We start from the raw sequence: 144,179 nt of genomic DNA on the forward strand, positions 1-144,179 counted from the left end.
CAACATTTTGGCTCCCTATCAGTTTCAATCCTCGTCTATACTAACACGCCTGAAGACACATGTCATGTGACCACTCACCTGGAAAAGGCGTGAAATTACCGGTTACAAATGTCCATCAGCAATAGTGAAAAATGAAGGGAGCAGGGATTTCTTTCTTTGGCGAGGCTAATGCCGGTTGTTTGGTCCTGGAAGGGGTTCATGTGATAGGAGCCTGACCAATCAGCGAAGGCGACATCATCAAGAACCAGTTAGCGATTGTTGTCTGCTTCATCGTTTCCAAAGAACTCTGTTTCTGCTCGTCCAGACTAAAATGAAGCCCCGGAGTTTACAAACTAAAGCCTACAGCAACTTCTCTGTTTCAGCATCTCTCAAACTCCGCAGTAACCTAAACACCAGGCATCTCTGTGGCAGAGCTGTGTGTTTTTCAAATTAAAAAGTTTGTATGGATGTTGCCTGACACTTACTTTCGATACATTTCTTGAAATCCCTGGTTTTAGATAGATAGATAGATAGATAGATAGATAGATAGATAGATAGATAGATAGATAGATAGATAGATAGATAGATAGATAGATAGATAGATAGATAGATAGATAGATAGATAGATAGATAGATAGATAGATAGATAGATAGATAGATAGATAGATAGATAGATAGATAGATAGATAGATAGATAGATAGATAGATAGATAGATAGATAGATAGATAGATAGATAGATAGATAGATAGATAGATAGATAGATAGATAGATAGATAGATAGATAGATAGATAGATAGATAGATAGATAGATAGATAGATAGATAGATAGATAGATAGATAGATAGATAGATAGATAGATAGATAGATAGATAGATAGATAGATAGATAGATAGATAGATAGATAGATAGATAGATAGATAGATAGATAGATAGATAGATAGATAGATTACTTTATTCATCCCCGAAGGGAAATTAAGTCATCATAGCAGCCGGTACATTTGAATACAATAAAATACAATACAATAGAATAAAATAAAAAATATTGAGGTACAAAGAATAAAAACAGAAACACAAGATAAATAGGTAGATAAGGTGCAGTGGCAAGATGATGGTAATAGTAATTTTAATATGCATCATTGCTCTCTCAGTTTTTTATCACTTTCTTGGCTGCAGAAAATACAACAATCTGCTTCTTTCTTTACCCTGACCCCTGCATGACCATAGTATGTAAAGGGGCCATGTGATCTGTGTTCCCAGGCATGTAAGAGGTGAAGCTAAATGCTTTTGTGGAAAGAGACCTGAGTGATATGTGTGGACGTAGACCTTAATATAACCTGTTACTCAACAAGCTATTTCAAATGAACACTAATCCGTACATTTGTTGGTTTTTCACAAGCTTCACCGCTAACAACATGTCTGTACCTGTTCTCAGTTTAAGGAATGTGCTGCATTTAGTGTTTTTTTTTACTGCATAACAAAACCAAAGAATGAGCCCGTTGGTTTTGTTTCCAGCTCCTTTTGTCCCACAAGAGGAGCCCATAGAAAGCTTCTGCAGTAAGATGCATTAACAAGCTGGTTTCCCATGTTCTCCTCTGCCACCCCCCCCCCAGCAGCCCGTTAGCAGGGACAAGCTGCACAGACGGAGGGAAACCAGGAATCCTCGGGTTTGTCCAGGTTGGGTTCATGCTGGAACCCCCTGTTTGCAGCTTGTGTGGCTCGATGGTGATCCATGTGGAGCGGTGACTGGCAGTGGGAGTGTGTGGTGTGATTGTTGTTGTAGGAGGAAGAAACTTCGGTGCGGTGCCCCATTCATCAACTGAAGCCTCTTTGATTTGTAGGTATAACGTCCAACTGATTTATCCATGTTTACTTGGCTAATGCTTTATTTTCAATTCCTCCTCAAGTTTTACTTATTGTGAAAATCCACATTCTTTCTTGTATTAGTCATTCAGAGGTTAAGAAGGACGTTCTAACGGCTTCACATTAGAGTTCTGCTATAGTTTAAGTCTGTATTTGTTTATGTTTATTAGCAGCATTACTATAAAATGCAGACTTTTCAAACCCAATCCAAGGACTGAACTCCTTAAGTTCTTACAGTTCAGGGGAAGATGAATGTTTGCACCAAAGTAAGGACGATCCATCCTATACATTTCACTCAAAACTATAAAAGTCAACCACATCTGGATTTTGTGAATATACAATACTAGCCAATCCATCTATAAGATGTAGATATATTTTACTGGATACGATGTTGAAGCGCTGGTTGGGGTGTATGAAAAAGGCAGAGGATGATCAAAGTCAGCAGGATCCTTCTCTGTGGATCATGAGCATCTTAATATCTCAGTTTTACGGCAACATAAAATCTGCTGAGCTATTTCCGTCTGGCAGCGATGAAGCAGATCCACATTGCTGGCAAGGGGTCAAAAAATGTGTAGTGTCTTTGGTTTGTGTTACCGTAGTGGTTTAACCAACACACTGACTCCACAAGAAGGTCAATGTTTGCTTGTGAGAAACTCTCAGATCTGAGACAGTAACTCATTCAGCAGCACAGACGCTCACCGGATCACAGTGTTAACACGGCGATGTTAGAAAAAGACTTTCCCAGAAATCCACTTCTCTTAACACCGTCCTGTTTCTGGCTCTTCGGAGGCAAACACCTGCTAATGTAAGTACATGCACACAGTCCAAAAATCCATTTACCCTGTGAGTCTGCATCTCCACCGGAAAATAAAACATCCCCATTGTGCTGAGCCATAGGATTCCGACTTTATACCCAGAACCAGACTTCTGGTGCAGGGCCAGATGGGCTCATTAGATCCCTCCTGACTGAACAAATAGGAGAACAGAGGTCGTAAATCCACTACATGCAATGTCAGCGTTGATGTAGTGGGAAATAAAAAGGTGAAAGGTAAAAATCTAACTTTTTTTTTTTTCCAGGGCTTTTAACTGCATCTCCGTCTTCCCTGGAAAATGGAGTTTGATCCGTCAATACGTGTGTTTATCCTGAGTGTTTGATTTAAATACAAAAAAGTCATTTCCAGTGGAGTTTCCAGTGGGAGAGTTCTCTAACCATCTTACCTTCTGTCTTCTGCAGCTCTCTAATAACCACAACTGATGGACCGGGTCCAGAAATGTTTAATATCCGCTCATACAGCAGATGTTTTTCCGTGTCAAGTATCAGAAATACGTATTGATACTGGTTTCAATGATGCAGTATCATCCATGAGTTAGACTTAACATCAAGAGCCTTAAAAGCCTTAAAAGCCTTAAAAGCCTCAAAACCAGGGCTGATTATTATTCCAGAATTTAGAACTGTGGAGGGAAATACATCATCTTCTGTTGGATCTCTGACTTAATAAGTGGGATTACTGCTCACGCTGCCCCAGGAGGGAGGTGTTGTGAGACGAGGACGGGGTCGGTTCGGGTCGTGGATTAAAGTGCCGGAGCTGCTGAGGCTGCACCTGTACTCATACACAGCCTCGGCGGTGCAGAGCGGACAGGCCCAAACTTGGCCCGGCGCTCTCAGGTGAAGCCGGTGTGAGACGTGGGAGCTGAAAGACGATCTCCCTGAGTGCTGCCATCCTTTCAGCCTGCATCGAGGAGAGAGGAGTGTCTGGTTTCCAGAGTTTCAGGCGGGACAGAACGTACAGAGGCCTCTCAGCTCCGAGCGTCTGTGGGAAAACAGGGAACAAAATGCAAACGCCCCCCCCCCCCAGCGGAGAGCGTAACCCGAGAGTTAACCACTTACAGCGCCGGCGAGCTCAGGTATTCCCCCGCCTTGTTAACGGGAATCCTCGGGGACAGTGGCTGAATGAGAGAGAATGACATGTGCCACTGTGCAGCTCAATGAGATGTTGACTCACGAGTCCAGAGGAGAGAAAAGGACGCGGCTCAGGTGCTGAGCTGCAAACCCGCTGCCTTTTATGACTCATTTACACACAACAACATGCAGAGGGACGTTAATTATGAAGCATGAGGAGCGTTATGAGCATTAATCATCACCATCATGGATGGATTACTGAACGGGCCAATCGAGTACAGGCTCCTGCGGTCTGAGTGGTCACATGGCTTAAAGCCTTCACCTGCTAAAGGTCCTGGAAAGAGACACAAAAAGAACGACAAAGGGATGATGAACAGCCACAAAGAGACACAAAAAGGCCACAAAGAGACACAAAGTGAATACAGAGAACTCAAAGAGACACAAAATGGAAACAAGCAGACGCAAAACAAAGCAAAATGACTGATTTCTCAGAGTCTTGATGAAAGATCTTAAACATATTTAGAGGGTTGGTATCGATAAGTGTGTAAAGTTGTTTGCAGATCAAAATAAAAATCTGTGTGGGTTTAAATATGGATTCATAGGTTTGGAGGCGTCTTTAAGCTGCTGTGTGGTGACATATAGGCCTAGAAAAATTCAACTATCACCAATGTGTAGCTATGAAACGTAAAGTGGCCTTTGCTATAAGGCTTATTTTAAGTTAAGGTTCCTGGAGGTTTGTGTTCTACTGAGTCACATTATAACTGCTCTGCTGCCTGGAAGCTTTCTGCTGTTTTCTGCTGTTTCGTTGTCACCTCTTATTAAATCTGGATAAATTTAGTCTTAAAAGAAAAGTTAACAACAAACTACATAATAGAGTTTTTCTATTTCGAGTGGTACAGCAGATCAAGCAGCTAAATCTGAACAAGAGATATTTTGGGCAGCGGAGGAAAATGCTTCACCAATATGAGCAGATATGGTTTATTTTTAGTCTTTTAATCTTTCGCTAATGAAATCGGAGACTTTAGATTTACACAGGCACCGACCCCTCTGTGAAACTCACACCTCACTGCAGAGCGCTTCCCCCTGAGCCCCCCCCCCCGGCCCCTCCGAACCCTGACCTCTGCACTCAACACGTTTCTCACACTGATCTCGTTTTACGGACGATCCCTCGGGTGAGAGGGGGGGGGGGGGGGTGATTCCTCCAGAGACAGACAGACATGTCCTCAGAGCTGCCTGTGCTGCACAGGGAGTGTTTTCTAAAGCCAGTGTCTCCTGTTGGGGGAAAAAAAACAAAGTAAACAAACACATTTGTCCAGTCTGGGCCTCAGGGTTCAGTCTGTACCTGTGGACATGCATCAGTGTGAAGACAGACAAACCTGTCTCCGACGTCCCTCAGCTGTCAGATCTGACACAGACGAGTTGATGGAGAAGGTTTTTGTTTCTCCAGCTCTTTGATAAACACTGTAAGGAACCTGATTTCAAAACCATATCATCATTAATACACTTGCTGACTGTTTTCCACTTTACAAAAGGCTGGTGTGAAAAACAGGTTTGTTGCCTATACACAGAATTAGCTCCAAAAGACAAGAAGGGAGGACTGCTTGAGAAATTGGACTTAATGCTTTTTAAATCCTCTGTAACTGCTCAAATCAGCAGTGGAGCAACGCGTTAAGCTGTGGATACACACAAACACGCGTGATGAAAAACACTGATATGCTTTCTGTTTTTCACGATTTAAACGAAACTCGCTGATGCCTGTGCTAAAGTATGGAGCTCAAGACACGAGTTGATTAGCCTAGCTTAGCATAAAGACTGGAAACAGTAGAAACAGGAAGTCTGGTCCGCTCCAGGGTTTAAATAAATTCAGTACACAAACAGAAAAGTGTGGTTTTAGGGGCAGGTCTATGCTGCTGTTTTATAGTATAACATCAAGTGCCTTGATAACCTATATGTATATAATATATATCAGACTCTTCCTGTGATCTCAAATGTTTTATAGCATTGATTACAGAGCTCTGACAAATCATTTCTACTCGGTGCAGGTGATGAAATGAAATGACAGTGTTATCCTGGGATAAAAATAGGAGGAATAACTGTTTCAGCCCATCAGGTCGCTGCTGTCTCAGCTCTCTGATATGGTTCTTTGGTCGTTGATGTTTTCCTGCAGCGGCCGTGCAGACGTGCACTACCTCATCTCCTCAGACTGTCACCCACTCGACGAGACAGGACACATGTGCAGTTTATCATTGGACAAGAGGCCGGCCAGTCACAGAGAGATTTACTAGGTCTGGGTTTGAGTCATCGGGGATCTGTCAGGGGCCAGGATGTGCATGGAAACAGATTTAGAAAAGAGGCTGAGAGCTCTGTGGGGTAACTGATGGAAATATTCAGTGTTGGACGAGGGTCAGCGGATGTCAGAAAGAAGGAAATGATTATTGAGTGGCTCGTGATGTCTCTATTTTTCCATCTCCGTTGTGAATCATTCAAGAGCGAAACCCACCTCACCGGGATCGTACCAACTCTTCATAAATCCATCCAGTATCTTTAGTATCTTGCGTGGACCAGGCTACTATGTTTCTTGATTTATTATACGATCTATAAAATGTCAGGACATAAATAAAGGTAGAACGTCCAAGGTGACGTCTTCCAATGGCATGTTTTGAACGACTAGAAGTCCAAAATACAATTCATATTCAATACTCAATTTAATACCATGGAAAACTTGGGGTATTTATTTTTTATGTACATTTGAATAACGCCCTGATTATTAAAAAAATTATTGAATAATTGTTTGCTCATAAAAAAATGTTGCTACTTCTTGCATTTGTAAATAAAACAGGCTTGTTATATAGTTCTCAGTGAGAAGAAATTATGCTAACCTACGCTAATGTTAGCCTAAATTGGCCATTTCATTGCATATTTCCATATTGTATTATTTCAATGTCATATTTAAGCTATGTATGATATAATAATTTGAATCAACTGTCACATTAGTGATGTCAGATACCACCTTTCTTTACAATTCACACTAACGTTGGCTTCGTTGGCTAATATGTTAGCTAACGTACTTAACTGTCACAGTAATTACCAGTGGTGTATAAAGTACTTGAAAGCCATACTTGAGTAAAAGTACAGATATCTTACCTGAAAGTGAATTCGGTAAAAGTAGAAGTCACCCGTCAGAAAATGACTTGAGTAAAAGTCTTAAAGTAGCTCATATTAAAAGTACTTAAGTATCAAAAGTATCTGGTGTTGAAATGTACTTAAGTATCAAAAGTAAAAGTACAAGTACCAAAATTAAAAATGAAAAGTGCTTTTTATAGTAGGCCTATACAGACACAAAACAACCCAAAATGTTTCTCCTCAAGATTTATCTCAACTGATTCTAACAACAATATGAATATGAATAAAATGTATATAATGTATAATTTTACAAAGTTTGAACCCTAGATGAGAGAGAGAGAGAGAGAGAGAGAGAGAGAGAGAGAGAGAGAGAGAGAGAGAGAGAGAGAGAGCTGCGCCAACCTCCGCTGCTCAAGTAACGAGCCAGTTTGAGAATTTAAGAAGTAGAGAGTACACATTTATTTTTGTTCAAATGTAACGAGAAAGAAATACTCAAGTAAAGTACAGATATGTGAAAAATCTACTTAAGTACATTAACAAAGTATTTCTACTTCGTTACTTCCCACCACTGGTAATTACCAGGTATTAACTAACTAATCTTAAACTAAAACCTACTTCCTGTGGTACAACCAATTTTGATTTGATGATATGTAAATCTACTTAATCCGGTCATAATCAGATTTAGGTTTCAATGAGCAGAAATTAGCTCCTTGTAGTTAGCAGCCTACCGGTAATTTTTATTATTGATGAGAGGTGAACGCAGACAGAGGCTGAAGCTGTTGATTCACGTCATCTCATCGGTTTCTCCGGGCGCGGAGACGAGAGGCTGTTGACCGGTGAGACCCACACGGGCTCTTGTCATCACAGAGGCGGATCTCAGAGGATTAACTCAGCTCCCTGTTGTGTTTGGGTGAGAAAGACACAGTCAGAGGGAAAGATTAAGAGACGGAGAAAGACTGATAACAAAGACAGCAAATGACAGAGTGTGCGCACAGAAAAGAATCTGGGGTTTTAGAAGTTTAAGTCCTTGTGGTAGCTGCTGCTATTCAGCATCTTTGGCTTTGTCATGGTAGCTCAAGATGTGGTGATCAACAGACGTGGGTTTGTTCTATAAGTTTTCAACTTCAGTTCTGGCTAAAATCTCCCAACTAGCGGAGAAATTACCATTAAATTCTATGCTGACGTTCAGGATCCCCAGAGGATGAATCCTGATGACTTGGTTATACCTTTACTTTTCCTTTAGTGCCACCTTGAAGGTCACATTTGTTGTCTGGGTTTGATATCTAAAGCATTAAATCATGAATACAATGCACCTTTAAAACGTATATACAATTCAGTAAACACAATGTAAGGAAACAAAGCACAGGACCTCATCAGAAGGAATTCCTTGTCAGGAGGAATTCTGAAGCAGTGAAGGAGAAGATGTATTGATAAGGTTAAGCCCGGGTGGGACGGCGGAGGAGGGACAGGAAGCAGCCGTGGGTGCAGGACGCCGCCGTCTCCGTCTGACCTCAGCGTCTGTCTGTGGCTCCACCTGAAACAGCAACAGGCCGGCGACCATTAGCCCGAGGCCTGTCCAAACACGGACAGGGGTTCATCTCTGTCATCGGCCGGGCGTGTGTCACACATGTTGCCTCTATTAAAACGTTGTGAGTGACGTCTGTGATAAACAGCTTCAAGTGCAAACATTAACTTAACTTGTTACTTCCTCTCCATTAACAGCCCGGTGAGTTTTATGGTTTAATTTGATCTGTTTATTCTGTAGTTTTATTGTAAATGTATGAGTGCTAAATTAATAAAGTACCTGTGATCAAGACAGCAAATCTGTCGCAGTATCCAGAACTCTAAATGCAGAAACGATTTGTTTAATCTATATGATTGATTAATATAGAATTAAAGTTCCTCTTTGATCAAGTTCACTTTAAGTTCAAAAATACAATTTGCATGCACAACGTTAAAGTTTCTTATTTCCTGCGTGCTGATGTTTTTTGAGATTTCAATTGCTCAGACTTCTCAAGTCACTAAAAACAATACGACGCATGTGAGTAACAATTTTGTACGTGAAAAATGTTATGTAGAAATATGAGAGGATTTCTAGAAACAGTGCTCAGGTTATTTGTTTGTTTGAAGAAGGCTTGGTTTCCTTGGTTTCCTTGGTATCATCGTTTGTTTTATTTAGGGGGTTTTTAGTCACTTTGACAAGGAGTTAACTTCTTTGTGTTTACAGTTATTTATCAAAGTGTCTTTCCTGGTGATGAGACAAGGACTCATGCTGCAACACAACCTGAAGTCATTGCACACAGTGGGTAAGTTTTACTGGTGAAGAGAACATGATGAAACTTGTGGCAAAAACACATTTCACACAATTGCAAAAGCGAAAGAAAAAGAACGTTGACTTAAGTTTGTGAGGATTTAGTTTCCTTTTCTTTCACAGTAGTTTTGTTCCTGTAAATGAAGTCTTGTAATGTGAAGAAGTTTGACTGGAATACTGAGGCCGACTTCATTTGTTTTCCCGGTGATGTCTTGGCTTTCGTCACATGATCTTTCCCTCTTTTCCTTATTGATGTTTCAAACTGTAAATCACTAAAACGACACCATGACACGACTTCATATGCATTTTTTTATTTAATGTGATTGCCGTTACTGTGATGACAACATCTGTTTTGGCCTGAGAGCTTTGAGTCTGGAGGAAGAGTTGTGTGTGTCTGTGTGTGTGTGTGTGTGTGTGGGTGTGAGGAGAATTTAAATGAATTCGCACACTAGTGTTAAAATACACTCACACACTAACAATGTTTACTTTGACAAAAGCCCGTTAATGACTGGTTAATGAACTTTCCTCTTTCGGCAAACAATTCAATTCTGAGGACGACGCTCAGGAATTTAAAAAAAGACCAAAACAGAGGGACTGCATAGATACATAAAATAAAACAAAATTATGTTTCTTCTGGATGATGCCATTAGCATTGCAGAAGGGGCTGCAGCCCCCCCCCCCACACATACTTTTTTTTCACAAGTAGTAATTATTTTTATGATTTGCATTTCAAATTTTATTCCCTCCCGTGGAAGACAGATTACTTTCACTCTCTTTTCCTCGCACGGTGTAAATAATTTCATATTTTGTCTCTCGCAGACGGAAGGATAATGATATGCAAATGAGTTCAGCAGAGTGAGAGAGAGAGAGAAAAAAAAAAAGAAGTCGATGAGGAGCAGATAGCAGATTTGTTCTTCTGGGCGCCGCAGATAATTAGGAAAAACTGATGAGTTTATTCTGCTGTGATGGATCGAGACAAAAGAAGAGTTTCAATCCAAATTGTTCAATATCCACTTTGGGAATAAGTTTGTAAATAATAAAAAAAACGAAGCCAAAAAGTTTACTCTCCAGTGAATTTTTCCAAATTACATCCAGAAACAATTTGTCTGTACTGTGAGATAAAGTCTAATAATGGGCTTTTCTCCAAAAGCTTCTTCTTCTTCTGCTTCTGTAACAGCAGATTGATTATGATCATATTTATTGGATGGAGTCCTGGAGTGATTTCAGTTGCTTCAATGTGCTCATGTGTGTTTTGCATGCAGATGACATCGGCCTTGCAGATCCTGCATCTGTTTGTTTCCTCAGAAATTAAAGCTACAGGTCTGCAACATGCACGTCAGAGGCCTAGGGGCAGTGTGGAGTCAGAGGTCACACTTTTTGATACAATTTGTTTGTAGTTGTGTCCAAATATCGAGAGGAAATAAAATAAAGTGGTAAATGTTGATGTATCTTTCTCCGGGCTTCTTTAAACTTCCAATAATCCACTTCAAAGTATCTGTATCCAGCTGTGATGGACATGATGTGTTGCACATGTCCCTTAAGACCCTGCACTGAGCACACACACACACACACACACACACACACACAGACACACACACACATCGATGATCTCAGGAACACAGCTGCCTGCAGAGTCAGACAGGAACTGAACCACACTAATGATCGGCGTTAATTGAATGCTGATGAGAGCTGTGCTGGGGGGGGGGGGGCACGCTCAGGTTGGATGCTGAGTGACGTACGAGCACACGACCCAGTTTTTTTTTTTCAAACACAGTCACAATGCTCGTTGTGGCCTGAAATAGCTCAGGGCCGGCGGAGTGGTCGGGATAATTAGGTCTGTTTTTAATAAACAGACAGTGAGGATGTGACTGCTGCCTGGTCTGCTCCAATTGGATAAATGTCCCCTTCAATCCCCTGTGAGAGTCCAGGAACAGTATGTGCCCTTCAGATCCAAACCCACCCCCCCACCCCCCCACCCAGAGTTAAAACCACGCTCCCTGCCTCTCGTCACATCACCACCGGGCAACCGAGCGAGCCGGCGTATGTTTATCCAATCAGATTCCCCTGCCAGGACCACAGAGCTGGGCTTCCTCTCAGGGTCCAGTTTGATTCTTTCCATGGGCTCTGGCTGGTGAGAGCTCGGCTGTGGCTTGGTGTGCAGGAGCTGGGATGTGATGCCTGGCCGGGGAGAGGGTGGATCATTCTCTCAACGGGAGGGGGCGGGGGGGCAACGCAGGAAGGGAACCCTGTTATTATGGGCATCTGGGCAGGTAGTTACTGTATTAAACACGCCGCTGCTGCTGCTTGAATCTCGTGACTTCAGGGTTCGGGTCTTTGTGGCCACTTTTTCGTTTGTTTACAATGGTGGACAAGGGTCGGGTGGTTGTTTTCTCACTTGTTGTTGTGTTATTCCTGTGTCTTCTAATGTGAGTTAATACCACAAACATGTGCAAAAAAATAAATACGACTACTACTAAAATACTTTGACAACTTAATCACAAACAAAAACAATTCAGGAATCCTGGAATATGTGAACAACAGCAGAAATAAGTAAATAGACAAACATGGGGCAAACGGTTTATACCTTAGTTAACAACGTGACAAAAATCTCCCCCTGGTGGCTGGCTGCAGTACAGGTCATAAACCTCCTCTATGTTAGTGGATTGGACAAGGACCAAACTAAAAACACGTCGCTGCTGCTGCTTGAACCTCGTGACTTCAAGGTTTGGGTCTTTGTGGGCACTTGTTGTTTGTTTACAATGGACAAAGGTCGGAGGTTTGTTGTTTTCTCCCTTGTTGTTGTGTTATTTCTATGTCTTCTAATGTGAGTTAATACCACAAACATGTGCAAAAAACAAAATACGACTACTACTAGAATACTTTGACAACTTAGTCACATTTCGGGGAAATTTGTCAAACGAAATCAAAATAAGAAAAACAAACAGGAGACGTGAGGTCAGGCTGCAAAAACAAAAACAAATCAGAAATGCTGGAATATGCGAACAACAGCAGAAATAAGTAGACAAACATGGGGTAAACTGTTTATACCGTAGATTACAACGTGACAAAAATCACCCACTGGTGGCCGGCTGCAGTATAGGTCATAAACCCAGCCTCCTCTATGTTAGTGGATGGGACATGGACCAAACAGAAAGTGAAACTTCCCATTCAATCAAAGATGGTTTCTGTCATTTCAGGAAGTTCTTCTCACACCGGTGGATGTTCAAGTGCAATTGATTTCCAAGTTGTGTTTTGATTAGTTATTTGACTCGTCACAATCAACACTGGACAGCTTGATCCTCAGAAACACATCCAACATATTTAAAGTGGATTTGATGAATGAGTGTCCCGGCTCTGTAAGGTATCTATAGGGTCATAATACACTGGTTTTATTGTTCTTTATGTTTGTTGTATTAGTATTTATATGAAAATACCGAAAATGGGTGTAATTTGAAACCAACCCGACCCACTTTCATCAGCAGCGATGATGCACACGTTCTCCAGAACACCCCCCCAGCTTCCTTCTGGCAGCTGCTCCTGTGAATCCACATGTTTTTCCTCCTCTGGTAAACAGGACAGTTCTGTAACTCACGAGCTACTGAGCCGCTTCCTCCTGAACCGTGTCCCACCAGCTTGAGGTTCAAAGACCCAAACACTTCATATCTCAGAGCCTGACTCACTCTGGTCTGCCGTGACTCAGGCGAGGACCAAACCCACACTGAGTCAGTCTCTCTCCCCTCCCGCTGGCCTCCGTCCACATCAGCTCTTAAGTGTGGTGACCCCGGGATCAGCGCTGCATGCCTTCCCTTTGAGCTAAGCCCAGATCAAGAAAATACTCGGCATTATGGGTACTTTGGAGATGGGGCAACTCTGCTAAACATATCAGATGGTGGAGTGGGACGTTTTATCCAGAGGAATGTTTCTGTTCTCACACACACACACACACACACACACACACACACATATATATAAACACCACAACCCGGCCTCCAACCCTAGCCCACTGGTATGCTGAACCGGGTCCAAACGGGTCCACTGTGCCCAATGTGTGTTTCCAATACTCTCTGAGGGAGGATGTGGAAACGCAGTGCAGTGTTCCTCCTCGGCCTTTGTGTGTGATCCCTGAGGCGGAGGTACACACAGGCTCTCTCTGATGAAAGACTCCGAGGGTCCGTGAGTGGGGGGGGGCAGCCACCAGAGACGCAGGTGAGGCAGATGGAAGAAGCAGCCGTCCCTGCCAGGCCTCCCTTCCTCCTCATTTGAAGCTCCATCGCTGAACTGTGACCCATCAAGTTGCTCAGCCAGGATGCATAATGACCTGCACCTCAGCGCACACACACACACACACACACACACACACACACACACACACACACAAAGAGAGAGAGGGCAAAGTGAGGAGGGTTGAGCGGCATCTGTCGTATGCAACACCCGATCCCTCGTTAAATATTTGAAGGGAAATGCAGCAACAACAACAACAGAAACACACAAAGGACAAGTGAGAGTCTGACAACCACAAAGATCCTGTTCACCCGACAGTGAGACTGTGAGTCTGTGGAGTTTGGACACTGTCGAGCGTTCGAGAGCAGATAGCAGATGTTTTGTAAACACATGAAGGATTAAATGGGATTATCTGCCTCAGGTCAAAAAATCGGTTAATCTGCTTATCCTCTAAAATCACTCTAAAAATAGTATTTAGGAAATCGTTAAAGCCCTGATGTGGTGTGATAGCAAAGTTTTGTGTGTGATTCAAAGTCTTTGTATAAAACTGGATATTGACTCAACTCTGCTTTTAATAGAAGTCAATTTCTACAGAGGTCATTGAGAAAATAAACTTCTTATTCAATATACCCTGATGTTTTGTAAAGTAAATTCCCATTAAGAGTCAAATAGAAGCTTGACCACCGTATGCACTGGGACGTGGAAAACGTGATTGACAGCCAGTTCCTTCAAATGGGTGCAAGTGAAAGTTGGAGTTATTTGATGAAGGGTGAAATTTCAGGATTGACAGCTGAGACTGATTTTCCTCTCCTCTACTTTCAGTTCTGTTCATTTCCCATCCCTTGCTTTCCTTTCCTTCTCTTTCCTTTACTTTCAGGTCTGTTCCTTTCCCGTCCCTTGCTTTCCTTTCCTTTCCCTTAAAGGTTCAGTGTGTAGAATTTAGTGACATCTAGTGGTGAAGTTTCATGTTGCAGCTGACTACCCCTCACCTCACCCTGACAGAGAACCTGTGGCAGCCTAAAGTTGTGATAAAAACTCAAAAGGTGTTTAGTTTGTCCAGTCTGAGCTACTGTAAAAAACATGGCGTCCTCCGCAGAGAGCACCCGCTCCCGATGTAAATATAAAGTATTTAAATATAATGTATTTAGTGTAAAGGGCTCATTCTAAGGTAAAGAAAACATCAATTTAGATGATTACACACTAGTGAAATTATCACTAGGAGTTTTCTATATTCACTGGACCTTTAACAAGAGAGAATAGTGACACACAAGTGTAGTTTATATTCAGGTTTGTCTTTACATTACTGTAAACACATACTAACACTATGACTCTATGGAACGGACCAGCTGAGAACACTGAATCCAGATGTTTGTTGTTTGTGTTGTTGTAGCTCACACACCGACACACATCTCCGTCATCCTATCAACACACTTTGTTTCTTTCCATGTGTCATGAAATGCTCAGACTTCTTTTTATAGCACCAGGAGGACGTGACTGCCTAAAAATAGTTTCCAGCGTCTTTTTTATTTCTTGTTTTCCTGGTTTTTTACAACCTGAGCAGTGAGGAGACGATTTCCTATTTTGAGTTTTAACACTAATCACAGCTACTCATTTCGTCTGTGAAATGAAACCAGCGTCCCCTGAGTGTTTGTTGTTTGTCCTCACAGTGTTTCCAGGTTGCTGGCGATGCCCTGTAATTTTCAGCTGAGCGGCTGCAGCTCCGCACCCAGTGACATCAGCTCTGTGGGCAGGAAACGCAAATAAGAGCCGGCAGCAGCTGCTCATTTGGCAAAAACAGGCGAAGGAGTGAATGTAGAGTAAAGTGTTATCTTGTCTGACTCTGCAGGTGTTGGGTAATTCTGAGGTTCTCTGTGTTATGCAATGACGCTCGTATAGCGGCCTTATATGGAGTTAACGTCAGTGGGGATGACAACACCGGATAAATGAGGTTTATAGGTAACAAAGGAATCTAGTGTAGTGATTTTCTAACACTCACGTCTCGTAGAATCCAGGTAGAGGTGGAACTTGATCTGAGACGTGGGCACCTCACCCAGAAACGCCGATGATAACATCTCAGTGTTTGCCAGTAAAAACATTGTGGTTCCGTGGTTCATAAAATCCCAGAGTCCTCCTTCTGATCTCAGGTTTCCTTTTTGCCGAGATTAACGACGGCTTCTTGTGAATCGAGTCGGATCCTGGTGAGGTTTTGTTCTTTCTTTATTGAGACTTATAGCTGCCTGAGTGTCTCCGGACGTTTCTGACACATTTGCACATCTATTTATCACATCCACCATTTATCAGTGCCCACATCCACACTTTGCTCTCCGCTCTCCTGAAGTATCTTGAATAATTAATCGGGCCGATCTCCTTCTCTCCCGCCCGAGCGAATCCTCATCTCACCTGGAATTAGACGCTCCACCTGCCCCCCCCGGGCTCCGCTTCTGATTAAACTGTCCAGGCATGAAGGCGCTGATCGCAGGTCTGTAAAGGAAATTAAATCACTCAGAGGAATATTTCTCCACCAGCTGCCACACCGACTGTAAATACAAGACAATAGCTGTGAAATCCTGTGACTCAAGCTTCCTGTGATGATCTGAATGATAAGGAATCAAAGATGGTAAAAGAAGCAGGTGTTTAACTCATATTTTGATTCCTTATAGATATTTTTCGGGGTATTTCACCTTTTTTGACAGGACAGTTCAGGCGTGAAATTGAAATTGAAGAAGCACACGGTCACAAGGCCAAGTTGGAATCAAACCTGTGGATAAAGCAGGACGACTCAAGCCCCTTTATGTATCGTTTTATTGAGCTATTCCGTTGGTTTCTAAGACTGGATTGTTGCTGTTGGAGGGTGGAAGTTAAAAAAAATCGTCAACTATACGACTTTTGTATGAACTCTGAGTTTTACAGTCGTAAAAGGCAAGAAATGTTCATGTATGGAGCTGAATTTATCCACTTTTAGTGAGAAAGAGTGAAGCAGATCCTGGAAATAGTGATCACAGCGAAACACACGGATTCAGGCCTCGACCAATCAGACTGAATCTCTGGGAAGTTGTTGAGTCTCTCGCCGCTGCCGACCGTGAGTGAGTCATCCAGGGTTTTATATCTTGGAAAACGTATTACACAGCTGAGTGTTAACAGTAAACTGATTAACCCACCATAGGTCGAACGTGTGTCTGCAAGACCTGAAAACCCCGGCTCCAGGCGAATGACATCAAAAGCGCAAGATGGCCGCACCCGTCTATGGGATGTTTTGGTTTCATTTTCATAAAGCGGGAAGAAGTGGAGATGTGTCGTCCATCTTTATTCACAGTAAACGGCTGAGATGGATAAAGAGAATATTTGTAAGTTGCCCATGAACCTCAAAGGAGACTCGATCAAGACTTAAATTGTTTTGAACGACTGAAGAAGTTTGTGTTTCAAGGAGGAACAAAGGGAGGAACACTACCCTACACTATTACACTACACTACACTACACTCAATGCCCCAAGGTCTTTGTTTGTCTACTGTGTATTGAGTCTGTACTGTTGATAAGACTGTGACACATTCTGAGCTGGTGATACGGGCGCTCCTCTGGTATTTGTTCTCCTGCATCTCAACGACGTCTGCAGCAAAGACACGAGGGGCCCTTATCTCACCGGAGGTCTTAAACTGGTGATTCAAGAGCTCTCCGTCACAATAAACTGTGGATGTGTAAACGTAAATGCCTCAACGCGAGTCATCACTGCACTTCACGGCTTCAGAAGGAGACGGGACGGAGACATGTCGGTGTCCCTGCAGCCTGAGAGGGTCGTTGTGTCCTCTCTCCTGCAGCAGGACGTATAAAACCAGATCCCAGACGTTGATAGGTCTGCAGGGACCGGCTGCCTGGCTGACTCAAAACATGCCGGGAACATTTATGCTTCTGGAAACTTTGGTGTTGGGCCTGTCTGCATCACCCACATACCACTGGCATGTATTCCTTTTCCCCCCTTCTCTCTCCAGACGGGTTTTAGTGACTCTGGAATGGATACAGGCCTCTGGGGAGGAGTTTAAGTTAATGTAAGTGAAGTTTCAGATATTTGGCTGTTTCATTGTATGACTGCAGTTCACAGAGCAGAAACAGACCAAGCTGCCTTTGTTGTATTCCAGTTTTTTTTGCCATTGCTTTCCATGTATTGAGACATCTGTGGTTTTACTTTACATGTTCACAAGTTATCTCGTTTAAAACGGTCAGTTTTTTAGTTTCTTTCCAGTTTGTTTTAGCGGTTGTTAGTTACATTAGCGGCGTCGTTGGTTTGATTCAAAGACGATTTGTCCCAAGCTGAAATATCTCAAAAAACGATTACATTAATCACTATGAATTGTTTACAGGTTTCCCACTGAATTAAACAATTTCTAATATAGACGGGAACTTCCACTCACAACTTCTGGGTTGTGTAGGGGGCGCTCTTGAGGTAGTCCAGAATGAACGGAGAATAAAAACACAATAAAAAGCTATGAATGAAGTCTTTATCAACTCCCTGTTGTTGACATTGACCTAAAACTGAAATCTGTGCCCTGAGGGAAAGTTTCCTCATGGACAGATCAGGTCCTCCCACGTGCAGGAACATGAAGCGGCTCGTCCTCGCTGACTCACCCCCCCGCTCCAGCTCTGATGATTGGTTGTCTTTCATCAGAATTGCGTGGCCTCGAGCAATATGGATCCCAGTGCGGGTTTCCCACAGCGGCAGCGTTGGTCACTCAACACAGATTTTGATGTAAACCCTTCAAAGAGACGAGATCCCTCTAATCACATAAACCCTGACTTCTACCACTGGAACAAATTGCTTCTTTCAACAAGTGTCCGTTAATCATTTGTGTCATTTTGTCGTCTTTTACTTCAATGAAAAAAAGAAATAGAGCAGGGTATTTTCTAGGATAAGAACAAGACAAACACTAGAAGAGTTAGGGAGTTTTTCTTTGGGAAGATTAATGGCAGGAGGAAAGAAGCCAAGGGTCCCGAGGCCAGATGTCCTCACGTGCAGGTGTCGGCGTCGTGGTTGTGGTCAAACGCGAGGTCGCTCAGGTGCAGCTATTTTCATGTAGAGCCAAAGAAAGATCAAACCCTTCATTTGTTCCCCCCCCCCACTCGTTCCACTTCAAACGCAGTCGCTGTTCAAACTGAGATTGTGCACACCTGCCTTCAGAGAGTTATCACAGGTGAGCTATGATCCTGTGGGAGCGGCGTGTTCTCACTACAAAGGGAAACAGAGAACCGGCCCCGGTGAACCCGGCTTGACTTTTACATTTGTTTACCGACGCCAAACAAAAGGACCGAGTTCGATCGGGTTCTTCTGTCCGTCGCACAATTGCATTTTAAAAGTAAAGAGAACTTCTATCACGTGTTTTGTCGTCCCACATTTGCGATTCGTTTATTTTCCAACTTTTTAAACCAACATTTCAAATGTCTGAAAGTGAAGAAGTGACTCCAAAATCTGAATGTTCTCTTTATTTCATATTCTGACAAATAAACAACATTTTAGTTAGTTTTAGTTTAGTGGAGCATGATTCAAGATTCAATGTTGGTACAGATCTGGATCTTGTTATTTGTTTGTCAGCAAGATTATTTAAACAACTTCTGGATGACCCAGGGGTCAGAGAGGATCTCATTAAATTTCCAGATCATTGGTCAGATCCAGGATTTCTTTTCACTTTCTTTAAAGTTTTAAAGAGTCGATTTCTCAGAGAATAATTTATGGATCTCGTTGGAAAAAGGTCAGATACGTCTAGGGAAGTGAGTTTGTGCAAGTTGGTTCAAATCCAAATTAAAATCAGGATTTATTGAATTTAAATATGGTTTCATCAGGGAGCTGCTCGGGCCTTGGCAGAGCTATGAGCTCTTTATAGTGTGAGTGTTGTTGTGTTTGGGAATTTTATCGCCTCAATTTTCCTCCTGAAGGACTTATTAAGGAATTGAGTAAAAGTGGAATTGAACACATTGAATTGAACTAAAAAAAAGAGTCAAACAGAAACTGACAGAAGGAAACAAACAGCTGGAAGACGACTGCAGTTCCAATGGGACGGCAGCAGCACCTTGAGTCATCACACAGCCGGTCGGCTCCGGTTTTAACGTCGTCGCGGTGCCAGAGATGTTCACCAGATGAGGGGGGCTTAGCTGATGACTCACCTGAGAGAGGACCATCTGCCTGAGGGGCGGGGGGGGGCAAGACCAGAATAAAGACCACAGCACCCGCACATGAATGAGTTCAAGGGGGAAGACATCTCACATTTCAGTTTCAGTTACTGCCAAGGCAAGAAATGAACACAATAGGCCCAATGTACATGAGATCAAACCCTGGATAATAGGTCCAGAAAGCTGCAGGTTCATACAGAACCTCGGGCTGAGTCTGAGGGGGGGGGTTGGGGATGACAATGCCTGCTTGAATTCAGTGACGTCTCACGTTGCTCCTGAAATCCCCCATTTGAGACAGAAATCATTTGTTCAGGCCCCTCCTGGGTTTAATAAAGGGGGGATTCACGTTTCCTTTGATGGTTACACCTCATCTTCCCAAGCAGAGAGTGACAGCTCTAAAGCAGTGGGGGGGGAACTCTGCCTGGTGACACACACAGGGAGACAATGAGAGCAGCCGTGAGTCAAGAGTTAAATAACAGAACCATGTCTCCAAGGGCAGGCAAAGGTCAGAGACTGGCGTGAGACGACACTCTTACAATCGTCTCAGCCACTAACCTGTGAGCTGTTTTGTTTTTGCAGATTCCTGAACATGAATCATGTTGTTGTTGGAGAAGCAGAAAAAACCCAGCAGCTCTTTAAATAGAGCTACAGGCATGAGGGGAAAAGTGGAAGAAGGAATCCACCTGCTGGCCGACTGCAGGAATCACCGCTCGGAGCAAAGAGAGTCATTTTCCAGCTGGGATGATATTTCAAAGCAAGGAGACGTTTAACATGACATTTGAATCTGTGTGTCGCCCTATTAAACAGCCCCAATTAATTATGTTCCTGACCTAAATCCTGCCTGACCTTTATTCCATCAATCAGCCGCTGGTTCATTAAATCTACTGGAGCTCGGCTGCATTTGATATGTTAATAACGTGTTTGTTTTCCATGTGGTGGAGGAATAAAACCAACTCCTCCTTTAATAAACAAAGTTGTATTCTCTCTGGGATAAAGGGCGACGCAGATGAACCTCTCACCGCTTGGATCTGTGGTTATCGAACCAAAAGGAGAAGAGTTGTGGAGTAAATACATCTTTTTGTTCTCGGATCCGTGAGCGGAGAGGATTCAGATCGAGTCAAAGATTCAGCAAAACTGTGGGAGAGTCAAAGGATTCTTTCATCTCACTGCTGCGTCCATTGATGTGTTCGGCTTCTTCATCTCCTCCGCCCACGCAGCTCCACCTCCCTCCCTTCAGCCGGCTGACCAACCCCACAACCAAACAACTGCCTCTTCATTCAATCACAATGGAAACAATCGTTTGACCCCTTTGGTATAAATGCAACAATCATACGTAAAACATTAAAAACAAAGAGTTAGTGGTAAATATGAATATAACAGTTTTTCTAGGAGGACATGAACTTTGAACTTTGTTTAAAAACCTGAGGTCAACTTGTGATTTGTGACATACAGGCAACGCTGAATGGAGGACCATACATGACTTAAGTATAAATAAATAAATGTATAAATAAATACATAAATAAATAAATAAACAAATGTGGAAATATATTTAAGAATTTATTTTAGACATTTCTGATGTTATAAACGTATTTATTTATTTATTTCTGTATTAATTTCTGTGTTTTCTTTTTTATTTATTTCTGTATTTATTTAAACATTTATTTATTTATTTATTTATACTTAAGTCATGTATGGTCCTCCATTACTCTGGGCTGAAAAACAGATAAAAATACGCATCTTAAATAAAAATATGCATGACATTTTTAAATAGGTTATATGCAGGCTAAATCAAAAGCCAATATAACACATGAATAAGGGTAAACTATATTATAATCACATTATTTCTTTGGATTGCTTGATCTAATGATTTGAATCCAATTCTACGTAGTTATCAAATCTCTGTTGTCGGACACCTTGAGGAAGACTTGTTATTAAGGTCGTTACATGTTGATGAAGCTCAATACGATTTCTGCTTCACTCATTTCTTTCTTCAATTCAAGGATTTGGTTTGATTGCTTTAATATTTCTTATCAAATCCACAACAGAGAAGGTTGAAAAACAACATGGTGCTTCTCAAAAAGTAGAGAAAAACCTAGACCTTGGTTGTTTTCCCCTTTCTTCAATATCGTGTCTGAACCTTTTCAGTCTTGTTCAGTTCTTCAGGGCAGAGAGACACCGAGCACGTTACAGATATCTCCAAAACCCGACGGCTACAGGGCGAAAAGGAAAGTAAGAGTTCACCTGATGTCCTCAGGGATCCCCTGGGGGATGTGCTTAGTGCATTGTGCAGCTTTCTACTGTATTGTGTATTTTTCAGATTTCATATCCCATGAAAAATAAAGTGTCTGACTTGCAACAGTGAGAATCTGTGCTCACCGTGCAAAGATAGGGCAACACTACCTAGATAAGGAATATTTATATATACATTATATTTCAAATGGAAGAAAATGACTCTCTGGCATGTACTCAAAATACTTTAAGGAGCAAAACCTCACTGGTACCTGATACATTGATATAATATATATATTTCCTCATTATTCAGCAGCTTCTTGAATCCCACCCTGTTACCCTGAGGGAAAAAGTCTTTAGACTCAAAAGATGTCAAATGTCAGATGTTCCTCTCGCCCTCGTACGTCTGAACTGGGACGACTTCTTAAAATACCACGCTCCTCAGAGAAATGTTCCAGAACATTAACTGTCTGCATAACACTCAGGCTCCTCCTGCCGACACGCATTTAACTTTTAATACTCACTTTGGCTAAAATGGTCTTTGGTGAAATGAAGTTTTAATCCAGGTCCATTTTCAACATTTAGGCTATTAGACTACGATTCAAGACAGCATCTGCCTTTACAACCCTCTGTTCCTTTGTGTTCTTACATCCATCCCATCATATTAGTCATTATTACATCAGGTGTTTTTTATGGTGACTTAGCAGGAGCCAATCAGCATCCTCAGAGAGTTCCTACATCTGTCCGTCGTCCATGATGGCGTCCTCATATGTAGCTTTATTCAGGCCTAAACATAAAATTGAACATTACAACACAAATCATGACATTTTATTATGTTTATTCACGTTATATATACTGTTGTGGTTGTTATTTGTGTGTACTGCTCGTGCATATTTCAAATTGTAGCTAGTTAAACTGTATTTGAGTGTTAATGAAAGATAATTATCTGTACCTGTGTAAAAGTGCTCTTTTCTGTTGCCTAACAAACGTAATGTGTGACTGGGATGGAAGGGATAGAACAGAATTACATATTTCAAATTGAAGCTAGCTAAACTGTATTTGAGTGTTAATATAGATAAGTATCTGTACCAGTGTTGCCAGATGTTAGATAATAAACGTATTTGTACAATTATTTTTTGAGAATTAGTCTTATCAGTTGCAATAATCAAACGCAAAACATTAAAAACAAAGAGTCAGTGGTAAATATGAATATAACAGATTTTCTAGGAGAACATGAACTTTGAACTTTGTTTATAAACCTGAGGTGAACTCTTGATTTGTGACATACAGGCAACGCTGTATGGAAGACCATATATGACTTAAGTATAATAGATAAATGTATAAATAAATACAGAAATAAATAAATGTGGAAATATATTTAAGAATTTTTTTTAGACATTTCTGTTGTTATTAACATATTTATTTATTTATTTCTGTATTAATTTATGTATTTCCTTTTTTGTTTCTGTATTTATTTATTTCTGTATTTATTTATACATTTATTTATTTATATATTTATCAGTTGTTATTTGGAATCTGTGACCTAAATCACTTCGGGATCTTCTTCCCAAATTTCCTCTGGTTGATAATTTTCCCCTCATGAATATGATATTTCATATCTCCTGATATAAAACCTCCACGTTTCCCATGTGGCCCATCTGACCGGTGCACACGTGATCTCCATCCAATCCTGCTTCTGTGACGTGGTTACGCGCCACCCACGAGCTTTACGCACATTTCCTGCGTAAAAACGCCACCGCCTTCTTTTTCCTCTTCCCCATTCATGAAGCGGACGTAAAGCGTAACCCCCCCCCCCCCCCTTCCATCAGACAGAGAACCAGGCTGTGGCCCTTTAACGTGGCCGATGCAGGAGCACTTCATCCCCGCAGCAGGATGGAGCGACCCGCCGGCGACGTGAAGCCGAAGCAGAGGCACCGGTAGAGGCGAGGGAACAGCCGCCTCTCACACCCTCCCTCCCATCCACCCACCCACCATCCACCCCCCCCTCGATGCCACCCGGGTCTCCTCCATGCCTTCATCCAGAGCCCGGCACAGCGACCCGATAGAGAGGCGAGCCGGCCCGGGAGGAACCATGAGCTCCAGCCGGGACTATTCTGTGAATCTGTCGGTGCAGCAGGTGCTGAGCCTCTGGGTGCAAGGTGCGACTCTGCAGCACTTTGCAGGTATGCGTAATAATGGAAGGTGGTGTCATCCTCCACCCTCATCTTCATCATCATCCTCATCAGCATCCTCAACCTCCTCAGCTGCACATTACTACATGTGCGTAATGTGCGTAAATCTAAACAAACGTACGTTGTAATGTTTTCTGCTAGGGTGCTCAGTGTGCAAAAGGGGCTGAGGTGTTCCTAATAAAAGGAGCATTAGTACCACCTCCTCTTATAGGGGAATAAAAGATGTCTGTCCACTGTGCATGACATGGGAACCAGAAAAATAGAATAATCTGCAGTCTGGGAATCAAGGGGCGATGAGAGGCAGCAGCTCTGTGTGGAGCTCAGATCCACAGATATCATCTTTAATGTGTCATGTATTTCTGAAAGGACACTGGGTTATCATTTATTGGACTGATGGCTGAAGTGGGATGTTTTAAATGTGAGTTCCTGCTTCAGAAGTTGCTGTAAACAATCCCCAAAAGAGAACAGGGAGGTGTGGTAGTGTTTGTATGATTGTGAACAAGATTACACAAAAACTACTCGAAGGTTTTCTACGAAACTTTGTGGAAGGAAGAAATCCCTTTTTAAATTCTGGTGCAGATTCAGGGAATTTCATTCACCACTTTCTTTAAATCTAGTTTATATTATAACTACTCTGGAGACTTGGAGGTTGCTGGGATCTGTGGGTCCGCTTCATTTCCCTCTGTGACTGGTCAGGTTTCAGTTTCTCCACAGATTAGTATCTCCACCAAGGAAGTTATGTTCGTTTTTGTGATGGTTTGTATTTTTGTAAGCAAGATTACACAAAAACTAGGGGTCGGATTACCACGGAACTTTGTGGAAGGATGTGGAATGGAATAGATATTTCTGCGAGATAGGCAATTTTACATTTTCACTGATTTCCCAGTGAATGATGTGGTGCAGAGAAAAGAAGATCTGAAATGAAATCCATTCCACAATGTTATTATGTTGTTGCTTATTGTTATGACTCTGTCTGTCATATGATTGTCTGTCCTCATAATCTCTATTCTATTTTGTCCTTTCTATTCTGTTCTATATGTTGCTGGTTAGTTGTCGGGGATAAAGCTGAACACTAGATAGAGAATCCTGTCAATGTTTCTTTCCATTTCCGGCTGAACCCTAAACCGAATATGATGACTTATAGAACAAGTGCCTCATGTGTTAAGAAGCTTTGAGGAAGATGAGTTTGACCATTTCAAATTATTTAAAAAAAACAATTTATAGACAAAAAAGGAAATGTTGGGTTTCCTATCTCGTCTGCAGACGGTCCAAACTTCCTCAGAGAGAAATAGACACAAGAAAGCTGCTGTTCAAATATGGTGAAGTTAGATTTGTCTCAAGAAGCCACAGGATTGGTCGGTGCTGCTTGTTGTATAAATACAAGATTACAGAAATTCTCCAGTTCCTCCCTGCAGTGCGAGAGTTGGGCGGACGTGTGGTCATATGCGAGTTGGCACAGACCCAGGTTGTGAAGTGCAGCTGTTTCCCCGTGTGGAGAAACGCACATCGAGCAGAAGAACATAAAAAAGAGGCAGTGAGTGATGCTGACTCAGCAGGAAGCTGCAGCGCATGTAGAGTTTTGCGGAAGCAGATCTGCAGCCTGAACAAGAGGGACAGGCTCCATATGTAGATTTAGATCTTACGTTTTAAGATGCATAAAGACCTTAAACATTTCTCTGAGGCCCGGAGGAGTTCCTCAAACTGCTGAATTTCCTGTTTATGATTTGTGTGCCTGAGCAGAACATGCAGGTCATTTATTTTGTGGTTTGTAAAAGAGGTCATACTTGTATTTCACTGCGGTAAAAAGGCTTTTACTCTATTTTCAGACTGTTGTGTCAACCTAGTCTATTTATCATGGTTAGATAACCTGCAGAAATATGTTCCCAGTATCCATGTTTACATTTGTAGCTCCACCCAGGGCACATTGACAGGAAACTGTGTTTGTGCCTAAACCACTGACCCCAACTGTCCAACTTTGGATTCACTCGATCTGGATTTTTATGTGGATCTGCAGAACCGTCAGTCATCAAAAATCCCTGAGGAAATGGTGAAAATGTTAAAGAGAGTAAAAGATATTCCTGGATCCACCCCTGGTTGGATCTTCTTGGGTTCCTCCCTCATCCTTCCACTAAGTGTTGTGTTTATCCATCCAGTGGTTTTTGCACAGTCTTACTTATAAACCAACAAACAGCCGGGGCCCAAATGTTCCCTTAGATTTAATCAAGCTTCACCAAATTGCACATTCATAGATATCAGCCCCTTGAATAAGCCCGATGCACACGTTTGGTAATTTGTTAAACTCGGTTACTTGGTTAAGAACATGGACAGGATGCTGTGTTCATATCCCAGCTCTCCCTCTCCCTCTCTCTCTCTCAGGTCAGAACCATCATTCTTCCTCCTGACAGCCGAGCTCCAATCCCCTGCAGGGCTCCCGCTTTGTGAATCTGTGTTTTGTGTGCGTTCTGCATTTGGCCTGACATGCGTGCTCATGCAAAAATCTCTCACCTGACCTCTTATCGAGCGACCTGCTTTTTAAATGTGTCCCTGTTGACAGACGAGCTCTAAAGCTGCCGTGCTGACGGAGAGAGAGACCTCGGCCTCCTGGTTGCGGATTAGCAGAAGTTAATGCCGAGCTCGGACTGTGTGTTCGCTGTTAACATGACACAGCACATCTCTCTCTCTCTCTGAGCTGAGGCATGCACTGCCTCTGCCCTGGGATTTAACGTTCAGCTCACCTGCTAAACCGAAATAAATGACCTGCCGAGACCCATTTCCATCAGGCAGGGGAAATAACCAGCCGTGGATTTTCCTCTCCCAGCATCTCGCCCCACCAATCTTCCCCCTGTGCTTCTTCACTTAACACTTGATCACATTACATCAGGCTTGTGATTCATCAAGAAGTGCAGCAGAGATTCCTGCAAATGTAAATGTTGGTCTGACGGTTCCTGGACATGCAGCTCGGCGGGTGACTGGTCCCCATTTAGCCACAAAGACAGATTTTACTGGCATTAAGTTCTCTGCAGCTGCTCGTGTCAGACAGAGTCATTACTCATGTAGACGTGAGAGTGCAATGGTTTAGACATTCTCCTCTGTGATATGTAAAGCTCAGACAGTCAGAATCTCCAAAAACATGATCAGGAAAATGTAATAAATGTGCATATAAATGATCTGATTACCGATGCATCAGTTTAATTACTCGGGTCCCTAATTAACAAGGATTTGAATAATTGATTCCTAACCCGTTATTTTCTCGATTTATATTTAAATCTATCAAATCTGAATATTGTGAAGCGGAGCTGTTGCAGTTTCTACGTTTTGAATTAGTTTGGTCAAAGTCTAGGAAAGAAAAAGCTTTTAAAAACTGAGAAGTGTGAGGTTGAATAGTTTGTTTAATTGTCAGCAAGATTATTTAAAAACGACTGAACTGATATTCATGAAGCTTTGTGGAGGAAGGGAGCCTGATGATGTAACAGTCTGGCAAACAGCCTGGCTATTTAGGTTGTATTTGTCAGGCAAGAGTGTTTCATGGTTATCTTGTAGATCTCTGTTGTTTGTTTGAGTTGTTTTCATGTTTGCACTCTGTTTCTGTTTCCTGTTTTATTTTGTAGTCTGTTCCTTGTGTGTTGTTTCTGTCTTCACTTCCTGTCGGTGATTGTCTTCCTCTGCCCTCATGTGTTACACCTGTGTTCAATTGCCCCTGCCTTCTCTGTGTTTCCTGCGGTGTCTGTTCATCTTCCCTCCTGTCTTCCATGGTGCTGTCCTGATCTCCTGAGCTTTGTATCCCCGCGTAAGCCTCGTGTTTTGTTTGTTAGTTAAAGAACTTCTTATAATATTAATAAATTACCCTTTTATTTTATAATCTCTGCATTTGCGACCTGCTTTTAAATGCTATCCTGCTTGTGAATGTCTCCACGATGGCAAATCCTTTGAGGTGTTTTCTATTTAATTGATTATTTATTATGTATATATTAAGTTTAAACTGTAAAATATCGAGTCTCACATTTTTGTCGATCTAAGGAGCGTTGCCGGAATTTTTATATTTCAAAGTCTCCACCACGGTGAGATGAGGGATTAGCCTGAGTGGAGGTTTGCCCTCTTCTCTGAGCTTCTTGATTCACTGCCTCTCCTCTCGTCTCCTCCAAGACGCATCACGAGGATCTGAACGTCCTCGGGGGCGTCGGACCTCCATCAGTGTCGGGGTCAGGGCTCCGAGGACAGAGGGAAGCATAGTTAACAGAACTGAGAGACCCAGTGTCCTCCACCACTCTTGTGTCCCGTCGCGGACGTCTCCCTCCTCTTCCTCGGTGGACGGCCGGTGATGCGTGACCTGATTGTGTCCAGTGGTGCAGAACAGAAGCTTGTTGTGTCACCGCACTGTCACGTCTCTCCCGGCTCCACTGGCAGATCAATAAGTGGATGCAGGCGCTCGGTGGACTGTGGGACAACCAGGTTAAATGGATATGCTAAAATCCCTCTGGGCTCCATGAGAAATACTCTGTCGTAGAACTGGGTCTTTTGGATGTTTACACCACACAACAACGACCTGTTTCCGGCCTTTACACACATTCCCGTGCTTTGGATTGGTCCTCATCCTCGGCCGATCTCTTTTCTCCTTGAATAATCTCACGGCCAGCTGGCGGCTCCTCAGAGGTTCAGAAGTGCGGTGAAGCCAGAACTCTTTATGCAAAAACGACCCGTGAGACAGAGGAGGGTGAGGAGGGAGACACATTGAATGGCTTTGACCTCAGAGCTTCTGCAAAGCTTTTTACTTTAATTACTTTCTAATGGCATCATCTATTAAATCGGCTGAATCTTGACCCTGCAGGATGCAAGTATCTCACAGCAGCTCGGCTGAAATCTCACTTGCAGACAGTTTTTATATAAGTGTCTCACCTCGGATCCATTACCGTGGTCGGCTGCTTCCCTGATGAGCCCTGACTGAGATTGTGGCGTCTGCAGATTGAAACGTGCACCGCTCTGACAGCAGCTCTGCACCCGGATCTGTAAAGTGTAAATCTGTAAAAATGTATCAGGAAATCTGCCAGCGGACGATATTACATGATAATATTCTATCATCTCATTCTTTGAGTTACAGGGACATTTAATCTTTACTTATCCAGGGAATCATGTTTTCATATTCTCCACTGAGATGAGATTTCTAATCCTGTGTCAAATGTGATTTTATATATGTTCACATGTGTAGTTTACTGTGTGTATATACGTTTGAATAATTTACTGAACTCCTGACTGAGAAATCCTGACTTTTATAGTTATTGTTAGCATATAGCTGTAAAGTATAGTTTTTCTAGAAGCGCTACTGAAGCGTTCCTGAATAAAATCTCAAACTTCTGTCGTGGCAATTTCTATAATCCCACTACCAACGAAGAAACGAGTCTCAAAAACTCTTACAGTATCGTCACCTTTAATGCTCGAGCATGGTGCATACGACAGGGTTTAGTTGTAATATGCACCCAGATAGAAAACACTTCACTGTCTTTATACATTTGGCTAACCACTCCCATACTGGATGGGGTGTGTTAAACAGTCAAAGGTTGAGATCCTTTGATCACACGAATACAACAATGTCTAGTCGAGGGCAATCATGGCAATATGCATTTAGTGGCTACAGAGGAAATTTAGGTAACAGTGGCTATGGTAATCAGGTCAATACACATTCAATAGTTCAGGAGGCAGCATGATAAAGGTTACATTGTCATAGAGAAAATCAGGTTACTGTGTCTACAGATTCAATTATGATCAAACAGACGGGAAATACATGATTATTATGGTCAACTGCTATATTTCCCTTACACTTCCCTGTCAGAAAGTTGTGTTTCATGTTTTTCCAGCTGTATTTGTTGGTGCTCGTTTCCGGTCTGTATCTGATCCGTCCTCCTGTGTTCTCTCTCCCCTCCCTGGCAGAGATGTGGTACTGGGTGTTCCTGTGGTGTCTCTTCTCCTCGCTCTTCGTCCACGGGGCGCTGGGGCTGCTCATGTTGGTCATGCTGCAGCGCCACAAGAGGGGCCGCCTCATCACCCTGGTGCTGGTCAGCGTGGGCTTCCTGGCATCCCTCTCCGGAGGCGTCATCACCAGTAAGTTGCAGCAACTCCACTTCTTTTTTTTTTTGATATTCTATTATTCGTTCTTTTTTTAAGCCGACCTCAGCGTCACCCAAGAAGAAGAGGAAGGGCGATGACAGCGAAGGAGAGAGAGAGAGAGAACAGGAAGCTGAGAGTTAGTGTGTTCACTCCTGTCAACTAGAGAGAGACACGACCTGACAGACAGAGAGGGAAGGAGAGAGAGAGGAATAGAGAGAGAGAGGTTTTGTTTACATGTCATAGGAACCTTCGTCTCCGTCTGACAAAATTAAATATCACAATATTTTTGGCTTTAAACCTTGAAGAAGAAAATGGAAACAATATTTTACAGTTTTGCTTTCGAGGGACGAACCCCGAGCTGTGATTTGCAAAATGCTTAAGGCGGCTCGATCTTGAACCTGTAGGATGCTACTGATGTTTACTCAGAGGGATCAACTGTGTTTGATGGAGCTCGGTTCGTAATTAGTTTGGGAACCGAACAAATTTAGAAATCCGATTATTAGAGAAACGAGAATAGCAGGAAATAGAGCCCAACAGTCACCTTATGAAACCTCATTTAAATTCACTAGATCCAGGTTTTTATTAAGGAAATTCACCAAAACTTAATGTGTTCTTCCCACAATGCATCATTCCATTAGGTTTCATGTTAATCTGTCCAGTAGATAATCTTACTAAATAACAGACGGACAAACAAACGCAGACGACAACAGAATGTGGAGGTAAACTGTGGAGGTAATTGTGAATCTGTGAAAATGTCATCGTCTGCTCAGGCCAATTAGACTATAATCCCAGTTAGCTCCTGATGTAGCATTGTCCTTGTTGTGGGTAAAACCCTGGTGTTCGTCTGACCAGTCACATTGTGGCTGTGGTCGGATCAGTCGACCAATCAGAGAGTTGAACTGGAGACAACAGCCAAAGTGTGTCAGGATGTTCCCGGGTTGCACCAGATATTATTCAGACTTGTCGGAGCAGAGTGTAAACAAACCCAAATCTCCTGGAGCAGGAGCTGCAAGCTAGACACCCCCCCCTCCTCTAAAATAGCAAGACACTTTATTATTAATGTGAAGCGATCGGGGAGATGAGACTATTGACGTTGAGCACACACACACACACACACACACACACACACACTGATGTTTACACAAGACTGGATTCAAATAAGAGACGGTCTCAGCAGAGCAGGAGCAAAGAAAGGAACATGTCGTGAAGAAGAACCAAGATTTAAAACTTTTAAAGCCCCAAGAGTTTTTAATGTGAACAATAGTTTTGTCTTAATCCACGATTAAAAAAAGTTGTTATTTATTAGAACGTGAAGATTCTGCAGTTCTAAGGATTTATTGACATTAATATTCACTGTAAATAGGAGATAATCCCCAAGAACCACAAGTCGCACTGATCTTAAAACGTTTGTATCGTGTGTGTTTGTGATGATAAGAGGGAGAAGCGACAATATATAATGTTGTTTTTACAGCACTTTCTGAGATTGTGTTAACGCTGCTGTTGTGTGTTTCTTCTCCCGTCAGGCGCGGCGGTGGCCGGAGTTTACCGCGTGGCGGGGAAGGACATGGCGCCGCTGGAGGCTCTGGTGCTCGGCGTGGGTCAGACCTCCCTCTCCGTCGTCATCTCCTTCTCACGCATCCTGGCCACTCTGTGAAGGAAACCCCAAGATGAATCGAGCCAATCAGAGACCTAGAGCCACTCGTCCTGACCAGTGGGGGGGGGTGAAGCAGCGGAGGCAGAGATGCTCTGGACCTTTAGGACTCGATGCAGGACAGAGCGCCCCCTGGGTCCCGGCTATGTCTCTGCAACAATCCTGCAGTGATTCAGATGGAAGTTCATGTAAAAGAGCAGCGGTGGTGGAGATCAGGTGGAGAAGGCTCCATCCTCAGCCTCTGGAACGCCATGTCAAGTTCCTGGTGTTTCCCAGAGGTCCACCTCATTCTCGTGCCAACATCCAGATGCCTTCATGGCCCCTGACTCTCAAACTCATTCTGTTGCACTTGCTGGAGAGAAAACCTGTTTTTTAAAAAGTGAAGCAACAGTGACGAACTGAAATAAACGATTAGTGTGAGAAGAAGAGGAGTTAGCGTTCATCAGCGTAACTCGCTCTTCATCAGCTCGAGGCCTCCAGGTCGATCGCTCCTTCTCCTCAGTCGACTTCAAAGCTGCACCCCCCCCCCACTCACGAGCAACATGCAGCTTTGACTTCTGCTCTTTGTAAACGTTGGAGACGCTCTTTGCCTGAGACGAGTGAAATCAGTGGCTGTGGAGGAGAAAACCAGCATCAGTGCCACGCTCGCATCCTCCGGTTTGAGATATTGATTTGTCGTGTGCCAACCGCAGCTCGGAATGGAGACGTTCTGGAGAAACACAATTATTCACTTCTCTCCCTCTCGTGTCTGTGCAGAAAATATGAAGCGAGAGTCGGGATCTGAATCGACCTTCCCGATAATCACGGGAGAGTTATCGATCCAAGGTCGGCCTGAACAGATTATCAGCCACAATGATCCTGTAGTGGTTTAACAGACACAGAATCACAGTTTAAATTGAATATCATGTTTGATTTTGTTGTCATTGACAGAATATTGAGCAGAACATTGAGATAATTGGATTGTGTTTATTGCAGCACGGCTTCACTTCTCCTGCACAGACACGAGATTGAATCGTTCCTCTCGTCTTAACCCCCGACAGGAAAATTAAAATGTGTGTTTCCTGAGGTGTTGAAATGTTTCTTTAATGCAAACAGAGAGAAAGTTTTAAAGAAAGTGGTTTTGATATTTAAAAAAAACGATTTGTTTTGCTGCTTTGACGATTTTCCCATGAACACGATTCTGTGTCTGTGAGCTCGAGTGAGGATTTATTCCTCCTCGGACACACTCGGCTGCTCAGTGGCTTCCTCTTTCCTTTCTGTCGTTGCTTTTAACCCATGCTCCTTAAATTTAACTTTGCACATTGCACTGAATTTAATCTGCCTTGTTTTTTGACTCTGGTGTGACCCCGTCCACTTTTTCACACCATTAAACCCAGAAGAAACTCTGAGGTTCTTATTCTGTAAAGGATCAAATATGAAGAATGTGCTTGAAACTACTGTACGTACTCGTTTGAGTTCTTCACTGTTGTTACTGAAGAATCCTCCCCAGATTCCTTTGTACATAAACCCCGGGTGAGAGGAGTTATGCCAAAGTATTGCTCACATTTTACCTTTTTATTTATCATCTTTTTCCTTTTTAATTAACATCACAGCCCGGAGTGAATTTGTTTCTCTCAGTTTTAGAAACATTTGCACATTGGCTCGTTTATCAAAGAGCCTCCAGACCTTTGGTTAAAACGTATAAAACCCACAGTTGGTGTGAAGATGGGTGTGTTGTTAAAGTTATGTAAGTGACACAGCTCACCTTCAGTTCCCACTTGGCACACAAGAGGGCGCTAGGAGGTGGCAGCAGGAGCCTGAGGGAGGATTTCTGCTGCAGAAGTGTTTTCTAAGAACAAAACGTGTGAAATTCATATTCATCGCCGGCTCTTCACCCACTGAACGCTCTGCACATTGTCCGCACCCCCCCCGCTGTGAATGTTTTTCAATTTTCAGGGACCAAGTGTGAGCTGCTGCTGATGACTCATCTGCTGTCAGAGCGATGGAGTCTCTGTGAAGCTGTGTGTGGGGGGGCAGCTTCTGCAGGTTTCTACTGTGGATGTGCACATCACAGGAGGCGTGACACACTCTGCGTGGTCGTGCATGTGAGAATTAATTCTCTATCGCCTCACAGGGTCGTGCACGTTCGTTAGCGAAGCCCTGAAGGTGTGTAAAGAGGGTTTTGTCTTACATAAGGAAATGTGTTAATTTGCTGTGTCAATAAAAAACTCTTTTCTGCAGCTGAAGCTGTCAGAACTGTTCTGAGGTCGTGAGGTCATCCTGAGCTGTAAATAGCCCCAGTGTTCGATGTGCACAACAGAAGTGTCACCAACAGCTAATGTGAACGAGATGGATAACATGTTTATTTTCACACCCAGTGCCATGAACACTCATGAGGAATATCGTTTGTGTGTGTGTGTGTGCTGCAATATCTAAGGAGACACCCAGCAACTAATAATTCCCTCTGGACTTTTAGAAATGCCATCACACTGCAGCGAGAGGCCCAGCTCAATAACCCCAGCTCCTTTTGTTGGCTTCTCCCTGAAGCTGCCCCCCCCCCCCCCCCCTCAGACCACTGTTGTCTAAATGCCACATGTTCCCCTGGACTCCGACTCTGCACCCGCTGGGTTCACATGTGCAGCGATAACGTGTGAATGGACGAGTTCGGACGATCCACCCAGAGACGATGTACAGAACCCACACATGTAGATACTGTACGATATGTTCTTTTTTTAGTTTTGTACCAGCTGAGCAGCTGATATTTATAACTGTTGCCTATTTATGTACAAATTGTTCTCCTGTACAGACTCGACAGTCAGTTGAAATAAAAACTCTTTTGCAGTATAAACACTTCCTGGTCCTGCGACTGTTTTCTCACTTTCTGCTTCATCACTGCAGAAAACTTGAAAATGCTCGACTTGTGAAAATGATTTTGAAATAATTTCCTGCCTCATTCCCGTCTCCATCCATCTGCTGCCTCCTCTGTGCTCTTGAGCTCCAACATCCCTCTCCCTTCAGATTCATCCTTCCCTTCCAGTTTCCTGATCTTAGTCATTAAAGGTGAGAGAGTCTGGAAACACTTCATCAGGACAGAAGAAATTGTCGGTGTTAAAAGCCAGAGCCAAATCGTCCGAGTCCACATTCACTTAAAGTCCTTCAGATGATTTTTATTAAGACTTTTGGGGAAAATCTGCAGCTTAAAGTGGGTCCACTCCAATGATGAGAATCAGTCATGATGGCGTCTGTGACCTCGACGACCTTCAAGTTCTGTTGTTTAGGGATTATTTAAATTTAACTAGATCTGATATGGGAGATTAAGAGTTGATGATGGCTCTGAATTGCATCTTTAAAATGATCTAACAGCACAGGAATAGAATACATGACTTATTGTACTTATTATACAGTTGTGAGGTGCCTGTTGAGTATTTTTGTCACTTTGTACATTTATTTCTACAAGGGAAATATACATTTTACACACAACATTTTTCTGGTAGTTACAGGTACTCGTTACTTGGTGGAAGAAGATTTAGCATTTAAAGAAAATCTGCTTTCTTTGGTTTAATCTTTGACAACATGTTGTGTACTCTGAGCTTTTGACCTGTCTGGTCCAGATCATGTATAATATCTCACATCTTGACTGTGGATAATAAAGAATCATTAGTATTAGTGACTGTGGATGTAATCAGATGGAGCGTCAGGCTGGTAGAGCCCAGTTTGTGAATCCATTATCATTCCCTGTGTCTGCTTCTATTGTCCTCTGGTTCAGAGACGTCCCCTCTCCGCCCGGGTCTCGTCTCCTGGTGGCACCGGGACAGACGGCGCTCATCAGAGAGGACGCCATGTTGCCGCTGCTGAGCCACTCCGGCTCTCGGCTGTGCCGTACGTGCTTTCCTGCATCAACCACGTTCAGAGAAGCCGAAAGTTGTGTTATGTCTGCCCCCGGGGTCGTGAGGAAATTAGTTGTTTTCATTTGTTGGCCTGATACCCAAAGAAAGCGTTGAGTACGTGATGCCTCATCGTCATGGTGACAGGGGCAGGACCTCCCTGAGACATTTAGACTTTACCCACGACTCCACGACAACAACACACAATCCAGGGGCCAGACACAATCCTTCTCCTCCTATCTGATGTGACATTTGGTTGCTATTCCACCCGTGTGAGGGGCCTTCCCCCCCCGGGTCGAGAGGACTGACCCGCTCCAGTCAGTCAGCTGAGGGGGGGGGGGTTATGAATAACGTGGATGGAATTTAATCAGCGGGCTCATGGATTGAAAAGGACAAAGGTCCAGAGTTGTTATCACCTTGTTTTTTGTTATTTTATTCTTTTAATGGCGGCGCACAGAGGCGGTAACGGAGCCTTGTGGTTCCCATTCATCAGCCGCTGTGGACACTGGTGTTCCAACCGGTTCCAACCGGTCCGAGAGCAAAGCTGAGCCGAGCTGATAAGAGGTCAGCGGCTGCTCCATGAGGAAGTGTTTCAGAGCCGGACAGGAAGTGTGCCGTTTGGTATTTAGACGTGTTTGATGCGTGTTTGGGGTAAACTGGGAAGATTAATGGGTTTAGTTAATGGTTTATAGAAATAAAGTGAACTCCCTGCAAATGTGTGAATCCTGCAGATATGTGTCGATGCTGCTTTGTGTGACTGGTCGTTAAATTCTTCCACAAAAAAGTTGCAGGTGTTTTCATGCTAACTGCGTTTGCCATCTCCATAAGGATAAGTATGCAAACCTTCTAAAGATTTCAATGAAATGTTAATTTTGCATAAGTTATTGAAAAACACTTGTTGCTGAATCCAAACTAAAGTAAAGTAAACAAAGAAATGATCCCAACTCGTTTAGAAATATTTAAAAATAGCTTTGCTTTGTTGCCTCCACATAGACGTTCTAATATTTTGGTTTTTCGTTTACCTCTATTGAAGAGAATTCATAATATATTGTATTCATCTTTGCATTTCAAAACTGCTTGAATAAACCGTTTTTCTTGTTATTTAATAGTTTTTATTCTTGTGCAAATAATTCTTGCAGTGTTGCCTCATCACTGACATAATCATAACTCAAAATATTGTTATAGGTCTATATATGACTGGATCCCTGGTTTTCCTTGAGAGGTCAATGAAAGTCAGGCAAAACACTTTCTTTGGTCATTGTCTGAAAGTTTAAGTCTCTAATAACTTTCAGTTCATGAATCATCCAGAGATTTTCAGTTTCACGTTAGTTTTGTTTCTGCAGCTTAAAGCTCTTTGAGGATTAAAGCTCCTCTGGAACCTTTACAGTTAATCAAAACTTCCTGCAAAACCTCCTCTGTATTTTGGGCGCTGCATTGTTTACCGCTAGCCACAGCTTCTTTGCATATCATAATATTTGATGGTGCTCCTTTATGCAGACCAGCGAGCCACTCGCTGCTATTGTCTTATTGTTTCCTCCTCAGGAAATACTCAGGAGCTGAGCGTGAGTGCAGACAAGGGGATTGCATGCTCTCTTTGAAAGAAAAACACCCCTCCGACAATGGCTGGAACCAAACCAAGTCTTTTGACCCAGCAGATCACTTCACGTTATTGACCCGGGCCTTTGTGCTTCGGGGGACTTGACTCCGGTCGCTCAGTATATAAAGCAAAGCAGACAACAAATGGTCCAGGAGTCTCCATCACAGGCCCGACCCGCTGTCAGGGCAGCGCCAGCCATCTGTGATGTCTGCCCGTGTTGACTTAGAGACAGATCCTCCGTCCTGACCTGGTGCTGCAAGTGTCCTCAGCACAGAAGGTTCTCTGCTGCAGAGTCAACACGGGGAAGTGTGAGTCAGGACGGGGGGGGGGGGGGTGTTCGCAGAAATGTTCTCTATCTCTTTGTAGTTTTCCAGTCAATCCAAATATAGGTTTATTGATGCCAGAGACTATTCATAGTGTCAGATAATGATCCGCTTGATTGATTGTATCAGGAAAGACGTGTTGTGATCAGTGTGAAGTGCTGAAGGGACTTTGAGGTGTCAAAGTTCAAGTAATAAAACTCTAGATCATCACTGACATATTCATAACTCAAGATATTGTTATAGGTTTATATGTAACTGGATTTTTAGCCCTGGTTATCATTGAGAGGTCAATGGAAGTCAGGCAAAACACTTTCTTTGGTCATTGTCTGAAAGTTTTAGTCTCTAAATACTTTCATTACATTAATCTTCCAGGGATTTTCAGTTTCACGTTAGTTTTGTTTCTGCAGTAATAAAACTCTAGATTTAGTTTGAAGTCCTGGAACAAATTAGCTCCAGACTCATGTGATTTGAAGCGTTGAAGCTTGAGACTAAAAGCAGGTGAAGTGGATTCTGCAGAAGTAGAATAATTGTTCGTTTTTCTGAAGTCGCTCAGATGTGACACAGTGAAAAGGTTTTGAGGCAAACAGAAATAGTTTGAGCTGCGTCTCTTCATGTTTAAAACAATTGAAAGGAGTTGAAATGCCAGATACACAGGAAGATGTTTGGGAATCCTGGGATTTTTTGTCTAAATCTGAACCTGAGAGCTGAGAAGGTCTGAAGTCTTGGTCTGAAAGAGACAGTTTGATTTATTAATCCTTTTCTAATCATTCTCTGGCTTTTCATTTGTTCCTCTATGTCTTGCAGATGATAAATGATAAACCTTGTGCCTATAAACAAGAATGAATCAGACGATATGAGATGTCGTAATCAGATCACAATGACATGTTGGCATCGATGAAACTAAATCTGGGAATCACCTCATCCTGCCTCTGAGAGATGAGATGAAAACATTCCTCCATTGTTCTGCAGCGTCTCCTCCGCTCGCCCCTACGTCAACTCCTCGGTAGGAACAATGAGGACCCCCCCCCCCCCCCTGGGTCTGCCCTCCGTTGATGATTCGATTCTGACGATAATGGTGGTCGTGTGCGAGGGATAGGGCGACGACTCCCCTGGTCTTCTGGCATCGAACACAAAGGAAAACTTGTGGGTGAATGTGTAGGAATCGAGGAAATCCTAAATATAACTCACCGATATGCTCCTCAGACCCATTTCATTTACAACTCTGAGGACAAATCTCTTCCATCAGATCATAAATGGAATTATTAATGACAAAGTGAGATCTTGACAGCAAAATATAACTGATCACACATGTACAGTGATTTATTTCCACATGCATTTCCACCCTTTTATGCCATTTTTCAGTTTTTTCTCATGTGGCTTCCCCTGAATCCCTAAACCTTTGCTGCAAATGTGTGATGGCATCCATGCATAATACTACTGTATTATCCCACCTAGAGTGTATTCATATTTATATATATTCATATATTTATCCTGCTCATAGTGTATTCATCGTTCTTATATCATATATATTTCTTACTGTACAGATCTTATTTATTTACATTTTCACTTTTATATGCACAATACTCTGCACTTTTACTGCCTTTTTTTCACTTCTGGTTAGATGCAGAACTGCATTTCGTTGTATAAATACTTGTACTATGCAATGACAATAAATTTGAATCTAATCTAATCTAATCTAATCTAAATGCAGTACATGTCATTACCCCTGAAAGCCACTGGAGAGCAGCATCACACCCCTCTCTCCCTCTCTCTCTCTCTCTCTCTCTCCCTCTCTCTCTGTGCCTGCCAGCTGTCCAGCTCTGACTTGCATCACCCTGGGATCCCCTCAGTGATTCATCCTATGAGCCTCAGGGACTGACGCCTGAGTCAGAAAGCCCATCACTCATTTAGCCGGTCAATATCAGATCTGAGCAGTGATGATCTCCTGAAAACGGAGGCATTAGCCTGGTGTTCACCTGTGGGAGAGATGGCCTGTTCCTTACATCTGAGGCCGAGTCTGCAGGAAGAACTCACAATATGCTGTTTTCAATCAGAATTATTCCTCCAGAGAAAACTGAGCAACTGTCACAAGGAGCATTTGCACAGAAATGACTGATGCAGCATCCATGTAGTAGAGTAAATGTTGTCTTGGCCTCTGGTTGATAAATACATTACAATAGAGGCAATTAAATCAGTTAATTCAGTCTTCTGCAAATCAACAGTGCAATTGGGTTGAGTCCGCTGAAGCACAACTGGCTAAACTGCTCTGTGACAGAAGCTATAACTCAGCGTGCAGCCACAGCTCCATGTTATCACCCTGGTCACAGCTTAATCAGGTGATTTACGAGGAGGAGGAGGAGGAGGAGCGGAATAATAAAAGAGGAAGAGGAGACTTCTGTCCTCTTGGTGTTTTTATTTAAATCAGGCAATAATCTCTGCTGCTATAGAAAGTCACCAGACACAACATCCGACAGGTTGTTATCTGTCTGTTATCTGTCACTTCACTGAGCTGTCATTGGAAGAGAGGCTACAACTGGACAGGTCAAGGTCAGGCTGTCACACACACACACACACACACACACACACACACACACACACACACACACACACACACACACACACACACACACACACACACACACACACACACACGTCTCCATGACTTCAGCGGACATGATAATGACTTAAATTGATTTATTTGAACCCTAACCCTAACCATTACCATAACCTTAACATTAACCTAACCTTAACCCTAACCCTAACCTTAATCTTAATCTTAATCTTAATCTTAACCTAACCTATCCTACCTTAACCTAAACCTAAACCTACCCTTTACCTTAACCCAACCTTAACTTTACCCAAAGACTCTCGCTCTTGCATATCGATCACTTCACCATCAACCCCCTGTGTGTATATATTTATATATATTTATATTCAAACATCATTAAGGTTTCCTGAGTCTGTGGATCCATTAAAAAAACAAACACACACATTTAAACAGGTTAAGGTTTATCTATGTGAACCATGTCTGTCTGTTTATGAACTTTACTGGACTCTATATTAATCCTACTAGTGTGTCTGTGTGTGTTTTTAACTTCTTTGGCCTTGTAAAGCACTTTGTGACTCTCATCTTGTCCTCGTGCATCGTCTGTATCTGAGTTGTGTTCAGGACGTCACATTTACAAGCTCAGAAGGTGAGAATCTTTTCATTTTGATTTAAATGAAGTGTATTTCCAAAAAGTCACGTGTGTTTTTTACTTCTGCACAAATACGAGGACTCGGTGTGCTCAGGATCGTCTGAAAGCATCAGAGCAGCCGACAGAAACAGCAGCAGCTTCATCCAGGAGCAGCAGCATGAGAAAAATATTAAATTCATACAATTTAAGAAAGAACTTTGAAGTCTGACTTATGTTGTCAAAATCTCTGGAATCGAACCGACGTCTCCAACACTCGCATCTACAGAATCGTTGTCCATCTTTGGAATAGCTAATAATCTCTGAACAGCTTTTCTTTCTGGTTACATTTCTTCTTGTTTCAGACGGACAGAATCTGTGTCTGTGAGGACGTCAGGTTTTCCACAGTGTGAAGCACAAAGCAAATCAGGATGCTTTTCAGACACAAGGCTTGAGGATTTCCTCCTTCTTCTTCTTCTTCTTCTTCTCCTTCATCCCCTCCGTTATGTAACTGCAGAGCCACTGGTTCCTTCATCCAGATGAGTTGTGCTAAAAACAAGCTCCCTCCTCATCTATAATGGATTCTCACCGTAGAAACGTTTGTCGCTGCTGCTCTTCAGGACGACTCCGTCTAACCCAGAACAGTTATGTAACACCGGCTGGGTTCTGAAACTTTTTAATACGAGGTCTTCCAGATCGGGAGCTTCCGTCATAGGAGAAAGACTCAGAGACGCACATTTTGTGTATCTTTGTGGTTGTTTTGTGTATCTTTGGGATTGATTAGTATATTTTTAGAGCATCAAGACTGTTTAGTGGTTGATTTGTGTTTTTTTGAGATGTTATTGTGGATCACTGTGGTCGTTTTGTGTGTCCTTGTGTCTCTTTGGGATTGATTTGTGTATTTTGAGGGCATCAAGACTGTTTAGTGGGTGATTTGTGTCTTTTTGAGATGTTATTGTGGATTACTGTGGTCGTTTTGTGTGTCCTTGTGTCTCTTTGGGATTGTTTTGATTATGTGGTGGTTGTGTATTTCTCTGAGGTTGATTTTCATCTATTTGTGTCTCTTTTGAATCGTCTTTGTATCTTTGTGGTTCTTTTGTGTCTCTTCCAGATTAAATTGTCTATCTTTGTGGTCACTGGGGTTATTTTCCATTTATTTCACATAATTGTTGCATCTTTGTGATGGTTTTTGTATCTTTGTGGTGGTCTCTGGTCCCCATCCAACATGTATATAATACCACACACATGCAGGATGGAATTCTACATATGGAAGAACAGCTGATAGACTCCTGTTGTCCCGTCACTTCCTCCCAGGCCTCAGCCTCGGCTCGGACGCCGGCGTTTTGATTGAACACACCGGGTCGCTCGCGATAACAAGCCACCGCTGAGACGTCACTTCTGATTTGGTTCTTGCTCTGCCGTCCTGTGACTGTCGCTCAGTGAGAAGAGGACAGGGGCACTTTCATCCCGTCATTACTCTCAGTCTGCCGGCCGGGACGCTGACCTCTCTGCCCGCGTCGGCCTGGAAGTAAAGGCCGATTATCGCAGTCGCACTGAGCAGGAATGTGATGTTCTCTCAGGTGTGAGCTGAGCCTGCAGGTTCCCGGTGAAGGACTTTGAGGCAGGTGCAGCATTTAGAATAAAAGTTCATACTGGACATGTGCTGACGGCAGCCTCTTTAAAAGACTGACGGGTCAGATGTAGTCAGAGGAGAAAAGAGAAGAGTGAAAACAAAGATCTGTCGAGGCTAATTCACATAATACTTTGTTTACTGCATCAAAACCCATTTAGGTTAAAGGGAGGCTGCACCAATTTTACACCTCAAGCTGTTTATTCATCAAAACACACTAGAAAGTTTTGTCTCAATTATGTCGAGATGCAAGTGGTGAAAAACATGGTGATGAAGCGCTGTATGGTGCAAGAGCAGTTGGGGAAATGGGCAAATTCCAAAAACTAAAAAAATGCATGTACTTCAAATAACATATTGAGTTAGTTATGTTTCTGTAATTAGACATTTTTTCCAAATTTCCGTCAGGATCTATTGTGACAGAACTATTTCACCTCAGGCTCCGTCAGCAGCTGCTCTGGAGCTTTCGACCACATCACACGATTTCCTCATCAGATGAAGTGAAAGTTCAAAGTTCTATTTATCCATGAACTTCATGGAAGGGAAATTATCCTTTAATTTAATCAATTAAGCTTTTATTTCCTGCATTGAGTCATAAAAAGCAGACACATTAATTCCAGGCACATCAGATTATGCTGCTCTGGGTTGCTCTTGTAAAACCGAATCAACTAATGAAATGATTTGGCTCAGTGAACACTTAGTGAGTCAAAATGTTAAAAGTGGATAATTTGAACTTGTTCCCACATCTTCGGACCTGCTCACTTTTTAATGTTTACATGACCCCAATATACAGAGCAATAACTTCAGCTAAAGACGGATTTAAACTGAGGTTTTGAACAGTTTTTTGGATTTTGATATTTACACATCAGATCCTCTCATGCAGGAAACCAACACACGAAAAATAACTGCTCTTCAGTTGTATGTCTGTAACCACCAGCACCAGAATCATATGAGGTCACCGTGACCACCAAATTCTAATCAGCTCCTCCCCTAGGTATTGTGTTCACAAGGCTAGCGACCTTGACTTTTGAGCTTTAATAACCAAAATCTCATCAGTTCATCCTCGAGTTTAAATAAAAGTTTGTGTCAAATTTGGAGAAATTCCCTCAAGGTGTTTGTGAGATATTGTGTTCAGAGTGGGACGCCGAGGCATTAAAATGAAAGAACTCACCGAGAGGATCAAAAATTATGGAGACAGTGTCTGGACGCATCGTGTATACGTGACAAGTTTAACCTTATTATATTTATTTTTACACTATAATGGGAGAAAATGTCCCCGTTCTCGTTCAGATAAAAATATTATAACAATATTGCACAGCTGGGAAATGTCTAAACCAATGCACTTCTTTACTTCTTCTTCTTCTTTACTTCTTCTTCTGCTTCTTGTTCTTCTTCGTAGAAATAGGCGGTGGGTGGGTGGGCAGATCGTGGGGTAAAAATAAAGAGCAAAGAGAATGAGTCACTGTTCCCTCAATCCCAGTCTGGATATAAATACATCCACACAGACACACGTACATGCATACGCTCCTCCACGCGTGGCTGACATTACATAAGCTGGAGCGTGGGAGGTGTGATGCCAGGCATGTATAATTCATCAATGTGGGACTCGGCTGAGGGGTCGCCTCTTACACCCTTAGTGAAGCCCCCCCCCCCCTCTCCCCAAAACACTTCACCAGTGTGGTTCGAGTTTGATGCTCGGTTTTGCTCGTGGACGTGCCCGAGAATCGAACTGCGGTTTTAAATCAGTCGGTTGAGTTGCAGGATGAGTGAAAAACCAACAGACGGCCCAGAGGCTTCACGGGGAGGTTTCATCAAATGTGACAGAAAGTGAAGAGAGAGAAAGTGAAGAGAGAGAGAGAGAGAGAGATTTTTGTCGCAGGAGGATGAGAGAGAAAAAATACATCTCAGGAGCTGGAGGAGGATGAGGAGGAAGAGGAGGAGGAAGAGGAGGAGGAGGAAGAGGAGGAGAGGGTTACTTCAGTTTGAATAAACCAGATTCAATTTAAATGTTCAGGCCACAGAAACAAGGTGTTGACACATCATCACATTTTTATTTGATTAGTTAAAGTTAAAATAAAACTTTTCTGAATATCTCTCAAAACGCACTTTTACCAAATGTCTTTTACTCGATGTTGTATCTTATCATTGTTCATCTTTGATTTCAAATATTAAACTTCAACATCTGTTGAGGGAGATTTTAGATTTTCTATTATTTTGTTTGCTGTATTTGATTTTAAATAACACTAATAAATGTGTAAATTGTGTTTTATTATGTATTTATTTGTCCTCTTTGTGAAGCTCTTTGTAAAAAGTGGCTGTAGAGATAAAGTTATGATTAAAAGTATTGTTGTTAAACACCCAGCAAACATTTGGAGTCAACTCTGAAATATTAACTGTGCTTTTTGTCCACAGGGGGCGCAAGAGAGCTGAAAACCCAGTGGCTCTCCTCTGCAGATGACTGGTAAAATAAAGACCTCATACTTTATATTTACAGGATCTGAAATTCATCCTGTATTGAATCATACTCTAAAAGAATTTTCATTGAGAAGACGCTGTGTAATGCAGCCGACAGACTCGTCCACCAGAGGGAACAGAAAGCAGATGAAAGTCAGATGGTTCGGTACCAGAGAGACGAAGATGTGAGGCAGCAGCTCCGGGGGAAAGTCTGCACTTGATTCTCATCGCTGCTAATTTCCTCAAAACTACTTAAAATCCCCAGTTTCCAGATTGATCTATCAGCATTGAAGCTGAAGACTGGGAAATAAGTGATGCCTCAATTAAGAAAAGGCCGTAATTAGTTCATAAAAATGGATTGATGGATGGAGGGGGGGCCATCCCCGCCTAGATGACATCATCCTGAGGTATTTTAAGAGGCTTCACTGTTTTTAGTAGATTCAGCTTTTTGACAGTTTGTCCAACAGCTTGTTTTTCACGGGAGATTCATTCACAGATGTTTCCCTATCTGCAGATTTGTGTATTCAGTGTTTCCACAACCTGCACAAAAGACAGGAAAACTTTATTTTTCTTTTAATTCTACAAAGATCCTCCCTCAGTTGTGGAGAAACCTTTGCCCCAAATGTCAGATCTCCTCAAAGACAGAGGCCATCACAGATCTCAGAGGACAATTAAAGGATCGATAAATTGGATTCTGGAGGATTCCCCCGACACTTGGACCTCCTGGTCTCTTTGCTCTCGTGACTCTGATTCTCTCAGAGCCGGTGCTCACAGCGACACACGAGGGTTATTAAGTGCTGTGTGTGTAACCCATAAATCAGCTGATGTATGAATACATACACCAGGACGGCTGCAGCTGGCTCCTCCCCTGACTAATGCAACCTTTTTCCATCGTGTTTCTTTGTTTCCTGCCCTCTTTCTTTTCCACTGAAGGGTCTAAAAGTAGCAACAATACAGCTGACGTAAATTTTCTTTTTTCCTTCCCGGTTTTTCTTTTCTGCTTCCACCCACAAATGTTTTCCAGGCATTCAGAGTGCAAACAAGTGGAAAGTGCAGACATACTGTGAACGCTTTATATTTAGAGGACGGGGTCGGTCAAAAGACGTTTGGTTACAGACTTAGATATCTCGTGAAAAAATACTGGATTCAGGAGCAGAGCAAACACAAACTGCATTTTCTTTATCGTGCTTGGGCCTTAAAACGAGAATGGACTGAAAATAAAGATGTAGGATGCATCTCTTCATTTCTTCCAACTATCCAGAAATGAAACTAAATATCCGGGATACGAAAGTCGCCATCTTGAGCATTTGGAGCCAGACTCGGCTATGCAGCTGCTAATCAGGACATTTCATCACATTTTATCGCATCAAATAACTAATTACAATCAAACTTGCTTTAAAATGTATACTTCTTATTTTGCCCATGTCCCATCTGCTCACACGGAGGAGGTAGGATTTATGACACACACTTAAGCCAGCCACTCATGTATCTATTGGCCAATACAGGCTGTCAATCACATGTTATCCACGCCCCCAGTGGATACCGACCTTCAGAGTTTGTTTGTTTGTTTGCTTGTAACTAATGGGGTAATACGATATGATTGACAGCTGAGACTGATTGATCATTGGTGCAGAGCCCGTATGGGAGGGACCTCTACCGCTTTAAATCAACCAGTACAGACGGGCCGTGTGTTTTCAGCGTCTGTTTACGAGCGTTTCTATCAGCACTCAGTATTTTTTAGCTTCAGTAATCCAATTCCTCCGCAGTATTTCTTCTCTACTCCTCCCTGGAAAGTAATGATTGAATTTCTGCTCCTGCTCAGAGAGCCGTTTATTTACTGTCACATAAGCAGACACTGGGAGCATTTTCCCTTATTAGCGCCGCCTGGCCTTCCCAGCAGCGGCAGGGATTTTTCCCTCTGTGGTAGCGTCACTGGAAATGTTGACCCAACACCCGGCTCCTGCCTGAAACACTCCTCTTCTTCAGGCTCCAGGATTCCAGCCGAGGTGTCGTCACAGCTCCGGCTCGGTGTCCTGGTCCTCGCAGGGTCCGCAGGTCTCCCCGGCTGAATGGAAACTCTGCAGGACTGGAGTCACTTCCTGGCAGCGAGTCGGTGAAAGTGACTCAACGCAGGGCAACAAAACCCCAGAGAAGAAGAAGAAGAAGAAGGATGTTGGCGCCGCTTTAAAGAGTGGCTTAAAAGTACTTTAGATTTTTCCTTCTGGGCTATATGTGGGTCACGAGGGAAACGGCGAAGAAAGGGGAATTTATTTTCCTCATTTTGCAGGATGGGGTCACACAGGGCACAGAAACAGGGGTTTACCTCAGACGTACTTTTTCCAAGAAGCGCTGCTTTGGGAGCTGGCACCGGGCAAAGTGATTTTCTCACCAGGGATTAGTGTAGGGGCGTAAAATCTTTCACTGAACGCACTCAGCGCCGTCTTTTCCACTTTCTGCTCCACTGATTAAACATCAAATCCTCAGACACCGTGCAGCGCTCTAAGTCGGCCTTAAAAGATCCTTTAGCTCGAGTGGATTCCAGGAGATTTACACCAAATTAAAAAATCTCCACCTTCGCCCGTTTCACACATGCAACACGATTAGACACAGTTTGCGTAACTTTACTCTGCGATGCACATTTCTGGATGTGAAGCCCCTGAATCATTCTGAGGTTTGATCATGTATTCACTGCACAGCTCTGCACAGCCGTGATGGATGACATGGGGATACTGTCAGATGTCGTCCCTCTGAGGGGCCAACAATCATGTCTACACACACATGTACACACACACACACACACACACACACACACACACAATGTCCTTCACTTCTTTTTATTGATAATTATATCTGGATCCGTGCCCGGCTCCACACTCTCTCTGGGACACGTCGTTCAGTCGCCACATGCTGAAAGACGTCCTTGAGACTGTTTTTCTAATGTTATTTATATGTATATGAAGATGCTATTTCTGCACTAAAACATGCAAACCAGACATAAACACATTATGCACACATGCCTCTGTGATGTGAGGATCACTCTGAAGTTCAGCAGAGACGGCCTGACATCAACCTGCTTTGACTTTCTGTGAGAAAACTCTCAGGAACGAAAGGCGAGTTTATTTTCCACAGATTCAGATCTCTACTCCGAGAGGTTGTCTTTGCATAAGATGCAGGAAGATTTTTAGCATCGCTACGAATGTTAGCGTCGACAGGTTGGTCACGACGTTACAGACTGAATGATGATCCCCACACGGAGCAGGATCAGGGCCGGGCACGAAAAGAAATGAGACGGGAGAGAATTTCTTTTTCTTTTTTGAGAATAAAGTTAAAATGTCGAGGATTAAGTCGAACGTAATGAGAGAAAAATGTTTTGCATAGCGAGAATATAGTCACGTAATGTCTAAACTGGCCGTAGCTGTGAATGTGAGAATGGTTGTTCCACTGGTGACCTGTCGAGACTCTCGTCCAAAATCCAACGGTATGATGATAAGTATTATAGGACTTTGAAGAGATTGAGCCCAAAATTGCTTCTGTAACCACAAAAATCTGGAAGATTTGCAACCGGAGCTAACTGGGAATGGAATCATTCCAAAATACTGATGGTTTTACCAGATGAGTTGAAGTCTTGACATTTCCACCTTATTTCTAAATTATAAAATGGAAAAAGAAAATCTATTTGTTTCTCTTATTTCTGACCCAGATACTCGTACGTGTCACTATGAAGGTTTGGAGTAAAATATCTTAATAAACACTGGATTGTTTGTTTGTGTTTATTTCAGTTCAGTTCACGTCCTCCTCAGGCTGAACTGAAATAATCTCCTGACTTTTCAAACTTTCGGTTCATGAAAAAAAAAGCCAAGAACCAAGATAACCTCACTGATACAAACAAAATTTTGAGTCTTCCAGTCACAATAAGAGCGATAACACCATTCATCCATTCTCTATACCCTTATATATTGAGATGGAGCCAAATAAGACCAAATCTGTATAATAACATTATAGACAGAAAAATGGATCAGTTTGTGACAGATTCAGCGGTGGGGGTTTGAGTCCTCGGCCTGAAGCGTCCACTTCTGCCTCCTGGACCCTGAGGTGCAGCGTTGGAGTGTTTGATGGCGTGCGCCCGCAGCTTGGCGATGGCGTTGAGAGCTGAGCGAGTCCTCAGCGCCGTCCCCTCCAACACAAAGAGACAGCTCCTGTGCTGGGGACGCCCGGTGATGTTATTGTTGGGCTCAGGAAGGTCTCTCCCGTCTCTCTGACCTTGAATCCATCTCACGGAGCTGATTGCTCACATTAAGTAATGAAAAGTGACTCGCTCTTTAACCATCCAGCCGACGACAGCGTGTGCTCCTGTGACCTCACGACCTCAGCGGGCCTCACGCCGGCCTCACGTCTGTGCTGCCGAGGCTTTGACGGACAGCCATAAATTACAGATCGTTTGGCTGCAGGTAGTAAAATGTGGAGAATGTTTAATTTGCTCGTGAAACGACACCGGGGTGAGCCATCACAGCCGAGATGTTTCCCCCCCGGTGACGGTTAACTCTCTCTCAGGAGCATTTCCGGACGCCAGAGAGCGAGAGAGGCCATCTCGTTAACAGAGTGGATCAGCGGGCGGTAACTCGTCCTGTGGCCGGAGAACGTCCTGTTGCCTGAGCAGTGTGTGTGTCTGTGTGTGTGTTTCTACTGAATGAGTGTTTAAAAGGTGGTTCAGTGGGGCTAGTAGTGGGGGGGTGGGGTTTCTTGGCGTTGCCACAGCAACAGCCTCCGTTATGTAACATCATATGTTGCGGTGTAAACAAAGCAATGTGTACACGCTGCCTTTTCATCGCCGCTGTGGAGAACACACGGAAACAGACGAGTTGCTCAAGCCTGTTAAATTCAAATCTGCCTCTCCACATCCGCGTTTGATGAATAAAAACACACAACAAATACAAATTACAGGGACGTTACAGCCTCACAATCCACCTTCATACAACTGAGCGTGTCACCTCTCATTGACAGAATCCTGAAATATGGTTTGTTGGTCTGTTTGTGTCCCTGGACTGTCTGTGTGCCAAAATGATTGCAATATATTTATAAATGTTTATTTTATGGTTGGGTCCTTGCATATCAGCAGCAATTTAGAAAGAGGAGGACGGGGGGGAAGAAGCCACCCTATAAATACTTCAGCAACATCAGTCTTCATCCAAACGCCTTATTGTGAGCCAAGAGAAAGAGGACACTCCGGCGTTCCCTCGTGAATACTCTCTTTCTTCGGAGGGTCGGGTTCAATAAATATCTATTTTTGATACGAGGGGGAAACAAAGATGGAGAAACAGCACAAGAAACCCCCCCACACCCACCCCCCCGTGGACACTGGTTCCAGAGGGACACAGACAGCCGTGCCTTCCCTCAGCATAAGAGCCTATTGTTCAGGAGGACGGTTCTGCAGGGCAGCTGTGCTTCTCTTCTGGAGCAGCTCCAGGATATTATTAGCTCCGCTGCCATTTACTAACACTGCTGTGGGGGCAGTCGAGGAAGTCCCCTCTTCTTTATAACACCACCAAACTGTGGTTATACTGCGGCTGTGACAAAGGTTCAACTGGTTCAGGGGATCTGCAAGGGCCACTTTCCTTTTCAGGATAATTCAGGATATAGACAGAAAGAGAGAGAGAGAAAGAGAGAGAGAGAAAGAGAGAGAGAGAAAGAGAGAGAGAGAACATGTGACTCCTCAGACGTCTCAGGATCCTCATCATCTGTAAAAGAAACACGTTTTTCATGCCACGTTCCAGACAACTCGGATGTCTGAATTTTCCAACCTCAATGGAATGCCACTCAATGTCAGAGTTCCAACTTATACTGAGAGTTTATAACTTACAAAACTCAGGACAGATCCATCCACCCGACTTCATGGAGACGTAGACACTATAGAGCTGAGGCCTGTTGGACCCTCTTGAGTACGTGTCCTCTCCCGATTGTGTATTGGACGTCCAATTTGTCTGGAACAAACAACATTCGTATATAATTTCATTTATAATGCAGGAAATACAACAAGTGACTTCAAAGCTCAGTCCTGAGAAGATCTTGGTGTAATTTGGTCAGATTTCTTAGTTTGGGTTAAAAGTCAAGCTGCAGAATTTGGATATTTCAGATAAAAAACATTTGTTTTACAAAGAGAGGAAAGGGAAACACGTCATCCATCTTTATTTACAGTGTGTGGCTGATCCAATGAAACATATTTGATATCTAAATCATTTGATGGATGGTTTCTGTCTTTTCATTCATTTGTTTTCTAATTATTTTGCTTTTCAACTTCTGTTTATTTTGATAGAGTCTGGAGAGTGACGGGAAAGGAAGGGGAGAAGGTGAGAGAGAGAGAGAGAGAGAGAGAGAGATAGAGAGAGAGAGAGAGAGAGAGAGAGAGAGAGAGAGAGAGAGAGAGAGAGAGGGAAGGGATGACAAGCAGCGAATGATAAATGGTGGACATTTATACAGCTTTAGCTTTATATAGCTCTTATAGTCCCCTCCACTACTACAGGTCACATTCACCCATTCACACACACACACACACACACACACACAGACACACACACACACACACACACAGACACACACACACACACACACACACGTCCACACAGCACCTGTGCTTCACACACACTCACTCACACGTAGCGCTGCATGTGCCCGAGGATCTTCGAAGGTCGAGATCAAACCACGACCTTGTGATTAGTGGACGACCAAACCTCCTGAGACCCATACTCTTCCCAGCGCCATCTTGTTTCTTTTTTAAACCAGATCTGACCATATTTTAAGGAGCGAGGGGGGTGGAGCCTCACTGAGAAGTTAATGACACTGCACGCCCACTTACACCTGCGGCCTGCACCCATTGGACGATACTAGCTGTCAATCACATCGTGTGTACAAATGTAAACGTCCGAGTCAGTTGCTCCTGACACTTTCCACGTGACCTCTCATTAACTACAGATGTGATCAACTTTTATGAGATGTACAGTTGAGTATCATAAGCGCAGCAGTGAGTAATAAGTCAGTGATTGCAAGGTTAATTATTAGTAGAAAGGAACTGCAATAACTCCACCAAACCAGCACCCTGGAATATTTGCATATTTGTACCAGCACCATAACAAGCATATTTGAATATTTGCACTACTGCACAAATTGAACATTCATCTGTAAAGATATATATTTAGATGTATATATTTTATTTTCTATTTTAAATTTTTGATATTCTACTTCATTGTTATTCTTTTTTATTCTATTTTATACTATTTCTATTTCTATTTGTTTTTTTTGGGTTGAAATTACTGAGCATTGCTTAAAGAGAGTGTGTGACCCAAGCATTTCATTGACAGTGACTGCTTCATGTTATCTCTGTTCATTTGACAATAAAAATCTTGAATCTTGAATCTTGAATCTTCCAACGCATCTGCAGCAGATCCACATTTCTGCCGGAACGTTTAAAGACTCAAGTGGCTCCGGTTCGGCTCCGGTTCGGTTTCGGCCGCTGAAAACTCCGAGTTGATCCACGCTCACATTGACTTTGGTGAAAACAGGGTGGCAGCTGAAGGCTCAGTTCATAAACAATCGCTCTACTCTTGGCTTCGCAGTGGCTCAAACCAAACAAGCTGTCTTCTCAGAGAGAAATGTGGTTATGTAAAAAGGGTTTTCACATCACACACACATTTCCCCTCCTTGCCTTTTTCATCCTGTGCTGAAGAACCATCTAAATTCTTACGTAGGCGCACAAACAGATGCAGTAAATGCAGAAAAAGCAACATGTCACGGAGTCAAGTGAGAAGTCTCGTCCACCACAGTTGTTATTTTAAATGAGATTCATTGTAACTGGAAAGAAAAACATCCCTGTTGCATTGGAGAGAGTAAAAATCGAATCCCCTCCAGCCTCATTCATTCATTCATTCATACGAAAACAAATCCCCTAAACGGACGGAGACGCTGCATCGATGCACAAATCTCTGGCTGAGAAAAGACGACACCTCGCTCCTCCGCTATTCAAATGTACCATTTGAAAGTGGCTGCATTTGAAACAGGTGAGTCATAAAGCTCGCCGGAGCCACGAGTCCCACTCGGCAGTGAGCAGGAAGCCTGTGATGTGATGGTGGGCGGATTGTCACACAATCACTTATTAATGGGTAGATTTGCCTCACTGCAGGAAAGTTTCTTTAGGTGACAGCTCTGTGCTTGTCAGAGACGGTTTTCTTTTTTTAATTTTTAGCAGAAGCTGCAGCTACAGAAATATCAGGATCCTTTTTAAAAATCTGGGTCGACCGTTCTTCAGACTAAATCCAATAAAATTTTGGAAAAACCCGTTGATGATCTGCACTGCATGTTGCTGCTGCTCTGATGATATATTGCTTTGGCTACCGGGTGGAAACCTTCTATTTATTTACTCATATGATGAGAGAATAGCTCGACCTTCTTGCTCGGGTGATGTGTCATATAGCTGCTCTCAGTTTGAGCATTGGAGGATAAAAATAACCTCGGCAGACCCACCTGTGACCCCGGTGAACCGCGGCAGGTTCTTCTGCTGCTAATGACACGACCACAGCCACACAAATACATAAATGAATTCAATATTCAAATGATAAATAATAGTCTAGTGGGCCGTGGAACCCGCTTCACTGTGGGATGACCTTGTTTCGTGTTGTCACATGTTGAGAGAAAGGAGACGCTGAGCAACAAGTGAACTACCCCCCCCCCCTCTTGACATTAGCTTTAAGGCTAAATGGCGGAAAATGTGAATCTCAGCAGCGGAAACACAAGTGAAAGAATGAGTGTGAATTCACAAAGGTCATTTTGAAATGTAAGCGAAACCTGAACCACTGTAAACTGAGCTGTAGACAGGAATCGAGTAGATTCTCATGTGGTTCTTAATTGATTTAAACAGAAAAAACAATGTGTTGATTATTATATAAATATTGTTTATGTCAGGCTTGAGTAAACAGGGTTGAATTATCGAGGGGAACATTGGAAACAGTACCGACTCAATATCCACAGCATTCAATTAAAAGTTTATTTTCATGTGCAATTTTAAATTAGTTTATTTTCTTCAAACACATATCATAGTTATATTTTTCATCATATATGTTTTAACACTACACACAGTTCTACCTAGATTAACTTTATAACAGCACGCCGGCCTGCAAAGTGATCTTATCTGGTCCGTTGACCAATAAATATAAATAGCTGTTTGATAATCAAATGTTTGATAAGCTGTATGCAAATGAGTCGTATAATCTGGTGAGTAGATAAACACAGACGTGGTGTTAGCACTGCTAATGTTTGGTTTGTATAGAAATAATATAAGCATTTATAATGATTATATTTAAATATATAATCATTCATATATTAATATGTACTTCTTTTTGGGTCCCTGAGAGTTATCATATTTAAATCAGCTTCAATTTCCGGGTTAAAATGCCAAGTCCAAACAGCGCCCTCTGGTGGTGACGTGTTTGCTGACGTTTTCAGAAATGGTTAATGCAGTGGAACCACTTTTGTTGGACGGTTGATTAACACATGGTTATTTTAGTGGGATAGAGTTTGTCTTCATAATTTTATGAAACGTCTGATGTCGTACATTACGTTGTCTGCTTGCTAGCTTGCTAAATTGTTGTAGCCTCTGCTCTGCCGTTGCCTAGCAGCGGATTTCTTAGAACTTGAACGTTTAACAATGTCGTAACTACGAGCTCAGAAATTCTGTATAAAGACAAAATATGTCGTCATGTATTAATCATATATTAATCTTTGAATTTTAACTAATTAATGCTTCCACCCCTTCATGAACCGGTGACATTATTAGTAATAATTATAAAATACAGAGTCAAATGCCAACATACTTTGTAAAAAATAATTTTAGCATGTTATATATGGGGAACGTGAATTAAATTGGATTATTTGTGGTATTAAAATGTCTTAAATGGAACATGGTGAAGTTTCCATGTTATGAGAACATGAGTTGTTGAGATGATATAAAATAATCCTGCAGGGGAACAAACCGCTGAATTCAATACGAGAACTCAGCTCTTGCATCTGTGTTATCCACCTCCACAGGCCGCGGGTCCTGGATCTCAGAGGCCGGGTCCTGGAGCTCCGGGGCCGGGTCCTGGAGCTCCGGGGCCGGCGGCCGGGTCGCTGCTGCCGGGCTGGAACACGGGAAAGCCCGGTCCTAAGTGGCGGAGGGGGGGGGGGGCACAACGTGACCTGACAACAAGGAACCTCCGGGAAAACCGTCAGTGCTGAACTATGTGCAGAGGCGAGGGTAGGTGGGGCCCGGCCGGGGAGGGGGGGCTCGCGACCGGCCGCAGCATGAGAGGCTGCAGCAGCGACTCGGTTTAAAGCAACGTGTGGCAGAGGAAGAGAGGAATATACAGGTTCTATATATATATGTATATATATATGTATATATATATATATATATATATATATATATACGTATATATATATGTATATATATATATATATATATATAACTACAGACAAGGAGATGGAGTGAAGCAAAATAAATCCAAAAATAATATTTGAGTGTCTTATAATAATTCTAAGACGTAAACAGTTTTCAGCAGTTTTCTTGATGATTTCGTCTTCGTATACATCGAGGATTTGGAACAATTTTTACATGAAAACTTTAAATAGAGGCTTTGTTTATATGTATTTACACTTAAGGATAGATAAATCCCCAAAATTAGTAAAGTCTCCAACAACAAATCACAATTTTTATCCTCCTTTATGATTCCTAATGTGATATTATTCATGGCTAGGTGAGAGATAGACTGGAGTTTCTAGCTTCGGACATTTGCATTAACACGTAAACCTTTAAATCAAATTAAAAATGGCGCAGAGTCGGCCGGGAATGCGATGCTAGGGATAACATATTATATTATTATATTATATTGCATTAGATTGCATATTGCAAATTGACATTTCTCTCCTGTTTTGCATTTTACTTTACTTTTTATATCTTTTTGTTTTAAATGTTGTACTTTTTTCTTATGTGTGTAGTATTTATTGTGTTTTTATGTTCATTGTATGCACCAACAACCAGAGCAAATTCCAGGTAGGTGTAAACCTACTTGGCAATAAATACATTCCGATTCTGATTCAGGTGAACTTCACGGTACGACATTAGCGTTCTTCGTAGGATGCACGTCTACGCGTACGTGATGACGGCGTAGCTCCGACGCAGAAGCACGAATTTGCCTTAAGATGCGCCCTCAACCCCCCACTCGCACATCATTTTCTACGACTTTACACCACGAGACCAGGATGATAAAGTTCGTATAAAATGCTAAGCTCCTCATTCGGACTTTCACCTTCACACACGAACGTCCTCCGGAGAAACCGCGGAGTTCGGAGCATGTGACAGCAGCTCCTGCAACACGTGTTGAAGGAGGAAGCGGAGGAAGAGGGGGCGTGGCCCGATACCGAGCAGCGTGCTGATTGGCTCGTGGCTCGGGGGCGGGTCCCTCCGCGGGCTCCGTCGGCCGTCGGGAGCCCCCCTTGCAGCCGGGAGAGCCCCCCCCCACCAGTGGCAGGGGGGCGGAGACGGGACCCCCGCTGACGTCAGTGGGCCTGTCTATTTCCTGCAATAGAAAGTGAGCGACAAGGTGAAGGGAGGAAATAACGCAGCGCTCCCCCCCCCCCTACCACCCCCCCTCCTCCTCCTCCTCCTCCACGGAAAGGTGCGTTGCGTTCAGCGACACACAACCTGCACCTGTGAGTATCCGTTCATCCACTTTGTGTGTGTCTGTGTGTGAGTCTGCGTGTGTGTGTGTGTGTGTGTGTGAGTCTGTCGCACACGCGGGCGCCAGGCTCGTCCCGGGGATCCGGTGGAACGCCGCGGGTTCGATTCCCGCGGAGTTTGGCGCAGTGTTGTTGTTTTTTGTTGTGCGCGGAACGAGCCGGGCATCGAACCTGGAGCCGCAGCGTCCGCTTTACCCCCCGGTCCACCCCCCACCCCCCTCCTGGGTGAGTCCCCCCGCTCTTTACATGGCTGTTTTCATGGACGTGCATGTGACATGTGTGTGTGCGCGCTGCGGCCGCTTGGAGCTGGGAGCTGTTGGAAGAGCCGGGGTCGGGGGGGATGAGGGGTTTTCCCTGGCCCCTCCCTCCCTCCCTCTCTCCCTTGCAGGGCGTTCACGTGTTGCAACAGCCACACACACACACACACACACACACACACACACAAAACACACGCTATTCCCATGCATTGTTTTCTGCTGACTTCACTCCCAACATGATCCAATTTGATCACAGTTGCATGTCGGGAAAAAAAATTGGCGTTAAATCTCATGCACCATTGAGAAAAAAGAAACGACGTGCACGGTGCGTGTGCTGTTGCGTGTGTGTTGTGTGTTGTCTTTACGTAACGCCCGTGGCTGGTTGTTCAGGTGTGAAACGGAAATCATTCGTCACCTGCCATGTGCGCAGCCGCTACTGCGCAGAATCACCGGGGCTCCTCCTCCTGTCAGTATCGGGGTGTTCCCTCAAGTCGCTCTGCAAACACACACACACACACACACATGCCCGGACACACACACACACGCACACGCACGGACAAGCAGACGCCTCCTCCGCGCGAATCCAACCTGCACTGACACACACACACACACACACAAACACACAAACCTGTGCACGTCTCACAGGAGCAGCCAGGTGAGCATCCTCTCTGCATGTATCTGTCGACGTGTGTGTGTGTGTGTGTGTGTGTCTGTGTTTGTGTTTGTGTGTGTGTGTGTGTGTGTTTGTGTGTGTGTTTTTCTCATGCGACCGTGCAGAATATATCCACTGTGAGATGATGTCATGGCTCCACATGCACTTCCACTGTACATGGAGAAAAACCGTCCTCCACTTGTAGTAAGTGTTATGTAATGTTGGTGGGGGGGGGGAAACAAAGGCTGGTTTCCTGAAGATCTGCTGCTCACGTGCACGCGCTCCAGTGCGGGTCAGGAGTGCGACTGGGGACGTGGAGGAGCTAGATGATGCCAGGACGCAGCTCAGAGAGAAGATGGTTAAAATGAGATGTTTCTTCCTGATGGATTGGTCCCTGAAGCTGCTGCAGCTCGGTGGGCTGGACATCTCGCCGCCGTTTGACCTCAACGACCACGACTCAACCTCATGTTGATCCCGACAAACTGGCGTTAGACCTCACCGACCACGATTCAGCCTCATGTTGATCCCAACAAACCGGCGTTAGACCTCAATGACCACGATCCAGCCTCATGTTGATCCCAACGACCACGACTCAGCCTCATGTTGATCCCAACAAACCGGCGTTAGACCTCAACGACCACGATCGGCCTCATGTTGATCCCAACAAACCGGCGTTAGACCTCAACGACCACGACTCAGCCTCATGTTGATCCCGACAAACTGCCGTTAGACCTCAACGACCACGATTCAGCTTCATGTTGATCCCAACAAACCGGCGTTAGACCTCAACGACCACGACTCAGCCTCATGTTGATCCCAACATAAACCTTTAACTCAATTTGAAAATGGCGCAGAGTCGGCCGGGAATAAGATGCTACCGATCGCATGTGAGCCTCACGGTACGACATTAGGTTTCTTCGTAGGATACACGGCTAAGTGTACGAGATGGCGGCGCAGCTTCGACGCAGAATTGGCTTTTAGAAGCGCCCTCACCCCCCCTACTCGCACATCGATTTCTCCTGGATTTCTACGACTTTACACCACGAGACCAGGAAGATAAAGTTCATAGAAAATGCGCAGCTTCTCATTCGGACTTTCACCTTTACACATGCACGAACTCCGGAGAAAATACGGAGAAACCGCGGAGTTCGGTGCATGTGACAGCAGCTCCTGGAACACGTGTTGAAGGAGGCGTTAGACCTCAACGACCACGACTCAGCCTCAGGTTGATCCCAAGAAACCGGCGTTCGCCTGAAACTGCATGAAAATCCTTTATCTTCCAACAACAGGGCGTCAACAGAAACAATCCCCTGCACGTAGAGGTGGGTTCAGACATGGAACCTTCTGTGATGTCTGGACTTTGTGCAGTGGTTCCAACTTCATCTGGGAGATTCCTCTGGTAGTGACAAGTATGGTCGCCCAGCAACCCCCCCCAACGTCCATCACAGGACCTCATTGTTTGCATCATTCGTCATCGCCCGCTGACATTCGTCACTGAGGAAAAGAGCGGGCCTCTCTGTATCAGACATGTCAATCAGACGTTTCCCCACAAACAACAGCAGGTCCTCCTCAGTTTGTGTGTTTGACACCAGAGTGGCAGATATCAGCTGCTGCAGAGGTTCTTTAGAAACATGTTTCCACCTCCTCCTACAGACGCACTGCACATTATTCCACCGCAGCTCCAAGAGGAGAAGGTCTGAAATGAGGAGTCCGGCCCCGGCTCCTGTTTGAGGAACAAACTCAATCAGCGGCTCGGTCCCGGCCTCCAGCTGCCGAGCGAGAGCGTACAGTTCCTTATCGATCTGTGGAGAGTTCATGCTCGGCTGCTTCTCACCACATGTATACGTGTGTGTGTTTGTGTGTGTGTTTTCTGTAGATGTTCCCAGACTGTGGCTCAGGAGCCGGCTCATCTCCAGGTTTTCCCAGGATGCACCTGTGAACCGAGGCGGAAAAGATGCCGCGCACCAAGCAGAACAACCCGAAGAATCTAAAAGGTGAGTTCTGGAGTTACACTTCCTGTCAGCTGGTGGCCTGAGATTTGCTATGTGGGTTGAAATTGTGTTATTTCCTTTGTACATGCCCAGAACTATCATCACAGAAAGATCCTATCTACTGTTGTTCATGTTTCTGTCACGTTCAGATGTCGCTGGTGAAGTTTCTCTGTGATTTCTGGTTTGAACTGATTCATGTGCATCAGTTTTTTGTTGGTTGTGAGATAAGTTTGTTGTGTTGTTGTCATCAACAACACAACTTTGAGGCCTTTCTGCGTGGCGTTTGCATTTTCTCCTGGTTTCTGTTTCTGGCTTCTTCCCAACGCTGAGGGAATTGGAGGCTGAATTCCGTGTGTTGATGAACGTCTGTCTCCCTGTGACGGACAGCTGACCTGCTCAGGTTCAACCCCGCCTCTCGCCCAAGGTCAGCTGTGATTGGCTCCAGCTCCCCCCCCCCCCACACACGACCCTCACGACCCACCGTAGTCTCGAGACTTCAAGAGAAGTGATGTAACTACAGCATCATATTTCAGCTGGTTGACATATTGGCCCAAATTAAAAGGTCAACAGGATTTATGTAGAAGTGTTTCACCACCACACAGGAAATAAATCCACCACAACTGGATATGACTTCATAGCATCTGCTGACGTCTGTTGTAAATCTGTCTAGCTGTGAGTTTGTCTGTTGTTTGTGTTGTGTATCTATTTGGTTGTGCGTTTGTGTGTGTTTTGGTTTGTCTCTCTGTTTTTGTTCTTGTGTATTTGTCTGTTATTTGTGATGTCTGTTTTGTCTATTTGATGTTGTTGCGTATATTCAGTGTGTTTGTGCAGTTTAAAGTGTTTTACTTACATTATAGTTAAAATAGAAACACGTTAAAATGTAATTTATATAAAAGAACAGATTTAAAGTGAGATAGGTAGAACGATTATGTTAAAATGACATTTAAAAGGAAATAAATAAGATAAATATAAAAGTGCTGGAAAGAGCAAAATCTAGTTAAAGGCTGAAGCAAAGAGAAATGGTTTCAGTTTTCTTTTAAAAAGATATTTACAGAACTAGCTTCTCTAATATTAGCTGCAGTGTATTTTACATGTTACTGCATGTCCGAGTTGTGTGTATTTTTGTGTTGTGTGTATTTGCAGTGTGTTATCTTAATATACTCTCTGGGCCACCGTAGTTGTAAGTCTGGAAGACGCAGGAAAGGGTGTATTTGAGTTAAATCTAAAGTTGTGTTGTCGAGTTTGTTGTGACTAACTCGTCACAACGAAGACGTTCAGTTGATTTTATGCTCATACTTATGTTTGTATTAATGATGTAAATACACAAAAAACTTTATTCACTTTAAAATTTAAGCTGCTTTTATCACGAACAACATGTTTCATCAATTCTCAGCATCCTTCTGGCTTGAGATCTGTGAGATTTTGTGTGTGTGTTACTAACACATCAACACAAAACTGAGGCTGCGGCCGCCTGGTTTGCCACTGCTCTCCCTCAGTTGTGTTTTCATACCGCGGCTGTCCTCTCATATCTGATGAAGCCGAGGTGTCAAACACGTGGATTTTGTTTATAAATTTGTCCAAATAAACCGGGCCGAATCGGAACCGGTCTCCGTGCTGCAGCTGATCGGACAGCATCGCACACACAACATGGCAACACTCGCAGCATATTGAAGTTGCAACATCTTGAACGCACACAAAGCACCAATTGGCTTGAAAAGGACCTTGTGTTATGCTGAGAAGCGACAGACTCGCGTGTCAACAGACGTTTGCAGTTCACAGATCTCTGAATATGCAGCGTTGCATGCTGGGTGTGAAAATCTGCATCGCTGCCATTCCCCCAGCAGTCGATCGGCCGGCCAGATCTCCTCCTGTTTATTTATCTTTATTAACACTTCCTGTGCTCGTCTTTTTCTGTTTTATTGAGCTTACTTGGCCAAACAACATAAATAATTAAGCTTTCGAACAGTACATTACATCCCCCAGCAGGGAGGCGGCTGCCAAATGAGACCTGGTTCTATTTTTAATGCTGACTGTTCCCTTGTTTCCTCGCCGAGCAGACAACGGCGCTGCAGCTGCTGCAGTGTTTGGGGGATTTTTATTAAAAGTTGAGAGTAAAAGATGCAGATTTGAAAAGAGCGTAATTGAGAATAATCTGACCGGAATGGATCCTGAATTCAGAGGAGAAACGCTCTAACTGTGGCGTCTCTGTTGTCTCTTTTCTTCTTCGTTTATTCTGTAACGGACGTTTTCATATCAGCAAATGTCAACATCCGAGCTGATATGTGTGTGAATGGCTCTTATCGGCTGTTCCATCGAGCAGCAGATGAATTGGCCGGGCTCTGCTCTGCGGTCGCCTCACACAGAAGCTTCTTTCTGTCCGTGTGCTGACTTGAACTCGGTGTTTGTCAGCGTGTTGTGGGGAGAACCCGGCTCGCTTCCTCCTCTCCTGATAACGCGCCGTGACGCTGGTTTAATGACTTGTTTTGCCTTTTGACCCAGTTCATCACCTCTCCCTCCGGCTCTGCACTCGAGGCGTTTCCCTCATCAGGCAGGAAATTCTAATTGCACGGCAAGATATCACATGCTCACCCTCCGCTGTGGAGAATGCCTTTTTCTCAAGGGAACTCAGAGAGCCCGCCTCACGCCGCCATGAAGCCGTCACATGGTGATGACGAGCTCTCACAACCCTCCGCTCGGGGCTGAATGAGTCACAGTATTTTCCTTCACTTTATAACAGAGCCGTAATTAATCTCAGCTCAGATACAAAGGTGCTGGTTTAATGCAGAGTCGTGAGAAGTTGCTCCTCGGGTCTTTTCTGCCTCCGAGGTTTGGCAGAAGTTTGACTCTGTTGCAAAAGAAATCGTCACCGCACTAATATTTCCCCTCAGGTCGTCTGAAATGTGACTTGACACACTTTGTCCCGAGCGGAGACACAAAGAGCGACTTGTTGTGTAGACACCAGCGACTCGGCTGCTGTGCTGTCGTGTATCAGGTGAATTTAAGGCGGCACGCTGGTGTTGCTGGTCACTTTGTCAGAGGGGAAATCGAGCAAGTTGGAGGAAATAAGAACAAACGTCCAGTCGGTGAAACTGCAGCCAAACCCCAGAATAGACTTAATATGTGCAGCGATTCAGCCACTCAACCACGGTTATTTCCTTTGCCACAGACTATTTATCTGTGTGTATTTGTTGTTTTATTTGTGTGCAGGATTACACAAATGGCACTAAATCGATTTCCACCCTACTTGGCCGGGGTCTTGTCATCGGGAGAACCTGTTAAGTTTTGGTGCAGATGAGGATTAACTACGTTTAATGACAAATAAATCATCAAGATTAAGACCTTTTTATTTTAATCCGGTGTAAGATTTGTTCGGCTTTGGCGGAGATGTGCACTCTACCAGGGCCCTTCTCCTTTTTATGATTATCTGCCGATTTAAATTTCAATTGTTTCTTCTGTCTAAGATAGATTTAACATGTTAAACAACCATCTAACAAGTGCTTCTGGAAACATCAGGATTGTTTTAGATTTAACAAGTGTACCTAATAAACTGGTCACTGCATGGGTTTCCATAGAAAGGAATGAAAAGCGACCGGATCCAAACAAGCAGCAGAGAGGAAGGAAGTGTGAGTTTGTGAGACTGTTCCTGTCTTTCAATCTGGATCATAATAAACCATCACACGCAGTAAACACACCAACAGGGGAACTGTTCCCTGAAAACTTTTTATTTTCCGTTTCTCTCCTGAGACGTAAGAAATCTCTGCTTCCTGAATCAGCTTCTGCCCTCGAGTGAAACCCTTTAACTCAGGTTTTAAGTCCACAAACATTTATGTATTTTTAATTACACTTTCTACCCTGTAGAGCTGAACTGTGTGTTTATAGTGTGTGTTTGTGTGTCTGTGTGAGTGTGTGTGCACCGTGAGGAATGATCCTATGACGCAGTTTGTGGGCAACAATGCAGGAAGCTAGGAACTCCTGGTCCCCTCCTCTGAGACGTTGTTTACTTTTGTCAAACAGCTGGTCTCTAAGCAGCTCTGCAGGCATACACAGAGGTTTCCTACACACACAAACACACACACAGACACACACACGCTGCATTGCACACCGCGTGCCCCTCATTACCTCACCCCTCCACCTCCCAGAATTCATTTTCAAGTTAAAGTAAAAGTGATTTATCAGTTAATGAAAAGTGGGTGAAATAGTTCTCAGCTGTTTGTTGCTGCACGTCAGACTCTGGTCCACAGACGTCACTCACCCGGAGCAGAAGCCACAGTCTCCCCCCCCTCCAGGCTGAGGGGTGTGTGTATGTGTGTGTGTGTGTGTGAGTGTATATCTGTGAAATCCTCCTGGTCCCGGTGGCCCGTCCTTCTTTTTTACATTATCATGAGCCGAGGGTTTTCCTGGTGGTTTCCTGCAGTAAACCGTCTGTACGCTAACGATCTTCTGGATCAGATCCAAACTTCCTCTTTAACAACCAACAGCAGATCTTAAAACATGTGATGACTGAGGGTTTCTGTCCTATTGCTGCTCCGATCTAACGTCACGATGCTGCACAGATCTGATTTATTAAGGGTTTTATTGGCTGTAGATAATATGATACATCATATAAACATAAATATCACAATGCAACAGGTGCAACAGCCTCAAACAGATTAATAAAAGTCATATTAAATGAGTTGCAGCCACAAACCCACAGAGCGTTTCTCTGACTTGTTTTTACACCAGGGGAAGTTTTCATTCAGGCAGAAACAAAGTCTGTGGTTCTTTAATCTTAAAAAGGTCACATCTTTTTATTCAACAGCTGCTACTTCATCAGCTTTCAAACTGTGTTTACACAACGTGGTTGAAATATCGAAAGTAAATTGTTGAAAAAAATAAAAATCTGGAAATCGTCTGCAGGAAAAAAGTTGGACAACGATCGTCCTTTTTATAAATAACGTGATTTACTCAGTTTCCTTCAGAATTGTAGGACATGTATTTTTATTAAAGTGTGAAGTCGTTCTGTGAGCATTCGTTTCCTTTGACTCGGAAAAAGGCGGAAAAAAATAACTTCCTGACAATCCGAGCTTTCCACCACGAGTTACACAAAGGTAAGAGGTATTTATTTTATTTCATTTTCGGCTAGAGCTAGAAGATCTAAATGGAGGACGACCATATAAAGAATGGCTTCATGTCCTCTAGTATTAATACGCAGAACACAGAAGTTGAAGAATAGACCATTTATTTAAACCTTTTCACTGCTACATGATTTGCATCCTGTACAATATCTGATTTGTTTGGGTATTTAAATAAATACTGCGAGTTTGAATAGAGGCACAAAGAGTTACTTCAGTTTACATGAGTCATAGAAGTGATATTTCTGAACAGCAGGTGACCCAGAGACCAGTGAAGACCAGGAGGACTGACCGGTTTGTGTGACCGGTGAAGACGAGCAGCCACAAGTGTCCGTTTTCATCCGTCGCCATGGAGGCAGGACGAGATTCACCATTGTGGTCTATGTCTCAGCTGCCCCCCCACACAGAGAGAGAGACAGGTAGAGGCAGGTGTAAAGACCAGGAAGTGAGTTGTCTTCACAAGGTCTCAAGGCCCCAAGATAAGAAAGTTTAAGAGAGTTTTGTTGAAGGTTTAATGTAAAAACAGCCCATTCAGATTAATGTTTTCATTTCTGCTCTAAATGTATAATATATAACAATTCTTCAATAAAAACACCTGAACAGACATTTCATTTTAATCGCCTTTTTAACTTCGCTTTAACTTTTAGTGGAAACGATTTATGAAGAAGTAAAACCCGCTGCTGGTCAGTTAGTCTCTTTCCTTCCACTGTTTGTATTGGTCACTCATAATAGCTGACAGGTATTCATTGACGCTTTGCTGCTAAACATGAAACTTTGACACATGACCTCCTCCGTGAATATAATTGGTGCTTCAGGCAGCTTCTCATTGGCAAAGGTGCTGAAGACAACAACTCCCATGATGCCACGCTGCTTCGTGACATCATCAAACTAGGTATTTTATCAATGTTTTGATCGAAACACCCCTAGTGGCCGAAGTTGGAACATATTAGAGGACTTATCTAGTATTATATAAGAGTTTTCCTGTTGTACGATGGGTGGGCCAGCTAGTCGCGATGGAAAAATGTGACCCCGGAGTTGAAACCCCCCTGATTTAGACACAAGTGCAGTTTATTAAACTTTCTGACAAATTGCACTCAGCTGCTATCTCTCTCTCTCTCTCTCTTCATGCATCAGTGTCTCTCGTGTTTTTTTTTTTTTTCTTCTCCTGCGTCACGCAGTCGATACCTTCGCTGGCTACGTGGTGTTTGTCCTTCGTCCTTTTTTTTCTCCTCCTCTCCTCGCTCCACAGAGTGCCCCTGAAACCTGAAAATGCCCAGACTTGTTAGCAACGCCAGTGTTTATGGAACTGACTGTGCATTCCTCTTGTCTTATAAAAGGCTCCGTGCACCGAAGCCCAACAGGTCTGGAGCCCCGGCTGCAGCAGGGAACACGCTGCGTGATGAATGGGGAACAACTGCAGTGAAAAGGGGGGGTTCGGTTTAACAAGGTGGAAAATGGTTACCCCATAAAGACGATGCCGGGAGACGGAGTTTCATCCCTCACTGTGCTGACACACCGGTATTTAATAAGTTTCTGGATATTATTAAGTTAAACCTGACGGCTGATTAACGTTCAGCAGTTTAATTTGGACGGACGTTTCGTTTGTTATGATTTAAACCGGTGAAAGGTTTGAAAAGGAATCGGATTTCACGTTGTGTTTCTTCGCCTCAGTGATTTGCAGCAACCACACTGACGGCAGTTTCCTGTTAATGATCAACCGAGCGTTTGGCCTCAGTCCCGACTCGGGTTAAACATGCAGGGTCAGAATCCACAGCGACAGCACGGACCTGGAAACACGGGTTGTTTGTTTGTTTGCACAAGTCGGGCTCGTTCGGCCTCGGTTTCAACTTTCCATCAAGAACGTTTGTGATTTCTCCTCTCGCTGCTCTCTGACCTCGTGGTCACATGCACAACGTCTGGGGTCTCCTGTACCAAACCACTGCTGCAGCAACTGTTTCCATTGCAGGAAAATAAATAAAAACGATAATGGCTGTGCACCAGCTTGTTTCCTTAAAGTCAAACTAAAATCTTACAAATTAAGTACTCGTACTAAGCTTGATGGGTTAGTTGAGAAACATCATTACCAATACCAAAGCAGCTGCGATTAGAATCTGAATCTTAAAACTCACCAAGAATTTCTTCTGAAGTCATTTTCAGAATCTGTGGGTGTAATTTATTCCGTCTAAAAAATGTTTCTGACATATTTGAGCTGAACTTTGACCTCTCGACTCAGGAAATGAAGAATTGAAGTTTGTTAGAAACATGTTCAACACATATTCTGACCAGATGAAGCGAGTTAATGACTTGCTGCTGAAAACAGCTCAGTTCCTACACTTTGTTTGAAAAGTCGTTGGGAATTTGAATGAAATGTGAAGTTGCAGTTTCGGTTTTGAATGTTTTTTGCCATTTTAACATCGCAGCAGGGATTTCCCGAATGTTGGTCGTCATAACAAACAGCTGTGATATAAATACAGTAAGAAATCCTGTGAGAGCTTTTAAGTGTTAAACGTCTCACAAACAAAACCGGACTGTTTACACAAAAAAATCATTTTATCCTCTTTTTTAAATATGGATTAATAATGAATAATGTACATAAACTGAGAATAATTCAAGGTCATTTGATTTTAATCGTTCTGTTTGACGATGAGCAGAAAAAAACCTCTTGCTTATGTAAATGTGTGCGAGCGGCAGAGAAGGAGTTAAGCGCCCTGGCCTGGCTGGATGGATTTTTGCATGTTGTGTCATGCTCAGGCAGCCAAACCAGTGTTTCCGTACAGTCCCTTCAAATTACAGTGTGTACGAGTGCAGCTAGATTCACACAAAGGGAACTTCTCTCCCAGAGGCAGGAATAAACCGGGGTTTTAGCAACGGTAACTACAACAGACAGGCTGAAACGGGTTGAGGGATGTCTGCTCAGCTCGCTGCTGACCTCACAGAAGCTTTCACTTTGACACACAGGCCGGGCTGGGACAGGGAGGGACCCGCCTGCCAGGAATCTTTATGAGCCGTATTTTGTGTGAATGAAATTGAATACGGTGAGAATCACTTTGCCATCCTGAAATGTGGGTTAATGTCTATTCCTTCTGTTTTAATGGAGGAATAAAAAAAACACACACACTCGGTTGTTTTAATGGATCGGTTCTCGTTGGTTCAGACGCTGCAAAATACATTTCTGATGATGGAAAATGAGATTATCAGAGAGCAGGACAACTCGCAGCCTCTTTCCATTCCGCCTGAACTCCTGATTGTGAGGTGCATCCCATAAATGGCAGCGTTTAAATCTCTGTGGGCTTTTGCTAAGTGCGAGGGCGGGCGGTGACGGATCGGCCCTCGGGCGAGCGACGCCATGGCAACCGAGGGAAACCTCTCACACCTGGGAACACCTGGTTCTGAGGAAACCTATTTGTCAGCTGGAACGTTTTGTGAGGATTTCAGACGGATGTGCTTGTTTAGTTATTATGTGACGGGGACATTTTGAAGGGAAAGGAAGTTGTCGAGGTTTTTGAATTTAACTGTCAGTCAAGAATGTTGGAAAGATCTTTTTTACGTGTTGAAACCTCCACAGATAATTGGTTCCCAGTTATTTTAATAATCCATAAATAGTTGTAAAGACATTTTCAAGCCAAGTACTTGATAGTTTCTTGTAAATCATAGACTGTAAATAAAGATGGAAATCTTTGCTGCCCTGGTGGTGTTATTATTCGGAGTCCCAGCCCAAACCCGTTTTTGATGCTATTAATAAATAATTAAACAAAACTCAACAGAAAAATTAGGATCGCGTGATAAGAAGAACCTGAAATAACAGAAACCATGTTTGAGAAAAATGTATTTGACATTTACTTTCTTTTTTTAAGTTTGGGCCATGTCCCATCCGTTAACATAGATGAGGCAGAGTTTATGACATATACTGCAGTCAGCCACCAGGAGGCGATCAAAGGGGAGTAGGTCGGACAAACCGTAACATCTGTGCTGTAGTGATTGAGTTGATTAAAATAGTTTCACATTCATATTCCTGCTGTGAACCGAACCTCCCAGCTTGTTGTGTAACTTCCCACAGAAAGCTTTAATATCAGGTCTTTGTTTTTACCGGATGGAACTCGCGGCTCGGACTTTAATTCACTTTTCTGTTTGAGTCCCACTTTAACTTCTCTCCCCCCCCACCTTCACCCACAGTCCTTTGCATCGAGCCGACTCTCAGTTTGAATGTCTGTCGAGCTCCTGTCTGTTCATGAGACGTTGGTGACTAATACCACGGCTCACACCGCCCGCTCGCTTCTGCAGAAAAGGTCTCACGAGTTTGTGTGTGTGTGTGTGTGTGTGTGTGTGTTTCCAGTGTGTGCATCTGCGCTTGTGTGTTTCTGAGTCGTGCACCTACTCGCCTGCGAAGGAATTGATGACCACGTGTCCTGCGAATGATCAAGAAATCTTTCATCAGGAGGCGGCCGAGTCTTTCTCTTCCCTGTCGCAGCTCAGACGTCTGAAGCAGATGTGTGTCACCGTCGGCCCTGAGCCACGTACGCACAAAGCCCCTGGAGGCAGATGACCTCCCTGTTTACAGCATAGTGTGTGCGTGTGTGTCTGTGTGTGTCTGTGTGTGTGCGTGTGTTTCATCTGGGGTCAGTAACAAGCGCTGGAGCCCAATCAGTCAAATTATTAGGCTTAAACTTTTCAAACTCAAGCGTTAATGAAGGGCTCAGGCAGGCCGAGGTAAATTGGAGCTAACGAACGTGGACCTTCTCACACACACACACATACACACACACACACACACACACACACACACACACACACACACACACACACACACACACACACACACACACACACACACACACACACACACACACACACACACACACACACCTTCACACACACACACACAAACACACACCTTTTCCCCCCACCTGCGGCCTACAGAGCCACTTCCTGGAAACTTTGTTGAGCAGCATCGATGTTGGCAACTCACAAAGGTGAGCGTTGGCGTCAGAGCGGGAATGATGAGGGGGGGGGGAGAGAAGGAACAGAACAGGGAGGGGAGGGAGGGAGGAAGGGGGGGGGGGCCTGCAGGATCTGCCTGTGCTAGCGTCAGCACCGGGTCCCAGAATAGTGGAAGAAAGTCTCCCTGCGGTGGAGGAACAGGTTCGATGCCGGGACGGGATGTCACATTATTTCGGCGATGTGCTCATGACACATCGGGGGGGCGGCGGGCGCCTCTGTACACTCAGCACATACAGTAGAGTGTCATCGGCAGAGAAATGCCCCAACAAACAGACTGGGGGGGGGGGGGGGCTGTTTTAATGAGCGAATGGAAAATGTGACACGACTTCGCTCTGCAGGAGTTAGAGGTAAAAAAATAAAAATAATAATAAAATCACTTTGGAAAAACTGCTCAAATTAAATCAAAAATGTTAAAAAGGTGACGTCGGGCGGCCGGAAACACTTAAAAGGTGCATGTGTGTGTGTGTCTATGCAGAGCTGGCGTTGCTTAATGGTTTGCACAAGCAAAGCCCGATGTGCAGGTTGCCAGGGAAACAGAGCAGCATGAGTCTCGGGCTGCAGGTGCTGCAGCTTGTGTCCTGCCGCTGGAACCTCCTACGACTGGAGAGAGAGCCGGGTACAAGACCACGGAGCGCACAGAGGCATTCTGGGAAATAAAACCAGCTTGTTTAACGCAGAGGAACAAGGAGGGAAAGTGAGGATTGTTATTGTGGCGGAGTCGGAGTCGAGCGGCTCAGGTCAGACCTTCTCCTTGTTACGTTCATCTAATGATATTTTAAAGGACATGATTCCAATCGTTGAAGTCTCTCAGGATAAGAGTCAGGTTTTTTTTGCATGTGGACGCTGGAGCAGCTGTGATGATTCACACAGGCCCTGGAATGATTTCCTCTAAATGTGATTTCACTGTGAAGTGATGGGAGAGAAAAATTCCCAGGAAAAGATTTAGTCAAAAGTTTTTCTCTGAGGCTTCGACAGTGTGTGTGTGTCTGTGTGTGAGAGAGTGTGTGTGTTGCTCTCTTGAGCTGCAGTGCAAGAAGAAGATTAACAAAGAAATACTTTAACTTTTTTACTTTCATTTTAAACTAATCCGTTATCAGCTTAATATGTTTATGAACACGTTAGCTGGGCTCTTAGTGTTAATGGAGCAGTTTGCTGCAGCGCTGTAACATTTCAGTGAATTACTTCAGCGTCATTATCCTCGGACTGGACCCTGATGTGCAAACATCTGGAACCTTAATGGATTTTCGTCCGCGATTACACACGATCAGTTTTTCAGACATGAACTCGGGTGAAATGTCCAGTAAACTGGGTCCGGACCGTTCAGGTGAGGGTCATCAAAACCTCAACTCGCTCACAGTTTCAGGAGAACGTCCGAACCTGAAAGCAGCTTTAAAGGAAACTCAAGATCACAAGTTGTCAAACTTCAGGAGACGTCGTCCTTGACTCCGGGCGACAGGTCGTCTGCTGCTGAGCTCTCCAGATGTTGAGGTGGAGGAGAGGGCGGGTGGGCAGATGGGAGGTGGTGTGTGATGTGTGCGTTCCTTAAGGTCAGGCCGTCGGCTGCATTTATCAACACTGACACTCGCTGTTTCTCTGCTGCGTGGGACGTCTGTCATCGTCGACGCCTGCACGCCGGCCAATGAGAGCACGGCTGTGGAGTCACGTGCGTCAGGCGGGCGAATGACTGATGATCAGCCCTCGTGGGAACAGGAAGCTGCTGCACATTTTAAAGAAACCGCGTCAGAACAGATGAAGCGTCACTTTGCTTTTCTTACAAATCTCTCTGCTCCATTAGACTTTATCTCCAAGCTCCGCCCCCTGGACTCTGAGCGATCTGTGCAAAGTGAAATCAGAAAATAAAGCTAACGGACTGTGAGGAGATATTTAAATAAGCTTCTGTTGCTGATACCATCTTTTTTTGTAGTGTTTACTAAGTTACTATTTTAGAAAAGTGTGTCCAGATGCTGAAAACCCAATAATTGTTCATCTTTCTCCAGAATTATCACAATTTACTTCATAAAACTGTCGTAACCGCTCTCGAAATAAAATAAGTTAATGTCGTTTTGCTGTTTTGAAACTTTAGAAACTGAAAATGAGTTTACAAGATCCTGGACCACAGCTACTACAGTTGTGTTTCTCTGTCTTTTGTTTTGACTCATTTTGGCAGAAAAAGGGAAACATAACACCCTCAGTACTTTCCCATCCTCGGTGTGGAAAACCAATTCTTGTGTCAGCAGCTGTTGCGGCGATGTGTGGATCTTGAAATCATTTGCACAGATAGAATCACGACACTCGGAGGTTTCACACAAGGCGCACTCTGTTAAAACTGATCAAATTAGGATGTAACAAGTTAATGAATCGGAGCAGATGTTCTGTGGCCGGTTTCCCTCTCGGCTGTGAATCGGCCTCACGTCTGGACTTCGGCCGGAGTTTCCTGGTCTGTGACTTATACATTCATTCATGTGAAGGTTCCCTCAGCGTCTGGGAACACGCAGGCTCCCGTCAGCAGAACGCCGGATGCTGAATAATGGAGCTGAGAGCAATATATCTCCAGACTGTGGCTGTTTTACAGGAATCACCGGAGCTTTCGCATGTCAGCAAACAAGTTCCCGCTGTAGGGCCTCTTCAAAAAACAACAAAAAACACAGGGGCCCCACTTCAGGCCTGGTCATTCATAAACTCCGCTCTTTGTTTTGATTATTTCCTCAGTGCTCGTGCAGGACGGTCGCCATCAGAGGGAAATATGTTGTTTCATCTGTGTGGTTTGTGTTGGTAAGATATAGACTGGAGGAGGAGGAGGAGGAAGAGGAGGAAGAGGAGAAGGAGGAGATGGAGGAGGAGGAAGAGGAGGAGGAGGAGAGTGAGGGTGAGGAGGAGGAGGAGGAGGAAGAGAGTGAGGTTGAGGAGGAGGAGGAAAGAGGAAGAGAAGGAGGAGGAGAGGGAGGAGGAGGAAGAGGAGGAGGAGGAGGAGGAGAGGGAGAGGAGGAGGAGAGGGAGGAGGGAGAGAGGAGGAGGAAGAGGAGGAGGAGAGAGGAGAGGGAGGAGGAGGAGAAAGGAGGAGGAGGAAGGGAGGAGGAGAGGGAGGAGGAGAGAGAGTGAGGGTGAGGAGGAGAGAGGTGGAGGAGGAGGAAAGGAAGGAAGAGGAGGAGGAAGAGAGGAGGAAGGAGAGAGGAGAGGAGGTGGAGGAGAGAGGACAGAGGAGGAGGGGAGGAGAGTGAGGGTGAGGGAGGAGGGAGGAGGGAAAGAGGAGGAGGAAAGGGGAGGAGGAAGGGAGAAGAGAGGGAAGAGGAGGAGAAGAGAGTGTGGAAGTTGCTCCTCGGCCTCCAGGACCCGCATGGATCCGGCCGGTCGATGGCTGAAGATTGAAAGCCCCTGAACAGTGAGTGAGTCATGAGGAGGGGTCGAGCAGGGTCAGAGAGGTCAGATCAATATTTCTGAGACGTACACTCGGGCTGATGCACGACGCCGTACGTACACACGTGTTCCGAGCGAGGTCAGAAGGTCGCCGGGCGTCCTCGGCTGCGTGTCGGAGTGGAGGCGACAGTGACAGGTGGCAGTCGGGTGTGAGGAGGTCGTCTGGTTCATCTGCAGGACGAACAAAGACTGGAAATGAACTGAAAAGTCTTGAAGTGGATCTACAAGATTTTCCCTTTGATTGTGCTCAGTGTTTCTGCTGATTTGTGAATATTGTGATGAATCTGAACTCGGTTGTGTGAAGGAGGAAGGAGCTGCAGCAGGATGGAGTTGTGAGTGTGAATGTGTTCACACAGGTTCCCACAGCTCAGACTCGTTTTCCACTTTTCCACTGGTGACCTGCTCACATCTGGCTTTCCTCTGCACTGGGAATAGATTCAATGACTCTGTATCAGTGTTGCCACAGTTACTTTGAAAAAGTAACTTAGTTACTTTACAGACTACTTGATTTTAAAAGTAGTTTAGTTACTTTACAGACTATTTGTTTTTAAAAGTAACTAAGTTAGATTACTAGTTACTTTCTTAGTTACATTCCGCAGCTGCCGACAACACCCCCGCCGGCTCAACATAAAAATGACAACCGGTTTTGCCAACACTCACTTTATTAGTGGATTTTTAACAGTAATGTACACAACAACAACGTATAATGTATCTCCTGACATTTTAAGTTGAACTATTTCCTGAAAAAATACATGTTTTTATAAAAATAAAATAAAGACAGTCTTTCTTGACTTCACTTAACATAAATACTTGTTTTTATAAAAAATAAAAGAATGAAAATCTCTCTTGACCTGACATATTTAACTGTTAACACTGTAATGGAAAAACTTACTACTTATGATCTACATTGTTTATAAATGTAACTTTTCAACATGTTTTATGAACATTGTACCTGTTGTTCACAGCATTAGAGAAGCAAGGAGTGGTTTTACAAAAAGCTGTTCTGTGAGGCAGCCCGGCATTGACAGTAGTAGGGATCTTGTTTATTATGGCACGAAACGAGGGCGATTCAACTTAATTGTCGCATGGGCTTCATGACCTCACTCCCAGAGACGGGATTTGACGTATGTTCAGTAAAACTCTGTGTTGAAGGAGCGTTCCGATATCCTGAGGGTCAGTGAAGGGGTCGGGGGGGGACATGTGACTGTTTGGACCAATAGGATGGCGTTGTTGGGGATGTCAGGCCCTCATTGGCTGCTTGTGTTGGGGATGGGGGAGGGGGGCAATGAGGAAGTGAAGTGTTGTTGATGTGTGCGAGTGACGATGATAATAAGAGGAATCAAAAGTAGACAAAATAGTAACGCACAGTGACTTGGAGGAGTAACTTTAATCTGATTACTGGTTTGGAAATAGTAACGCGTTAGATTACGTGTAACTGAGACAAGGGGTGAGATTAGAGTAACGCGTTACTAAGTAGCGCGTTACCGGCATCACTGCTCTGTATAGACACAAGTTTTCATCGGCTCTGATCGGAAATGATGGAAACCTTTTTTCCTTATTAGCAAACCATCAGTTTACAGTCAGGCAGCAGCTTCTCATTGTTAAAACCAAACAAATGAAAATCAGTGTTGACAATTTACATCAGTTCTCAATAACGACTATTTATTCTGTGGTGGATTTTGTGCAAAACTGCATCAAATGATTATTTTCATTATCCTCTAATCAACTGATTTAAGAATGCGATGATGAACGACGACAGAAAAGTTAATATTTCTCTCACTTGTGTGAATCATCAGAGAATATTTGGCAATTTCTCATTCTTTGTGCTTGAAAAACTATTTAAACTATTTATCAACATCAATCTTCTTGACTCATTGTTTCTTTTCTGCTGAAAAGTGATGAAAATAATGTGATAAAATGGGAAATGAGAATTACAAGCCAGAGAGAAAGGTGTGGAGGAGTGAAGGAAGGAGTTTGGGTTAAGGGAGCGATGGGGACAAATGTAAAAGGGTTAATGGGGAGTCTGTGGAAATATGTGGAGGAGGGAGGAGATGATGGAGGAGGGGGGGTGCCTGTTGGCAAAGCTTCATCCTCTTGTGTAACACGGGCCATCTCTTCCTTTAGCCGCTGTTGCCATGGGGAGGGATGTGGGGAGTGGGGTGGGGGGGGGGTGTTCGTAGCTTCTGATGTCTCTCGGGTGGAAGAGACTCTCGGGAATTCTTCAGCAGCGACATCCCCGACTTCCTTCCTGTGACAGATCAGCGCTCGCTGGAGGAGGAAGGAGAAAATAAATAAAACGAGAGGTATTTTTAAACCTGGCGTTCTGGATGGTGTCATGGTTTCTGGCTGATTGTAAATCAAAATAAAGAAGCTGCTGTGATGTGTGTGTGTGTGTCTGTTTGTGAGAGAGACAGTAGGTAGATGTGTGTGGGAACCTACAGGGTTTGTGTGTGTGTGTTTGTGAGAGACAGTAGGTAGATGTGTGTGGGAACCTGCAGGGTTTGTGTGTGTGTGTGTGTGTGTGTGTGTGTGTGTGTGTGTGTGTGACTCAGGCGCTGGTTCAGGTGTGAGTCTTGTAAAATGAGAATCCAGACGCTGTTCTGTAGAATCGTGATTTAATTTTCCATGTGAATGTCATGAGTAACGCTGAGTCTCAGCCGAGCGCAGGTGTTACAGTCACTGTGTGTGTGTGTGTGTGTGTGTGTGTTATGATGATCACTATAAAGACAGAAAGTATCCAGACCCTTTCACTCTCTCTACACAATGTGTTGTAGTTTCTTTAATATTTGCGAGTTTTTACCAATTTCCGCGAAAGTTATTAATAGATGTTGACAAAAATAATCAGGTATATTTATAGGACTGATATCTGTCTGTGTTTTAAAGCCACTTGATGATTTTAAGTGGACTGTTGGACCTTGGCAGACGTATGGGTCTGCCAAGATCCACTTCACATCTGAGAAGCTGGAATCACAGAATATTCAACTTTCCTGCTTATCTAATTAATTTAAATGATTAAAGGTTCAGGGTCTAGAATTAAGTGACACCTAGTGGTGAAGTTGCAAGTTGCAGCTGAACACCGCTCACCTCACCCTCCCCTTCCAAACATGAAGGAGAACCTGTTGTACACTTCGGTTGTCATGAAAACTCAAAAGGTGTTAGTTTGTCCAGTTTGGGCTTCTGTAAAAAACATGGCAGCCTCCGTAGAGCGGAGCCACTCCTGGTGTAAATATAAAGTATAACGATAAAGGAAACAACAATTCATACAATTTAAATTAAACACAGTAGTGAAAACATAACTAAGATTATTTTATTAGGGCTGGGCAAGTTAACTCGTTTTAATCGAGTTAACTCATCACTTATTTAACTCAGACAATTATTTTATCTCGCATTAACTCAGGTTTGATTATTTATTGTTTTATTGTGAAAGTCAGGCTTTTATTTTGTGAAAGTCTGTTGCTGACTGTTGCGGAACCGGAAAAAAGAAAATAATTGGCGGATAAACAACCATGGATAAGGCTACGGAGCTTTTACATGGCCATTTTCATTGTAAAGTCCTTCCAGACGGCGGAGTCGACAGAACCAAAGTAATTTGTAGCCACTGCCAAGGTGAAATTTCTTATCACCGGAGAACTTCCAGTCTAAAATATCACCTAGATGCAAAACACACAGTTGATATCAGCAAATCATTCAACGAAACAGCGAGTGGAGCGAGGCTTCGGCAGACTACGTTAGACTCAGGGAGGAGTATAGATTTTTCATAACGAAGAGGATAACATTAATGCCCTGGCAGTGGCATTGAGCTTTAATTTTGTATTTGCCTTGATAACATTGTTAAATTGAGATTTACACTGAATATTTTATTTAACTGCTACTGTATTAAATGCCGATGTTAAAAGTGTTTGCACAACAAATGTTATGGCACTTTCGTTCATATGGCAGAACATTGAAAATAAAATTGCGCTTTACACTACTTTTTAATTCATTATTGGATTTTGCGTATACAAATGCGATTAATCGTGATTAATCAGGGAAATCATGCGCTTAATCGCGATTAAAACTTTTAATCGTTGCCCAGCCCTATATTTTATATTAAATTTCTGCCTATAGATCCCTTTCACCTGAATCTTACGCTGAACCTTTAAATCAAATAAACAAAACTGTTGCTCAAGTTTACGCTGAAATGAATTGACTTGTTCTTACTGGATTAATTGAAACCAGACTAAAGCAACTTTACGACTCATCTGTTGATGCTTTCAACAACATGAATATCTCCTCATATATATTTGTATCCGTATCTTCCCTATGAGAAAGTAGTGGAGGTGGAGTTAGAGGAGGTGGAGGTGGAGGTGGAGGTGCGTTCAGGTGCACAGGTTAACCCAGCGTACGTCACACATTCCTCTCTTCCTCCGCCTGACTCCGCAGATTGCCCGTCTCTCGCTGGCTCCTCCCACTAGCACCTTCATTACTCTCCCAGTGTGCGTCGCCTGCACAGATCGGATCAATGCACAGAACAGAGTATTTATAGCCTCTGCGGGGGCGTGGGAGGTTCAACGCCACAAGTAGGTTAGCGGCTAATCTGATGTTGACAGTGTGTATCTGAGGGAGTTATTCCTACAGAGGAATTAGGAGCCTGAGCCTCCATCCTGCTTTGTTTTGCTTTTCTTTTTTTTTGTTGTTACACAGAGCGAGAGAACACTGCTCCTCAGCTGGAGGAAGTCAGAGCTCAGGCAAGGGGGGGGGGGGGGAGCGGGGAGGGTTTTCCCTGATTGAGGAAGGGAGGAGAAACAGAAGAGAGAGGAGGGGAAAGAAGGAACACGAAGGCAGGGTGGAGAGAGAAGCGTGGTCGCCCGCCCGCCCGGCCGCACTGACAGTGGAGGAAACCAGAGAGAAGTGAAAGCACAGACGGCAGCCAGACGCTCGGCTTTCCGCTCTGCAGGGGCATTTCACTTTCCTCCTTCTTTGTGTGAGTGAGAGAGAGAGAGAGAGAGAGAGAGAGAGAGAGAGGCGGAGGAATGTCAGCGGTTATTGGTTGGGAAAGTGTCCGTCTGGGTCGGGAAGCTCAGGTGTTCCCCCACGAGCGCGTCTGAACCCAGGAGGGAAACCAGCAGCAGCAGCAGCGAGTGGACTGGTTGGCTTCACTCCTCCTCTGCTCTCAGGTATTGTTGTTCAGCACTGACTCGTCCTCTCTGCCGTTCTCTCTCTCTCTCTCTGTGTCGGACTCCCTCGCTTCAGGCTCTCTGGGTCTCATTGTCTGCTTTGCCTTGTTTTCTCTTCATCTTACGTTACGTTACATCGTGTCACTGATCTGTATTTAGCTGAAGTTTGTAATCGTTCCTCCTCCTGGTCTCTGTTGCTGCTGCTTGGATCCAGCTGTGGAGACAGAGATTCTTTCAAATGTTTTGGGTTGTGCCTCAAGATTCGTTTCTTTATTACCTGGTGTTTAGGTCGGATCTCAATCAGAATAGGTTCATATTTATTTAGCACTTTCTTTTATTAACAGCTGTACATAAATAAGAAATAAAAGCAATCGGATATATAGGACACATAACTTAAGAAAACAAAAGCAGACAATCTGACGTCTTCATTTCTATATTTTAATCACTTTTTTAACATATAACCAGATGAAGATATAGATGAAACTCAAGAAAAATATTTAAAAAGAAGGAAGAGAAGAGCAGATCTGTTTGTTTGAGAAGCGCTCAACCATGAGTGACCTTAATGATTCATCGATTATGAACGGAGCTGCACATTTGATTTGTCATTTTTTTTTATCATGTTCTTAGATTTTGTATCTGAATTTTTTGACCTTTTCAATTTACGAAAAAAAAGACATAACATTGCTAGAGAGCTTTACGTCGTATAAATATAATATACAGCACTTGATGCATTTCCCTCGGCCTGTCCTTCCTGCTTCTCCTCTGAGTATCAACAGTGTTGGTCGAGGGGTTAACGTGCATCAACAGCGCTCATGCATGCGCTCCCTCCTCTTCCTCCTCTCCCTCCTCTCCCTCCTCTCCCTCCTCTTCCTCCTCTTCCTCCTCGTCCTCCTCGTCCAGGTCGCTGCAGCAGCAGCAGCAGCTGACGCACGACACGAGCGGGAGGACAGGATAAGCCTGTGCACTGCAGCCGGAGATGAGCTGGAGGAGTTATGCAACAGTTCGGTCCAGAGATAGAGCAGAGCTGAACTTCCACTCTTCTGACTTCTTCCACACACAGCATGAGCTCACCAGGCTCACTTAGCCGCCGGCCTCCCCCCCCCCCCCCCCCCCCGCTGGGCGGCAGCTTCATGTAAGAATAGATTAACCTGTTACAGCGATGGCGTCACTCACGAGCGCTGGTGCACGCTCTCCCGACCGTCTTTGTTGTGTTTGTTCACATCATCCTTTTTGCTTTGTGTCTTTTCTGCTCTAATTTCATTACGCCGTCGTCTTTTCAGCTCTCCTGGAAACATCGGCTAATCCTCCAGCGTGGCACGACTTCCTGTTTGACACATTTAAACCCTGAGGAGGTTTTCACTCACCTGTTGGAAGGAGCGTTCTCAGCTTTCACAAAAATAATCGTTCTGCTTCTCTGAGGTGGAAGTAGTTTACGCACCAATAAAATACAAATGATACGGACAGAGTCGGCAAATAAATCCTGATGCACATGAAGCATGTGACGTAAACACTGATGCTTCAGCTCAGTGAAGAGATGAACTAGAAGCTCAGAGAATCCATCCGTCCACAAACAGCACAACCTCCTTGCTGGAAGTAAAACTGGCGACAAATTTAAACATCAGCGCTGAGGAAACTGTTAATTTACACCTACAACATAATAAACATGATATTTACAGGTTATAGACATAAATGCCATTTTTCCATCACATCATCCAGATCCTCTTCTTTTGCCTGACGCTCTTTCATTCGCATAATTTCTTCTGCGATGTCTGATGGCGACTCACCGGAGAATTAGCGCCACAAACTTTAAATTTGTCGTAAACTGCTACGAGAGCTGCTACAAGGAGGAACTCTATCGGTTTTTCAATCAAAACAGAATCTAAAATCTGTTTAAACCAAAACTTTTGAACCAAACGTTTTTTGTAGGTTCCAGATACTGAATTGTGGTTTTACTTTTGTCTGTTCTACATGAAAATTAATTGAACCGTTTGGGGTTTTGGACGCTTTAACAAGCAAAACAATCGGTTTTGAAGATGTTGAAGATGTTATCTTTGGCTCTGGAACGTCGTGTTGGATGTTTTCTCTTGTTTTTTCTCGGCCAAACAACGAAGCGATGGAGAAGATAACTGCTAGCTGCAGCCCTAATTGGCACTGACACAAGAGTTGTGGTTTCATAAGACTCAGACGTGATGCTGGTTATGTCCTCGCTCTGTTTCTAAACTCTGATGTGATAGAAACGGAGGAGAGAGGAGTGGGCAGCCGAGGGCTGGAGGCAGCCAGGGAAGGAAGGAGAAAACAGGGGGAGGAAAAGAGGGTGATGGTGATGGGAAGAGGCAGAAAATAGGGAGGAGAACAGGACGACAAGGTGGGGAAATTGAGGATTGAGAAAACATCAGGAGGAGGGGGAGGAAGGAGGGAGGAGGAGGAGGAAGATAAAAAGACAGCGAGGGAACGCCATGTCTCTCGCGCCCGCTGTGGTTATGTAACGTTACCTCCTGCCTACTGCTGATGGCAGAGGAAAGCAACGGAGTTCAGAGCAGTGAGTGTGCTCGGAGGTGGGTGGCAGCGGCAACAACAACACCACAGAGGAAGAAGCGGCGGCAGTGGCCGTCGCATCAGAGGCCAAAAAGAAAAAAGAGACGCTTTTAGATCCGTGTTCTTCCCAGAATTCATCCTGGTGCAGTGTTGAACCTGCAGTGTCACCAAGAGTCAGCTGCATGGAGTCAATGTACATACAGTATGATGTCATTTGTTTATCAGGAATTTAATCAAATAATCAGATCCTGAAAATAATCATGAGTTGCAGCATTAATACGTCTTTAGTTTATAACCTTTAAATGCATCACGAAAAACCTTTAATTTATGGAATAAGAGCAGTAAAGATGAGCATTTGTTTATTTTCTTAATTCGTCTTCCGTGTATTCTTTGTATTTATAGTCATTTAAAATTAATTTCATGGTGAAACTGAAAAAATATCAAGCCTCAATTTCATTTTTTTGTCACGAGGGTTTGAGGAATCTTTCTTTTTTAAGCCGGCTGATGTTCCTGTATCGTCACGGTCACGACCACCGAAGAAAAATCCATATCCGTCCGGCTTTGCTTTATAAAACTTTCACTGAAACTGACAATAATTGAGTGTTTGTGCCGGTTTCTCATGTTGAATCCCTCAGGTGACTTTCTGCCAACGCTTCACTGGCTGACACACGCGTGTGTGTGTGTGGGGGGGGGGCTGTCTGTCTGTTGTGGCCACCGTTGAGACATGTCCCTCTGTGTTTACATGCAGAACCAGCCATGTATGTGCGAGAGTGTGTACATGTGCTAAATGAGCTATAAAAGCAGATGGTTGTCTGGCGGCATCCACACACACACTCACACACAGACACACACAGAGAGAGAGAGAGAGAGAGAGAGAAAGCAGAGAGCAGCTGCAGGAAAGCCCTGTGGGAGTCCACCGAGCCGGCCACCGGTCTCTCCGGGCGCGCCGGCGGCACACAGCACCGACACGCCGCGTGACAGACTCCCACTGCTATGTGTGTGAAACGCTCCCTTTGAAAACACTCTGATCCACGTCGGGTTTCACCAGCGAGCAGCAGAACTCGACCTGCGGAGGCTTCTTCATCTGTGCTGAGGTTATTGGGCTCCGTGTTTCACAGGCGCAGTGACGTGTTTGAACAAAATGGCTGAAAAACGCTGCTGATGTTTATGTATTTTATTTTCCCCCGAGGTCGGCTGTCAGTCGCACGGAGCTGCAAAGTGCTGTGACGCCTTTTTCCTCTCCGGATTCTTCTGTTGACAAGCTTTCAGTGTCTCTAGTTCTTTTTCATTTCAACAAACAAACCAGTGGTAGTACGTCAAATCCCATCACTTCCACTGTGGTGGAAACTAGTTCTGCTTTTGAGGATCAGTTTTACTTCTCCAGCTGTGAAATGTCCGCATGCAGGTTGAGTGAAAAGGGAAAAAATGCTGAAGTGGTTAGAATGTGGAGGTCAAAGGTCACAGGCCTCTATAACCAAGGGTTGGATGATGTGGTGCAAAATGTTATTGAGGTTTCCAGCTTCTCTATTGTGGTTTTACTTTTGTTGGTTTAACATGAAAATCAATTGAACCTTTTTGGGTTTTGGACACTTTGACAGACATAAAAATGTTAATATCAGTCGATGTTGATATTTATTATAAATGTCACATTGATGTAAAGTTAAAAGATTGATTTTTGCTCCTGAGTGAAGGTTGTGGTTTTTAAATCTCGTTTATTGACAGAGTGTCTTGTTTTATACCCCAGCCCTTGCCTCACAAAACAAAGTTTTTCCTCAAGAGTACAGATGGTAATACAAAATAAACCTATTATTATTATTATTAGAAGTAGTAGTAGTAGTCTTTACTATTTATATATGACTTTCAAGCTACATAAACAGCAACTTAATTGGTTGAAGGAGGCAAATGATCAAAGTGCGTTTTATTTCCTGATTAGTGACGATCATTAAAAGCCACTAATTTCATTGAACTAATTAACTAACAGAGTTTATTATAATTTGATCTACTGGTTGATTCCTTGATGAACTGATAAGTTGTTTCGTCCAAAAATATGAGAAGAAACAAAAAAAACGTCAAAATCTCCCAGAAGCCAGTCTGACTTAAAATGTTAAAAACTTTATAGAGGAAATCCAAACATTTAAAAAGTGGAACAAGCCAATTTCTGCAATTTTTATTTGAATAACTCAGTGTCATGATTAAAGGTCGACGCTGCTGTGACTTCACTGTAGAAACTAGTTTGTTTAACTTTAACTTTAATTACAACGTGTTTCATGTCTCCAGATACAAACCTTCACTTCCACTCAGCGATCACAGAAGGCCTCATTAACATCTCAGCTCCTCCCCTCAGGGTGAGAGGTGGGAGGCTGATGGCTGAGAGACGAATCTTGTTTTGCAATCAACACGGCAGGAGGGAGGGAAAAGGAGTGAGGGAGGGAAAGAAAAGGAGGGAGAGAATAGGTGCGAGCCAGCCAAGAATCCGAAGCTGAGCCTGAGCAGGATCCGACTGCTGTTTTGTAACATGATCAATGACCTGGCGTTCCTTCAGATCCCTGTTTCCTGTATCGTCGGCTCTGAGCCTTTTGTTTCACTCGCTGCTCTCCGCCTCATAAGCTCCTGATCTAATTAAGGCTCCTCTCTTTTCCTAGAAGGCTGTAATAGTCTCTCCTGCCGCAGCGAGGATGCTGCAGTGATTAGATTCAGAGATTCCAAAGCAAAGCATCTGTCGGCCGGATGGAACTTATTGGTCGCTGTTGTGTAAGGTCGGCTCTGATTGGACGGGAGGTGGCGTCACACATGTGTCTCTGATGGAAGGAGGTCGGGTTCTGGGGAAGTTTTGGAGATTTTGCGCAAAATTCCCCAGAACTGTTTGTAGGGATGGAAGAAACGACAGCTGCTGGATGTGGAGTTTTAAAGCCCAACGATGATACAGATATAAGGTCGTAAAAAAATTCTGATGCGATATATTGGCAGATATGTTCCTTTTAATAATTTAGCAATGATTCCTACAGTGTCGTTATAAAACCCAAACATTTTATTGAGGCCTAATATCTCAGAATTTAACCATTAACTTGTTGTTATAAATAGAATAAAAACACAAATACAAAAGAATATAAAGAACATGAACTAAGAAAATAAATAAATCTACATTTGTCTGCATTGTTTATTCTGTGAAATAAAAGTTTTGTCATTGGTTAACTGGCTGTAGAAAATAAACAAGTAAACTTCCTGCAGTCAAAATCCTACCGAAGTTAAAGTACAGAAGTATGAGATCCATGCAGTTAAAGTATTGAAATAAAAGTACTTGTTCCTGAATCTGACATATCTATTATGATGCTTTGAGGGTCACAGTATAAATATGAAGATATGATAACGAGAGGAAAGAAAACAGTTGTTGTTCTCTTTTGTGAACTATTAGACAAATTGAACTAATTCAAATAAAACCACGTGAGAGGTTTAAGGGAAACGTCTGAAAATGTGACTAAACATCACAACGATCACAAACCAAAGTGTGTTGTGTTTTATTAGCGTGTGTCTTCCTTCCTTAAAGTCTCTGAAATTGAAAAGTTATTACTTACAGCTCAATGTGGTGGAGTAAAAAGTACAATATTGGAGAAGGAGGTATTAAATATCTCAAAGTCAAAACCCTAAAGGACTGAAGAGCCTCGGACTTGTATTTGAGTGAATGTACTTTCCATCAGTCTCTGCTTTAAATCTTCACTTTGACAGTTTGCGTCTGATACAAGTTGAGAAGAATCTGCTCACTTCAGCCTGGAACTCTGTCTGGGTCTGAATGGATTTTTCTTTTTCTGATCGCGACTCTCTGCGTTAACGAGCCGAAGCCGAGAGGAGGAGAAGGTCACGACGGAGAGAAGAAAGACGAGTGTAACTCTGCGTCTGAGTTTTGTTCTTCATCAGGCCTTGTGTGTGGTTTCGGATCGCTTTCAGTTTGGTATTCAGAGTATGGCGCGGGTCAGTGTGGGCGGTGGGTTGTCTGCACACGTTATATCTGCAGAAACATTTAAACACACAACTGTACTGTCTGGAGACGTTGTGTGTGTGATTCTGATTGTGTGTGTTTGCAGACACAATCATGGACACCCCCCCGGCACACAGGAGGCCGAGTATTAGAGGTTACTAGCTGGATTACTTCATTCAGCCCCCGCTGCATTATCACCAGCTCAGCTGTCATTAACTCAGATGTTCCCACAGGGATGAGGCAGCGTGTCCTCCGCTGCCCTCCTCTCTCTCCTCTCACACACACACACACACACACACACACACACCGACACACACACACACACCGACGTGGGAGTGATCCCTCTTCGGGTCATCGTGAACACCGGTGCCGTCCGAGTGACTCAGTGCTTATTTTTTTGTTTTCAACTCGCCAACACCAACTTTTGCTTCCGTCTCTCTGGTCGCTGTAATTACAGAGCGCCGAGTTTTCTGCCTGTGAAGTGTTTATCTTGTGCGCCGCGGCCATGACGCTGCAGAAAGTGCCCGGTCACGCTGTGTTTGTTGCCCCGGGCCTGTGTAAATACTGAAGCTGATTTTCAGAACCTCTTTCTTGCGGTTGAACTGTCAGAATTTCCCATAATGACCGAAATAAGAATCAGAGGGGCGCTTCCTCTTTTCTTGACGGGGCCGAGCGCGGCGAGGTCAAACCAACAGGTGAGCGTCACTCAGGAGGAGTGAGTCGCACCCGGTTGTTGTGTTTGTGAACGTGACTCAGCAGAGTGTTGTCAGAAGGTGAATCCTCTCCGTATGAAATATGGACTTCTTTTAGAAACCTCTCTGTGATCCCTTCCTCTGACCCTGCAGCTTCATCTGGGCCTGTCAGTGTCACTTTGTTTACCAGGCGCCTGTTTAACAGCTTCAACTCTCAGACACGACTTCATATTGACTACACAAAAAAAACAACACTCTCTCTCTCTCACAAGAATCCTGCGTTTTTCCCAGCAGCCACTTCCAGACTCTTGGTTTTTACGCCCACACGCAGACTTGAGTGTCTCTTTTTTTGGAGTTAAAATGAAAAAAAAACAATATATCGCTGCCGGGTGTCTCGGTTTTCCGTGGATTCCCTCAGTTGAGACAAAGAACAGAAGGGGTTTGCAAAAGCATGGGAAACGACTCCTATGCAGTAGTGGAAAAAATCGGAACCAAAATAAAATTTGGATGTATGTAGATTGCGGGTTTCTCAATGAGGGAGAAGTGGATTCAATTAAAGTAGATTTGTGGATAGCAGACACAAAGTAGAAGGGAACAAACCTCAGCCGAGACCCAGAAGTCTCCTTAAATTAAATCACACTCATAAATATCCGTTCCCTAAACATGCCTGATATAAAGATAATCAAGATTGATCGATTATTCTGTGAGAAATTAGTACAAATATCAAAAAACAACCGATTTGGCACATACACATCTCTACCTCTAAGTTTCAATAGTACTGTTGTGTAGTTTTTGCGTAATCCTGCCGACATTTGCACTGACTGCTACTTTCTTTTACTATATATATATTTATATTTTTATTCTGCTCATAGTGTATTCATCGTTCTTATAGCTTTACAATTCCTGTTAATACTGTAATATTCCATATATATTTCTTACTGTACAGATCTTATTTATTTACATTTTCACTTTAATATGCACAATACTCTGCACTTTTACTTCCTTTTTTTTGCACTTCTGGTTAGACGCTAAACTGCATTTCGTTATCTAAGTACTTGTACTATGCAATGACAATAAAGTTGAATCTTTCTAAAAAAAAAATGAAAACACAACCAGGTGATTATTCACATCTTAAACTATCTCTGGAGGGAACTGTAAATGTTGGAAGTTGCCTAAATAGATTTAAATCAGGGATTATCGATCAGAGAATAACTGGACAGGATTATGAAAATGATCAGAGATTCTATTGTTGGTTTTTAAAACAGGTCTGAAGCTCTGAAGGGGGGGTGGAGGTGGGGGGGGGTGAAGTCAGGGAGACGCTGTCGTTTCAAATAACACAAAAACACAACAAACTGAAACCACCCACAACAAGGAACTGAAAAACCAAAAAGTGAAGTCATCCTCTGAGTCTTCGTCAGCCGGTGAGCGAGCTGTTGGGCAACCAGTAGTTAAATCCCTCCCCCCCCCCGCCCCCCCCTAACACAAACACAGGGAGGGAGGGAGGGAGGGAGGGAGGGAGGGAGGGAGGGAGGGAGGGAGGGAGGGAGGGAGGGAGGAAGGGAGGCCGGGAGGGAGGGAGGGAGGCCGGGAGAAGGATCCCCTCGAGGGCGCCAAAACCGGTTTACGTGACGTCACCCGGGCCTGCTCTGCTCAGTTTGCTCACCCCCCCCTCCCTCTCTCTCTCCTCCTCCCTCCCCTCTCTCTCTCTCTCTCTCTCTCTCTCCCTCCCCCCTCTCTCTCTCTCTCTCTCTCTCTCTCTCTCTCTCTCTCTCTCTCTCTCTCTCTCTCTCTTCCTGGGCCTTACAGGAATTCCCCTCCTCGTCACATTATTCTGAGGAAACCGCCGGCGACGCCCCTTCGCCGCACCGCTGCACGGCCGCAGCTGATTGGCTGGCAACGCAGACTTGTGACTGCTTGTGTTGATGCAGTGTGTACATGTTGTTCTCTCCTTGTCAAGTGGCTTCTTTTTGGTTCCTGGTCACACACACACACACACACAGACACACACACAACACACACACAAGGAGTCGCTGAGTGCCTGAGTCCCGGGTAAGAAATCAGCATTTTGTCCTTTATGCACACACACACACACACACACACACACACACACACACACACACACACACACACACACACACACACACACACACACACACACACACACACACACACACACACACACACACTCCGCTGTGTTGTTCTGTTTAAAGTGACTGTTTGTCCTGTGCTGAACCGACTTTAAGGTCAGAGACGTGTGTGTGTAATGGTGTGTGTGTGTGTTCAGCTCCAGTTGTGAGTGTTCAGCTGCAGTTGTGTGTGTTCAGCTGCAGTTGTGTGTGTGTGTGTTCATGCGTCTGGACTGTTGAAGTTTTGAGCGACACTAGAAACTCTGCTGCGACATCTCTCCGTCGCCCGTCAGACCGATCGAGACATGAGCGGCTCAGACAGGAAGCAGTCTGTGAGCTGTCACTCAAACGTGGCGCCACGGCAACCAACAAGTGGGCAGTGGGAGCGTGGAGCCCGAGGAGCGACGCTGGGATTGGACAGTTGTGTTTTATTCTTTTTTGTACGGTCAGTTCAACAGGAGCAGTGATGGTTTTTTAGTTTGGTATTTTTCTATCTCCTATAATTTACTGAAATTAGAGGAAGAGCAGAATTGAATCCTCGGGCTGAAGCTGTGACTCTCAGGTTGTGAACCTCTGAACTCTCTCGATCACATGTTTTCTCTTTACATCCGTCTGCGTGTTGATCTGTGGTGTGACTCGGACTTTCCCTATTTGAGCATACAACTAAACAGTTAATAAGAATAAGAATAATTGGTTTTAATGACGGTATTTAGTAGGAATACCAGCTATTGGTGGGACATGAACATACTTATATTTAGTATCTTCTAACTATTTTATTATGTGTATTTAGAATGATAACTTCTATGATACGTATATATTCTCTATTGCTGGTGCATCCTGTGATTTGTTTGCAGTGGGTATTTAAGATGCTGACTCTTTCTCTATAGCTGCTTTGAGACATGAACTCTGGTTAAACTCCTGGATGTGAGGAAGCAAAGGTCCGAGTGAGCCCAGACTTCGTGCTGCTGTGTTGTGTGTGAAAGGAAAACTCCAGAGAGAGTGTGTGGACCCACTTGGGAGCTTTAGATGTTTGGCTTTTCTATTTTTTAAAACCTTTTGTTATGAACCACTGAGGAAAACCACGAGTAGATTAACTGAAATCAGTCAACACGTCCTAAAAATAGGCTTCACAGGGTTCGAAAGCTTTCACAACTGGCGACTGCGTGGGAAGCAGATCGATATCTGTCGTGTGTTTGCACGTTTCATTTGTCCTCGTTTGGATTTTAAACCTGGTTTGAAAAAGATAGAAGAGGTAAAATCACAGTCACGTCCATTTCTACCTGCATAAAGCCCCCTAACACACACATACACACACATACACACACACACACACACACACTCACACCTTCCACCCACCCAGTAGATTTCTCGTTATATCAATTTTTCACGAGGGTGCCCACGCAGTCCCAATAATCAGTGGCCTCCAGTCTGCAGCTTCTTCTTCCACCTCCAGCTTCCTGCGGGGGCAGCGGTACTGTACAGATACAGCACCAAACCACTGTCTTTGTCTGTGTGTGTGTGTGTGTGTGTGTGTGTGTGTGTGTGTGTGTGTGTACGTGTGTACGTGTGTGCGTGCAGCAGGGAGAGTGTGAGATCAATATTTCATTTGTTGACTGGGTGTTTGCAGCTTCGTGACGAGTTATTGTGAGGACGGAGGAATATCTTCTCCTCTAAGTATTGTTGAGATCCTGAAAGGTAAATCCTCCTTTCCACATTGTTGATTGTCGATTGTTGATTGTTGATCGTGTGTGTGTGTGTCTCTTTATAGCCATACATTATTAAAAGGTGGCTGCCCAGGGCTCTAGTTAAAGCTCCGTGTATTCCTTTAATTCCTACCTGGCCTGACGCTGTAGTTTCCATTCAGCTGCTTCATGCCGCATATAAACAACCTCTCTCTCTGTCTCTGTCTCTCTCTCTCTCTCTCTCTCTCTCTCTCTCTCTCTCTCTCTCTCTCTCTCTCTCTCTCTCTCTGCCTCCCTCCATCGTGGGATGTTTAACAGTCCTCAGCTGATCTCACGGCTGCGGAGGGAGCACGACTCACCTCACCGCTTTGTTTTTAAAAAACGCCAAAACACTTCCTGCTCCAGCCGTCGCTCTTCATACGATATATATGTGACACCTGAGCTTCTGGAGGTTCAGGGTTTTTTCTTGTATGAACGTGCATTAATTGATTAATTAACTGGTTATGAACACTTGAGGCCACTGTAGAGACCTGATAGCTCTGTCTATCGCTCTCCTCTCATGTGGATTTGAGGAGGAGGAGGGAATCTCTCCGGCTCTCAGAGGAACGTGAGGAGGAGACGGCTTTACGCTCTGATCCTGCTGATGATGATTGACTGCAGGGTAATGGGGGATTCCTCTGCTCTGCATCATCATCCCTCGTTCCGAGCACTTCCTGTAGCTCTCTCTCTCTCTTCTCTGAGTCTGTCAGGCTGGCTCATCTCCCTCCAGACTCCTGGTGTCAGGCGTGTCCACCAACATACAGAACGTGTCATGATGCTGACAGGAGCCCTTATGGCCGCTTACTGCGAGGGTCAGCAGAAACCCTGCGTGTCCTCCGCTCGGCCGAAGGAAGAGAGCGGAGATAAGATCGCCAGACTTCCCGTAAAGAGGTGTCAGGGAACTCTGCAGCTCGGGCTTCTCCTCCCAGCTGCTGTTGTGACTGCGAGAGGAGGACGTGTCCGGGTGTAATCACAGCTTCGTTCTCACATGAAGGCCGAGCGACGTGGCTCCTCTGTCACAGCAGAGACATGCCAGTGACTCTGCATCTGATTAATAACTCTGTTGTTTCATGACAGAACCAATCGGGTGTTGATCAGAGTTCACACAGCTCCAAACCTCCGTCTTAACCACATCTGGTGCAGCTGGCAACTTCTCAGCCCGTGTGTATCTGAGTAAACTCGTTCAAAACACGGCTCAGAAAAGACGCAGAGACCAAAACTGCCACTACTGGTTATTTGTTATTAATCTGACAAATATATAATCAAGTTATTGCTCCATAAAATATTTATTAACACAGTTTTCTGGTAGGATTCAGACTTCACATCCCGAAAACATCAAATTTATCTTAGAATGAGAAAAGAATTTTAGGATCTAAACAAGATGTTTTTGTAATTCTTTGCTCTAAAACTGATTCTCTTCTTGCATCTTTTTGAATAATTTATCTGTCCTTTAATCTTTATTAATTGATTTATTGGTTCAGAGGTTATGAAAAGTTCCCAAAGCCTGATATCATTTCTAAAATCGTAGAAATCACCTAAACAATCAACAAATGATTAAATTACTTTAGTGTCTGATTAATTTTCTGTTAATCGACTGATTGATTAATCACCAAATCATTTCATCTGTGTTGAGTTGTTTGCTTTTGTCTCGTTAGTGACCTCAGCTAATGTGATGGTGTGTTTGATGTGTGTGTGGCTGCACACAGCCGGGTGGGTACAGCGCGCTGGTGGAGGTGCTCCAGTTACATAATCCCCATCACCCCCCCGCTCGGTGGAGGAGAAGAAGGAGGCAGCTGCCGACTCCCATCTCGTCATCTTCAGCCTTCTTCTCCGTCTTCTCCTCTCTCCCTTTTTCCTTTCCTCCTCCTCTCCTCCATCAGCTCACTCGTCTCTTTTCCTATATTTCCCCTTCTCCTTCTCCTCTTCTTTTCTCCCTCCTCCTCTCCTTCTTTTGTTTACATCTCTTCTCTTCTTTTCTTCCTTTCCTTCAACATTGCTTCCCTCCTCGTGTCCTCTTGTGCCTCCCGTCTCCTTACACTCTTCCTCTCCTCCTCATTTTCTATCGTTCTCTTACTCTTCTCCTATTTTCCCCACTCCTTTCACCCATCGTCCTCTCCTCTCTCTCTTTGCTTTAACATTCCTTCCCTCCTCTTCCTCATTTCTCGTCCTCCTCTTTCTCATTTTCTTATTTTTTCTTTGTGTCCTTTCCTCCCCTCCTCCTCTGTCTTCTTCATCCCTTCTCCTTCGACTCCTTCTCTCCTATTTCTTCCCACACCTCTATCCTCTCCTCTTCTTTCCTCCTCCTCCTGCTCCTCCTCTCCTCTCTTCCTCTTCTTTCTCCCTCATCTCTTGTGTTAACTCTAACACACAAGCGATGTGTTGTGATGAAGTGTATCTGTTGCTCTGCTGCAGCTGGTGGACGACGCCCATCTGCCCACACACTGAGGTCCGCTGGCATTGTTCCGGCGTGTTGCTGGCACGCCGGCGTGGCGCGCCGCATACTGATGACACCTCGGCGCTCGCAGCTTTTTTCCCGTGAAATGCACATCCACCACGGAAGAAAAGCTGGAGCCGCCGGGGCCGTCTGAGAACATGTGAGCGCCGTGGCATATGGCTGCTAGAGGAGCTGCCACACTGGTGAGGCCCAGCGGGGGGGGGGGCAGCCTGTCGACCAAAACATGAACGTGTCACCAGTTGGTGGCGTGCGGGGGGGGGGGGGGGGGGGGCCTGGTGGTTATGATGTAATGTTGTTATTTATTGAACAGGCCGAGCTTCACTTCCACTCACACCAGTTGGGTTTATTATTACATCTTTGTTCCAGAGGCGAGTCGGTGCCGCAGCTCATCACCCCCCCCACCCCCCCCACCCCCCGGCCGCGGCTGAAGCTGATTGGTTGCAAGCTCACGTCCCAGTAGATGCTGGGATACAAAAGCACGTTTTCTTGCTCTCTGACGTCACTTTGGCCCTGAGGGGGGGCACAAGTAATCACATTTCCCACTCAACCAAGATGGAGAAGAGAGAGAGAGGAGGGGTGCTGGGCGGGTGGGTGGGTGGGAGCACACTCTGGCCCCTCCCACCTGATAGCTCGTGTATCTTTAGGTGTCACGTGGCGTGGATCAGAGATCACGAGTCGGAGACACCTTGAGACACTGAGGACGAGTCTCATCTGCATTCCACTCTCACCCGCTCGTGTCTGAAGGACGGTTATGAAGCCATGGTGTGATGGGGGGGGCGGTCAGGTCGATAATTGTGCTTTGAGTAAGATGTAAGAGAAGAAGCACATGTTTAAGTAACATTGGCAAAGTGTATTGATTCACATTTCACTAAATTATTAAAGCCGGTGAGACGCTGCACATGCTTCTCACTGAGAGGAACTCAGGTGCCACAGAGTTTGTGTTTCTTTTACATTCACAAAAAAACCTTAACAACAATGAAAAAGCATCAAATGTTTCCTTTTAACCAAGTCGCCCAGATGTGCTCTTCCGAGTCCTGGTCGGTTTGGTGTCAGCGGTGATGATCTCTCTCTCTGGGACTCGTCTGCAGTTTGAACATTCCAATAATCTTCGTTAGGAGTTCGAACGTCCCTGCACACGACGGGTTCTCTCTGTGAACACTTATAAAACCCGGAGCCTCATGACTTCATCTGTTTTCTCTCTCCCCCCCCCGCCCGCCCTCCGTGTCCGTGGTCGTGTTCCACAACGCGCTCTGGTTTTCATCAACCAGGCGACTCGCAGCGCTTGTGTACATTCCTCTTTATTGTTTTCCCGCGGTCACAGGACGGTTCCACAGATCGATGAAGGTCTCGAGCCTGTGGCCGTCCCCTTCGACCACCGCGGCCACCCCCCGACATCCATAATGAGGGAAATATGAGCGAGCCTGTAATCACTCCCTGCTGGGGATGGAATATATATATATGTTTTTGTCGTTTTTTTAAAGGGTAACGCCGCCTTGTCCCTTTCTTCTCACTGGAGCTGATGTTTCCTGTTCTCTCTCCACGCTCCAGAGCTCGGCTTCATCGGTGTCCTTCAGCACGAGGGGTCCTGTTTGCGGCTTGGTTATGCAAGAGAAGCAATCTGATCTGTAATGGCTTACACTCTCTCTCTCTCCAACCATACGCAACCACTAATACGATTTTTGTTGGGCAGTAATCACTCGCGGCTCGGGTTTGCCAGCGCGGTTCTAACACAAGACATATGTATCAAGCTGTGCAAACACTGAAGCACATGTTCAGGGAAGTCTGAATCCAAATGGCCTCACCGCGCAAAAGCAAGCGTTTATTACCTCAAATTGGTTTTGTTACAGCGACTGGAGGCTGAGCAGTCGTGACTCCGAGGGGAAGCTTCGGGATCCTCTCTCCGTTTTTGGAGGAACTCCGTGCCAAGAGCTTTCTGCCAGGAAGACACGGCCGACGTGATTCCCCCGGTCGGGTGGCGAGGGAGCTCACGTGGTCGTTTGCATGCACGACAACCGACAACACACACACACACACACACACACACAAACAGCTCTCTGTTCCCTCGGAGAGACCTGCACATAAACAAACACCTGCACCGCTCCACATGTGCCCGGGTTGCTGTGCCGCTGCTGGCTGGGCGCCTTTGTTTTGCTCCACGGCCGCACAGGGGTGTGGACACGTTATGTAATCTGTGGCGTGCGGCCGGGATATATATATAGAGAGAGAGAGAGAGGGGGATGGAGAGGGAGCGGGAGAAGGGTGTGACAATAACACGCACTCAGATGATGATGACATAAACTAGTGACCTCCTCTCCGCCCCCCCCCCTCCCCTCCTCCCCGAGTATTCCCGGCATCGCTCTCTAATTTTGGCAACCGCAGAGGAACATCCTCCTTCACCCTCGATTAACATTTCTGCAATCTAGGACAGAATTGTTACCGCTGGTCCTCGAGGACTCCGATGTCACGAGCAGGGCACGGAAGCCACAGCGTGTTTTTCCATCTTGTTTCCATGGTCATAAGGAGGAGGAAGAAACATGCGGCTGCCAGACGTAGTCCTCATTTTTCTCTGTGGGCGAGCGAGCTGCGTTCATGTGAAGAAAAGCTCAGTGTGGTTTTTTTAAAGCAGTATATTTTAAATTATAGATATTCAATTTGTCAATTTAACTTTATTTGTGTTGCACCCTTCATACAGGTTGGTGCAGTGCAAAGAGCGTGACAAGTGAAAGATAAGAATAAGACAAAAATAAATAGAAATGCAGACAATGAAATAGATTTTAAAAGCTGTGGTAACAATGACAGTAGAAGAATCAATAGAGGAAGAAAGAAACTGAATTTAGTGTGAATTATAGGTCAAACACAGTCGTATGTTTGTGGGACATTTCCAGTTATATGTGAATTTATGGCTGTTGCACAAACTTGAGACTTTAATTCACCGGATTTAAGGTGAACTAATCGTACATAGGGTGAAATTTAGAGTAAATAAATGAGTAATAGATATTCACCAAGGTGTAAATGTTTCTTTTATTGAAATTCACCTGGAAGTCACTAATAAACTCAACACAAATTACTGAACTCAGACCTGTTAAATGAAGAACTAGTACAATACAGTGAGTGCATACCTCCGCCTGGCTAACGCCCCAGCTCGCCATGCTTAACAAGGTATAAACAATTTCCTGGATCCGCCCGTTTATCCGGGTCATTCTTGGGTCATGCCACAAAATTGTATGTAAATTCGTTCAGTATTTTTTCAGACAAACAAACAAAACCTCTTTGATGGAGGTTATAAGCAAAATGTCTTGTGTTGAGCCAGAAAAAGCTTCACATAAATGGGATGAATTAAAATAAAAACTGCTGCTGTTGCCTCAGGTTTACTTAAACTGGAAGAAAAACAAACAGTTGGATGAGAGTTTATATTTTAAATCCTCACTCGTATTATTGTTTTATCATTTTTCATAAACCTGTCGTGTTGCATTTCATCTGATCGACTCTGATTCATCCTTTTAAAAAACCAGATAGAAGTAATGGAGATGTAATTACACCTTAACGACGCTTCCTCCCACAAACCTGCGCTCGTCTTTCCTCCTCTCTTTCTCTCTCTCTCCCTCCCTCCATCCCCCGGCGTGTCACCCATTCACAGCGCATTGAGCCCGCGTATATAATTAATATTGATTACAGTAACACGCAGTCGGCTCTGTGCCACCTCCCACTCGTCCATATGGTTGGTACAGAAACAGGTTCCTCACCTGCTGGATTGTGGGTAATGACTGTGACGTACAGAAGGTCGCAGAGCAGCGACTCTCTCTTCCCCTCGGGGGGGTAAACAGCATTTGAATATGTAAATCAATCTGTGGGTTAGATCTCGCTGTGATATTATGAGAAGAAATCCCCCTTGATCGACTTGTTTGCAAACTTAACCTACACATTATACGTACTCGTGCTGGTGACGCTTGTATGGTTGTGTTATGGTGCGCACACACACACACACACACACACACACACACACACACACACACACACAGTCCTCATCCCTCATGATTACACTAGTTTCCACACTGGAACAGTTCACTCTCTGGGCTGTGGAAGAATATCTGTTTCTCATTTGGAGGAGCTTCATGCTGCTGCAGCTGTGTGGGAAGCATCCCCAGTATCATTAGTTACGTTGTGCACTGCCTTCGCTGTGGAGACGGAGTGTGTGTCTCTTTGTGTGTGTGTGTGTTTGTGGGTGTGTATGTCTGTGCAGCGCCGCTCATAATGTTTTCTGTTCTTGTCTTTCAGATAAAATCGAGGAGGCACAGAAAGAGCTGAAGGAGCCCAAAGGCTCACAGAAAGGTAAGAGATCAGCTTCATCAGGATTTATGGAAGGGGTTTAAATTTCTAAATTTTGTAAAAACTATTTTGGTCTTTGCTTATCTATAACCTGTTGTTTGTTTTTTTTAAATGAATAATTGATTCAACGTAAAACAGATTTAAATCAGGGGTCTTGAATGTAAAGGGATTGTTGTTATCGTCTCAACAAACATTTATTATATAATGTCTTTCTGTATAGCTGCGATTTTAGGTTTATCAGAAATTCACTTAATTTATTTATTATTTTAAAATTGCTATAAAATATAACATTTCCAGATTTGTCCGTTAAAATTATTGTGACATGCGTATTCTGCGTTTGACACAGTGAAAATAGTTTTAATGCATTTCTGGTATCTGGTCAATTCTCTTGTGCTTTCTTTTCCAATAACAAAGTATAAAATGGGCTATGTCAAATTATTCCAAAAAGGTGTCCATGAAATATTCTCATTTGCAATATAAAAGACTTATTTTGCATCTACAGTTCGGATTGCACATTTACAACAGCAAGGTATTAAAATTGTGTTTTTGTAATATCAATTTGTGACCTTTTGATTTGGTGCTTGTTTACAACCAGTGGAAACTATGTTGTGCAGTATCACTACAGTAAAAAACTTTATTACACATAGGACGGGAATTTCTTTTGTTAAGTTGGTTGTGTAACTTTATTTAAATAGAGAAGCCAGTTTGGTTGAACTGGGATTGCTTCACTGTGTCTGAGAATAAATCATCTGAACTCACCTCGTCACTTAGACATTGTCCTTTTAAATACCAGCCAGCTACAGCCATTGTAAATGAGACTGGGTGGAGACATTAAATGAAAACACAGTACAATTAAAAATATCTCAAAGTACTTTTAAAGGTCTTCATGTCCCCGCCCATCAGTCAAGTGTAATCACTGTGACAACCACCATTTAAAAAGAAGTTAATTCTGTCAGGAGGAGTTTCACTGGATCACAGAGGAAAGGTTTATTAATTCATATATTAAGAAATATATAAAGAATGATTAATACAGATGGAAAATATGGAATTTAAAATGCGTAATCTTATTGTATCTGGAAATAGCCGAAGCAGACTTTTCTAATAAATAAAGAGAGAGATTGAGAAATGTTGTTTGTTTATGAAGCAGTTTTTAAGATGGAATCCTTTTTTGCACATTTGTCCGTGCGGTGGGTTGGAAGAAACAAATCCCTTTTCCCGTGTCTTTCAACGTCTCATTAGAGCGGCTTATTTTAGACAAACAGAGGGTTTGTTTACCGAACGCGTTGTGTCGGTTGTGTGCGGCTCTGAATGATCACCCTCTGCATGTTGGCGTGGTGAAAGGATTAACCTATGTAAAGACGAGATGAGGTCAGAGCTGTGAAGGAACCCTGACCTCATGTTGGGAAATACCTTCACAAGCCAGGAAACTGTGACAGGTCACTGCCAGCATTATGCAACATGTCCTTTTTAAAACCACTGGCCTGAGTCATTTATGAAACACCATGGTTATGGGTGTAGCCCTTTTAAAAGCAGAACTGCATTATTACTGGAATGCAGTGTTGAAGACATGCACATTCAGCTTCTCATAAACTGTGAGACGCGTTTGTTTCAAACATCCTCTGATCGGCCAAGCCTCAGTAGATCAACATATCTCAGAAGAAAGAAAATCATTCACTTATGTAAGTAATGAAGCGGGGGAGCTGCGGCCATATTAGTCACACAGGAAATAAATAAACCGTAAAAAAAAAACTGTCTAAATCAGGGGTGAAGAAATGTTTTCTTGTTCAAAGTGTTTTTAATTTATTTCAAACAACCTTTGCAATGGTTGATGTCAGATGGTAGTGATGATGATAGCTGAAACAATTTGCTCAAACTAATCTCTACCATCGTCTTGTTAAAAAAGTAAATCCTATTATGTTCTGAACTGTTGATGCAAATTAGGAAAGAAAATATACTTTAACACTATTAATGTTTAAATGATAGTTATATTACTGACAAGTCAAAAATACTAGATAATGGGTTCTCTCTTATCCACCATCTTATAAATTTGGAATTTTGCAACAAACTAAAACCAAATGCCTGAAACTGTTGATACTTAAATCAAATAAAACATAACAGAATTATCTGAACTCTAAACAAAGTTTTTATTTAATAAGTGATGCAATTATAATACCCCAATAATGAAAATGCGACTGTACAGCAGAGGAAATTGAGTTTATTTTCTCAGCTGGGACTCAAGTGGTCATTCAGCACATATGGTTGAGCGCTGGGAACATTTTGTAAAAATGATGGTGTCATTCTGCAATTCTGCTTTTCTCATAGTTGTGTCTTTGTCCACAGGAATATCTGAGAGCAGTCGCAGAAATGCAGATAACATAAAAGGCCTGAAGAGGAAAAAGGTTGTTGCAGAGAATCAGCTCAAGAAAATCCCGAAATCTCCGGTGAAGAAGCCTCTGCAGTCGAAAACATCCGAGACTGTGCTTCACGGAGCGTCATCGAAGGAAACTACACCCTCTTGCTCCTCTTCCTCAAACAGTCCTTCCCACAATCCTTCGACATCCCCCGGTGGTGTAAGAGACCAACATGATGCCTCACCAGTTGCAGCATCCCCTGGGGAGGGGTCTTCTTCAGCTGATGCTGAAGGGCTGAAGGAGGAAGAAACATCTCAGAGGCCGCCGTCGCTTGAGACCACTGATGCTGAGGAAGGCTCTTTGATTGCTGCCGAGGAGTCGCAGGCCAAAGACGTCAAGAGCCAGGATCCCAGCTTCGAGGGAGACCCTTACCACAGCAGTGCTCCACTTGATGTTCTACTTAAGGCCATGGAGCCTGACTTCAGTTCGCTGGCTGAGAGGAATAATGCCTTGCAGGTCACAGCCATTGGAAAACCAGCTTCCAGCCTTCATGCTCAATGCAGCGGTGAATTAAATACAATGCCAGCTGTCAATGTTGGTGTGCAGAACCAAACCTCTCATATGCAGACATATTATATTGACAAACAAGGCAACGTTATTGGCATTGCGGCACCACTGCAGAGGAATGTGCAGACATCCACACAGGGTATACCAATGCAGTCGTCTCCACTGGTTTCACCACAATTTATGCATGTATCTTCGAATCCTGAACAGCCTGCCTTGCACATGAGCTTTAATTCTGGACCATCCACCATAACTCATGCACCTGCTCCCTCGGGGTCCAACGCTTTGCCACAGAGCCAACCACCTGTTGTGCACACATGCCAGTCCATCTCTGCAAGTGTGCCCAGCACCATTCAGGTCCCAGTTACACCCGGCAGCAACCATGTTCAGATGGCCACTGTAATGAACTATGGTGCTGAGCAGGTTTCCAAGGACCAAAAGCCTAAAAAGCCAGGAAAATACGTGTGTGAATACTGCAGCCGAGCATGTGCAAAACCCAGTGTGCTGCTCAAACACATCAGGTCCCACACAGGAGAAAGACCATATCCCTGTGTTACTTGTGGTTTCTCATTCAAAACCAAGAGCAACCTGTACAAGCACAAGAAATCACATGCTCATGCTATTAAACTGGGTCTCATTGCTCGCTCTGAATCTGGAGGTGGATCATTATCCCAAGAATCGGACAAAGCCCTCGGGACACATTCCGATCCGGAGGACAGCGGGGACAGTGATGAGGACGGTAGCACTGCGGACTTGGACCCTGACTCATCACAGGGCTTTGTGGCAGCTTTGTCTGAAAATAGTTTACAGAATGCAGGTACAAACCAAGCAAGCCAAGGGGAAGTGGATTCACCAGCTCTGTTCGACTCTGTCAAACCAGCACATGGGCAGAGGGCTCATGAGCCCAAAGTTACTGCTGCACTTCCAAAAGTTGTCGTTTATCCAGTTAACGTCTCCCCTCTGAGGGCAGACAGTCCAAGAGTTACAGGTGCAGCACCTGAGCAAGCTGCTGCACAACGGCAACGAGACTTCCAGACTGCCAATCTGAGATCCAGCATCACCGTCCTGTCGTCTCTGAAAGAGGTGGACGGTGCAAATCTCTCACTAGATACTGTGAGTGAAGATGAAGACCAGCAGTGCAAGTCTCCACTGTTGGGTGGACACGCTCAGCTTCAGAGGCAGCAAGCAACAGACTTTTCTCAACAGCAACAAGCCAAGTGTCTACTAAGCCCCCGAAGTCTGGGAAGTACAGATTCTGGTTACTTCTCACGCTCGGAAAGTGCGGACCAGGCCATGAGTCCACCGAGTCCTTTTGTAAAGATAACTCCACCGGTAGATATCGACATTGCCAAGAACACTCTTCCAAATATCCCCCCTGTGGTTGCCACAGTGATGCATGTAGCAGCTGAGCAAAAGCCACGGGCAACAGTGGGACAGATGCGTCCGCCGTTAGAAGCCAAAGCACTTTCTCTGGAGGAACGAATTTCAAAGTTGATATCTGACAATGAGGCAGTAGTGGACAACAAACAGCTGGACAGCGTCAAGCCAAGGAGGACGTCCCTCTCAAGGAGAGGTAGTATAGACTCCCCCAAATCATACATATTTAAAGACTCTTTTCAGTTTGATCTTAAACCGATGGGAAGAAGGTCAAGTTCCAGTTCAGACATCCCCAAGTCCCCATTCACCCCCACAGATAAATCTAAGCCAGTGTTTCTTCTCTCTGTACCTTCTCAATACCCACCAATGGATTGTTTGCCAATTACGAGGAGTAACTCTATGCCTACGACACCTGGACACTCGGCTCTTCCTCTTAATGTTGCTCCCCTTCCTCACCCTTTGCGAATTTGTCAGTCATTTGACGAAAAAATTAGTTCGTTCGGTGATGATGTATTTTCTTCAGTCCCGTCAACCCCAAATCCAGCACTACATTCTCGTACATTAGTCAGACAAGCCGCTGTGGAAGACTTTTCCACAAGTGAAGGACATGGCCTCCCTACTGTCCGCTCCATGGATGAGGGCTATCACGGTCAAAGCAGTTCCGCTGACGTGGTGCAAAGGAGCCGATCTTTCGAGCATAATCAGGACAGAAACAGAAAGCCTCTACAGAACAAAGGCACAATGTATGAGTGTGAAACCTGTCGTAACCGCTACAGAAAGTTAGAGAATTTTGAAACTCACAAGAAATTCTACTGCTCTGAGCTTCATGGCCCAAAAAACAAGCCACATGCTGTCAAAGAAACGGATCAGGATGTTTTTCACGTTAACGTACAGCAGCCGTTAGTCCCCAGAGCGACTGGTGTTCCAGGAATACTCGATCAACAGACATCTGTTAGAAAAAGAAGGAAAATGAAAAGTGTTGGAGATGAGGATGACCAATCTCCAACCGAGACCATTCCCCCTTGTTCTGCTACCTTTGAGCCACCAACAGCTCAGGCAAGTCGGACCTTTTCTCAGCATGCTGTAATAGACGTACAGCCCAAAATTAATCAGCCAAAGCTACCTCAGATTCAGCTTGTAGCAAGAGGTATAAATACTCCAGATGTCAGACTGTCACCAATACGAGAGACCCAGATCAGCACTTCCACTAAAGGAGATCTGCAAAGGCAAGGCAGCGGTACGTCAGTCATCAGGCACACCAACTCTCTCAGCAGACCCAATTCGTTTGAGACAGAATCTATTGACAGGGCCTCTCCTGTTGATATTATGGAGAAGGATCCCCCGAACAAACCCAAACCAGACGCAATAGCAAATGTCTCAGCTGACGGCTACCACGAAGAAACATCCAAACCCAAGAGTACTGACTATGGAAAACAAATGAAGGAGCAATGCACTGATTGCACAGGAGCACCAGTTGGTGAAAACACCACTCCTGTTCATCAGTCGCGTTTGGTTCGTCAAAATAACATTCAGGTTCCTGAGATTTTCGTCACAGAGGAGCCGGACAGAGAGCACGAGACACAAATATCTGAGCCAGCAGATAAACCTGCCGAACAGTTCAACTGGCCTCAGAGAAGCGAGAGTTTGTCAAAGTTACCAGCAGAGAAACTGCCGCCGAAAAAGAAAAGAATTCGTCTTGCTCAAATGGAACAGTCCTCAGGTGAATCCAGTTTGGAGTCCAGCCTCTCGCGAAGCCTCAGCAGGGACAGTAGTCTCTCTCGTTGCTCCAGCATCTCAGCGTCTTTCGACAGAGATGAGACATCGAGGTCAGAGAGTCCATCTAGAGGGGAGTGTGTTGGCAAAGTTCCTGAGCCTCAAGGTTTGCCAACAGCCTTCAATACTCTCGGTGTACCTGGAATGATGAGGCGTGCTGTATCTGAACAGATCACTTGTACTCAGCCCTCTGTGGAGATCTCATGTGACTATCGCAGCAAGTCTTTTGACTGTGGCAATGTATCGCCCAGCCGATCTCTGTCACCCGTCGGACACCCAAGAGGTGGAAATATTTCCCACGTTTCCCAGGTGCCACTTATTGAAAGGAGGCGGGGGCCATTAGTTCGCCAGATGTCTTTAAAGATAAGCCCAGAGAGTCAGCAACCTGTTCGCAAAGCAGTTATACCTCTAGATAAACCTCCAATGACAAACGTTAGCTCTTTAACTCAGAATAGATCCCAGCAGACTCACATTGCCAATAGGCGCCCTATGGCTCAGCCTTTTATCCTTCATAGCGGTGATGCACCATTGCAAAATAATGAACATATGGTGCAAAGCATTAATTTGGGAAACCCAATTCAACAGGCTCAAGTCCATGGCCTTCCACACCCTTGGCATCAAGCATCAAGGGTTCAAGTATGCCAAAAGATCCAACCGCCGCTGACCCAGATCATAGTTTCTCACGAGAATATCAAAAACAAACCAGTAGATTCGGAAGAAAGGAAATCTTTTGTGCCCAAATACCAACTGCAGTGTTCCGCTCTGAGAGCAAGCCAAACATTTTCATTCCCCAGCACACAGGGCACTCAGCTAACCATGCCACTTTTAACGATACCAATTGCCAATCCGATTTTGAGCATTTCGAAATCATCTGATGTGATCCAAAATATATATGTGGCTCAACCGAGTCATCAGGCCTCTGAGATTAAGGCGCAAACTGTGGTTTTGTCAGGTAAACAGCAAAGGAACCCGTTCGATCAGAGCCAAGCAGGAGCGATACCACTGCCACAGATCCTGATCACCCATGAGCAGATGCACCCGGCTCCCTCTCTGTCCAGTAAAACTAGCCACTCATCCACTCACAGTGTAGACAGCGATACTCATGCCGTACAAACTGTAAAGAAGGACAGGATTCAAACGGAAACCGTGAACACTCACAACCACATGGGAGAGCGAGCTCCTTCTCTTGGGTCTTTACATTGCACACAGAAGTTAGCGTCAGTGACTCTGTGCCCTCAGCAGGAACCCACCGCTTCAAGTAAACGCATGCTGTCGCCCGCCAACAGCCTGGACATCTACATGGAGAAGCACCAGAAACGGGCTAAGGATGAGCACGGCGTGGCCTGTCTCACTGATGGCAGGTCCGTCAATTATCTGAATTCCAAGATGTCTGAGGTAACGCGGCAGCGGAAGTTTACACTTGTGAGGCAGGTTTGCACGACGGAGCCAGTGGACAGTCCCATTGAAACTGAGGCTCCACCGCTGCCCCAGGTTAAAACAGACGGGACAAAGGACTCGGAGGCGACTGATGACGTCAAGCCGATGTCACCTGACAGCACCGGGCTGGACAAGGACACAAGCACAGTTATTCATGAGGCAGTCGCTGCCGTGAATGCTACACCTGGTAGCCAGGTCATCTGCACTCCAGCTAACGATGCCCTGAGGCCCCAAGAGAAAGCTGAGGATCAGAGGTGGACGCCTGCAAAGTCACCTATTAAACCTTCCAGTTTCCATGGGAGTCAGGTGAAACTGACCACATCTATGTCTGTGGTCAACACGAAAGACAGTCACCGTCTGTCTTTCCCAAGCCTGAAGACTGCCACCACTTTCACATGGTGTTTCCTAATGAAGAGGAAACCTCTCCATGTTCAGCAGACTGACCTGAAGACTTCCGCATATGCATCCTGGACTGTCAGCCCCAACAACCCTAACCCACTCGGGTTGCCCACCAAGGTGGTCATGTCTCTGTTTGACTCCAAGCAGACTTCCAAGAAAATACACTACACCTCGGCCATAAGAACCAACGGAAAATCTGATTCCCTGGCTTACTCAGCCAAGCTGAAAGAAGTCATGCCCAAGGTAAGAACCACATTTCTCAACGTTTAAAAAGTCTCACTTATATATCTTTATTTATATCCGTGCCTCGAGTTTTGATCAGATCAATGAATGCATCATGTTCTTCTCGCTGCAGCTGCCACTCACCCAGAGGTCCGTGTCACCCAGAGGGAAAGTGCAACCAGAAAGTCAAACCAGCAACGACTCGGAGAAAGACCTGGTGCCTAAAAATGAGCCAAGACGAGTCAAAATATTTGACGGCGGGTATGTTTCACAGCAATGGAGACATTCTCTATTACACTACCATTAGAAAGATTTATGTAGTTTATTTATTTCTGTTCTATCCTAAATGTCCCTCTTGGCTCATTTGCAACCCCACAGATTCAAGTCTAATGAAGAGTATGTTTACGTACGTGGGCGCGGACGTGGTAAATACATCTGTGAGGAATGTGGGATCCGCTGTAAAAAGCCCAGCATGCTGCGCAAACACATCCGCACCCACTCTGATGTCCGGCCGTACCACTGTGTCCACTGCAACTTCTCCTTCAAGACAAAAGGTCAGAACACAGAACATCATCCGTGTTCACAGCTTTACGTCCGAAGCCACTGCTCATTTCCTTGTGTACAAACACACTGTGTCTCATGTGATATGATGGATGTTATTTTACCTATAGATGCACTATTTTTACATCAGAAACTGTTTTTTTCAAAGACTTGATTGATTTATTAGCTGTTTTTCTTTGTGCTGTGCAAATGCAACACAAAGTGCTTCACATAAAGACCGTTAAAACATTTATCATACGACCATACAAGAAGAAAATTAAATTGAATGTGAATATAAAATGCCTGTTGAAAAAAATGTATATTAAATAAATATAACAAAATTAAGACAGCAGGATAAGACACAAATGAAACCGCTAAAACACATCAGGAGAAGAGTGATAGTAAAAGATGTGTCTCAAGGTTTATTTTGAAAATGACAATATATTTAGAACCAGTTAGAGTTTCGGTGGAATTGTTCCAGCACTTTTGGACGTAGTAAATAAAGATGTCTTTTAGTTCTGATATCAGAAAAAGAAGAAACTTAATATTTGAATATTCTGCATTTCATGTTGTTTTGAATTTCTAGATGTATTAATACACACGTACTTTAACACCATGATGCAAATAGTACCAGATATTTTTAGAAAATTATATTTGCAAACACCGATCAGACGAAACAATTTGCTTTCACTCTAATGCACACTTAGAGACTGTATCATTTAGATGAACTTGATCTGCTGCAGTTCACTTTGTCCTTTTAGAAGTTATGAAATGAAATACGTTGTTAGACCGTCTCTTCAACCAAGACAGGATGATTCACCGTTCTGTATCGAACCCGCCTGCCCACGCGACACTGCAGAACAGCACTTGGTGTCAGAGCGGCCCACGTTCATTTAAAAATGTCTTCATCAGTTACTCACCCCTTTTACGTACAGTTTGCCCAGCGACCGCATTCTCTTACATAAAAAAAAAAACCCCTCCTGTGCTATTGTTCGAGCTCTACCCCCCCGCAAGACCTCACTGCCTCTGTTTCTGCAGGAAATCTGACCAAGCACATGAAGTCCAAGGCCCACAGTAAGAAGTGCATGGAGATGGGGGTGCCTGCGGGTCTCATTGACGATCTGGATGCAGAGGATTCAGGTAAGTTTGCCCACAGGGAAATATAGAAGGATCACTCATCATGGTTTTAATTACAGTGAATCACTCCATGTTTAAAAGGGACTTAACACATCGTATTAACTGCTTCTCTGCTGTGGTTTCAAACAACAAGAGTTCCCCTTGTTTCAAAAAAAGTTTTCCTATTAGCGACACGATATACGTACAGAACCCAGGATTGTTCCCGCTTGTGCTCTGTTGCTGTGTCGATCAATAGCTTTGCCACGGTCTAATTAAAAAACGTCTAAATGCAGCTTCTTCCTCTGTTAACTCAAAGCACATGTGGGCAGCATTCACAGCATTTGGAAAGAGGAAATTGCTGCGTCTAATTTTAGAAGCAAAAAAAAAAAAGAGCGAGAAGCTGCCTGAAAGCGCTCGATGGTCCCAGTCTCTAAGAGCATATTTGTTTTTCCTCCTCTGTCTGTGATGGAGCTCGGGGGTGTGTCTCGGTCCAGAGTGTGAAACGCTGTTACTGCAGCAAAACAAAACACTGAGCTGTGGTTTCACTGCTGGATTTCCTCTCTGTATGAAACCAATAATAGACGATAACGAAGGAATCTGACTTGTTTCCTCACGTGCAGGAGACCGCAGTCAGGTGAGCAGTGCCGACCGCCAGGACTCGGACGCCGATGACTCGGACGGTCCCGACGATGAGGAGAACGACGAGGAGGAAGAGGAGGACAGCCAGGCGGAGTCGGGCCTGTCCACCAACCCGTCCGTCTCCGCCAGTCCGCAGCACATCCCGTCCAAGGAGGCTGAAGTCCCGCCCAGCGCCCTGCTCGCCCAGATGTCCATCAGCTCCGTGTGCTTCCCTCTGTCCCTGCCTCCAGCTCCCGAGTCCCACACCTCCGACTCCGAGTCCGTCCCCATGATGAGCCCCGTGTCCCTCAGCAAGCAGATCTCCATCTCCGGGTCCTGCTGCAGCTCGCTGCCCCTCCCCTACTCGCCTCCGCCTGTCGCCATCACGTCAGAGTCCTACACCTCCGACAGCGAGTCCGTGCACATGATGAGCCCGGTGTCACCCTGCAGGCAGATGTCCATCGACTACCCGGACTTTGACGGGCCCCCTAGTCCCCCGGTGCCAGGGAAGCTCTCCATGCTCGGCCAGGTGAGAGCCATGTTTTCTCATCGTGTGTCGCTCCACCACCCCCCCCCCTCTCTCTGCCTGCCTCCCTTCTTTCCTACACATTCCCTTTGAATCCTGCATGGGAGGCACTTTCACAAAGCTCCTGTCAATGCTCTGCAACAAGGTGATTAGTCTCATTAGCTTCTGATTAGTGGATCGATCCAAATATCATTAAATCTTAGGGGTGCCACTTTTTATCCAAAAATTAAACATTCATTTTGACGGTGGGGGGGGAAACGTTTGTATTGGAAATGTAATCAGCTTACGATCAGCTTGACGTATCGGTGAAGTGAGCCAGGAGTGTAACGTTGTTTTGAAAATGGAGGACGCTGGCAAGCCGAGCCGACCTGAGCAGAACAATCACAACACAGAGGCAGAGTGTTTTGTGTTTTGTGTTCTGCAGCGTAGACGTTAGATTAACGGACAAATGTTTGTGCAAAGCAGCTTGTTTACTCCTTAATGAAAACAAACCTGTGGGCTCACCTGTAGCAGCAGAGGGAGGCTCAAGAGAAGAGCAGCAACCTCCTCTGACTGCACGTGTGAATACTAAGTTAGGGCTGCTCGATTATGGAAAAAATCATAATCACGATTATTTTGGACAAAAACTAAATTTTTACGATTATTCAAACGATTATTAATATGTGCCCTTATTTTTTTTAATGACTAACCGGAAGTACCAGTCACTTCCGGTTCCGGTAAACACCGATTACGACTGCGTGTCTTATTCGTAATCGTAATCACGATTATATTTCGATTAATTGAGCAGCCCTATACCAAGTGTCGGCCCGATTATACTTTCAGGGTTCCTACGGTATAGTCATGGAATTGTAAAATGTGTATTTCCAGGCTTGGAAAAGTCCTGGAAAAAAATAAAATCACAAAAGTTTTGGAAAAGTCATGGAAATTTGTTATATTCATATTATCATGTCGTTAATTTACGCTGACTTTTAAATAATTCATATGCTTTTGAAGAAATACGCTCAAAATATAAGCAGGCATACGCTCTCAAACTAACTGAGTTAGTATGAGAGCGTATGCATAAGGTAAACTGTATGCCTTGGAATTCTCATTGCTAGTTTAAATACTACATTTTGTCACGTTCTCATGTACACACCGAGATTTCACAAAATGTTTGGACATGGAAATTTGGTTTTAAGTTGTTGAAAAGTCATGGAAAAGTCATGGAAATCCATTGGTCAAAATGTGTATGAACCCTGTACTTCAATCTCTTCACATGTGGAAGGATTGTGCCACAGTTGAGTCGAGACATAAGGTTGAATTGTGTGTTTTTCTCTCTTTAAAGGACGCCCCTGCCCCCCCCCCTGCTGTGGTGACCAGTTACCCGGGCGTCCCAGTGGACCGGGGCACCCAGACCTCCTGCTACGCGTCTCACGGCCCGGCGCTCTTTCCTCCGCAGGGTCTCTGCCAGACACTGGGAGCCGAGACCCGGACCCACCTGTTCAGTCACCTGCCGCTGCACTCCCAGCAGCCGGCTCGCTCCTCCTACAGCATGGTCCCGATCGGGGGGGTCCAGCTGGTGCCCGCCGGCCTGGCAGCTTACTCCACCTTCCTGCCGCTCCAGGCCGGCCCCGTGCAGCTCACCTTCCCGGCAGTGAGCGTCATCCACAGGAACACGAGTCCGCTGCCAGCTCCACACACTCCCCCCCATCCGGAGGGCGTGCACACCCAGCCGCTCGTGGTCCAGGAGCCAATCGGCAGCGTGGTCCCCTGCTTCCCCCTCGGGCAGGTCGCCGGCCTGCAGGCTCAAACCATACAACCCATGGGTCTGGAGACACTTAACCTCATGGGGCTGACCAGCACCGGCCTGACCTCCACCCAGCTGCTGCCCCAGCAAGGGCTCACCCTCAACGCCACCCTCGGGCTGCAGGTCCTAGCTGCCAACCCCACGTCCCAGAGCAGCACCGGCCTCCAGACACACGTCCCAGGTCTGCAGATCGTGAACATCTCCCTGCCTGCCATCATTCCTTCCCTCAGCCCGCTCTCCGCTCTCAGTCCTCTGCCCGGTCCCTCCGAGAGGCAGGGCAGCCCCGAGGCTCCGGGAGCATCTCAAAGTGAACACGGGCTTGGTTCTTCGCGGAGCTGCATGGCCGCTTCACCACCCGCCCCGGCGAAGGTCAGCAGCTCCCCGGGACTGAGCGCAGGCAGCAGGGCGAGCGGCGGAGGCATCAGCAGAGCAGAGCTGCTACAGACAGTGGAGAGGGAGGAGAGGGAGAAACCTCCTCAGCAGCCTCAGCCGCCTGCTCCCGTGAGCCGGGCCGACGCCGCTAAGGAGTCACCGGCTGAGGGCGCTAGCAACCCTGCACCTCCTCGACCGCCACCGCCAGCGTCCAGCTGGCAGACGGCAAGCGATGACTATAACGAGGTGTCCAGCGAGGACGAAGAAAGACTGGTCATCGTCACCTGAAAAAAAAAACCCAAGTGGAAAAAGCTCTTCTTGTTCTCTTTTTGTAATTCTCGTCACTTTGTAAGACTGAAAACACTTTTCAGGGGTTTGTCTCTCGGCGAATCACCTTTCAAAGCACAGATGCTGACATTCATATTGTATGTGCAATCACATGATAATTATTATGATGACCAATCGTTTTATTTTTACTGTTTTTTTGTCAGCTCCACACATTTTCTTTTTTTTGTACATGTTGTATAGACAATTGTGCCTTTATGGAGTTTCTTGTTTAGGAACCTGTACATAATTCCTCATAAATTCAGTAGTTGCTTGTGTTTATTTCAAAAATATAGAAGTAAAAAAAGGCCTAACGATGGAGAATATCAATTTTATTTTGGAGGATGTCACTCGTAAATATATGGAATTATAAATGTTGTACTGGTATATGTACATTTCTATGGATTATGGGGCAATGTTTCTGTGTACAGATGTTGTGTTCAACTATTTATTATAATCCATCTAGTGCCCATTATGATTCATAAGTCCATAGGTATGTGCATTATAGTAGCTTTACATTTCTGTATCAATATTCTTAACTGTATCAGTAAAAATTTGTTTACAAACAATAAAGTGGTGTCACTGTATTTTGAAAGTTTCACATTAGCAACATCACAAATGATTTAAGGTGGATTTTGATTTTAAGGAACAACAGTCGCCTTAAACTCATGTTTTGTTTGAGAGTCGTTCTAAAACCTTTGAAGATTCATATGAATTATTGATTCTCTACTGAATCTACAGGTTCTCAGCAACTTATAAGTATAGTTACATGTCTCCAGCTCAATTTGTTATGATGCAGAGGATGAATAAAATCCTAGCCGTCTATGAAACCTTATCCCCGACAAGGCCCCTGATGAAACCACATTGGAATTCACTAGATCTGGATTTTTTTCATCAAGATCCATGACTTATTCTTTGATAAGGAAAGTGAAACAAAATTCCTGGATGTGCCCCCTGATTGGGATCTGCACCAAGTTGAATGGGTTCTTCTCCGACTCACATCACCTCCATCCTCCAAGTTCCATGGAAATCTGTCCTGTGACTCTATAAATACCTCAGACTTTTGTCAACAAGAACTAGGAAATTCACTAAATGCCCAAAAAAGAACATAATAAAGAAATTCCTGGATCTTCCTCCTTTGTTCAGATCTGAGCTCAGACTTCACGGCTTTTTTCTTGGCCCGTGTCCCATCTTTCCACCAAGTTCTGTAGAAATCTGTTCAATCATTTTTTGCGTAATCCTTCCGAGGAACAAACCAACCATCAAACGGAAAGTAAAAGTAAATGGGGCTGTAAACTGTGTTGTTTGGAGAGTTCAGCTGTGGATGGAGCCATTGCCTCAACTGGTAGGAATTCACCCCCCTTTACATAACTTTACATTTCTGCTTCCATTTTCTATGGACCTCAGCAGGAGGAAGAATTGTGATTTCACAGGTTTTCTTTCACACGATGATAAAAATAATGTCGTGTGTTCATTCAGGTTTCGGTCAGACGCTCCAGTCCCTGTCAGCAGCTTACTTAGTACTTCACCGCAAAATATAATTTCCCTTCAATCCTCAGGAGACGACCTTGCTCTCATCGTCACAACGACGCCACTTCATTACAAAAACAAAATCCCCACTTGCCCCCAAACGAGTGGAACTTGATTAAAAAAGGATTTGATTTGTTTTTATTTTGCACCCACAAGAAGAGAGTGAGTAAAGAGCTCTCAGAGGACCACCCCATTCAGAAGGTGACTCATCCATCTCTTCTTCCTCCTCCTCCTCCTCCTCTTCCTCCTCCTCCTCCTCCACCTCCTCCCTCGGTGCTGCCAGAATGGGAGTCTATAGCAAAGCGAACAGAGACACCTAGAGGCCAACCCTTGCAAGTGCAGAGAAGTAGAAAACAAATGCAGCAACAAATCTTGCACGACTTCCCAGCACCAGCTACACACAGATTCTAAACAAAACACAAAAGCTAAAGAGTCTAATGCTCATCCACTGGTTTTCTATCCTGTCCTGAGTTAAAACATAAAATCCTCTTCCTCACTGAGGCACAATCTGCTCCTCGGCCCAGTGGAAACTCTGCAAACCAGCCTGTGATTGGGGGCCTCCGAGCTGCAGCACATCAGGATGCTTCCCCCTGAGACTTTTCCACTTTGCACACACACATGCACACACACATACACACACACACACACACACACACACACACACACACACACACACACACACACACACACACACACACACACACACACACAAAGGTCCATTTTCCACAGCGGCCCAATGCGGCACACTGACTCTGAGTATGTGCTTTAGGGAAATGAAGCAGGGCTCTGTTTCCACAGCTTATTACAAGTGATGCTGGAGGGAAACTATTAGATTAACATCCACTTTGGAAGCTGCTTGTGTTTCCAGGAATCGTCCATCGATGAATAAGAGGCAGCAGCTGTGCAGCACCTCCTTCTATTCATCAGGGGGACGACGTAAGACCAAGCACAATCAGGTTTCTACACATTGAGGTAAAAACTGGTCTAATTAAGAACTTAAAGTTGTAAAAGTTGCAGTATTCTACATATTTAAGGTCGCAGTCAACAAAAGCTGCTTCTCTCACATCCAAAACACAAGAGTACACAAGTACAATAAAAACACAAGCTACTGGAAAGTCACTCAGTAGAGCACAGACCACCAAGTCCTCTGAGATTCAACAAAGCTGCACCGAACTTTATACACTCATCGATATCAGGACCCTAAATTTGAATTTATTAAAAAAATACTAAATTAAAGGCCGACACTAACTTGTGATGTTATTGTTCAATAGCAGTTCCAGTTTGATTTGAACATTTATAATATAAAAAAGGAAAACTGGCTTTACTTTAAGTATTTTAACATTTATAAACAGCATACACACATTTAATAAAGTAAATAACCTATAGGTGAATATATAAGCAAGTATTAGGATTATTAAATTAACTTATAAAGCGAATTTTAGAAGGAAGATTGAGTTATAGTCGTTGACACACATTCTCATTTCATTTCACTGTTTATAAATATGAGTTTTAATGTATTTGAAAGAAGTCATCTGACCACAAGACCAAAACTTTTATAATAAATACTTTAAGGTTAATTGTCTCTTTTCTTAAGTGTATCGTTTGCCTTGTCGTGAACATTTTATTTTTTGTCTGGTTCTGCAGGTTTCAAAGTTGTGCTTTGCAGAAGTTGCCAACATACATGGAAGTTATCATTCTCATATATATATATCATTTATATTAAAATATCCAAAATTACAAAATATATACTTCACAGTTGTAACAATACAATTTTAGAATTCGTTTTCACTTTTTAAACTTGGACTCTTGTCTACTTTAGTATTTTAAGTTAAGTACCAACATATATTTTCCATATTTGCTGAATTTTCATCCCTGACAACTGCAAAGTGAGAAATCGTGAGACTCTGCTGCCCCCTGCTGTTCACTCAGTGAATCAACACGTCCTGCAAACAGTCCGGCACCAATGTGGCTCAGGACGCGTTCAATCCTCCTCATCCTCCAACCTCCAGCCACTCAGGCATCTCACAGGACCTCGACGTGGCTGCTTATCAGGAACCAAACAAACAGCGGAGACTGGGCCCGAGCCAGAGGACAGGAGTGATTGTGCAGGAGGAGGAGGAGGAGGAGGAGGAGGAGGAGGAGGAGGAGGAGGAGGAGGAGGAGGAGGAGGAGGAGGAGGAGGGGAGCGCTTGGTATAAAGTCAAAGTTGGCTCCGCATGTGGGGCCACACTGACGGAGACACCGCAGCTCGGAGGGCTGTCCCCGGATGATTATTATTTCTCCACCTCTGCAGGATTATTTTGATCATCATCACTAACTGAAGAAGAATAAGAAGAAGATGGATTCTTACGTTTTGATTTCCGTGTTATCAGTGATGTGCTCGTGGAGTCTTTGCACAGGTACGTCTTTACGCATTCTTTTTCCAAACAGCAAAACAAACTTATTCCAAGAATTCACTCAGAGCATCAAAGAAACTGATTTGATTTAAGTGTTAAAAACCTTAAAGCAACGACTGAATAACTTAACGCGTTTTAAACGTGAATCCAAAGTCTCTGTGCGTAATTTCCAAAGCAGAATCCTGCTGCACTTTACTTCTGCACCTTCCTCTCTCACATTACACCAGCAGCTGATAGTTCTGCAGTGTTTCGATAGCAGTGATTGACTCTTGATTGATTTCCTTCCACAGTTGTCTCGTCTCCTGTGGGACAGAAGCCCGGGGACTCCCGCAGCGTGTCCCGGGGGAGACATGTCCGCACCAAGCGCTGCTCCTGCGACACCTTCCTGGACAAGGAATGCGTGTACTTCTGCCACCTGGACATCATCTGGGTCAACACACCTGAGTAAGTCCTTCTGCACTGGACTCAGCTAATGTGAGGTTCAATAGAATATTTTCTTTTTAATGTTGAAACGCGTTTAAATTGGGGAAAAAGATACGAAACAGATCATATAAATGTTGTTTTAGTAAATGGAGGATAGAATAAAACGTGCATGGGTTTAATTGAAAGTGAAGCCGAACCTTTAGAATAAGAGTCACTAAATAAAATAGCTTACAAAAGTTTGATTTATTTAATAGAAGTTCAAAGAGTAAAACAAAACTTATCGCGTTCATTCATATGCGCATTTTTTTTTAAATATTTTTTTATTTCTGACGTGAAGTTTTTTTTGTTGAGTTATTAATCTGAACTTCTCTCTCCAGGCGTGTGGTCTCTTACGGACTGGGCAACGCTCCCAGGACCAGACGCGCGCTCCCGGACTCCAAGGCAGGCGGGAGCGCGCCTCGCTGCCGGTGCGTGCGTGAGAACGACAGCACTTGCAGCAGCTTCTGTCGCCAGGACAACCAGCATCTCAGGTAATAGCAACTTTTCATTCATCATCACAGCTACAGAAAGTGAAAGTTTTGTCTCCATCCTGGTGTGAGAGCTTCTTCTCCTCCGTCGTGACCTCTGACCTCACCGGGATTCTGTGTTTTTCAGGTCTCAGACGTCGCAGGACACGTTGATCCCAAAGGAGCACAAGCTGGTAGCTGACAGGAGCAGAATAAAGAGGTAAGGAGGAGGAGGAGGAGGAGGAGGAGGAGGAGGAGGAGGAGGAGGAGGAGGAGGAGGAGGAGGAGGAGGAGGAGGAGGAGGAGGAGGAGGAGGAGGAGGAGGAGGAGGAGTACACCTCAAAGTCTATTTGCTAAATAAAAGGACATGATAATTACGAGCTTCAGGAGCACGGAGATGTTTTCAGCTCCATAATTTCTCTGAGAGTAAAACAACCAGCACGGGTTCAGAGGCATTTTGAGATTAAGCCTCAAGCGAAGGAATCCCCTAAACTGCGATGACTGAGCTGAACAGTGAAACCCACAAAACCTATAACTCCCCCCCTGACCACTTATCTGTGAGTTATGTGTGGTGATGGAGCTGGTCTCTGCCACAGCTGCTCTCCTGTACCTCCATGTGTCTCAAACTCCAACCTCTGAACGTGTGCGGCGCCACGAGTCTGCACTTTCTGACACGTTGTTAATTGGAAACATGGCGTCCAATCTGCTCCAGCCACTCACAGAGGCTCGACCTGCCACATGGCGTCTTGAGGAGCGTTGGGGGGGTGGGGGTTAGAGAGGGACAGCGGGTCTTTCACATGATGGATTGCTTCAGATGTCTGATTGTCTTCTGTCTTCGTCCGCAGGTGGAACAAGAGCAACGAGAAACAGGTGTCGGCCGGCGCGCTCAGGGTCGCCTTGAGGACACGCCTCCTGCTGGAGGAGTGGAGGGTGAGGCGGCGCCACAGGGCGAGGGCGAGGGCGTGGGAGGGCGAGAGCACGGCCCCCTAAAGACGACACATCACCTCCACACCTTGTTACTCAGAGGGGGGGAAAGGCCTTCGTTAACCACGGGCCCTTCTCCTCAGCCGTCGCTAAGCAGCGGCCCCTCGGCACGGCGCCGGGAGCCAGACCTCAGGGCCCCGGGGTCAGAGGTCGTCTGCGGCAGAGCAGAGGGCGCTCGACACACTCTTCCTCCTCCCACAGATGGGCGAGGTGGGAGACAACCCGGGGAGAGGACGGACGCCAGCTGGACTCAGTCTGTGGCGTCCAGGACGCTCGCTGGTCATCTCCAGGACTCTCGGTCAAATAGCATTTCAAAAAACACTGGACTTCACTGGAGGGGATTCAACAGAAATCCCCCCCCCACCCGGTCACGGAGAATAAGAATCCCAGGCAGTTCTACTTCTTCTATTTCAACAATGACAAACATTCAAAGACATTTTCACACCGACTGAATCTATTTAACCGCGTTTCTATGCAACAGTTCCGAGGTCACGTGACCGCAGCCGGGAGTTTCTCTGACAGATGTTATCACAGACGTCTTTGTCGTTATTTATGATGTTTACATGTGTTGTTATTTATTTATTCTATGTGCACGTTGTCGTTCGATGGCCACATCGGTTCATCGCGTTTGGTTGATTTCTATGAAATGTGTCTTCATCAAGTTGCCATTTTGTGGCTGAATGATAATAAAATAATTTTACACAATATTTGAAAGCAACTGCTCAACTTCCTTCATTATTATCATCATCCATCCATCCATGTTTTTTTTTGTTTAAGAAAGTTCATGCATCACTATTAAAGACTCCAGCTATTTCCATAAAACTCTGTGGGAGATGAAACATGAACCAGAGAAGAAGCAATGAAGTTTTGCGGCAGATTTTCATTTAAGTTCTCAAAAGAATAATTAATAGTTCTTGATTTAAAAATAGAAAATCTGGCATGTTTAGAGGACTGATATCAGATTCTGTGCAATTTGGAAAATAATGAAAAATCCAGATCTAGTGAATTTACATTTGGTTTCTTAAGGGGACTGTTGGGTTTGTGCTCTATTAATTTCAGCTCTTATCCTGGACATATAGAAACAAACCATTCACACTCACATTCACAACCACAGACTATTTAGCATCTCCAGTTAATCAGTATTACTTTGAACAAGCACAGACACAAAAAAAATAATGAAAACTCATACCAGAATTATGGATTCTTCCTTTTGTGAGTCGAAAAATACTGAAGATAGATAGATAGATTACTTTATTCATCCCCGAAGGGAAATTAAGTCGTCATAGCAGCCGGTATATTTGAATACAATAAAATACAATACAATAGAATAAAATAAAAAATATTGAGGTAGAAAGAATAAAAACAGAACACAAGATAAATAGGTAGATAAGGTGCAGTGGCAAGATGATGGTAATAGTACTGATGATATGATGGTAATGTTATTGTTAGACAGTATATAAAAATAGTACAGTATATATAGTATATAATATAACATAATATATATTTATATATGATAGTAATTATACCAATATAATAGCAGTATATAGTAATAATGGCAGCAACAGTATATATAATAATAATAGTAAATATAATAATACTAATAATAACATGTACACATGTATAAATATGTGTATATAGACTTATATATACAAAGAATATACAGAAAGTATGATATAATATATGATATATAGTAGAGGTATAAATATAAGTATTTGACTATACAATAGATAATATAATATACTATGAGTGTAAGAATATGTAGACAGAGTGTGCAAAAGACATTATTATTGTATAAAATGATATATAATATCAATATGGTTTATATGAACACATATCACATATGATGTGAAGTAAGTGTATATGGAGCGGAGTGTTGTACAGGTACACAGTGCAAGGAGACAGGTGTATTTAGTGCAGTTCTGTGATGGTGGCTCTGACAGAGGGAGAGGAGTTGTACACTGAACCACTTCAACCTGATTATGTGCGATGGATTCGAGTGTGAAGCTGAAATAAATCACGTTCAGGCGAAAAAGCAGAGAACTTGGGCAGAACAACACTGAGCTCAACACACTGCAAATTAACAAAACACATGCAAATAGAACAAAACGTGTAAATTGCCGGGTTCAGTTTCAGAGGGTTTGAAGTATCGGTGAAAACAAGACAAAAAGTAAAAGTGAAAGAACAACAAAGTGAGACACAGATGGGGATAAAGACAGAGACAGACTCCGATGTGATAACCACAAAGTGTTGATGTGTAAGACGCCGCGGCCCGGAGCAGTAAAACCAGGCTCACGCTGCACTTTCATCTTGTGTGTGTGTACTCTGCAATTTCTACATCAGCTGAGGGAGATTTAGAGTTTTCCCTCAGCGGCTTGGATTTCAAAGACGCATCCAGCGAGCGCGTCGCTTGTTTTCCAGCCCTGTAATGATCCGCTTTGTTTCCAAACACTTCACAATTATCCTGCCAGGCCGAGATGTTCGAGTGACTCAGCAAAATCCAAGCGATCATGAGTCACACGTGTGTTGTTGTGTTATCTACCTGACCTCCAACAGGTGAGAGCAGATAAAGGCTGTTGCACTGAAACCGTTGTTTGTATCCACACATGAACACAAACCTCCCGGCACATCTGTGGTTTGTCTAATTTCTATCTCGGCTAATAAATCATCTGAATTTCATTCCAGTGAATCACCCGTCAGGTTAATACCTCAGCTTTCAGAAGGACAAACCCCGAAACGTGAAAATCACAACACAGCACAAGATCATCACGTCGGTTTCGAAAGAGGTTTCCGCCCAAAATGGAAAATGGATTTCACTGATCTGCAAAAAGCTAAATCCCCTTGTTTTTGTCTCACTTTTGTGTGTAGAGCACCTATAAGTTGTGTGTGTGTGTGTGTGCTCAGTTCAAACACGGGTGCGTGGAACACTTGCTCCCATCACTCGTCACTGAGCTGCTGGAGCTGCCTGTGCAGAACAAGCCAATGCAAATTGGATTTAAAGTCTTATCTCTCCTGCCCAGTTAGCAAACAAATCTGTGCCCGGGGCTCATTGTGAGAAACGTGGCTCCGTCCTCCTGCTGCTGCTGCTGCCGAGTCCGACAACAATAATACTGATGTAATATATTCCACAGACGAACCCTGGTTCTGTTTGCAAAACAATTTAGGGACTCGTCTGCCGAGGGAGACGCTCAGGACGGCAGATACAGGACGAAGACAATGGAGAGAGTGTTTTGCTTGGTATTATAAATTTCATAAGGCTCCACACGGCGTGTTATTTGTAAATAAATGTGTTACATAATAAGTTTAACTGAACAATAACAGTGAGTCTTTCCCACGTAAAAGTGATTTTTCCTTTTTACTCATATGTTGTTTAAGGTGAATGAGACGAGGTGGAACACGTATTCAGATTCTTTACATGAGTTAAAGTGGTGATGCCACAAGGTAAAACTACATAACAAGGATAAGTGCTGCATTTTTTTAGTTGATTGGACTGATTCAAATAATTTAAATAGACTTTTGATTGTTTTAATCCTTTATTTTATTGTTTTTAACCAGATGTAAAGTTTTGGAGTGGATCTGGATAAAAGGATTGAAGCAGAAATTTGTTTTTCTTTAGTTAACATTTAACAGATGGGACACTATCCTGTGGTGGGTGTAGGTTCAAGTATTATATGTTTAAATACTGTTACTAGTCGTGTACTTGAAAGCAGCATTTTTAATGTGGTAGTTAATTGAAATTGAGATAATTGGAACTTGTTTAAATATTTCTTGGGGTATCTATTTGGAACAGAAAATGTCTAGAAATGGAGTAAAAAGCTAAATGCTTCAGTTAAGTAACAGTACAGTAAATATATGTTGTTACTATTTCTACCACATGTATTCTAGGAACCCTCGCTGCAGCTCTTTGTCTGTTACGACTCCTGAGCCTCTTATCTGATTCACTTTCTCCAAACGCCCGCCTCATGTTTGCTTCTCTGACTCGGCACTTTGACCCTAAATGATTAAATGTCAGCTGTGGCTACATTAAACTTACACTTGTGCCGAGGCATTAATGCCAGAACGAGGGTTCCTCCACGTACCCACACACTGAAAAAGGTTAACACAACACAGACGGGCCCGCGACCCAAAACAATGGCATTTACCATTTGAGCAGTGGAACTCCCCGGAGACATTAACTTTTGGCGTAGTCATTAGTCTATTGAATAGAGCAAAGTCGAACATAATGGCCCATTACACAGCGAGGAATCTCCTCCACTCGACAGGAATTCTCGAGCCCAGGAGCCGAACAATAGGACTCTGTAGATGGAACGCCTGGGAGGGGCGGAGCGGCCTCGGCCTCTGACGTCCGACCAACGCCCGGCTCTACCTCCACACGCCTTGTTTTCCAGCGTACGCTCCCAGCTGAGCCAACGCCACTCTCGAAACCGAGCTGCAGCCCAACCAGAGGGGATTAATTACCCTCCTGGATGAGTCAAAGTCAGGATTCGCCCGGAAAAGGTCACACGGCGTCGGCTGGTGAGACCCAGATCCGCAGGAGACCTGTCGGGGGGGATAACTCGAGGACTGGGGGAGGAAACTGTCGCCTCTTTAGCGAGAAAAAGTCAGACCTCCGGCGACCTGGAAAGATTCTCCTCTGAGGTTGAATTTTGATTTGTCATCACATGTGCGTGAGCCGGGATGACACACTTCTCAGAGAGCTGATTATGGGAATGTGAGCAGGTATCTCTCAGCGCTCTGTCCGCCTGTAATCCTGCCCGACAACCCAACCCTCCCCCCCCCCCGCCTGCAGCACAGTAAACACTGGAAAGCATTACAGGACCATCCCTGAGATGTTCACAAAAATGCTTCCCTGACAGATCGGTTGGATGACGAGCGTCTGCAGCTTCTCCTCCTCTGCTCTTCCTCGGGCTTTATTTAACTTGAAATCAAAGAGAGCCGGGAGGCCCTGTCGAGCATTACTCATATGCACATTCGGAGGGAATGTTCAGAATGCGAAGAATTATAGCTCAAGTTTCACAAACCAGTCCCACTTTGGACTTTGCTGTCCAAAATTAACTCCCTCTGGGGATTCTAAACAGTCACGTAACGCGTATATACAAACGCTTCCACTCAGATAATAAATCCATTGTAGAATATGCAGCTATTTGGGACTTGAGGTCATTGTTTGCATATTTGTTGGAGTGGATAACAGGTGTGAGTCTTCCACTTTTCTAAATGTAGTGTTTAACGCTGTCGGACTTTCACCAGCGTTAAACGAGAGAAGAAGCAGAAGTATATCTGTGCCTCTTGGGACGGAAATGTTCGGTTTATCAGTTTATCATTAAATCTGAAATGTCTCAGTAACTATTTCACTCATTGGCACGAGATGTTGTACAAATGTTCTTGGTCCTGATCCCTGATTTTCCCTCTAGCTCAACCATAGAGTTCCCATTTGTGATTCAGAGGGGAAATATCACAACAATTATTGGATGATCAGGACATTTGCTGTAGATATTCATGGTCCCCAGAGGATGAACCCCACTGATTCATCACTTTCCCTATGGTTTCCTCAAGTGTCAAAATCAGGGAAAGTGAATTCCTGTCACATATCTTTTATTCTTATTATTATCAAGTTAATTTATACCCGACAATAACTTCAATGTTCCTCAACAACTCGACTCTGTGAATCCTGTTTCCCTGAGGATGAATTTCACCCAGAAACTGGTTCTGGTCATAAGAACAAGCTCCTGATACGAGTCTCTCTCCTTTTGGCTTGAGATTCTGACCCATATTTGGCTCAACACCATAATTCTAATCCAACGCTGAGATATTCGACCCAGAACAAACATTACACTATCTGAGAAAACACTTGGCTGAGCCGACACTGCAAACACACAGATAACCATCCGATCTTTACTCTGTGTCCAAAGATAATTTCGGGAAAAATACAGAAACTCTTACAGTAGCATAACACGGTATCAGGAGTGTGTGTGTGTGTGTGTGTGTGTGTGTGTGTGTGTGTGTGTGTGTTTGTGTGTTTTGTTTCGCTCTCCTTTGTTCACATGGCTGAGCAGAAGGAGATGAAGCTCTTCTTCTCTCGTTGTTCTTGCCCAGTCGCTCTCAACACATGATTCAAATCCCTTGTGAAGGATGCGTGAGCGTCTCTCATCGTTGTCCTCGGCCGTCCCTCAGCGCCGCGTCCACGCCGTGCACACGTGCGTCCTCGCCAAAGGACGTGCAAGGTAAACGTTGAGAGACGCTCACGTTGTGTGTGGAGCCTTTTGCTTTGTGCGTGCGTCACTTCAAACAAAACATTTCATCAGAGATCAACGCCATGATCTCACTTCTCATTTCTTAATGCGTTTGAAATTTCCAACTCAGAGCCCGGGTCTTTAGAAGAAGAGGTTTTAAAACAACAAAAAACACTTTGTGTGAAGGGTTAAATGGAGAAGAGGGGGAATCCAGGCTCTACCTCCAGAAATGTTTAACTAGTTCCCTCAACTCCAGACTCACAGGAATCCTCACCCGGCCTCACCCAGCGAGCTGCAGGAGGTGAACGACCTGACGAGCCGCTGCCATCCAGCTGCCAGCGACTCTCAACCCGGGCTGGGACCACATCTCCAGGAGTCTGCCTGGTTGTTTTGACAGGACGGCTGCCAAGTGATAAACTTCTGGGTTCGACCGATTGTGTCAGGTCTTTTTATAACACTCCATGCTCGAAGAGGATTGTCCGCGTCGGGGCTTGGAATTCTGCATTCCCGTCTATTGTCAACAACAACAACAAAGAGAAAGCGCTTGGATGCGACGATGCTTTCAGGCAAAACAACACATTCCATTGTCCGTTATGAATCGACTCTGCAGACGTATTTCTATTAGTTTAGTGTCTTGTTCCTCGTAGCTCAGACTGTCACAATCTGATGAACTCAGCTGAGAAAATCATTTCAAATCATTTAATCATTTTTCAAAGACTGACGGATAATCTGGGGCCAATAAAACTTACATAACCTGCTGACATTGTTGCTCGTAATTAATGTCTTTTGATAAAGTCTGCAGGTCTTTGTTGGAACAAGTAATATCCTGGCGTATCTTCGTTCATTCCATGGCATGTTTGCTGAATTAATTAATCAGGTTGCTGGAGTCTTTAAAATGGATCTAATATCTTTCTTGTGCTAAACCAGATTTATGTAGTTCAGTGGAGGTTCAGAGATTTAATCCCATCCTGAGGGCGGGAGAGAAGGGAGTAGCAACAATACGGGACGAGCTGCAGAATGTGGTTTTATAAATACGGGATCTGGGAGGAATGAGGAGACTGTCGGCGTGTGTGCACTGGTGCATTATGGATACAAGCCGGGATGTAAACATACAAATTCTTGTGTAGGGACGAGCGGTGCAGAGCAACAGGTCTGTGCAACACGCGTGTGAGGGGAACGAGTCAGGGCACCGACTGGGGAGCGTTCATCAGCGTCCTGACCACAGCTCTCAGTTCACCACACGCAATCCAGATGTTTACAGGTGGATCTGCAGTACACTGTTCACTTCAGAGCCTGAGAAATGTCAACATGGGGCGAGACAAAGGGAAAGTAGAGAGCTCCCATAGGTTATTGTATGGTTAAGTTATTGTGATGACAGTTTTTCTTATTTCTAGTTTTTCCACGATGAGCTTAAATAACCGGGAGTTGGACTCAGCTTTATATTCAGAGACATATTCGTCAACTTTTGTTATAAAACTATTTATTATCATTACTTTAAAATATCAGATTGAGAATTGTTCATTGGTCCTCAGGGCAAATTGTTTGTTTTTACAGTTGCCCTATCCAGGAATGTAAATATATACAGACCTAGAGGATTATAATATCTAGGAATAAAAGAAGTACGTCAAAAATGTGCAACAATATATATGGAAAGAACCTGAATAGGAATATGTACAGAATGTATGATACACTATGTACAGGGTTGCAGGGAGGACGTAGAGCAGCACATAGCAGAGAACGAACTTCTTCACAGAGGAGACATGACCTCTAACCTTGACCCCAGTGAGGTTAGGTAAATGACTGAGCTAAATTACAGCCCACACTGTAGATGTGAACTGAATCCACGACCCGACTCATATCCTTGAGATTTATCTGCACGGCCACAGGGTCAAAACACTTCCATCCCTGATAGACTGGCAGATTACTGCGCCTGTTAACCTTCGCTTGCTGCAGTTATGAACGTTTCTATCTCTCTCTCTCTCAGTGTTACACATTCCAGACATTCTCTGCTTTTCACTCTGTCCCATTTACTCAAGCGTCTGTCAGTCTTCACCCCCACATGTCCCCACTCAACACTGAACACCACACCCACAGCACCAGCAGAGGCACTGGGACGCTGGGGCAGCTGCTCTGTGGTCCCAGCACCTGCAGGAGAACACAGATACGCTGCCATGTGGAAGGACAGAAGTTAAAATCAAGGTCTATTTCTATAAATAAATAAAAGAAGAGACCACTGAAGATATTTGAGAACTCACACTATCGAGAGAAGGGAAATATCTGATTGTTCAAAGTAAGTTACTCTGGGCTTTGAAATTCACTACAAGAGAAGTTTATCTGCTCAAGGTCTGAAGGGAACAACGGAGAATAAACAAGTGTCACAGCTGCAGTGAAGCTCTTATTAAAGTTAAGTTCTGATCTTTAAGAATTCCATGAAATCAAAGAGACTTTGTGACGACTTTGCAAATGTCTGTAGATCTGCAGAATTCATTCATTGCTCGCTGTTGTTATTGTTAATTTTATACTTTTATCAATGATAATTTGATAAATTATCTCCATGCAATTGGCATTTTCTGGTTAAATGCTAAACAGTTTTGTTGCAGTGGTTCTGTGCAACAAACTGGAATCTAATCTAATATCAAAGACACTGTTAATACATATATATACATCACAGAATGTTTAAATGGTTTTTAAAAGACGCATTTTTAATCGACCGAGCAGAATCTTCCCAGAATCCACGTCACAAAACAAAACTCTGAATATTCAGTTTGTGATGTCGAGTAAAAGTTTGCAGAAAACTGTTTCCTTTTGCAGTTTTGTGGTCGGAGGTGCTGAGCTGTTCACCACGAGTCGCATTAATATAACCACTACAGCTTATTTGATTATGTCTGTATGCACCAGTCCAGGTTTCCAAGCACATCTTTGAATGCATGATGCAGTGCACAGTACAGGATGGTTTCATATTCCTGTTTATGTGTCTTTAGGTGATCGGGATTCGCTAACATCTGACTGTGTCCTCACCAGCTGCAGCCAGCGATTCCCAGGCAAACACACACAGATTGTGCAACAGACACAGAAGGATCTACACACCGTCCCTTCACTCCTGCGTCTCAGCTGCAACTGAGCTGCTTCACTCTTTATGTGCAGATCTGAAAATGTCGCTCTGCCCCTCGGTGAATAAAACAGCCCCGACCCCCCCCCCCCCTCATGGCTTCGTCGCTATCGCCCAGAAACTAGACAAGATAGTGTGCACCTGCAGCTTGTTTAGAGGAGTCGTTCCCAAACAAAGCTCCGAACTCTGTCAACAGCAAGGGGGGGGGGGGGACAACCAGCACAGACCTTTAACCCAAACAGCAGGACGATAAGAACCCGGAGCGAACAGAGAGAGATGTCCCATTTACAACATGAGCTCAGACAGACACATATCCAGCGTTAAATTAATAGTTCTTCACCACCAGGATATAATCAAATTAAAACAACTACACTCTCCTGCTGAATATTAATCACACAAACAAAAGATGACAAAAAGAAGATGAAACATGACAAACAATTTCAGGAAAAGAGGTTTAGATTCTTCTATATCAGGGACAGAGTTATGAGTCATCAGTGCAATATATGATATAATAAAAGCTCTTGTCTCATAGTAAAACCACTGAAATGCATAATTTAAAGTTGATTTAATTGTGCACCTTGAATTAAATGCTTCATTTCGGGGGGAGGGAATAAAATAGGTGTAAATTAAGTTTTGCTTCCTTTCACATTCCTTCAACAGTTTGTCACCAGGAACACAACTTTCCATGCTCCCACTCTCATTTGTACACACACACACACACACACACACACACACACACACACACACACACACACACACACACACACACACACACACACACACACACACACACACACAATACCAGCTTCCTGATAAACAGCCATTTGCTGGTATTCATCTGAGACTCTGACTGTGACGGCTCCGCGAGCGGCTCCACATGAGCTCCAGACAGGTTCCTCATTTGTCTCCAGGGTGAATTCCTACAGCAGCAAACTAATTATTAACATTATATTTACTAAACCATGAAAACTGGTTCAACCAGAAACTATACATGTACTTTAAAACTGTTACTATGGATTTTTAAATAGTTTTATTTCTGATAGTATAACAGATATGTGTTTATAGATGATTGTGATGCAGTAAATTACAACATCACTACTTAGGGCTTGTTTTATATCGATACTACAGATATACTGCATGAAGTTTATTTAATATTTCTGGGATTGAGATGTTAATGGATGAATCACGTCAGCTCCAAAATCATTATTCAAATTGAAAGTCAATAGATCGATAGTTACACGTTGACCTAAGCGTGACTTCTTCTCCGAGGTTTTGGCTCATGTTCCTAACGGGTGTGACGGGTCTGATCTCCCTCTCTCCTGAGCTCCACCTCGTCTATGGGACCCCGACTCCCTATGTGATCCCCCCCCAGGGGGTCCTGCAACAGCCCTGCATTTATGAGGGCAATTTGGGACGCCATTCAGCACGCCGTGACCTTCCCTGCAGGATCATGACCTGGGGACAGGGAGGGGGGGCAGCGTGACCACGGGATCCACCTCTGCCGCCATGAAGAATCTCCAAATTTCTATTCTTCCAGATATAAAACCTAATGTCGGACCACTGGAAACAGACACACGAGGGCGGCAGTCACGCCTCCGCTCCCTTTAAACCCCACTGAGGGTGAAAGGCCACACATCCTGCACCGTGGTTCCATTTATTAAACAAAGATATTCCCTATCAGAAATAAGGTCTTATTTAATCCTGAATATAAACTTGTGCCTGCAGATGGTAAAACATCTGACAGCTGCACCCCCTGAATCTGCAGGTGGTGCAGTCGCTGGTAGCAGGTGTGACCCAGAAGTCTTTATTATCTGTCACCATTTGACATTAGAAGTGTACACAGATAGTAGGAGTGGAGCTGCTTATCACCGCCGAGCTGGATGTTTGGGTCTGGATTCAAACGAAAGTGGTCATCTCTCTTGTTTGGGTGCTGGAATAAAGTTCAAAAATAATCGTCTGGCATCACCTAATGTACCCAAACAAAAAAAACAACAAATACCAAAACTCTTTTTGAAGGATGTTCAAAATAAAAAGTGGCTTCTTGTCAGCTTGTAAACACTGAGCAGCCTGTACCATAATAACGAACTTGACTTGGAAACATTCTGGTTGAAGAGTTATCAACTCAAAACAAAACAAGCACAACATAGATTTGTAAAATTATGCAGTTTAAATAAGAGAAAATTAAGTTTGACTCTCCAATAGCGCCCCCGTGAGGCAGCAGTCTTAAGTATGACCCATGATATAAAGCTGTGTCCCGGTTTATTAATATATAATTAACAGGTTTACTCTTAAAGCAGATTGTTCAAGTCGCAAAATACAAGAAATCAAAGATGTGATAGAAAATGTGAGACGAGGAAATGTGCAACTGCAAAACTAACTTTTTCCTCGAACTCTTTCTCACAACCTTGGGACAGGAATTTTCTGAGACGGATGATTTGACCTTGAGGAAAATAATAAAAGACAATGCTCCGAATAAATCTAAAATGAATAATCTGATCATCTGAGAGGATCTTTGATGTTTCTTGTGTTATAACACTTAAATTAAATCAAGCTGCAGTATAGATATCAGATGTTAAATATCAGATATCATAGATATATCCTCAAAATATTCCTGATTATTTGTATCAAGATCCGTGAATTATTCCCTTGAAAATCAATGAAAATGTCAAAAAACAACAGATTTCTTTCTTGTTTTCGTGGAAATCAGCTCAAACAAGCAAACAAACAAACAAACAAACAAAAAGACGTATTTGAAAACGTTGCCTCCTTAGTGGATGTTTTCATCTAGTGGAAAAGTTGAGTGACACCAGCCTTTGTCTTCCTCACAGTCACTTTACTATGAGACACCAACAAAGATCTGTTGAGGCTCATCTTACAGTATTATTTTCCATCAGTGGGACTCTGACAAACTTCTGCTGCATGACTTTGCGTTGTCTCCGCTAATTTCAGGCTTAAGGTGTCTTATTATAGCACGGAGCTTCCTTTTGTCTGCACGAATTAAAAATGATTAGCAGGAAGATGCTTTTTGTGTCACGTGACATGAAAGAAGCCGAATGCCCACACACTTCTCATGGAGAGGAGCCGCCCAGCTCGTTCTGCTGGTTGTTAATAATCCCTCGGCTGACGCGCTGCACATCCTCATCTGTGCTCGGCTCTGAAATCATTTTATCAGGAGCTCAGATGTTATATCGCTGACACTGTTGACAAATTACCTGCATATGTCAATACGTTGCTTTGCTTCAAGACTCTTACACAAACTGAGCAGAATAAATAGGCTGGTTTTCTCCTGAATCGTTCTTTTTTATCTCCTTGGCTTCTCTGTGCTCGTCTGCTCGGCTCTATAGGTTCCTAACTGCGCCGTATAAATCCTAAAAAGACTTTATGGTTCCCACTTTGACCTTCTGGTTTCAAACCACACAGCGTCGGACCACCAGCGACGACGGAGGGAAGACACTGAGCAGAAGAATTGTTCGATCACAACAATGAGAAGACGAGACAAACGTTTCCTGAATCGATTACAGCAGAGAAACACTGGAGTTTCACATGATTATCTCAATTCAAGTGGAGAAACATAAAGGACTAATGGAGGTGGATCTCAGTCGGCTGCTGCCGCGCCTCGAAGCTAAATGCAGACATGCAAATGTGAAGGTACAAACTGTACAGGAGACGATTGTTATTCTGACTCTGCACTTATTCAAACACCCACTTCATTATCTGAGCTCTCGGTCGCACAAACCTTTAAAACCGAGAGCATCTCCTTCAAAAATTAAATTCTCATAATAATAATAATAATTCATTTTATTTGTAAGGCACTCTTCATCCGAGGATCTCAGAGTGCCACTAGTACATAGTTAAAATCAAAGTCCTAAAAACTCAACTCAAAGTAAAAATGCCTTCTTGAATAAAAAGGTTTTTAGGCCAGTCTTAAAAGAGTCCAGGATCTGTGTTGCCCTCAGGTGGTCATGGAGACCATTCCATAGGCGGGGCGCTGCTGAGCAAAAGGCCCGGTCGCCCATGGTGCGGAGCTTGGTGTTGGGAACCCGAAGGAGCGAGCTACTTGTAGATCTGAGGGTGCGGATGGAGGTTTGGGGAGTGATGAGTTCTTGTAGGTAGTGAGGTGCATCATAGAAATGCTAACTTTAAAGATAATAAATGCATTTAAATATGTCTCTGAGTTTTTAAAGGCTCTGATATGACGCTGTCAGAAACATTGCAACAGACATGGTACGTGCAGCTCCACATCTGAACGTTTATCCTCCTGTCAGGTATGTGACCACTAATGACTGCTGGTTACATCCCATGGACACGCCACGATTATTATTACGACTGAGTTATTTCATTATGCTTCACGACTCTGACGAAGACGGGTGGATGAATGCCATCTCATTGTCTTGATACTAATCAAAGGTTGAACAATCACTCAACAGTTGGAAACGCGATACGTTCAAATTAATAAAGTACGAATAAACATGTGGCCAGAAGTGTGTAGCAGCAGCAGCGGCTCGGACACATCAACTAAATACTCTACAATCCAGAGGCATAGTTAATGAATTGCATATATTATTATCATTATTATCATTATTTTAAAATTCATATAATTTTTGTGCATTTTGAGATCACGCATTTTTGAGATCACGTCACCAGAGACTTTGCAAAAGACAGCGTACGTGCTGCTCAACCATGCATCAACCTTCTGAAGCCTGTGAGGTATGAAACCACTAATGACAGCTGGTTACTATGCTTCATGTTAAATATTAATAAACTTTGAGGGAATAAGTGAACAACAACGGCAACAACATCTCATTTCCAGTTCAGGTCTGCACGTACCTCACCAAACTTTCAATCAATTATAATTTAGAAGAAGAACTTTATAGCACTTATCTAACCAAGGGACGAACGATTAATAGTTAACTTATAATTGATATTAAACGAACAGGTAGCAGCTATGTGTTGGCTTCAGGGTTCACTGAGTCCGGCTGTCGGTCTTTACTTGCTAAATCACTGCAGCTCCTGTTCAGAGTTTAAGAAAGAAAACTGCAGCCAGCATCAGAACCGGTCAAACAGACCAGAAAGGCTCCTGCACCATCGATAGAAATAATCTGACTATCAAAGTAATATATGCATTTAAATATGTCTCTGTTTAAGTTTAAGAGCATTGACACTACACCTTCAGGACTAATGCTTCAGGAGATATTGCAGCAGACACTGAACGTGCTGCTGAGGCACGAATCTGAACCATGTAACCACTAATGACTGCTGGTTACGTCTTGTAGAAACTACTTGATTGTTATGTTTAACGACTCCGATAAACACAAAATGCCACTTTCCTTTTTTTTGTGCCAATTTGGGGCTGAAGTGTAAATCCGCTCAACACTGAGCTCATGTCTGACAGAGTCTGACAGCAGATCTCTAAAGTGAGATCACTTCATAAAGTGGGAAGACAGAATAAAACATGACAGAACATGAGCAGCAACAAATACAGAGATTAATCTGTTCACTGTGTTAAACTGATACGATTGATGACATGATGTTTGGCTTTTACTTAAAGTGAAACCAAGACAACTGCTCCAGGTTAGCAGATGGGACATGGACCCATCAAAACATGGTTTATGTGTCTCTCTGTCATTTAAGTACTACATAACCCACAATCCTCAGGTGCTCTTGTCATGGAGAAGAGAAACAAATCAAAACTGTTTATTCAAAACACTTATTTTTAGCCCTTCCTTTTCACATAACTGTGTTTTAAGCTCTTTGATTGGAGCAAACATTCAATTAACTGCAAAGAACATTGTGAAAACAAGCAGATATAGAGTCAAACAGTTATTGAAGCTGTAAAACTTATACTTGAAAATGAATGTGCCGTCTCCTTTTGAAACCAGGCACCCAAAACAGTTCCTTACCCTCAAACACACCATTTGTTATCAATGCAATACAATTTACTATATATATATATAACACCAGTACGGGTGTTTAAGAGAGTGAAAACATTGCTTTGAGTCTGTAGAACAGGAACCATGTTGTGCTGTCTGTCAGAGTGAGTGGAAGTGATAATGGTATTGTTGCACATTTATCAACGCTCCAGTGGTATTTGTTTAGCCGGGTGTTTCCTGTCTGCTGCTCCCGCTCGGTGTTGAGTTCTTAAAGCTGCCGTGCGGCTTTTATCTCCCCAGTAAAAAAAACACTTCATATCAACATTCTGGCCGCCGCGATGCAGACATCCGGACGTATCCGTGTAAATTTCCCTTTCATGCTCACTTGCCAAAAGTCACAGGCGGGAGGATGCGACCCCTTGTTTTGTGTTTGCGTTGCAAAGTGAGGCTGAGGGATGGATTCCACTCTCGCTTGGTCTCTTGACTCGTTATCGGCGTCGGGGTCGGAGCTTCGCCGTGAGGCCGACGGCGGCGTGATGAAGAGGCCCCGCCTTCACAAGTGACAAAACATGGCATGATTTGTCTTGGCAGCTTGTTTGTTATTCTTAACAAGGCATTTGGGGACCGAGGGAGGAGGGAAGACATTCTAATGTTCCTTTGTAGGCTGCGGAATTAAAACAGCCACTTGTCAGATGCGAGTGGAAGGAATGTCTCGCCTCACCTGAGTGACTGCTGGGGGGGGGGGGGTGAAGGGAGGCTGACGGTGTGACGGAGGCTGCAGAGGAAGACTGATGGTTAAGTGGAAGAGCTTAAGACCCTTAATGTCACTGTACCTTCTCATATCTGTCGCCTCCGGGCTGCAACTGTCTCACATTTTTTCCTTCCTTATAACATTCTTGTTGTTTTAACCTAAATAACTGGAGCCCAGTGATGAATAAGGACGTTTTTCAACACTATAAGAAATATGTCAGTTTAAAAAGATGGATGATATCTGTTCTCAATCTTAATTATGAAGCTCTGATTGATCGACTACTGTTCAAACCAAGGAAATACCAGACCAATCTACATCTCTTCACAATTCAGAGGTTTTTAGTTTTTCACGAATATACGTTTAAATCCAAAATTCACCATCTGTTAGCTCCGTTTTTGGGCTCCACCATCTAAATGATTCATTACTTTCACCTGCAGTTGTCTGTGTGAGCAAGCAGCATGTAGAGAGTCTAGCTGAGCTCAGATTTGCTGCTGTGTCTGGAATCAGCTGCAGAATGTGAACCAAACAAAGCATTTTTGTGCCGTAACAACCAAAACAATGAGCTGAAAAACAATAAAATGCTCTGTAGAACCTGCAGGGGCTCTTTCATGTAGTGGTCACACAGTTTCTGGATCAGTTGTTAATAAATAAAGTATTGATCAAGCCACTTTAACAATAGATGCAACATATACTGACACGCTCAAGGAGGAAATGCTTGCAGTATTAATGTGGCACTTAAATGATCTTGAATTTAATTCTTACCTTATTTATCAACTTCTTATTAAAGTACAAGTTTTAAAGCTTTACAATCAATGGATCTCTATAGAGCACAGAAAAATAAAGTATATCAAAGTTTGGACACAGAAAACAAGTGTTGTTTTTGGTCCATATCTGCAATTTATACAAAACACAAAGATAAGTAGATTTGAGACTTTTCTTATCTTACTTGTTATTAACTGTAGTGTCACCAAAGTTGCATTATACTGTAAAGCACCATTAAGAAAACATCGTCTGCACTTGCTCCCCTTTACAAACTGGACAGAACTGGATTCCTCTGCACAGGAACCAAGTTGAACCCAATTTCTCAGCCTGGACAAAACTATTGTGCTGGACGCTTGTTGGTCACTGAACCTGAAATGAGCACGCTCTCTCCTGAAAGGCCAGAGGAAGACAAGAGTCAGGGACAAAGGGCTGAAAGGAAGACAGGAATGAGGCGAACAACAGGAGAAGAAGAATCAAAAAAAAGGAAGTGTCCAGGAAGGTTAGAGTGCAAAGTGTCAGCATGAGGTGAAGCCGGAGGGAGCTTCTTCTCCACGCCGCTGATAACCAGTGGATTTACAGTAAGAGGCAAACACGCTGTGGTGTGATTTTAACACCACAGCTAATTGCCTCTCTCCCCGGCTGTGGCCACATCCCGCCAGTATCTTGTTTTTATTTCAACACATTAGGTCATGGAGATGTTATCGCCCGCCTACGGCAAAAAAAACAGGGTGAAGTCACACCTGATCGTGAGATAAATGGCTTAAAAATACCTGGAGTCCTCAGAACTCGTCATAAATGTGCGAATAGACAAAGAAGAGATCCAGATTATTATCGGGCGAAGCTGTTATTCTCTCTAACGGCTGTACTTCATTGAGAGACGCCAACGGGAAAACACGTTTAAAATAAACACAACGCTTCATGCCAAACGACTTCACTTTATTACTGTAAAAACCACAACACACATGTTTGTGTAGCTTCTCTCTTTCCAGCTCACTGGGTTTGTTGAATAGGAGCTGGTGCAATGTTTGTTCAATGTGAGAACAGAATGTTGCTTACATCATGTTTAGTTGATTATACACCAGGTAGTTTAATACAGAGCACGAATTCAACAGGAACTCAGCTTTAAAAGGAATAATCTTTTGTGTTTTCACATATTCTGTTTTCACAACAAAGATGAACAGGAATAAATGCAGGTCTTCAAGAAATATTCATGCTCACAGAGATATGATATTTTTCACCCGACAGCGTCAGTGTGTCTGCTTGTTATTGTTGGACGGCAGATCCCTGTTGACACCTGCTGGCTTAATAACTCCAGAAGACTCTGTTTAGAGAGTTGTTAGTTTTCATTCCTATGCAGGCAGATCCTTACAAACAGCGTTATCCACATTCTTCATCTCGGCCTGATGCTGGTGTCACTGCTCCTCCTCACCCTCCTCACCTTCCTCACCCTCCTCACCCTCCTCACCCTCCTCACCTTCCTCACCTTCCTCACCCTCCTCACCCTCCTCACCTTCCTCACCCTTCTCACCCTCCTCACCCTCCTCACCCTCCTCACCCTTGTCTCACTAAGGCAATAAACTCCAGAGAGACCTGGTTAAGCATGAGATATTTTTGGCAAAACACCGGTGACACCACTAAGACTCTTTCATTTTTCTGTCATTTTGACGAATGAGGCTGTGAAATTTGAATTTAAGAAGGAGATTGTCCAGGTTGGACGTGTTCATAACAACAGGAAAATGTACCGAACTTGAAGGTGTGAGTTGGCGTGTGGATAGAACGTGGAGGTGGCAGGACATGACCATTAAATTACACCTCTTGAATTTCGTTGTCTTTCCAAGTTGACACCTTCGCCTATGGCTGAGATATTTGTTTTCTTTCAGCTTTGCGTTGCAATATCGTTTAATATTCAGAATAGTTTTACAGATGATGCATCTTTGAGGGGATGGAGAAAAGAAGAAGAACAGAGACACCATCAAACGTATGCAGATTTATTTTTCCACAGTGATCAGCGTGGCTAAAGGCCTGCAGCGGCTCTCTGGTGACACGGAGGTCAGTTCAAATATGAGGAAACGCCCCCTTTTCCCGGACTATAACGCTAATCCCAGCGCCACGAGCCTGCAGCTCCCGGCGCCGCCTGACAGATACACACCTCAGAACCCTCCATTACCTCGCCGCCACAGGCCACGGGCGTCGACAGACAGCTTCTCACTGGGACGACCCTGTAGCTGGTGGTGGGTTCAGTGGGGTGTGGGTAGGTGGGGGGGGGGAGGCCGAAGCAGGCACCAGCGATGCCCAGAGGGAGTAGAGAGATGACTGACACCTCTAAGCTTCTGACCTGTTTAACCCTGGTATGTTACGTCTCTGACAAGAATAACAAATGTTTCAATTTCACAAAGCAGATTTACAGAATAACACGATTCAGAAAATGATAAATAAAGTGACTTCAGTTCAGTTGTCTTGGATGAAACAGGGAGAGGAAGAGGATGAGAGAGAGAGAGAGAGGAGCTGCAGGTGGCACCAGGCTCATCTCCCACCTCACAGTTAGCAGCATCTTCCTCATCCGTCCTCTGTCCCTCGTCCTCGTGGATCCCAGGTTGTTTGTCCTCTCGCCTGCTCCAGACCTCCCTGCAGCTCCGTGGAGCTTCCATGCACTGGCGTGTTCAGGTTGAGTGAAGTCAGCTGACAATCTCAGATAGAATCAGAACAGAATTACTTGCTTGAACATTTAATGCTTAAGCTTCGGTGCCAGAATCCCTCCTCGGGAACGCTTTCCCCAAAGCAGGCGGATGTAATGACTGAGCTGTTTTCTATATTTGAGATATCCACTTCGCAGGTGGCGTCTGGGAGAGCTGAACACAAGACAGACACACAAGGGGGGGGGGGAGGTAGTGCATGTGAAGCCTGACATGACTGAGAAGTCGCACTACTTAGACTTGCGTGACACCAGGGGCGCCACAGTCCCCTCAGGGAAGATTACATGTACATTAACTATGCTTGCAGGCACCTGCTAAGGATTTTGGAAAAATAAATTCCTCATATTCATGTTCTGCGTGCTCCGCCGTGACCCCACAGTTCACACACGAGCATTCCTGAGGTACTGGAGGGAGGTAAGATCATTTCTTTCCAGCTACACTAATGAAACAAGCGGCAGCTTTTGTCCTGCACACATTCCTCCGACACATGGAGCAGATTTGGGTAACGACGTCCTGACAGCTGATATTTCACTGAGGATGTTTGCAGCCAGAGGCGAGGGTTGCACATGAGGCAGGTAGACACACAGGCAACATCTGCACAGCGGTCTGTGGTGGGGCGAGATTAGATCGAAGGAATCATCATGCGAACCCGACACAGATCGGCTCTTTTGTAAAGCAAGAGACAAACGAGCTGCGAGAAGGAGCAGTTACTCACTTTGTGCCCAGGAGCTAAACCTGAGCCAGTTTCCTGCAGAGAGTGAAGACTCACAACCTGCGACAAAGACGCACAAACAGAATCACACAGGGATTGGTGCATTTGATAAACTGGCATCCTCGCACAATGCATGCTGGGATATGCTTCATCCCCTGTGACCCTGCAGACGATAAGCAGAGAGAGAATGAAAGCAACTTTTATTAAAAACTAAAAAACATCAAGACCACGATGTTTAAAATAAATTAACAAAAAACTAACTTTTCCCTTTCTGTGCTACAAAAAACCATCTCAGAGTTAGTACATGTTAAATAGTTTAGAGAAAGTTTTTACGATCTTTGTCAATAGAATTTACCGTCTAAGACACTCAAACTTTATTACCTTCAAAGGAAATTTTACTGTTTAGAATGTTACTGTGACAGTTGTCTTTAAACTTTACTGCATAATTATGGTTTTATCTGCTTTAAAAGGGAATTTGTTTCTGTTTTACATTTTATTTTACGAGTCCAGTCAATCATCTACTCCCTAAAAAGTCTCTGTGAATGTTTGACCTGACGACTGCTGTCCCGAGGCAGCGGGGAACCATCGACCAACACGAGAGTTATAAGTCTGAAGTGTTGAAGATGCACTATTCATATAGAAACATGCTCCTGAATTGGCAGGTGAACTTGAACTTGTGACAGAAACTAGACTTGAGAAAAACTTCTTTGACGTTAAGCTTGGCCCATGTCCCATCCACTAACATGGATGAGGCAGGTTTATGACCAATACAGCCACCAGGGGGCGATGAAGATGCTCTGGCTTCACAATGAGCAATAGATTTTTGAAAATACAGCCCAATAATCAAGTTGCACTGACTGCTTTTTATAGGATAGCATGTTTGAAATTTGAAGCTCACACACACACACACACACACACACACACACACACACACACACACACACACACACACAGTCCCATCATATGCAACAGTGTCAGATATGATCACAACCGATATGTTGAATTACAGCGGTTAAATTATTCAGTATTACAACGATATAAAGTCTGATTTGTAAACTCTCTCTCTCTCTCTCTCTGTCTCTCTCTCTCTCTCTCTCCCTCTCTCTCTCTCTCTAGACGGTCACTTTGATTTTTCGGGGGTGCCGCTCGCTGACATGTTCACGGGGATCACGTAGCATGGCTGAGCGGTCAGATCCCTGTTTGTTTAGGGTTGGTGGATCTGTGTGTAGCTGCAGGAGGCCTCCGCTCACTGTCGGGGCCAAACCGGAGAGGCCCCACCTGGAAGTACTTGTCAGAGGTCAGAGGTCAACGCTATTGAACCTGAGTGACAACGTCTGTATGTAAACAAAACACATGGCGTGTAATAAGAGAAATGTTGGGTTCGCAGGAACAAAGGGAAACTTCTCTTGTCACATTATTCTGGGACTTCTCTAAAATATCTTCAGTATAATACAACACTTTCTTTTTATTTACTTTAATTAATGGTATACTTTGCACATATCTTTTTTGTGTGTATTTTAATAGCTTTAACATATCGGAAGTTTTATAAACCTTATACCTTAACAAGTGTATGGTTCATGAAATAATATTTGCTAATCAAACACAATACAAATGTGATTTTATTAAGGAACTGAGATACAGATCATTATCTGAACAGTATAGGTCATCAACCCCACCTCCTCCATGTTATCAGATGGAACAATGGAGCAAACTAAAATGTTTCCATAGTCCTCCAAAAGAGAAATAGGATGATATACGAGACCCGGTAGCATTCGTGGAACTTTGATGAAGCCAAGTCTGCTTTGAACTTGGGAAGCTGACGGATTATTTGTTGATAAAAACTGGAAGATCAATGTTCTTTACTTGACCTGAACCAAGAAATGTATATCAGCTCCAAACCAAACGTCTTCTTTTCTCTTTGAACCTTCGACCTTGATGAAACCAAATACTTTCTCACAATAGCAGGAAGCATCAAAAAGCTTTAATATCAGGAGAGGAAATCTCTGCTCAGGTTGTTTATCACGAAGGTACGAGCAGAGGAGTGACAGGTACAGGAAGGTTTCCACCGGGGAGACTCCCTCACATCAGCAGAGAAGAATAGGTGTCACTTTGTTCAGTCGCTCTGTTTTCAGGATACCGGCTTAAAAAGTCCAAACTGCAGAACGATGCCAGCTACCGACAGAACAATGCGAAGCCGGAGGAGGTGCAGGAAAAACCACATGTAACCAGAAAACAATCAACAACAGCCCAGATTTCTTTCAACGCAACGACAACTCGTTCCCACAGAACCGGTCTGTGGTCGTGTGTTGCAAACGTCGAAGGTGACAAGACAAAAAAACCACTTTCCAACCACGAGGAGAATGAATCAGATACGAACTGTGTAAAGTTTACAGAGCGAGGAAAGAGGCTGCGCTGCTTTTGAAGGTCGTCAGTTGAAAATCTTGGAGACACTTGCATCAACAGCACTTTGACCCACAAAGAACATGAGTCCCGATTCGATCAAGGTCACGCATCCATCACGCGGAGTATTTAGTCTATTCAGCGATTGCTCCTCATAACATCCACGGGGGGGTTCACAGTCTTCATGTCTCTGCTTATCGAGGCATGCCACACATTCCAACCAGCGTGTGTGAAAGTGTGTGTGTTCCTGTGTGTGTGTATGTGTGTTTGTGTTTGCGTGTGCATGCTCTGACCTGAGCACAGACGTGAACCTAACATGTGAATTCACCTCCTCAAAATTCCAAACACTTGTAACGGCCATGAGCCAAAACAAGGGGATGGTTTCCTGTTTTGTTCTTTGCCCCTTTTGAAAAAGGCGAGACACCCACCTTTCCACTAACCCACCATTCAGACACACACACACACACACACTCACACACGCACACACACACACACACACACACACACACACACACACACACGCACACACACACACACTCACACTCCTTCAGTCTCATAAGAAAGGGATGGAAAGTCTGGAGAGGAAAGCTGAAAATTACTTTTTCCATTTTAGCTGGAATCTCTTCACAGCTTTTGTGTTTCATCCTCCTCACAAAAAGCCAAGTCAACATCGCTGAGCTACCTGTTCCATAAACACGCAGCTCGGCTTCCTGTTGTTCCACTAAACTTTCCGAAGATCAAGCGGCACAAACCTCAATAACACGGCTCGTTTGAAAAGAGCAGGAACATCGGGAGGTGATGGAATTGATGCTTTTCTTACTGAGCACCTCAGCGTTTGTGCAGTTGATTATTTATGATTATTCTACGGCAGTCAGATCTATAAATATTACTGAATATACACATGTTTCAGACTTTATCATCATCAAAAGCTCTTTTTGACACTATGACTTTACAGTTTATCAGGTATAACTAAACAGATGAAGTCCAATACAACAGTTCTGAAGTAAACCCTTCTTTGGAAGAGCTACAGAACATGTGAACCCAGGTGAAGACAGAGATGAAGAGACATGAATTCAGGCAGAAGATATTTATTGCAAGTTATCTGGGAAGTTCAGACTGGTAACTGAGAACCAGAGACTGAGGCTGGGGCAGTTTGTCTGGAGCCAAAGGGCCCCCCGGAGAGCAAGGTTCCAACACAGAGGAGCCGGGATGACCAGACGAGGACGGACAGGACAACCGGCTGAGAACAGGAGAGAAAAGAAGTGAGATGCTCTGACTCCAGCTCACCTGTCTCCACACACAGAGAAACAGAGAGGGAGTGGAAACAGGTTCAGGAGACACTGACCTGGAGGTAAAGGGCGAGGCAGATGAAGTCAGATCTGACAGCCTCAGCCACTAATGGGTTTGTCTTTGCTGTGTGTGGTTACAGTCATCGTCCTGCTGGAGGTGAAACTGTGACCCAGTCGACCGTCAACCTCCTGACTTAGTTCACGCTCTGATGTGATATTAGTTTTTCTAATATAAACCAAAGACTGTAAATAAAGATGGACGACGCATCTCCACTTCCGCCCACTATCCAAAATAACCAAACTTACTAGATAACAAACACTTGGACATAATTCCGTTTGCTAAGAATACCTGAAACGACAGAAACAAGTATTTAACATGTATCTCAACTTTTTAGTTTGAACCAAGTCCCGTCTCCTAACATGGAGGAAGCAGAGTTTATGACCAATATTGTATAATCCACTCCTTGGCTTCACTTTGGGGATCTGTCCCGTCATCCATCTTAATATACGGTTCATAAATGAAATGATTTTAGCAAAAGGCTGCAACATAATAAAAATGACATGATTGTTTTCTGCTGACTGATTTATGACGCTTGCATGTCAATCGCATGCAATACACCCTTTAATTACTATCAAATTAATTCACGCCTGCGGGCGAATCCGATCTTAACACAACAGGAAATTCTCTCAGAATCTTTTCTATTGGTTCGAAGGACAAGAGTATTTTTTTTTTACGCTGTTCAGATTGCTCCAGTCCCTTGAGGCAGGTCTGTGATTTACAATATTTGATTGTATGAATAACATTTGATTTGACTTGATTATATAATTGACTCTCAGCAGTTTGCTGTGTAGTGAGCAGCACATTGAAAAAAGTGGAAAACAGTGAACATGCTGTGGAACCTCGATTCTTCATTCCACATGTAACATAAATATAAATGTGGTTTTAACGATGCTCTCATTTCATTCCAGCTTTACGTCTCATACCTTTTCATCGCTAACACACAACCTGAGATCACCTGGTGACAACTGTCAACACACGATAAACTCCTCCTGTGTTTCATCACAGAAATAGAAAAGGGTTGAGGTGTGTCCCCTGGATCTATAAAGTGAAGAAAGAAGATGAAGTTGGCATTTGATGCGAATATGGAATTTGTGCTGTAAATAAACAGGGGAGGGGTGAGAGAGGAGGAGGTGAGGGAGGGAGGGAGGGAGGGAGCCTCTTTTATTGCAACAGTTGATTGTTCTCAGAGTCAAAACAAGGCACACTCCAGCCACTGTCGGACTGGCCTTGTAATAGCAAACATTCCTCATTTGCTGCCATTGAGGTATACACAATCTGAATTGTCAGTGGAAAGAGGCGAGAGGCCGAGTGGCTGCAAGTATCTGCCGGCACGCCGCCGGATCGCAACAACAGGAACCGCCGAGCGGCTCCTGCAGCGCTCCAGATAAGAGCGGCCCTCAGCGTTCCAGCCTCCGGGTAAAAGGCTCCAGTAATGAATAACGCCGATGATATTCAGTGATTCAACACAATGTGCCGCCTGGAATCTGCAGAGACAAAGCCGAGGTGTTTAGAACATGACACATCAAAACCAGCGGCCTTCACCGCCGTCCTGCGTGCATCATGGAATCCCTCATTGTTCTCGAGCAGACACTGTCAGAGCTGATGATGACATGTTTGTGAGACACATTTTCTCCCGTGTATATATATATATATATATGTCTTTCACACGGCTCTTATGTAATGGAACAGAAAAGGAACAACAGTTTCTGGAATGCTGTTTGCTTTAAATGCATGTGTACGCCCTTCACGTCCATACACCCAACAGGAATTCATCTTCAACGTAAAGGCTGAAGCTGACTGGCTGGTTTCTGACGGACTGTTTCCGACGAGGAATCAGGAAAATTTCTAAATTATGTCAAATGTCTTGGCCGTTGGCCTCCAAGTGAAAATATATTATGAAAATACAAGAGCAGTATTTGAAAAACAAACATTCGCTTATCAACTTTCCTCATCGGAGAACGGAGGAGGCCTGAGGAAATATGGTTATGCAACTCTAATAAAGACACTTTTTTTTTTTTTGGAGGTAGAACAAGGTCAGGCATCGCATTTATTGAATGTGTTGTTTAGCATATAATACAAGTTGCTCTGCTCGGGGGCGTGTGCACGCTGACAAGCTGCAGCGCTGTGTGTAGACACCACACTCTGTGATTACCAGAAGCATAATGAATCTGTTCCTTCACAGGATATACTTGTTATAAACAAACCTGTGGTTTGCAGCGACGCGTGTTTCAAGGCCCAGCAATCATCACTAACTCAGATTAATCATTTTAAATAGAGATACCGGCTCATGTATAAAAGCCTCGTCATGCTGAGTGCTCACAACAATAACAGCCCAGACGAGGAGCACACGGAATCTGCCGAGATTAGACGGTAAACATCAATTTAAAATGTGATTTCAGTCGAATTGGAGATTTGTGGCCTAGATGCTCAAATTGAAGGGACGTGTATCAACCAACGATCTGTCTCTAAGAGAGTTTAGTAACAGTTATACGGCTTTGCACAAATACATTCTGAAGAAACTGTAATTGCTGCACGGATTATGTTCAGTGGAAAGGTTCTTTCAGGACCAGGTCCGGTCACGTTGTTGGGGGACAAAGTGCTCAATTATCACATGAATCCTCATTATGAGCAGTTTGGTCAATATAGAGATCAACGTTTATTTAACACAATTACTCACTGACTTTGGAAATATTGAGCGTGTGTGTCTGGAAGCAGGTGTGTGTCTGTGTGTGTGTGTGTGTGTGTGTACTCATTTTATAAAACTGTCAACAATGAACTGAAGTCAATGCACTGTCATCATAGGGATAGTTGCATAAAGGTGTGTGTCTGTGCGTGTGTGTGTTTATGTAACAGTGGATTTCCTTTAACTCTGGACTGAATTTTATATATGTGTATATATATGTGTGTGTCTATTCTTTAGAATATAGGACAATATGGTGAATATATACAAATATATATGACTCTATAATATAAATAAATTATAAAAATTAAAGACAAAATAGATAATAGATTGAATATGTTGCAGCGCTCTACCACAACCTACTAAAAACTCCTAAATACTGTATATATTCAACATTTGGGTAAATTATATTCAAATTGTTCAGTATTTGTTTCTGTTCTTCGTCCAAAACTCAAACTACATATTTCCACTCAGCTGAATATTTTAGTTTTAGCTCTTCTATTCGTCATCTTGGCTGAAGCTGAGCTACATGAGTCACCGTCTGGCTGAGTGTAAATATTTTGTAAATGTGTTCCGTATCAGTGTTTACAAGCGGCTCATCAGCAGTAAGCTACACTTACAAGACAAGTGACAAACCTCAATTAAGCATTAACACGAAATAAAAGGAAACTGCCTGGAGACAGGGTTGGAACTCAAAGGACACAAAGCTGTAATTTCAACTGTCACACACACACACACATCCGTTCATCCGTTCCATTACTAATAATTAGTGAGACTTCAATCGAGTAAAATTGAATTCCTGTTTTCTATAGAGGCAAACCAGAGTCTGTCATTTCAACTCTGTCCTCGCTGGGATTCCAGAGAAGCACCTTTTATATCCTGAACAAAAACCGGTCAACCGTAAAGTTAGCGGGAATCCAAGCTCTCTGAACTATGGATGCCCCGAGGACTCTGCCGTTCGTTCTCACCACGCCTCCCGTGACGTTCCCGACCAATCACAATAACCGATGTGTCCACAGGAGGTGGCAGAAAGGAGGATTCTCGAATCCGGAGCATTCGAAGAATCTTTGTGGAAAAAATAAAAAAGAGCTAATGAGAATCCCGATTGTCCCCGAAACGCCTCCGAGAACACGGAGTTCATCCTAACAGATAAACCCAATGAGCATTTCCAGGACTTCCCTCACTGTCACTCTCACTCTGCTGCTCTTTGGCTGTTTGCTTGCTATTCTGGTTGAACTGGAACTTTCACACATGCTTCTCCACCTGATCAAGAACTCGGCTTTAAAGCAAAGGAAAGCGAAGGCAGGTTATTATGACTGGCAGACAGGTTCTGTTGTGTTGGAGGCTACTGTGCTCCTCATTCTGTATCGGAGTTGTGGGAACAAAAATGTTTCCATGGGCGAAATGTTTTCCACAACAAAACACTCCCTCTGAATATTCAAGTTGAGTCCCGGTCCTTTTTTCTTCGAACATTGTCCAACTCACAGAGGACAAGTCACGTACATGTATCACACTCAAGTTCAGACAAGATCCGGCACTTAGTGATTTCATTAAAATTCAAACCCTCAAAGGAGGAAGGCAGATGTTGTGCAGCATCCAACACAGATATCATTAGTGCTGCAGAATCGAACCAATGCCACGCAGCACTTGTCAGTTTGCTTTTCAGTAAACACTCACAAGCACCTCTGGACACGTTGGGAGAAGGAACAAGTGGTTACAGAAAAAGTCAAGCAGACAAACACGAGTATCTAAGGGGCATTTCTGTGGCTTAAGTTTGGGCTGGGCTCTAATAGCTTGTTGTGTATTTGGTAAAAATATATGTGTATTTGTACAAGAGTGCAGCTCAGGCAACAATTTTCTGTCCCGACTTGAGAGGAAAGTAAAGGAGCCAAAGAGGCGTTCGGATTTTTGTGTCCGATCCCCAACCAAAACCAACCTTTTATTTCATGAGTGCATGGTCGTATGCAGAGTTTTAGAAATACTGAGGTCTCAAAAGAAATCTCCAATATGAACTAGACCTGGTGGAGGAAAGTAAGTATACGACTGAAAGCTCCAGAACAACTAAGGAAAAGAGAACTGCTGAAAACTGATGTCTGCAAAATGCAATGATGAACTTTAAATCTCGCAAAACAAACAACAACTTAGTGAAGATTCCCTCGTGAAGCTCTCGCACACATTTCATAATCTGCACTGATCTCCAACACATCTGCACTCGTACCTCAGGGAGCTGTGATCAGACAAATCTGCTGCATGCAATGTCTGCTTCCTGCACAGACACACACACACACACACACACACACACACACACACACACACACACACACACACACACACACACACCCCCACACACACACACACAGACGCTGCTCCATTAATGACATCGCGTGCCGACAGTTTCTCTTTCTCTCAACTCTCACGCCATGACATCACAGGGTTTAACATATCCGCAGTGTTACA

At 43.9% G+C, this 144,179-nt stretch overlaps 3 protein-coding genes across 3 annotated transcripts; all 3 read left to right on the top strand.

Moving 5' to 3' along the window:
* The first annotated feature begins 23,807 nt into the window (after positions 1–23,807).
* Positions 23,808–31,723, top strand: tmem170b (transmembrane protein 170B). Its single transcript, XM_061093012.1, has 3 exons — positions 23,808–23,961; positions 29,893–30,063; positions 31,593–31,723. Exons 1-3 carry the CDS (start codon positions 23,808–23,810, stop codon positions 31,721–31,723), a joined length of 456 nt encoding a protein of 151 aa, XP_060948995.1.
* Positions 31,724–56,471: 24,748 nt separating this feature from the next.
* On the top strand, positions 56,472–109,863 carry hivep1 (HIVEP zinc finger 1). Its single transcript, XM_061092932.1, has 9 exons — positions 56,472–56,490; positions 59,303–59,420; positions 95,874–95,927; positions 98,265–104,068; positions 104,181–104,308; positions 104,426–104,601; positions 105,626–105,727; positions 106,324–106,850; positions 108,172–109,863. The coding sequence occupies exons 2-9, from the start codon at positions 59,381–59,383 to the stop codon at positions 109,291–109,293; spliced, it is 7,953 nt and encodes a 2,650-aa protein (XP_060948915.1). The 5' UTR covers positions 56,472–56,490; positions 59,303–59,380; the 3' UTR covers positions 109,294–109,863.
* Positions 109,864–113,101: 3,238 nt separating this feature from the next.
* Positions 113,102–115,438, top strand: edn1 (endothelin 1). The gene is made up of 5 exons (XM_061093028.1): positions 113,102–113,258; positions 113,546–113,699; positions 114,056–114,208; positions 114,333–114,404; positions 115,030–115,438. The coding sequence occupies exons 1-5, from the start codon at positions 113,198–113,200 to the stop codon at positions 115,172–115,174; spliced, it is 585 nt and encodes a 194-aa protein (XP_060949011.1). The 5' UTR covers positions 113,102–113,197; the 3' UTR covers positions 115,175–115,438.
* Positions 115,439–144,179: the final 28,741 nt, after the last annotated feature.

This window comes from Limanda limanda, chromosome 19 (genome assembly GCF_963576545.1).
Source record: "Limanda limanda chromosome 19, fLimLim1.1, whole genome shotgun sequence".
In the NCBI taxonomy this organism is placed as follows: Eukaryota; Metazoa; Chordata; class Actinopteri; order Pleuronectiformes; family Pleuronectidae; genus Limanda; species Limanda limanda.

Bases quoted from the DNA above. Each gene is read 5' to 3' on its own strand.
- tmem170b (XM_061093012.1), top strand. From the start codon at position 23,808: ATGCCTTCATCCAGAGCCCGGCACAGCGACCCGATAGAGAGGCGAGCC. The intron at 23,962-29,892 runs GTATGCGTAATA...CCTCCCTGGCAG, and splicing joins GACTCTGCAGCACTTTGCAG to AGATGTGGTACTGGGTGTTC. The intron at 30,064-31,592 runs GTAAGTTGCAGC...TTCTCCCGTCAG, and splicing joins CTCCGGAGGCGTCATCACCA to GCGCGGCGGTGGCCGGAGTT.
- edn1 (XM_061093028.1), top strand. From the start codon at position 113,198: ATGGATTCTTACGTTTTGATTTCCGTGTTATCAGTGATGTGCTCGTGG. The intron at 113,700-114,055 runs GTAAGTCCTTCT...TTCTCTCTCCAG, and splicing joins ATCTGGGTCAACACACCTGA to GCGTGTGGTCTCTTACGGAC. The intron at 114,209-114,332 runs GTAATAGCAACT...TGTGTTTTTCAG, and splicing joins CAGGACAACCAGCATCTCAG to GTCTCAGACGTCGCAGGACA.
- hivep1 (XM_061092932.1), top strand. From the start codon at position 59,381: ATGCCGCGCACCAAGCAGAACAACCCGAAGAATCTAAAAG. The intron at 59,421-95,873 runs GTGAGTTCTGGA...CTTGTCTTTCAG, and splicing joins CAACCCGAAGAATCTAAAAG to ATAAAATCGAGGAGGCACAG. The intron at 105,728-106,323 runs GTAAGTTTGCCC...CCTCACGTGCAG, and splicing joins TCTGGATGCAGAGGATTCAG to GAGACCGCAGTCAGGTGAGC.